Source organism: Coturnix japonica, chromosome 8, assembly GCF_054131305.1.
Source record: "Coturnix japonica strain WE chromosome 8, WE-NBRP24, whole genome shotgun sequence".
In the NCBI taxonomy this organism is placed as follows: Eukaryota; Metazoa; Chordata; class Aves; order Galliformes; family Phasianidae; genus Coturnix; species Coturnix japonica.
This window is the reverse complement of record NC_140670.1, coordinates 25,000,047-25,144,225: the sequence shown is the minus strand read 5'-3', so window position 1 is coordinate 25,144,225 and position 144,179 is coordinate 25,000,047. Positions and strand designations below refer to the sequence as shown.

General features: G+C 40.1%; 3 long non-coding RNA genes across 3 annotated transcripts; 2 read left to right on the top strand and 1 right to left on the bottom strand.

Annotated features, from left to right (window-relative positions):
• Positions 1-32,495: 32,495 nt before the first annotated feature.
• LOC116653634 (uncharacterized) lies at positions 32,496-45,124 on the top strand. Its single transcript, XR_004307835.2, has 3 exons — positions 32,496-32,621; positions 43,927-43,977; positions 45,011-45,124. It is a non-coding gene; the product is annotated as an uncharacterized LOC116653634 (long non-coding RNA).
• Positions 45,125-51,251: 6,127 nt separating this feature from the next.
• LOC107316155 (uncharacterized) lies at positions 51,252-143,881 on the bottom strand. Its single transcript, XR_014948750.1, has 21 exons — positions 143,749-143,881; positions 142,641-142,740; positions 140,977-141,207; positions 139,204-139,339; positions 134,010-134,134; positions 118,967-129,242; positions 118,193-118,234; positions 117,780-117,840; positions 114,479-116,781; positions 113,055-113,967; positions 111,683-111,776; positions 105,751-105,810; positions 104,093-104,329; positions 102,902-103,115; positions 100,278-102,665; positions 99,699-99,861; positions 95,442-95,581; positions 94,979-95,020; positions 72,308-72,408; positions 69,616-69,778; positions 51,252-62,768 (listed from the first exon to the last, which is right to left on the bottom strand). It is a non-coding gene; the product is annotated as an uncharacterized LOC107316155 (long non-coding RNA).
• On the top strand, positions 55,071-104,634 carry LOC107316156 (uncharacterized). Its single transcript, XR_014948751.1, has 8 exons — positions 55,071-55,126; positions 57,409-57,489; positions 59,259-59,466; positions 62,652-63,712; positions 64,827-68,342; positions 74,772-75,635; positions 103,234-103,368; positions 104,402-104,634. It is a non-coding gene; the product is annotated as an uncharacterized LOC107316156 (long non-coding RNA).
• Positions 143,882-144,179: the final 298 nt, after the last annotated feature.

Genomic DNA, 144,179 nt, shown 5'->3' with positions numbered 1-144,179 from the left:
CCTGGAGTCACTGAGGGGTGGTATGAGGTGGAAATAGTGAAACATTCTGGGAAGGAGTAGAGCAAACTCTCTGAAATTATAGTATTAAACTGATTTAATAATTGGGTAAGGCTGAATTTTAAAATATTTTTTTATAAGTCAACCACCAGTTCAGGAGGAAATTTATATGTACTCATAAGGCAGCATGAAGTTGGGAATATCAAACAAATAATGAAATTTAGGAAATACAGGAGTAAATCATGCATAAGGGAGTATGGGAAAAATAAGAATTGGACACCAGTAATTTAAATCATATCTTACATATGTTTCTGAATTAGACCATTCTTTCAAAGCAATTCATTCAGCGTGGATGAAGTAGTTATTGCAAGACTTGTTTTTCTTGTTCTTTTCAGTGCTAGCCTTCATCCCTCAAGGTCTACCTGTGTTCTTTCTCTTCATATGTAAGAAGTATTAGAATTCTTATAAGGATATTCAGGGATGATTTAAGAAGTTAGGATATTTATGTTATATACTGACTTCTGTCTTTGTTCAGTTAGACAGGCCTCCTCAAGGACAAGAAATACCTTGGTTTGCTCTTTCTATGTGTTAGTTACAATGTTCCTATCAGAAAGCTTCTTATGTCACTGAAGATGTAGACACTGAGATTATCCTGATCTTATGGTTGAAGAGATGAAAGAGATGAGACCTTCAGTGAAGATCAATACAGCCAGGGGAGCTTCATAATTCAAGGCTTTCTCTCTCTTTGATTCCAACTCAGTTTTTGTTATTTTAGGAACAATGGGATGAAAGTCTTATTTCTCTGATATTTACATATAACTCCATGGTCCTTCTGAACAACAATGCTGCATGCATCCGCTGCATGGTTTTGATCCACTTAACTTTCTGTAATTTACATAATCTTCTTCTTGTTTGAAAGGTATGTGATATAGAGTTGTACTCACTATAAAGTTTATAGTACTAAAAAGCTTGTTTTGAATGTGCTAGGCATTGCTGTGTGTTGGGGTTTTTTTTCAATAGGCCAGTGTATGTGGTCATATCCATTAAGAAAAAGTGATTCTTTTATTCAACTCTGAATTAAAATGAAAAAATGTTTGGAGTTTCTTCAAAACAGAAGTTTCAGAACTTAAACAATTCAGTAACAGTTCAGAATTTTCATTTGATATTCATCTAAATAAATTTTAAACAATTTTAATTAGCTTGGATTCAAGTTTACTCCTAAAACAAGAAATTTTTTGTCTTTCTGACAGAACTACCCATCAGTCCTGTGCTATTTTTTGTGGTGTTGGTTGTTATTTGTTTTGCAAATATAATCTCCCTTTTTATGCTTATACCACATTTAATGTAACAAGACTCTGAGGATGAGGACAGAATTGTAACCTACCATGTACTATGCGACTATGGTCCTTTCACCTACTTTGTGACTTGCAGCGTGAGTTTCATCTAGACCTATCTGTAGCTGCCTTGGGTAGATTTGGTTTTGTTGGTTGATAGCAACTACTGATAATGCCTTCAGCTGGCTGTGTTGATGCATGGTCACTGCTGGAATTGCCTACTCATAAATTAGTGCTTTTCCCTTGTAAAGAACTTAACTTACTTGCTGTTTTTTGTTGTTGTTGTTGCTTTTTTATTATTATTATTATTTTTTTTTATGTCATGTCACACGTCATTATTTAAGTCCATATATGAAAGCTGAAAATTGACAGAAATTTTCAGAAAGTTGTTTCAAAGCTAGTATGTGAAATGTTCAGAAACAATCCAGTGTCTTTAGGCTACCTGATTATCTCTAGGACAGTACACTTGCATAATAAAAACAAGATCTTAGGCATACTGTGGTCTCTTATGTGCTCTCTGTCTGCCTGAGGCTTTGGTCTCCTTACCAACGAACTTTACTTTCTGTTCATGTCTCACTCTCCAGCAGCCAGGGGTGTTTTGTGGGCTGTTACTATAAGAAGAAGCCTAATTTTCCAACAACATGTTGGCGTGTGAATATGAAACAGACAACCGCTCCCTGCTTTCCTAAGTCATGTTTTGTTTCTATAAAATGAAATCTACCAATTTGGAACTTCTCTTTAGATTAAGAAGCTGACAAATATTTTAACCTTATTGAAGAGTAGAAAAGACCTGGCTTATTAAATAATTGCAAGTACTCCCACTCTTTTTAATGATCTTCGAATCAAGCAACAATTTTGGTTGAGATGAAAAGCCTGATGATATATAACTGGGAGCAGATTAAATTCCTTGTACTACAAAATGAAGATTCTTGAGATGTTTTTAAGTGTAACAGGTTAGGAAACACAAAAAAGGGCTGTAATTAGGGCTGTTCTGTGGGGGAAAAAAAAGGCCTTGTCACGCAAAATCTAATTTGTTCTTTGACAAGGTCGCAAGATTGGATGATGATGGTATCTCTGAAACTGTAACATTCTTCAAATGAGATATTCATACAACCAGCCCTGCCTTGGGTTATGGGACAGAACTGACCATGCTTTGTGTTTCCCCAAGCTATACTTTCTCTTAATCTACTATGTTGCAGTTCTTTGAGGTGTTTCAATTGAAATTGCCTCAAAGATCCAAAACAATCATAAATACAATATATGGATCAAGAATTGACTATCGAATCCTAAATGATATCTAGAAAACCATTAGTAAAGGTGTAACTCTAAGTAGGTATTCTGGAAGTGATTCTACTTTGAGGCTACGCTGTCATACATGTTTCATCAAGGGGTAGCAGGGAAATATGAAGTTATTTCTGATTGTGGATGAATCATTTGGTTATTTGGCCTATACAAATGGCTTCAAGGCTTCCAACAGCAAAATGATATGTTGTATCATGGAAAACAAGGATTCTGAAAAAGGGTTTGGAAATCAGAAAACAAATTAGTATAACTGTTCAATAGAATGATCTGATTATGGGAAGTTTCTTTAAGCATGAGTTTTACAAATGCCTTTGGAATTACACAGGTGACATCTGAAAGTGATGCGAAAAGAACTACTTGAAACCCACTTATCATTTTCTGTGATTCTTGTCTTCTACAAACAGAATAGAGAGATCAGAAAGCAGGAAATGATTTTACAGTTTGTAATCTCAGCATTTCTAATATGGTGAATTTAATCCTGTCTTTTGTACAGAAAATGGACTTGTTCTGTTCAACAGTGTCCTGAACTTGTCTTACCTGCAGATTCAGATCATGCAGCAAAACATTTCACAGAGTCATAACATCACTCCTAGAAACAGTAAGGAAGTGCTGTCCATAGGAGACAGTCTCAGAGAAGTATTTTATACAGTTAAAGTACAGAAGCAAGTGTACACTGAGAAAGTCCTTAATCTGGAAAAGTATGTCAAGCCAGACATAGTCAAGTGAGAATAAAGGGCAATATTTGCTTAAGCTTTGAAGTTAATTAATCACATAATGAACTGCTTAGAGACATGGTGACCTCCTTACATGCTGAGTTCTCCAAATCAAATTATGAGGGTGATACTGACTTATTGAGCAATGCTAAGACCTCTGGCATACCTCTGTTTGGGAAGATTTGGCTAGTACACCCTTCTGGCCATAAATATGGACTGCACAGATCTCTTTTCAGTCTGAGTTCCCAGCATTGATTTGTTTGTGTTTCATAGACTTAACCCTCAGCCTCTGTGCATTCCAAAGCTCTTTGGGTCAAGGAGAGGAGGGCAGGCAGTACACCAGAGCATAATGCTTCGTGGCAAAGGCAGTGTAATGCGTAAGGTGTGTATGGCATTGATTTCTAGATGTCATCTCATGATGAAGAATTTGATCTTTAAGTTGCACAATGCACTTGAATGCTTTGAGGAAACCAGTAGAACTGGCAGAGAAATACTCTTTTTTTTTGGGGGGGGGGGGGGGGCGGGGGGGGGGTTATATCGTCAGACTTCTGAAACACCACAAATTGTTTGGATTAAAGTGAGGGAAAATTGAATATCTTTCGCTCACTCATGAAAACTCTATCTGCTCTGGATATATTTTGTGGAGAAAATAAGATTCTTCTCATGAAAATTCATTCTAAGTCCATAGTAGAAGAACTGCAGGCATAATCTTTCAGATATCCCATGAAAGTAGTGATTTATTTTAGAAATATGGAGAAATAAGACATTGCTTCCTCTCCATATGTGCATATGCACATATAAAGGAAGGACTGCATATATATTTTATATGCAAGTTATGTATTCACATCCAAAACACATGCTCTGTGAGGCTGTGTAGACTTTCTCTGGCTTCCTGTAAGGCTCCCAAGGCTTGGGGATGTGTTCAGCAGGTGCAAAAACTACTCTTAGACAGAGAAAACTCAGCGCTATCTCTGTGTGTGTGAGAGTAGCTCAGCCTTTTAGTGGCAATGCTAAATGCAGTACAGACAGCTACATTGTAATTGCTTCTGTTGAGAGAGGGGGAGCATTATTTCATCTGGAAGCTTTTGGTTTATGGCTACACTCATGCACACTAAATCATCCGCTTGCCTGGTGATGAACTACAGCAAGCAGCAGGAGCCTTCAGATAGCAGGGAGCTCAAGTAAGATTGTACTTGGCACCACCCAATGGCACACATCCTGTGGGTCTATATTCATTTCAGTTCTGAATGCCATGGCAAGATAAATTCAGCTTTGTTTGTTCCTGTGATGGGAATGGTACTTCACCATGGTTTTACCTACTCTCGTGGAGCCACCACGTGTGCTCAGAAAGGCAATAGATACTACAGCAGTTTCAAGATGCGCCTTCTGAAAACATCCTGTGTTCAAAATGAAAAGCACCACAGCAAATGTGTAAAGAACTGGAAACTAAAATTCCTTTTTTCATGGCACTACCCCTTGCATCTCTACGTTTCAGCTGACAAATGACTGGTTAATTTGGATAAAAGCCAAGGATCAGAACTTAATAAATGTATTGGCAAGAACATCCATGGAAACTAGTTTATTTAAGGCAGTATTGAAAAACATTTGCCAAGTGGGAATTTTAAATATATTGTCCTCAAATGCATGCACTGGGAAATCTGGATGTCATTCAACCACATAATGAGCAGATACATATTGTATCATTTAAGTGAACAGTCACAGCAATGAAATTTTGATTGCATGGTATTCTCAAAGTGGTTATAAAGTGATCTGCTAAGCAGAAGAGATTCACAAGAACAAATCTAAGAAAACAGAACACTGATCCTAGGGATGACAAGGAGAAAAAAGAAAATAGGGGGAAAAAATAAGGGGGAAAAAAAAAAAGAAAGAAAGAAAGAAAGAAAGAAAGAAAGAAAGAAAGAAAGAAAGAAAGAAAGAAAGAAAGAAAGAAAGAAAGAAAGAAAGAAAGAAAGAAAGAAAGAAAGAAAGAAAGAAAGAAAGAAAGAAAGAAAGAAAGAAAGAAAGAAAGAAAGAAAGAAAGAAAGAAAGAAAGAAAGAAAGAAAGAAAGAAAGAAAGAAAGAAAGAAAGAAAGAAAGAAAGAAAGAAAGAAAGAAAGAAAGAAAGAAAGAAAGAAAGAAAGAAAGAAAGAAAGAAAGAAAGAAAGAAAGAAAGAAAGAAAGAAAGAAAGAAAGAAAGAAAGAAAGAAAGAAAGAAAGAAAGAAAGAAAGAAAGAAAGAAAGAAAGAAAAAGAAATTGCTGTGAGATATGCAGATGAATGTTGCTTAAGAGACAACATTGAATGCAGCAAAGTCAGAGCAAGCTACCAGGCTGTGCCTGACTCTCAATACCTCACAGCCTCAAAGTGGGCCTGGGTCTGCTCTTGAGGATTCAGGGCAAACCTGAAGATGACCATCTCTGGTGGCTGCTTCCTCAGCTGAGAGCAGCTCCTCACCCTCAGAAATGGCTGTAGCACCAAGCACCATCCAGAGGAAAGATGGGCAAGGAGTGAACTTAGGCTGGAAAGTGTAGAAAGTGTAAAAATATTTCCTGGTGTCTCAGAGACTTCTTGTTCTTTTATTTTTATCTTTGTTCCTGCTTGCTCTGACCCTGATGCGCCTTCTTGTCTGAACAGAATTAGCAGAGCTTTTTCCTCCAGCTCTTCTCTACTGCATAAAAGCAATTCTGAGCCTGATGAAAGTCATGGCTTCATTTTCTTTAATTTCTTCCCTGTCTTTTCCTGTATTATCTGTAGATGCTCATATCCAAAAGGATGTGTTCTCAGCAAGGAGTTCTATGGTATATCACCCCATTGATCCATACTTGCCAGCTCTCCTCCAGTTTTCAACTTCTCTTCCCCAGCCTTCTTAGGGAATCGAAATGGGCAAATGGCTGCTGCTCATCTTGCTGCAACCACAGTCATCATACAGACCCAGTGGGGGGATACAGAAAATCTGTTCTGATCAGCAAAGGTAAACAGGGACTCTGCCATGCTTGTACCCTACAGTGAGAAGACCAGCAAGGTCAAGTTATATCCAAGAAATCAACGAACCATTTTTTGCAGCACTGGCCAAAATCCTTATGTGACCTGACAGGAACTGGGGGACATCAAAACCTCACTGCTTTTCTCTCTGTGTGAGGGACATTGGTTCTGACCTGCCTTTTCCAATACAAACATAGTTCTTTATTCATATTATAAAAACACACAGAAAGAAGCGCTTCACTGCCCATTCGTCCCATGCTGGGAAGGAACAAATTGAACAAATAAATGGCATGTGTTAGTCACATTGCTTCATACACTGCTGGAATGTGTTCGGATACTCAGGTGCCTTCTATTAAGGTCACTATAAATTAAATATAAATGGTTTTTAAGGACTAAACTGTGACATCTGAAATGAAGCTTGAATTACATGAAGCCAGACAAATGTGATATCCATTAAAAAAAGCATTTACCAGCCTTCATGAAGTACATGTGTGTTGTGAAAACACTCATCTGGCTAAATTGAAAATGACTGAATGAGGTAATTCTGACTTTTTTGTAGTGCTATTCGTATTATTTGAGTAACCATAACTGTAGAGTGGCTTTTTTACAGATACTGTGCATCCTCCACTTGTGCAAAGGGCAGATGACAACTGAAGCTGGGCAGTCAGATGACAGCTGACAAAATTGAGTGGAAATGTCTCAGGTTGGCCAAAATCTGCAGGCGTCTTTATGAGAGAAGACAAAAAGATCACCATTTCAAAACTCTTTTCCTCTTGAAAGCTTTGTACCTGTTTCACTTTTAAGATCAATTTTCCATTGCTCCTGCTCTTAATATTTTCCCTGAATAGTTTACTCAATGGTTAAAGGACATTCTTCAAGGATATCAATAGCATCATCCATCCTTTCATTTCAAAATTCTCTGACAGGAATCACGGCACTGTGCAAATCCGTCAATCCTTTTAGGGGGATTAGGAACAGGACCAGTTTTTACAGTCGATTTCCTCTCAATTCCCGGTCGCTTAATGATTGTAATCCTTTCTCAAACCAGAAGGTGGCGAGCACTCGTAAAGTATGAGCCGCACCAAGACCAGAAGGTCTGCTTTCCGATAAATCTCTGCCACCATTGTCATCTGCTCAGCGTCCAGCCTTGGGTTTTCCAGACAGAGATCTCTGTTTAACAGCGTCCAGTAAATCACAGCAGGACAGGGCTAAAAAGGGAAACATGGAAGGGATTGAAACATTTATTCCGTTATCGTTAATAATAATAATAAATCTCTGAGATAAATGTAGAAAATAATCGTGCAGAAAATAATTGTGCAGAAAATAAAACTGACCGGAAAAAATGAAATTTCCGCTCTGGCAAAGGGAGGGCCCTGCAGGGCTGGGCTCACAGCCAGGACTGACAGAAACACGGGGAACCCGGATTGAGCCCTACAGCCACTGCCCCATGCAAATGGATGCTCAACTGCAAAACGTGGTGTGACAATTTGCATGGATTTTCCCAGAAGGTGACTAGGCACTAACCTTAGTTTTCAGCTGTGCAATTTTCACCTACCAGTCCTAGGAAATAATTTATGTGTACAAATAACAACAGTAGAAAGTCAATGTATTCTGGGTGTGTTGGCAGGAATTTACTTCCTTTCTTTTCAAGAATTTTAAATTTCAATCTGTAACTTATCCAGGGGAACAGATCCCTCAGGTCATTCTACACAGGGGAGAAGCTGAAGGGTGAATTAATACAACCTCCGGATAAATGCCTTACAAGAAAAGAACATGCCTTCCACTTTTGAAATGTTTACCTTGTTAATTAATTTTAGCACTTGGGCTAAAGACTTCATGTCAGTTGGATTCTTTCTATGACATCCTGTGTTTTACAATACAGTGTGAATCAGTTGGTGGAGAAGAAGGTTTTCATGCAAAGGGCTACATTTCTGAGCTTCTTTTCCAGGAGGCCTCAGGAGGGCAACGCAGCCTTCAGTGCCCATGAGAGCTGACAAGTGCTGATGACTTGAAGGCTGTGACAACGCAGTCCTGTCTGTCATTAATCTGAGGCTGGGAGTGAGAGCTGTTCCTGCCTCCTCATGTCCTCCATTATTCACTGGGTGAATGACTGCAGTGATAATCCATGCTCATCCACACCAGCCCACGCCAGGCAGTCAGCAGGAAGGTGAGCTCAGCCCCTTATACTTCTGCATGCAAATATGGGAGAGATAGGATGCAAGGGCATGCCGGGGGATGGGGAGAGCAATGCCTTTGTCCCTACTGTAGGGCATGGTTTCAGCTTTTAGGCCTTGATTCTGCCATGTTCTGGGGAAGGCAGTTGTTGGGAGTTTTCTGCTGTGCAGAGACATAGCAGTAAAGGTGCAGACTGAATCTCAGGTGGCTCTGAGGAAAGACAGTGATCTTGCATGCATTCAGTTTATACTGAGAACCCACATAAAACTGATATATCGTGGAAACATAGACTAGTTTGTGTTGGAAGGGACCTTTAAGATCTCCTAGTTCCAACTCCGCTGCTGCAGTCAGGAACACCTCCCTCTAGACCAGGTTGCTCAAACCCCCATCCAGCCCATGGAGGGGGCATTCACAACCTCACTGGGTAACCTGTTCCAGGGTCTCACCACCACCACATCTAAGTTGTTCCAATGTGCCCATCCTGTACCTCTAATAACCAAACCTGCATCTAGGATCATAACCTGTGCCATCTTGCAGGCACACATAGAAGCGTAGAATCATGAATGTTCAAGAAGACTACTAAGATCACCTAGTCTAACTGCCAACCTACCACCACCATGCCCACTAACCATGTCCCTCAGTACTTCACTGGAAGCACCCCAGCGCAGGTGGCTTCATAGTCCTTCAGCTCACAGCTTTACCATGGGATTGGCTTTGCTCTGGAACAGAATAATTACAGCATATTTCACCTCTTGTCCTCTGGTTACCTCTCCCCAGGCTGCCAGCCCGGTGCTGTTTGCACTTGTGACTCTGAGCTCAGTAGTGAAAAGGCCGATGTTTACTGAGCCTGTGGGCTAAGGGAGCTCAGAGTGCAAAATTCTGCTGCTCTCTGCAAACTTCACACCAGCCTACTGAGCTGTAACCAATCCACCCACAGCAGGAGGAACAGAGTAGGGTAACAGCTGAGATAATGCCAAGAGATACACTGCGGTCACAAAGGAAAGCTGCAATGAGTACAGAGGAAGTTTGAAGCAAATGGATTTTAATTAGAGTATCATTCAGTCTTTTGGATATTTCCTGGGTGCAAAGCCAGATTTAACACGGCATTTCCTTGCCAATCATCATGTACATTAAAGATGGGACAGAATGAAGAATGAAAATCCTAAGGGAATCCTAAACAGAGAGACATGAATAGAAGTTTAAAGGGTGAACTGTGTCATTTGCCCTGCTTACAGGTATCTACTGAGGTGGCAAAGTGTTATTGCCTTCTCAGCCCATCTTCTGCTTAATTCTGCCAACTGGCAAAATGCTTATTATCCCACTTTTAATAGGTGTCACTGCAGACCCGGACTGCTAAATGGGTGCCTTTTTCTGGATTGGACTCAAAGTAAGCGCAGGCTAAAGTACAGAAAGAATCAAGACAAATTGCTATTGAATAGGATCTGCAAGTGAGGATTCTTGCAAGCAGACGGCTGAGGCTGAAAAGTGAAGGCTGCAAATGTTTTCTGACTTTTTAAGAGAGAAAAACTGCCTCATCTTTTCTCCTGATGCACACTTGTATCCTCTCTGCTTCTCCACACCTGCAGAAATGGATGGATGCTCCAAGTCCGCTCCTTTTCTGTTGGAAGAACTGTGGTAGACAGCTCAGCAGTCTGCAGGTGCCAGCCAGAGCATATCTTGCCAAGCAAGGGAGACTACTTTGTGCCTCTGAAGGAAGACTTGGTGGCAGGTTTTGCACTGGAGAACTTATCTAAGCAAAGAGATCTTCGTATGTAAGACAGACAAATCAGAAGCCATGCATCAAATACTGGTTCAGGGGAGCTCAACGAAGTTCATCTAAAAATGGATTTCCAGAAGAACATGGTGTGTAACATTGATTTTTTGCAGGTGGGTAAGGGGTGAGAAGAGACAACCAGAAGGGACACAGTCAATTCTTATGGCATTGTTCTCAAACTGCAACCTTTCTGCCTTTCTGTTTTGTTTCTTTGCCTTCTAAATGGCATTTTTACCTTATTAAAATTAAAGTAGATTTTAATATTATGACAGCTGTTAAATAATGTGAAAACAGAATAAGCTCACCCAGATTAAAAATGTATATATGTATCCTTTTTTTTCTTTGCTCCATTTCTCCAGATTCTTCCAGGTCAACTGAAACAAAATCTTTCCCCTACCTCTTGTCTGTCCATTACCAGACCATGATTTATTTAGCTCTAATCCTATGCTTAAAGGTGCATCTGAAGCTTTTTCCAACTCCTGATATCACAGTGCTGACACTATGCTGAGACTCTCCTCTGTGACCCTCTTGCTTTCAAATGTCCTCTGCCTCAGACTTCCAAAGAATAAAGAAATAGCTGTGGTTAGTTTGCTTGGTCAAAAAGCAGCCCAGCTGAAACACTCTTGCGTTCCCCCTAGCTATGCCTGCAACTGAAAAAAGGGGATTTTCTTTTCAAGTTTCATCAGCTTTCCAACTCTTTCAAGACAGAGACTGAAGGGGGAAAGAAAGGAAAGAGGAATGTAAACCTTAATGTGCATACAGCATTAGCAGGAAGCAAACACAGGAAAAATTCGCACTGGAGTTGGTGTGTCCTACTGCAGCCCAGGCTGAAGCAGCCCCTGTGGCTGCTGGGCTGTTGGCAGGTGTTCACTGGATAGCAGCTGAAGATGCTTATGCGAACCCATGGGAATCTGATCTGCCAAGTTCCTTGTAGCTCTGCTCGGTTCGGTCTCATTTTTATTTAATGCTCTTCTCGCCCCTACTGCGGTTTGGTGCAGCTCCTCTCTGCAGTTTCCATGAAGATGCAGGGGTGAGAAGCATTGCAGAGTTAAGAGAAGAGAAAGTCTCTCCATCTCTCTGTCATCCTGCTCAGACACAAGATTCAGACAAGGAAGAAGGTAAGATTCACTCGAAGGCAGCCTGGGAGTCTGCTGAGAAAGGATGTGCCACAGCAGAAGAGGTGATCGTCACTCAATCCTTACTCTTACCCCCAGAGAAAGCACAGTTTGAGAACTATCAAATTTCCTAAGTCCAGTGAAACCCTGAAGTACAAGGCAGCAGTGTGTCTTTCAGGGGATTTTTCAGAACAAAGAGGCCACAAGAAATGGTTTACCCAGACTCTAAGATGCTCCAGAGTCTGCATTTTCACCTTACTTGTCTGTCACTGTTTGGAAACATCTGCAGTCCTTTATTGCAATACTCATTCACCATCCATACAGCTGCTGAGGCTGAATCAATGCTGCACCGAGTTCTCATTAACTTCTGGGTGAGATGTGCGTGCTCCTGGCTCTGCTCTGAAAATGGCTGTGATTGCCCCCCTTCCACAGATGTCCCTATTTGTCACTGCATTTGCAAACATGACCCTGGAAGTCAGACTCCATTACAGCAACAATCACCAGTCCAGAGGGTAATTAACCAAATAGTTGTGTTGTTGTTTTTTTCCTTCAGCATCAAACAAGCAAACAGCAACAAAATGCATCTTGGCAAGGTAATTGAAAGAAACGCATCACTTTTAATGAAAGTTGGAGTGATTGTATTCTAAGCAAGTTAATTATATCACTGTATTATTGCTGCCTGACAGATGAATTTAATTTACAGTCAGTGGGGCGGTAACCCAAACTAGAAGCTGATTGCAAAGATTTCATTGATTTTTAATGGGCTTAGGGTTGGATCTTTGAGCAGGTTTGCCTTCATGATTCAATAATGCTGATTCATGTAAAAATGGGGAATCTAATTCTACAGTTAGTGCAATTCTTTCAGGCAGCACTTCTTAATGATTAGCAGCAATCACATTAATAATGTAAAGTGAACTATATTCCCTTCTGACAAAATATTCCAAGTAAAAAAAACCAAAACTATGGCAGAGTATTCTAAATATCCAACATATCCTTACTAGTGTTATGTCTGCCCAAGGTATAGTAATCACTTGTTGAAATGGGTACACCTATAAAAAGGATGTTTTCTCACTCCAAACTTTACTGTTACAATATTCTCATTTTCAGAACATCATTTTTTTCATTATATTTCCACATTAAAGTCTTTATAAAACCCGTATCATGCAATAACTGAGAGTAGCATCCTCACTTTTAAGTGCTACTTTTTACATTTGAAGCACTACTTTCTCCTTCAGTGTTACAAATGAAGATACTACCTCAAAAAGAAAGTAAATTGTCATTCATTTTCTGAGTATTTGTTAGCTTTATTAAGGAATTGTTCTACAATTAAAGAAAGTAGGAAAAGTTTCAATTTACCCTTTATTTTCCTAAAAAAATACAACCTTTACATGCAGTAATCAATTTGGGAAAGTGTTCCTTTTCTGCAGGATGTTTTCTTCTGCAGCTTTTTTCTTCTCCATAAGACACTGAACCCAAACTCTTCCCAACTGAACGATGGATGCAGTGCGTTTGCTGTCTTCACTTCATGATCTACATGATGGCTGCAATCTAGGTGCTGTTTTAAGACAATTAGATCCATCTGTGTTCTTCTGGACAGATTTTCAGTTCTGCAGCTGCTCAGTATGGCTTAAACTGCTTTCCAATTAAATCAGTGCTGTTTAATCTACAAGGTTATACAATACTTCCTTTGAGTCAAAGATGAAGTTTGTACATCTAGAGACCATCTCTTATAAAAATATGTAAAGTAAGAATGAACACCAGAGATAGAATTATCCATATACAGAGATGGGATTTACAGAAGATATATTCCTTGTGATGCTCAAACCAGCAAAAATGCATTTGAAGGTTGACTGTGGCTTTCTGTAATAACCAGACAGGAGCCCATCCTGCTCTGCTCCTGCTTTTTCATGGCAAGTGTAAAAAGCAGAAAGTTTCTTGCTGTTGTTCATGTACTTGCTGGGAGAGTAAAAAAAGTGAACTTCTGCAGCCTCTGCACTAACTGACAATAGCTAGAAGGGATAGATGCCTGGCCTAAACTCCCTGGAATTTTAAGTTCCAGCCTCAAAAACATCTGACTGATCCTTCACATGTTTACAGAAAGCAATGTCAAATATCACACAGATTAAATGTTCGCTCCCTGAGATGTGCACAGGTTCAGCAAGATTTAAAGTTCTTCTTTCTGCTGCTATAAAAAGCACTGCAGCACCTCACCATTCCCAGTGATGAGGGTTAGTCTCGTTGTTTCTAAATTGCCTTTTCATCCCACCTGCTCTTGTGCAGAGGGGCACTGAGCAGGACTCTCTCTTTGCCCCAGAAGGGGCTGCATTGCAGTTGCTGGCATTGAAGTGTTGAGCACACAGCTGCAAGGCATAGCCTCTCACTAGAATTTCCAGTCCTTTTACACTTCAATTTCAGGTTTTTGTTTTATACTGAAGAGATTCACAGTTGAATCCTCATATCAGCCTAAGGCTTTGGCTCAGAGACTGAGGAGTGTCTGCTCCCTGATGTTAGATCTGCTGTAAGGGAGGACTCAAGAGAATAAACATTTCAGGAAGGTGAGAAACTCAAAGGCAAACTTGTGTATAAAGTGGCAGCCAGCAAAAGGTGAAGTGTTAGCAGGCAAGAGTAGCTCCAGCTCAGGGAATGAAAAACTCTGTTGTGACCAGGAAGGCTAATCTGGGTTCTGAGACAGGAGGAGCTGGTAAGCTCTCGTCATTCCTTAGCCTATGGACTCTGGAGTACTGGGCAAGTCACTGGTGTCTTAGTTAGCATTGAATTCACCCTGACTTGGGTAATTTCATGGGATTACAACATTTTTATAGAGGTGCAGAATAGCATACATGTAAAGCAAATGGATGTAGGTTTGATGACTGGTCTGGAAAAGAGATGAATGAGGGAAGGGAGGTGTTGCATGATAGAGGACACTACTAAGTCTTGTGTGGTGCAAGAATGTCTTGCTTCTGGCAAAAATTAGTTTCTTAACAGAGGCAGGTTTAAAACAAAGAAAAGTATATACTTCACACAGTGACGAGTTCTGGATCTCAGTGCTGCGGGATATGTGTTTAGTGGGCAGTAGAATCATATGGCTTCAAAAAGGAACTGGACAAATGCATCATAGAAACATCCCTTGGGAGCTATGGCGATCACTAACTCCACAAAGAAGCAAACTCAAAGCAACTGATGGTTGAGAAAGCAGCATTTACCAGACTGGGAAAATATTATGTTGCATTTTCTTTATTTTAGTCTTCCATAGAAACAACATCCTGTGTAGGGGGAATGTTAGCCTGTTATATTGCAAGTTTATCCCACATTGCAAGTCTGAAATTCAAAGATGAATTTACTTCTGTATAACAAGTCATAAAACTAGGTCCTCAGAAAATGTGGCTTTAATTGATAGTCATAAGATTAGTTTGCCCAAATCTAATAGATCTGTTTTCAATGACGGTCATTATTTTCGGATAATAAATGTTGTATCAGCAACTTTGATAGCCTTGTAGTGCCTTCTCTTTTAGTACAATGCTACATGGAGAATTGCTTAATGTACCAAATTGCAACAAATTTAAGCTACCAAAGAAATGAATTTATAAGGCTGCTTAATGTATTCAGTGCATTGTCATTTGCCAGGGAAATAGCACACTGTAAGCAAAGAAAACAAGACAGCATATTTTCTTTATAGTGGAAATGCACTTTATCAGGAATAATGAAAAGATATGAGAAGTTGTCCCAGCTCAGGAGAACACAGTCATAGATCCAGATTCACTGGGAGTCAGGGACATGTTGCCAAATTACAGTACCTAAAAGAACTTTAATGTAATGCTTAGAAATCAACTATACTATTAAGAGGTTGTACAGCATACCTGCAGAGATAATAAGCACAATGTCTTACACAGAAATTAATTATGAAGTCAACTCCCTAACTATTTTCATGCAAATTAAAAACTGCTTGTTTAGATCACAGGAAATTCTTCAGATAAAAATGTTCTACAATATCTGTGGCTCAGCAGATTTCCAGCTTGGATGCACATTGTTGTTCAGCCACAATGACTGGGTTTTTTTTCCATTTTTCCTGAGAATGAATGTTGAACTCTAATAAATATTTTGGGTATAGAGGTCTTTGAAAGCTGTAAAACATCTCATAACTGAGATCCAGTACATCCCAAGAGTGAAGGACTGTATCATTAAATAGCCTTACAGATGTTGCTTCTGCATTTGCAGATTTAGGTAAAGCGAGACATTCTCTTTTTTCCTTTTGTGGCCATTGCACATCAGTGACTTCTCTGGGACTGTTCCCTGCCTGAAAGCTGTCCTGCCTCAAAAGGTCTTTGTCCCTCCCTGTGCCATGTGCCAGTCACAGTTCCATAGGCTGTATGTATGGGAAATTGGTAATCACAGCCTGAACCTCTGATTAATCAGCTGAGGTGAGTGAGTGTCGGGTCAGCTGTGGGAGCACAGGTGAGAGTAATTTAGCTGTGCTCCTGGAAGGGGTGGTGCTTGACTCCACCTCCTCTAGACCTCATTTAAGGGCTGACCACCACTAAAGCAGCATCTTTTGGAGATTTCTCCTTGGTGGGGATTGTCTCAGTGTTTCCCAGCAGACTGAAGTCTTCCATACTGGTAAGTTTTTTCTGTAAATAACCTTTTGGGTATTTACTGCCATCTTTACATTATTGTCACTGTACAGCTGCACAACTATGTAATGACAGGTGTATGAAATGATCCGATTTAAGGAGCAATGACAGAGCAACTGTGACAAGGGAATTGAGGTGGGAAATCCCTAACCTGCTGCCCAAGGAGCTGTAGCACAGAACAGTGCCTGTACCAGAGACATGCTTGCCACAGTAGGGTTAGCTACAACCTGCAGTAGAATAGGTGCACAGCTTTTGGGGTAACCAACAAGAAGCAGGTGTTCAAAGGGGGATGCAGACAAACCACTCCACAAATAGGATTTTTGGTTACAGATGTGGTTTGTCTCTCAAGAAGTTCACTCTTGTCTGCCACCATTAGGTCTTCACCGCCAGTACTGCATTGTGGTGATGATGATAGCCAGTGTAGCACAGAGCTGATCAGGAAGGAAATTCTGTTCCTAGTAAATGATAGCAAAATCTCTACTAATATTAATTTCAAAGGGCTGGTGTTACACACACTTCACTCGTATTCATTCTGTTGCAAATAATTGGTACACAATATGAGCTGAGTCACTTCATGTTACATTACCTAAGGTAGCATCAGGGGTGGGAAAAGCAGCCTAACGCCACGATCTCTAAGAATACATAATCCACTTATTTACTGTGAAGGCTTAACCTCTAAGCCTCCAGCCCTTTCTTATGTTTTGAAAACTAATCATTTTTTAGATTGTTAATACTCTGCTGTAGAAGCTTGATCTGATGTCTGTTGTTCACATCTATACAGATATTTGGATGCCTGATGTCCAGCCTCATGAGACTAAGTACCTGTGTGGCCCGCTTCTAATGTAATATAGAGCTTTATATTTATTTTTAGCCCTTTTTGTGTTCTCAAAACTTTACAGGGTGGCCTTAGCCCAAGAGAAAATGAGCTGCTTGTTTTCAAAGCCCTTTTCCTTTTGCTGTGTACTCCTGGGAAATCTTCTGTCACTGAAAATTATCCACCCCTACAGACAAACTCTCTGCAGGCATTCACTCTCGCTGACCTTTCCTGGCATGTGGGAGTGATTCCAGTCGTGGTTTATGAGCAGCAGTTCTTCATCCTTGATTTGAATTGTCCAAGGGGATTTCTGCTTTTGTAACCCTCTTCCTGCTCTTTTCTTTTGGCAAGGAGGAGATTCAAGAAGGAAACAGCAACCCTAGAGCAAGGGTGTGGGGAGTCAGCCCAGCCTCTGGGAGTCATCATGCACAGAGGAGGACAAACTAACACTTCAGGTTCAGGAAAACTGATCCGCTTCTATTAGTAGTTTTGGGTCTCATTTGCATTACCATTTATTACGAGTACTCAGATATATGTTCAGCTCTAAGGACACAGGTGATTGTGGTCTGAAGGTAGCAAGATGGATTTATCTGCTTATCTGCTCTATGTTCTCAAAGGGAAACTGTCCCCACTTTTCAGAATCAAAACCTAAGAATATGTCTGGGAAAATGATCCTGGGACAAAAAAAAATATTAGACTTGCAGGACTAATTTGAGAATATATTTGTCATAAGCCAGCTAAGATGAGCCAAGATTTTAAAATCAGTCCATCCCTGCTTCCTTTGGCTGGTAGCAAGGAAAAAGAAACTTGGTGTGCAGCAGGAAGACTGATGCCGAGCTAATCGAATGTGCGTGCAGAGGGAGCAGCAGATGACGAGGACAGGATTGGCAGGATGTCGCCAGATTGTTTGATTAGCCATGGGATGGCTCAAGTGCTCCCTGTCCTACCAGGAACTTGGCACAGATGCTGACACGTGACTCAGTCTTCAAGCAGTTGTTCTCTGCAACACTGTTTGAGAAAGGGCTCTGCTTCTTCAAAAACAGGAAGGGTATTAACAAAAACAAAAACAAGGATGAGAAAGAAAGGCTATGAGACTGTGTCTATAAATGTTAGATTCTGGTTATTCTTTCTGTTAATACCATCCAAACTTCAGCTGAAATGAGATATTTGACTTAGGATAAAAATCGGATAGTCTGAAATTAAACCCAGCAAAAGTAATATGAGGGAGCATTGATGAGTGGGAATTTTCTTTCCCCTACAATTGATATCCATGTTATTGCTTTCTTTCTCTGTGTCAGTTTAGGCCAAGCTGCCACAAAAAATATATATATTTTTTTCCTAGGAGACAAATATGTTGAGAAAGGCAGTGACACTATCATCGTCTGTCCAAAGTTGCAAATATGTTCTGGTGAAGCTAAGTGAAAAATGAAGCAAACTGATTTCAGAGATGTATATGTAGGCTTATGGAGAAAGCCCCAAACATAAAAAAAAAAAACTAGCTATCAGCACAAAACACGGGTAGCAATTGCCTTTGATTACTAACAGCAGGTTTTTCAGTCTATGGACAAAACGTGTATAGATAATGAGCAATTTTCTGAGCCATCTAAATCAGCATATTCAGATAGAATTAAGTTTTGATGCCATGGCATCACAACTACAGTCCAAATTACATTGCACAGATGTACATGTAAATATCTCACTTGTACTAAAGGCTGCTCAGAAAAATCAGGGAAACTGACAACTCCCCTGAGATGTTTAAGTTAGTTCAAATGATAAAAGAAGACCCTCTGAAACAAGCTGGGGATTGGTGACAGTTTGTACATTCAGCACAACAAATAATCAGCTACTATGAATTTGGATAAGCCTGTTAAAGCCAACAAAGCAGAAACAGTTTTTGTGAAGTTGCAGCTAGTCCAGAGAATATGCTTGAGGCTTGTACATAACAATAGTGCAGATGTATGGAGAAACTAATGCAGACAGCAGCTTTATAGTGGGCTTTCATGTGCCTATATACTTCCAGTTTGTATGCGTAAATACATTTTTGTCAGTTCTTCAGCATTTTCAGATGGATGTTACTTCTCTCTAGTGTGTCAGTTTTCTGACTAACCTGTCATAACAATCTGTGACACCATTCTGTAACAGCTTACCACTGCTTTACGTGAAATGTGAGGGTTTTTCTGCAGTCACACATTGGAGTCATATTCCAAAATAAGAGTGTGGGGGAGATGCCTGTAAGTATAGATGTAAGCGTGTATGAAGGTATATGTAGATAGACACACACAGATCCAAAATATCTGCCTGTGAATCATTAGAATTACAATCACATAGAATCAAGCAGCACAAGATGGGATATTTCTCCTGAGCTACACATTGTTTCTCAGTTTGTGGAAAACTTTTATGCTGTGACCACAAATGATGCGCCATCAGTGGAGTGATACTGCGTTGCTGGGAAATGAACTGCTTATTTGAATACTTTGCGTTTGTTTTAGAAAAGGAACAACTCCAGTTTCAGGTAGATTCGTTTATTTACTTTGTGCTGTCTCCATGACTCATATTCCTTTTAATAAATCAAGCTAAAGAAAGTAACATCAAATCATAGAATCATAGAATCGTTTGAGTTAGAAGGGATGATTATAGGTCAAGCAGGTACAAGAAGGTACAGGTTCTTGATTTGAGTCTCTCTGGAACTCTTGAAAACATAAGAATTGTTCAAAATATCATCTTTCCAAATTAACATGTGTTCTTGTTCTGTATTGTGCCCACCGAAATGACATGATTCCTGGAATTTCTGGCTGATAGAATGGGAAAACTAATGGAAAAAAAGACAACTTAAAATCTAAAATACAATGTTGGAGGTTTTATCTGTGCTTCTGACAATACGCAGCTCTACTAATCTTAGCTTTCTCTAAGGGCCGGCAGGGAGCTCAACATAACTAAATCTACTACTCTCTGAGGTGAGGAACCTTCTGGAGCTCACAACAAAAGTTTTGATGCTCATGGAGATCAAAGCTACATGCTCCTGCCCACAGAAAAGACAGGCAGCATTGCCACTGCCCGGTGGCCCCAGAAATAGAAAGCCTTTGAGGGACCTAAGAGAGAGGACTACAGAGAACACACAATCTGTGTTTCCTGTAAACTTCTTCGTTTTTCCCCCTTCCTACTTTCAAATGAAAACAGTCCCTGCTGTTCTGATGTAGGGGGAAAATCTTTCTTGACACATAGCTTAACCTTAACTGCTTGAACGAGAAAGCAAACTGGTCCTGGAAAGGCTTATTTGCATCACAGAGAACACCAGTACCTCCTACTCCTCTCTTTCTGGTTGAAACTTATTTTGGAAGTTTAGGTAAAAAAAAGATGAAGAGAAACAGACAAACAGCCAAGCATCATATAAGGAGAATGTGAAACATGTTTCTGGTCTTTACTTTCATTTTATGCTACCATCTCAAAATCTTTCCCTTGTTTCTGGGCATCCTATGTGACCCTTGCAATCACAATGAATGTCTCTCAGGCAACATTAACCCCTGCCCTGATCCATCTGTATCAGTGATTGCATTAAAAACTTCACTGTGTCTGCAGCTGTTTAATCATTCATCACCTGGAAAATGGTACTGCTCTGTGGCTGTGGCCATTAGTGGTGACAAGCAAGGTCTTCCTGAAATTAAGAATATGACAGTATGAACTGGCTTATATTCGGCCTTTTACAGATACTTCTAATAATGAAAACTCCTTCACATCGGGGCTGTTCAAAGCCCATTGACGTCAGTGGAGAGACCTGATCTTAGTGGGCTTTAAATCAGACTCTATAGCTAAGGCTTCCAAAGCAGCTGGGGGGATTCAGGCACATATCTTTCATTAAAGTGAGGGTATATTAAAGCAAATGGTAGATATGTGTCTGAAATCCCCTAGACTGCTTTGAAAATCTAAAATACTGTGCAAGCTGTACAGCTTTCTCCATAAAAATAGCTGCCAAATCTAGCTTTGGTAAAGGCAATAGAAATGCATTAAAAGATCCACAGAAAGGCCTGGTCCCTCTGATCCTTTAGAAAAACAGAGAGAAGGATGGCGAGCATGCTTTATTTTCAGCTTTAAACCTTTCCACGTCAAAGACATTTGCTGGATCGATTTGTGGGAGTGGCATGCTTCATAGTAGCCAGAAGAAAAGAAATGCTACTGTTGCCTACGTAGATGTCACAGCTATATGGCTCATCAAGCTAGGATCAGGACTGCAATATCCCTCATGGACATTAAGGAATATTTGATGTGGGTTTCTCCACAAGCCTATGTGCAAGGCTGGTCTGGTTGCACATTTGTTGTTTATAAGGCTGAGCCCAGGACAGCACCACCATCTTTCCTACAGCTTCTCTCAGAAGTCTTGGTACAGACCCTTCCCCTCCTGTCCAGCATTCATGGGAACACAGCGTTGTACAGCTCAGCCCCACGTAAGAACTCCCTGTATTTTCTGAGAAAAGGTGAGACAACCCTTCTTTACTATAGCCCACAATGACAGTCTACTTATTACTCAGACACAGCCTCACCTAATTACCTTGTTATTTTGTGGCAGGCTAGAACAAGGCAGCACCATTAAGTCAAGTGTCTTCATTTTAGCCATCCACTGAAGGCAGCGGCAGAAGCGTATTCTCAGTCACACACATCCCATACAGCTCAGGTTGTCGTGCTGTTAGCTTACCTAGGTTATGTTTCTGCTTATAGACTTTTTTCTTTATTTCTTGCATTTTTGGACTACTAAGAACAGGTTAGGTTCTGCTAGAGTGACAAAGAGTAATTGCACTTTACGTGTTATTTCTTGATGGTAGAGGTACTTCATACCTCAGATTGATTCTAGATTTCAAATATCAGAAAGTTTGATGCAGTCAGCTCAGGGTTTCCAATTCTGACCTGTCTCCTGTAAGCACAATCAAAACCTTATTTTAAGACTCAGAACTCAGACAAATGATAAGCCAAGTCCAGGGATCTGCCCATAGTTCATATTTTTAGTACAGGAAGAATTGACTCAAAGGGAAAATTGATGTACAAGAAGATGTGATAAAGCTGACGTCCAGATAGCATTTGCTCTGCTGAGATATTACAACCTGAGCAAGACAATCTGTGAAAGATGTAATTGCGCATTTGAAAAGCACCTGTTAATGATGAGTAAGATAACAACCCCGATGAGCCACCTGTCAGGGCAGGTGATGAACACTCCCTCTGATCTGTGTTTTTCACTACTGTTTTCTCCAGGGAAACTGGTAGTGCACACACATCTTTTCTAGAGAAAGTTCATGATAGCAGAGGATTTAAATAAACAAAAGACTGTTTTTAATGGAAGGTGAGTTACTTGTATTTTTCTTTTCTCACAAAGCTGAAATGTTTTATCTAGCTTAGATTATGAGGAATGTAAATAAATCTGTTAAATGTTAAACTTTTTTTTCAATTTCCTTTTCTTTCTCTTTATAATAAATCTTACTTGGGATGAGACTACATTCATAAAGGCTATTCATGTAGGAGCAGAAGAGGAAACTGATACCGTAACTTTTAAATGGAAATTCTCAAAAGCAGTACAAAAGAGATACTACTGGATTCTACACAGTCACAATGGCATTCCTGTTAAACCACTGGCATCAGATGCTCTGATATGAGAACTGAGTGCTCACGTGCAGCTCTGTAAATGGACATCCAAAAGCAGAGCTGTGCATTCTGTGCCTGCAATGACATAGCAAGAAGAGCTGCACCAGATTAGATCCACCCAGAAACAGACAGGGACGCAACATGAAGCCAATGAGTCTGGAAGGAGCTGTCACCCATCAGGGCCTCAGAAACCTCATCTTCTGCAGAAGGAGACAGTAATCCCTATTCAGCAGCCACTACAGGAGCTGAGGGTGGCATGGAAGGAGAGGAATTGGCCCCAAAAGAAAGGCAACTGTGATTATAGCATAGGTTATATGATGACTGAAGATAATGACCAATATGTTGAGCATGAAGATACCTGTAATATCTGACCAGCAGCACCTGCAGTAGTATTTCAGAGGTATAGGCACTGAGGTAAATGGCTCGCATGGGCTCACATAGGACAGTTTGCAGTTTCATTTTCATAGGTTAGAGAAAATATGGAGCTAAATTTTAGCAGATGTAGGAATCATATAAGAGAAATATGCAGGAGACCAGCTTGCTCTTAGCCCAATAACATAAAGGATGTGGTACAAAATTGGAGGGAAATCAAAGAACCTATTAGAAGACTAGAAGTGAGATGAACTTTGACCCCCCCATAGTCTTCCAATCAGAAGACTAATAGATTTATTATTCAATATGTTGTTTTACCTTTTCTGAATTTATAAGCAACACTCAAGTATTAGCAGTTAAAAATAATCCCTACGTCTTTCCTTTCCCATACCAAGATCAAGCCTGGCCATTTCTCTTCCACACACAGGACTAGAAACAGAATGTTTTGAGGTTTCATATCAGTCTTTGTTTTCAAGCACGCAGCTTATTTGGCTCTGGTTGATAGTTTCAGCCAACAGTAGCAAGTTCCTATATGCCCTTCATGCTCTGAAATCTTATTTAATGCTCACAAGCAGATAATGGCATCTGTACACCCTGCTTGCACTTAAAATTATCCCACCACTATGTAATGCTGAAACGTGAAGAGAAAAAGCTGCATCTCTCCCCACCCAGCAGAGCCACAGCTGCAGACTCCTGGTGGCAGAGAGCAGTGCCAACCCACTTGCATCACCAAGCCATTATGCGTCATTATGGTGCATCAGTGAGTGGCAATGTCACCCCCACACATGAAACAATAATGGCCTAACAGATGTGAAGTCGTCACATTTTTGTCTACTGCTATTGGAAGATAAAACTAACAACACAGGAACAGATTTGTAGGGAAATTGTTCTTCAGAGAGCTCAATGCAGATCAGAAGGGATCATGTGAGGTTTTGATTTGTTTGCCATTCTTTTTATTACAATTTCTGTTTTGAGCATTCCAAGAGGCAACATCTCTGATTTGCATTCCAGCTAGAATTAATAAATATGTGCTGGGCTCGTGAGAGCTCCCAGAACACACCACAGATTTCTCCCCTTGTTATGGAGAACTAATGCATTTACCTGTGATAGCTGTGCCATAAATTTCCTTCAGCTAAAACTAAAAAAATATATAACAAAACAAAAAAATCACTTTATCGTTTGCACTCTAGGGAACTCATCCGTAATCAGTAGCAAATCCATGGATGACAGAGTACTATGGGGACACGTTGCCACTGGCACTAATAATGGGAGACATTCACCATTAGCAAGAGGCTGTGTTTTATTCAGTGTCCCTAATAAACACTTTAGTACCTCTCTGGTAAAGCCCCAGTAACTTCTAATTAGAGAAGTCAGCCTAATAAAAAAGCATTCTTCATAGCAGCCAATTCAGAGATTTTTATTTCTTTAAAATTTTGACATTATGGGATGACGTGTATTCTTATAGAAGGTACCGGTCATTTGAAGAGGACTTTTAATCATAAAATACGATGTTTTTCAGGCAACTATGTTCTCCCAGGGACTTGATGGCAGAGACAATCCATCCCAGGACCAACTCCTGAGCCATGCCTTGAACTCGCTTTATGACCCCAAGAAAATCACACTTCTGTCCCTCATTCTTCCCCTGTAGAGAAAACAATATGCAGAGAGCAATACTACTTCTAGCAATTTGCAGCCTAGCCACAAGAATCCTTGAGAATATGAGGAACATACATTTGTAAGATCTGCATGTACATGCATTTTCAATATAATGGCAGACAGAAATCAAAAACTCTGGCACTACTGCCTTCCAGACCACTGGCTGTTCTTCTGGGCTGTATTTCAGCCAGTTAAAATTAATTCTGCAGAGCACACTCAAAATTAATTACAAAACAAAGCAAAGGAGTCCAACGATACTCCCTCAGGCTGGCAGCAGACTCCCTGGGACCTCATTGTTTTTCTAGTCGTTGTTCTTATGATGACAAGGAGCAACTTCTAGCCCTCACATAAGGCATAGCAAACACTGAATCCAACAGTCTTCTGCATTAACACAGACAAATCAATACTCTCAGTGCAGCTCACAGTTCTCTGAGTGAAACCAGCAAGTGCTGGTGGTGATTCATGCACTGTTGCTGAAACATTAACTCGCCCCACACATTGTAATAGCACTCCGGTGTGTAATTATAGGCAGCCCCACACTGATGCTCTTCAGCCACTACATGCTTTGTGCTTCAGCCACTGATGCTTCTTCAACCACTACTTGCTTCATGCAATGTTCTTTCTAATGAGGTGGGATACATCAGCCTACAGTTCAAGGAGAGTCTGGCTAAAAAAGACCTAAAAACAACTTTACATGAGGGTTTACAGGCAGTAGGAGCCCACCATCCTACTGACAGTCTCATCTTTTCTGATGGGCACAAGCAAGCAAAAATGACACAAGGGATGGAACACCTACCTTCAAGGAAAAGCTGAGAGAGCTGGGGCTGTTCAGCCTGGAGAAGTGGAGGCTCCAGGGAGACCTGAGAGCAGCATTTCAGTATCTGAAGAAGGGCTGCAAGAAAGAAGGGGACAGACTTCAGCAGAATCTGCTGTGTTAGGAAAAGGGAAAATGGCTTCAAACTAAAAGAGGGGAGTTTTAGACTGGATATAAGGAAAAATGTATTTTCAGTAAGGGTAGTGAAGTACTGGCACAGGTTGCCCAGTGACATGGCAGATCACCATCTCTGAAGGCATCTAAGTTTAGGTTGGACAGGGCTCTGAGCAACCTGAATGAGCTGTAGGTGGCCCTGTTTATTGCAGGGGAGCTGGACCAAATGGCTTTTAAATGTCCTTTCAACTCAAATGAATTTATGATTCTATCTCAAACTATTTGAGAAGAGCAGGGACATTTTACTGAAACATGCTGATGGAAGAACCATCAGAAAAGAATTCCAGGGGATGCTCTAGATTATTAGCAAGCCTTTACTTTGGAGTAAAGACAAGGTAGGCCATAGTATGCCACATAAAATGGTACCTCTAATAAATCCATGGCAACTTTAATTTTGTCTCCATGTTGTGGGCTGAATACCAACATCTGTGTGCTGGAAACCACCCAGTGTGGCCACTCTGAATTTCTTGATCCCAGGAGGGAAATAACTCAGATGGGCTTTTCTGAGGTGATTTTCAGTATACATTCTGGCTTGGATCAGATCCAGCATATACAGCACTGCACCAAGGCTGAGCAGCCAGGTAATTCATCCTTTTGACAATCAAGAGAGATTCCAGCAGAGTTTGAAGGTGGAGGATGTCATTTATATTTTATCAGCAATGTATTTCTCCATCCCATTGCTCAATGATGCAGCAACAAGGAGAGTTTTTAGGCACTATGGTCTTAGCCTGATAAATCATTTTAAAGTTATAAACTACTTTTATCCCAAATAGCTGCTAAATGAAGTGCCTTGATTGCTAAAATTACTTGGTATCAAGTCTTTCTCTGGGTAAGTTCATTCATAACAGACATTCATGTTGCTATGACCAGACACTCATCAACACAGATGGTACCATAGATAGGAAAATAAATTGTCTTTTTCAAAATTCAGAGATGGTGTTGGGGACTGAAGTTGAGGAATATCTGGTGTGCCACAAACTACACTTTGGATATTGGTCAGTCTGCTTAGGCACTGCATGCCTGGTATCATTCAGATTGGGAAGAGAATGAAAAACATTTGAGAAATCCCAAATTAAGCATCTATAGCACCCTTACAAGCAACATACTTAATCCCCATACTTAATAGCAACTTCTGGAATAAAGTCTTCTCTGTTTTCTAAGATATAGTATTGTATACTTATTTCCACTTTTATAACACCAAGAATGGAACTTCCGTGGAAGGGAGGACTCATGACTTTTGAACTTCCCTCTGCACACATTAGCAGAGAGACATCCAGCTCTCATAAATGGTTCTCTGCAAGATCCCAGTTTGCTCCATTAACTCAGTAGAAGTCTATTACTGCTACTATTAAAATCTTCATTTAGGTATCTCATTTAGAAAGTGATGGTATGAATAGTTCTCCTTATCATTCTTTATCACAGCATGTGTCAATGTCTTTCTTTCAGACTGGTCAAAATACGTTCACTAGACCATTTTCACAGTACAGCACTTCTTTGCAGATGTATGTATATAAACAGTCTTCCAAAGATTCCAGTATATCAATTGGAATGGAAGAAGAAAAAAATCCAGAAGAAAATTTGATGAAAAGTGAAAGCAAATCTTTATTGAGGAAGATAAAGTTGAAATGTAAAATTCAGAAAGGGCTCAAACCACAGAACACAATCTCAGAGGGGAAGTTACATTTGATTCTACACCTCTTCAGAAAAGCCATGGACAAGAACAGATATCTTACAAGGACTGAAGGGTTTGGACTCTGTCTATCTGGACTACTGGAACAGTGATGGCAAAAAAAACAGATGTTATGAAATCCTTGGAAGAAAAAAATGAAAGAAGGTAGATTCTCCTTTCAGTACTTATTGTCTTATCCCACTGTATAGGTAAGTTGTTGAAATCCATTCTGTTTTGCACATTTTTTTGTGGAGACCATCCATCCTATAAATTATTGAGCCTATAAATTTAAACCTCACCTCCACCCTTCTTCCCCTCAGTTTCCTGTTTTCTCAGGTCTGCATTCACAAAATATTTCAAAGCATGGAACAAAAGCTTCTAAGCATCCAGACCTGTCTCTAACTTGACTGTTCTGATCCCTTTCATATACTGTAACACTGATAAGAACTTGAGTCTCCTTTGCTGGTTAATAAACCTCTCCTGCTTGCTTTGATGTTCCACAGAGTGAGACAAGCACATCACCCATGATCTCATTAGGAATATTACAGCTTCAGCAGGCCCTCAGCTGTGCACAGAGAATCTAAGCAAACAGCGATCCCCTCCTGGCATGTCTCCACGCAAGGGATTTGGGAAAACCCATCAGCATCATGCAGCATTCCCAAACCACTTCCTGAGCCTGTGCTAGTTCTTTTCAAGACATTTTATTTTCACAGGGAAGATGGCATGAGGGGAAAACACTCTCCTGATCTGATACATGCCAGAGTGTCTGGGAGAGAGCAGAAAAAAATTCTGGAGCTTTTGCTAGCAGTTACAGCATTATTGAGGTTCTTGCTGGCCAGAATGGTCTCTCCAGTGTAAGTTGACAAGACTGCAATGAAAACTGTATTCCTGTTTCTAATAAACTTGTGTTTATCCTGAAAACACAGAGGTCAGTGTTGCTACCTCACAATACTTCAGGAAAGGATGAACATGTTTTAGTCTGCTTTGTCAAGGAGTCAAAATTAAATGTTTCACTGTGCTTGCATACATCTTCTTACAGAAAGTGTTTCTGTAAATATATATATGAAGGTATACATACATTAATGTGTATGTATGGACACACGGAAAGTAAAACAGGAAAAGATACAACAGTAAAGATGCTGCTCTGTTGTCTCTTATTGTGGTTTCAATATCAGATTGGTGAGATCTAATGGACACTACTTTCTAACAGATATTTGTTTTCAATGGTAATGTAATTACTTCTCTTATTCCCCTAAGCAAATGCTTTGGGACTATTGAAAATAGAAAGATAAAACCACAAAATCAGTCTCAGCTGCCTAACCCATAATGACAGATGTATATGAATCCCTTTGAAAGAGGAGGGGGAATGAGAGCTCTATTATAAGAAGGCAGCATTTGCATGAAGGAGAGTCAGTGTCCTCTTAGTCATTTCCTGGGCGTTCCTATTCAGACTATTAACAGAAATTCTCTTTATAGATTAATGGCAAATCTCCACCTTTCAGCACCAATCAGCTATACAGTTGCCCATTCTGAATTCTGCTAGTTTCTCAGCTTGACAGCCTGAACTTTGGGTAGCATTGCTTGGCTTTTTACATGAACTTTATCAGGAGAATATAGGTTCTGGTTCTTTCTCGGTTGTCAGTTTACACTTTCTGTAGCTTACACTTACCACCATCTCACAGTGGTACCTGAGATAACCATTACAGAGCCAGAACCCACAGTCACACAAATCTTTTGGCTACTCTTTCACCAGCAGATGCTTAAAAAATAAAATAAATTAATTAAAAATAAATAAATAAAAACAGCTCCCAAACTCTTTAGAAACTCACAAATTACCTCTTTTGAGACATGCCATTTGGAAAATGTCACATTAGCAGAGAATAAAGCTCATCTCATCCCTAGTTTAGGCTTCTGTTTGTGCTTCAGAGTCAGAAGCAACATCAAACATCTACTTTCCGAAAGAGCAGTTTGTTTCCCTAAACGCAAATTTCTCTGGGCCCAGAGGATTTGTAAGCAATATTCAACAGATGATAGATCAGTTCAGTTGTTTTGTTACACAAATGTAGATTACAAGATTTTCTTTGTCAGTATTAAAATCTAATGGGGGAAAAGGAAGGCACAGTTCTTAAACTATGTAAGATTATCCATTTTTTTAGTTAAAATCAAAACCTGGTTATATACTGATCTAAGGCTCATTACCAGACACATTCTCCTAGAGAATACAATCATCTGTGGGCTGACATTCACAGCTAAACTCCAGATAGAGATTATTAGATCAGCTCTTTGAAAACCTCTGCCCTTCAGTAAGCAGTTCTGCAGGAACTTCTTTGGAAAAATTTACTCCTATCAGATTTCTTTCCTTAAAGAAAGAGAAATGTGAATTTTATCAGAAATTTCTAATAACGTTTTCTTTATCGTGGTTTGCAAATAATAATAGAAAATATACATTAAACTTAGGGCCAATGAAGATGCAGGGGGCTGACAAATGCAGGGGGAAGATAAGGGAAAAGACCTGTGAATCTTTACAGCTGAGCCTAATAACAGAACAGCTGTACTTATTTATTTATTTGTTTGTTCATTTATTCAACAAAGGATATGGGAACAGGTATATTGGAGAGGTTGCTGGGGAGTATTTTTCTTTCTTTTTTTTCCCCAGTGGTTTAGATATAGCATAAAGATGAAGTTTGAGTCAGGAGATATTTCTGAAATAATAATAATAGCTGTCTTCTAGAAAACCTGTTTCCTTCTGTGCTGAGTTTTTCCTTCAGACTAAGGAGCTTAACTGTAGGAGAGGGAAGGTGCTTTCAAAAGCAGAACTTACGCAACATCAGGGTTTGTCACTTCTATTCAAGAGCAATGGGAGTTCTGGATGTCTTATAAAGGTAATGGCTGCCAAGGCTTACTCTTGATTGTTTTATTTATTTAGTAGATAAATGAATCAAAATTCTTCCTTACATCAGAGACAGCTGATATGCTTTCATTTGATTCTTTCTTGCTAACATTATATCTCCTACGTGCCCTTAACATGTTCAAAGGAGTTGACAGTGTCTTTACAGAAGATACCCAGAAACATTGCTGGTTCCTCCAGCTGCAAATGTCGTAATTGCAACTGTATTTGAGGTGCTCAAATGGAAAGATGCCTGTGTAGATTAGGTGTGGGGGAGCAGGGCATTTTGCTTTCACATACAGACAACTTCTTGTGGGTATGGCTTGAGCCCAGCTTTGATTTAGTGCTTTCACACCCTCATAGAGAATCGCTGATTGCTGCTCAAGCACACAATGATTTGTGAAGCTTTCAGACCTTATAGCTGGTTGGAGCTGTCAGTGCACCTACTGCACATCATCTGCCACTGTAACTCCTGCAGCAGCTATCTACTTCCTGTCGTGCTATATCTGATCTCTGTGTGACTCCCATCAGGTAGCACCCAACTGCTAAAGGGCCCTTGAAGTTCATCTCCTGTTGATGCAGGAAAGGGGAAGGGCTGTTACAGTTTGTGTTGTATTGATTGTATCACAGAACTGCTCTCGTAACAGTAATGCCATGAGATCAACTTTATCCTGCCTTGCCCTGACCTTCCCTACTTCCCAGAGCCACAGGACCATAGTTATAGTAGTGCTATAGATGCCTTTATTCAACTTCCACTGCTTTCAAGGCAGGCTGTGACTGTTTCTCAAGCAAATGATTATCTCTTTATCTGATTTCATACTTCTCTGCATAGGACCTCAAGCCAAGTCACCACATGAGTCTCCATTTGATAAGGAGCTCTGTAATTTGTGAAGAAGATGATTGTTTTACTGTGAGAATTGAAAGCAATAAAGTTAGGAGGATGCTTTATTTTTCCTCCAGAGATATGTGAAACTGAAAGCACTGTGTCTCAAGGAATGAATCTATGTTAAGCATCCTTGTTTACATTTTGCATTGTCTAAGGGGAGGGGGAAGACAAAGATAACTGTAATTGCATTATAATCAGTTCTGAGCAGAGTCATGTGTTCAAATTAGTAAAGCAGCTGTGTACCGTCCAGCATGTAGCTGAGAAGTGAAATATGGAGAGCAAAAAATGCTGTTTCAGAGCTGAAGCAGATACTGGGCTCTCTGACAGCTTAAGCACTTGTGTATGTATAAATGAGTTGTCTCCAGGCTTGTGTGCAAACACAGAATATCAAGAGGGCTACAAGACACTTTATTGTAAAGATAAGGGGTGTGATTTATTTCTCATGGCTCTTGGAAGGCATAACATAAACATATCAGTAGATAAAACTAAGTGGTTGCATATGTATAATTTAACAAGGCACACTTAAGAGCAGTTTGTTCTTGGAGTTACTATTCAATCTCAGATGTTCTGAGCAACACCTAGAAGACAATGTAAGGCTACTGAAAAGTTAACTTGTAGATGCAGGCTGTTTGCAATAAGATCCTCAGTGTTGAAAAATGAGTGGAGCTTATTGTTATATTTTTCACTAACTTCTCATATGGCACAATTTATAGCACCCCAAAAATCAAAGTACATGTTATCTACATATTGCTCTTCTTCTCACATTGCAAGAGTTATGTTAACACTTTGACTGATAGGTCTAAGCAGTTTCATCTGTGTTTAAACTCCTGATGGTACCCAAAGCATTCTTTTATTTCCTCCTGACTATCTGTTCCTATGCTTATTTCTTTGGTGCCATTGGTTTATCACATCTTCTGGTCTTTTGAAAGAGATACCTAGATGCTGAGTTAAAGTTCTGGATATTTAATTATGTTTTATTCTGTCCATTTTTCTTGGAGTTTTCATGTGCTGCAGCAGATTAAACTAATGTTGCTGATGAGGTAACCTTTCTCCTCCCTGAGGGTAGCAACCAGGTCATTCAGGAAGTCCTGAAACTTCTGCCATAATAAAGTGAATGTTTCCCTTCCATTCTTCTTTAATATCTGTTTCCTTTCTACCTCTTGCTACAAAACTTTCAGACATTTCTTTGTCTTTTCTGCTTGGCATGGATAATGTGTTGTCAGATTCCCAGCGTTCAGAGATTTTAGCTAATAGTTTTCAAGGTTGAATGCCTAAGGCCTAGTACCTGAATTCAATAGAGACAAGTAAATAATTAAGTTGCTAGAGGTCTTCTTGCTGTTTGTTGCTGTCCTCCTAGTGGAGGTGAGAAAGTGAAACCCATTGGAGTATATCAGACCTGCTAGAACCCTTGACCTCTTCAGCTTCATTTTAGATCCTAGGGATATTTGATGGATGCAAACATACATGTTGTAGGTTCTGGCATATTCTATCCAGCCTTTCAATCATTACATATAGATTTTTTTTTTTTTAAATTTATTTTTTTTAAAGCACATCTTAACAACCATGTTTTTTTCTACAGTACGAGAGCACCTTCAGAATTGACTACAGTGGATGGAAGTTGCTGCTTATGTGGTGAATGTGAAGAACTGGCTGCTCAAATACATCAGAGAAGTGTGGACCCCACAAAATACTGCTTATGGACATGGTGAGCTGCTTATGTGAATGGCTTTGTTCTCAAGCTCATGGGAACCTTGTCCCTTTGATTTTGTGTGACTGAGAGGCAGGCACAATGTATTCCTGTGAAAGAGGCAATTTGCTTGTATCTAGTCAGAATATTTGTCATCAAGTCTAAAGATATATTCCTGTGAATGAGAGTATTGCATTTGTTCTGGTTACTAGAAACTGAAGCACGAAACAGAATAGAATATTAAGCTGCTGTTCATGGGGATAAAACAGCAGATACAGAATTGAGCGTAGTTGTGGATCATGAAGGAAATGCAAATGAGACATTACGGATGAAAGCAGTTTGAGCTGACGCAACAGATGAACATAAAAGACTCTACAAGGCAAGGGACCTCTTTCCAGGCTAGTGAGGCAATATGCATGCTAATAAAATAGGACTGTGAGAGTATGAACATGCTACTGAAAGCTGTTGGTTATGACTAAGAAGGAGGAACTGGACTGGTTTTACATTCAGTGAGCAACACCTCAGCTCTCACTGTTTGACAAGGGCAATGCAAATTAAATTTCAAGACACTAAAAGCTCTTCAAAATAGATAAAATTCATCAAATGCATCTCTAAAGCCAGTTATGAAGAGAATTTTATGTGAAGCCACTTTATTTGGCAATAATCCAAATGTAAGTGATTTTTGTAGTCTCTTTGCTGTTCTTCAGGGGCTCATTTTTCCTGTTTCAAAGGAAAGCATAGTTTTGTTTTTTTTATTTATTGTTTCAACAAAGATATTAAGAGTCTAGCTATGTAAATAAAGTAATCCCTTATGAGAATGCTGACAAGATGTAGTCCCAGAGATAGCACCCAGAGTTGATTTCTTGTGGCCCAAGTAACTTCTCCAGCAATTCCACAATTTCCATGACAATGAAATATACTGTGTGAAGGACTGTGATGTTATTGCAGGGCTCATAAAAATATTCTATAGCATCTTACTTTGACTTCCCTCTGGAGCTACATGGTCGTGGAAAACTTCTGTCAAAATGCATCTCAAATTATACTTGCTTCTTAGAGGTGTACTTTGTATTTTCTTCCATCACTGTGCACATGAAGCAAAGGGCTCTTCTTCCTAATTCAGACTATCATCCCATATTTGATTTGCATGTTTGATTTGCACAACTTTTTTTTTTTTTTTATCTGAGCAGCTAGTTGTTCACTCATTATGCTGCTAATGAGTTTCATAGTCAAACCACTTGTTTTCTTTTTCTATGTTTGCTAGAAAAAGTCTGAAAGTTTAATCCTGATGACTATCAGTTTTAACTAATGTGCTTATTAGCAAATATTGAATATAATGTGTCCTGCTGCATGGTAGTTCTGTCCAGGAAGATTTTTGTGATACAGAGATAAAATAGGAGAACTTTAAATAGGATTATTCTCCCTATTGATGTTGGTATCATTGCTGTGGGATTACAAGAAAGGTTGTGAAGAGCGATGAAAGTAAACAAAGGGAACCAATACTGTCTTGGCTCATAGAAAGCTAGTCTTTAAAGATGACAGGAAATAAGAAGGTGGCTTTGACTGTTATGAGCTGTGCCAATAAAAGATCTGTTACTCCAAAAGGGAAAAATGTGTGCACATCCAATAAATGGAAGCTGAAACTGGACAATTCCAAATGATAATTGAGGTATTTTTGTTGTTTAGACAGTTGTTTGAATTTATTTATTTATTTTAAGATGATCTTCAAGCTAGAATACATTAGGGAAGTTCAGTGTCCTGTTTTCTTCAGCAGATTAGAATATTATGATTATAGCTCCTATTGGCATTTAAATTGTAATCATAAGTTGCATGCCTATTAATACCATGGAAGTAATCTTAGAATAATATTCTGATGTTCTTTCCTTTCACGGGGGCAATCATTTGTAGGCTTTGCATTCAAGTTCTGGATGAGTAATGACCTTTTTTCATAGTTACATGTTTATGGAGAGCACACTGAAGTTTCCTGTGTTCAGAGATCCCTTGTCTATTATTCCTCATAGCAAAAAGGTTAATCATTACTTTTGCATAGAAAAAAAGTTGGAGACAAAAATAGTTCCTATGGAATTACTGGTATTGAATCCCTTTCACAACATGGCCTTTCTTGGAAGCTTTACATACATGAACCAACTTAGTCTGTCCTTGCTCTGTCTGAGTACTCTAATGAGATCACAGCTGGAGGTGATATAGTTATGAACATTTGGTTATGGGAAAGTCTGTGGAACTATTTTTAACAGACAAAAGTGGTAAGTTTGCAAAAGCATGATGTGAACACTGTATTTTCAGTACTTCATGTTCCCTTCTCATAAACATGTGGAAATTTTAGGCATATAGTATCAAGATCTTCATTCGTTTCTTTTCCCAGAATGTGCGCTGTGAAGATTTTTTTCTATACAAAAAGCTAATGCAGCACTCCAAGGTCATGGAAAGCAAGGAGGAAAGTATTTGGCTGGATACGCTTTAGCGTCTCATGTTTTAGATTTAGTTTACTTTTGTAGCAAATTTCTATTATCAAAGAAGGGAAGCTGATACAGTGATTGTATTGGGAAACAAGCTTTCTGTCCTCTGCACATGTTTCCAAAATAATCATAAGCATGGATGAATACATTGTAATCTGTAAAGAAGGAAAAGAAAAACATTTAGCAAAGGATGAAAAACAAAACTAAAGGAGAACCTATGGGTTTTGGCAGACTGAAAATACCAACTTAGGATTTCCAGTAGAGAAGGAAATCGATTTGCAATTCATAAACCTGGTCAGATTTAGGTGTTAATGGGAAAATTAGAGTGTAATCATGCAAAGATAACCAATGGACTTTATGCTACCGGCTATGCCAAACAGACAAAAGAAAGCTGACTGTAGGTGTCTCTCTGATACAGGGAGCTCAAAGTCAGTCTCCTGAGAAAGGACCTCTAAAAAATATATAGATATATAGATCTGGGACTTTCCACAGTGATGTAAAAAGGTCGCTTTTTTTTAATCAGGGCAAAGCACTCCTTGCCCAGGGGAAAAAAAAAAAAAAAAGAAAGAAAGAAAAAATAAAAAAAAACACTCGGAGAAACCATTTTCTATTTTGAATGATAAGTTTACTGTTTATGAATTGCCTGTAAACTGAGTGATATTGAGAGGTGGTGGATTCATCTTCTCTCAAGACTTTGGCAAAGATTCCATGTACCTGGAGCTAAGAGCAGAATTAGAACACTGTACATGCCCATTTCATTCTCAGAAAAAGATAACAAGTTTTAGACAAAACATTTGCTGAGGTTCCTAGACCAAAATCTCAGTCTGAGAACCTCAAGAAGGTTATCAAGGGCATTAGACCAGATGACCAGGACATTGTCTTCACACACAATGCTTCTCCCCTTGCTATCATTTTATGAGGGAGATCTCAGTTAAGGTGATGTTTTGAGTCAAAGTTTTATTTAAAGAGAGCACAGTGATGAAGAAAAGTCTCATGAAAAACAATTGCATTTATTGTATCTCTGAAAGCAAAAATCCGGAAACACGGAATAATTATTCCACTGGCAGTGAGTGAAGTTCTGTATCTCTGTACACGCTCAAAGTATCAGACTCCATATTTTGCATGAAAACATGGAGAATAATAGCCATTTATGGACTGGGCCTCCTTATGCAATTTACTTTTGTACCTACTGTATATTAATATTTTGTGTTATTTACTTAAAAGGAACAATTATTTGTAATAGAAACCCTACACTTACCCTTTAGCTAAGCCACACCTGCAGACCCACAAGGCTCTGCACTTGTTTTACATTACTCCTGTGAGGGGAAACAAACTCAATATTACAAGGAGTTACTGAGTGTACTGATAAATTTAGTCAAAACACATTAGACCAGCCATAGACACAGCAGCATACAGTAAGACTTTGAATTTGCATAAAATATTGGTTTGTATGCTGCTCCTGGATGAATTTTAAAGACACCACAAATATCCCTTGTTTAGGGTTAGTGCTTTGTCTCTGTTCTTCAATAAAGTAATGAAACCATATGGCAGCTTTTGTCTGTGTAATATGAGCAGTGCGAGTAAGGCTGTAGTCAGTATGCAATGTATATATGTTAACAGGTAGGATATTTAAATGTCTGCTAGGCTAAAACACTGTATTTGAAGGATCTATGAAAGGTCAAAATTCACACTGGAATTATGGAGTTAACTAAGTAACTACTTGCTGCAAAACCTTCTGTCTCTCAGGTTCTTACTGCAAGCATATCATCTTGTTCCAGGTCAGAGATACCTTATTCCCAGCCTGTAGCAAGAAGGAGAACTGCTTTTTCCCATTTCAGGTTAGAACATGCCTGCAACTTCATCATCCTGAGGCTGGACTGGGAGCAGGTCATCAGTGGTGTGTGGGACTAAGAGCTTCTCTAAGGTGCATTGTAATTAACCATAGGGGAAAAGCACTGGAGAACAAGGGTTTGAACCAGCAGGAATATTTCAGTTTTATGGTGCATTGCAGTCTATGTTAAAGTGTCTTTCCTCATAAACAACAAAAATAAGGTAAAACTCGCTGTCGTAGTTTTAGGGACAGTTTTATTGTTTGGGCAATAAACAAATGCTGATCTTTCTAGTGACACTGGAATTTAATGTTATATGTGGAATGGGCTGCATACTATGAAAATGACTCTGGATATTCCCACATGGCAGTATGCTCATTCTCCTAGTTCCTCCCCTTGGGTAACATGGAGGCACTGTGTGAGAATGGGAACAGTTGAATGCTTCTGGTAACGTCTCTTTAGCAAATCATTTTGTCAGGTTATTCTTCTCTTTGGAATATCAAATCACATTATCAAGAAACTGGATATTCCCTGAGGCTGCACAAGATTCATAGCACCTGGATATTGCAGAAATATATAATGCAATTTTTATTTTTCCCACTGTCAGATGTATTTCAGACTTTTACATACAGGACTTGAGGCACTGGTTCTCACTGAGAGAATCAGAGAATCGTTTGAGTAGGAAGAGATTCTTAAATGTCAACTGGTTTAACTCCCCTGCAATGGTCAGGGACACCTACAGCTCAGTGGGTGCTCACAGCCTGATCCAGCCTGACCTTGGATGTCTCCAGAGATGGGGCTTCCACCATCTATGTGTTTAACCCAGATGAAAAAGCCTGTCAGCAGTGTTCTGTTGTCTTACAGAGCTGAGCGCCTCCAGGAAACACAAAAAGAGGAAAGCTTGGGTGTTTTGTCAGTTGATCCCGTATGAATCTGTGTTTGCCATTACATTTTGCTACCCCAAATAATCTTGGAAAGTGGTATGATAAAAGAGCTTTAATGCCACAAAGCTGTGTTACAGGGCTGTGATGTGTTTCCTGCCAGCAGATCCCTGGGGAATTCTTTGGCTGCTTTCCCAATTTGGCTGCTAAGTAGCTGACTCATTTAAAGGGACAAGAATGCCGTGAGACATTCTTTGGAAGACATGTCTAAAGACCTCCCTCATTTCTCCTGTGGGTGTATTGGATTAATTACAGAGAATGAAAAAGTATGCCAATACTGGTATTATGCCGTGGAAATGCTGAGTGCATCAGAGCTGCAGGAGCAGAGAGATGGCAAATGTGAGGGGTGCTCAAAGGGATGGTACATGTGCTCATGGCTGAATTATCATCCCAGAAAAAGACTGGGGTAGTTCAGATTTAATCATACAGGCAATTCTGTGAATAAGCAGAACTTCTAACCCTTGATTCCTCTTGAGGCTTTTTCTGTGGTCTTTGTTTTCTGTGCGGTTTTGCTGGTGGGCTATGATAGAAGTTTCTTTATGGTTGTGGCATTTATAGTCAATCCCTCTGTTTGACCACTGATAACAAATGCTATTGATCTGCAGTCTTGTTGTGTGGGAGAGCTTGGGTTAGGGTTAAGGTTAGGAGAGCTTGTGGGAGAGCTTGATTGTTTGGATTTTTTAATTTTTTTTTTTTTCCCTATATCTAGGCAATTGTTCTCAAAAAAAATAAGTAGAATCTTCAAAACCCCTGCCAGTCTGCCACATTTGCTTTATCAACTAATGAGGGAACTGGCAGCAAATCACCTCAGTTCTGTGTTTAGGTTGAACCCCAAAGAAGTAACATCTGTGATTTATTATTTGGATTATGGTTAATCTGAACTGAGGTTATAAACATTTTTGTTTTGCAGACTACAGGCAAAAGTCCAGGTAGTGACAGCATTGTCCTCAGGTTACACCAATAAATGCTGCACACTCACTTCGGAACGGAAAAAGATTCCTGTTTATGAACAAATTGTTACATGCTTCACATGCACAGAGAGATGATTACACCACCATTGCCATTTGCAATCAGAAGAGAACAGTCTCCAAAATTGGTTTGATCATTTTGTGCCCTATCAAAGAGTTTGCAAAGCCATTTTGTTCAATTCTACTCTCAGTGTCCAGCCAGGGGTAAGACCTGGGCTCTCCTCTGACCAAGCAGTGAACGCTTAGCAAGATCATTCTAATGAGCAATTGCATGAATAGCCTGTCCGCTCAGTGAGGTTTTTATCTTGTACTCTGCAGTCTATCTGGTCTCAGAGGCAATCCTAGCACAAGAAATGTGTTTGGTGTTGTTGTTCAAGCAATACAGCTATATGAAGCTTGCTACTGTACTCCTTAGTGGTGTGTTTGCCATCTTACTGCTGTGCCAGACGCCTGTGGGTATGGTATGGGATCTGATCTGTTGAGCAGTGGAACTTTGTAAATATTATGCTTATTGTTGTGACAGCACCAAGAGAATGTAGCAGGAGTCAGAGACCCAATATCCTGAGTGCAGAGTAGCCTCTCAGTTTTACAGTGAGAAACTTCCTCAGCAGAAATCTCCTTGTTCATCAGCACCCATAAGCAAAGGATCCACAGGCTAAGGAGAAAGAAGTAAAAAGCATCACTCCTTCTCCAGTGAGAAAAAAAAATTAGATTTTACCAGGTTGCAAAACTGAGTTTGGGTTGGGACAGACAATTTTCTAAAGTGCCAGGGGAAAATACTTCTGTGGAGGGACATAACTGAGATAAGAGCCCAGTAACTGAATGAGGATGAAAAAAAAAACTATTCTTGTGCCATATTTGTTTTTTCTTAGGCTACGTAACTTTTTGCAATCTACTGACTCTTAACAGATATTTGTATTTGATACTAGATATAAGTATAAAAGTGAAATATCTTTGTTATGGATGTACTCTCCTTTGCAAGGAGGTCTTTTGGGATGGTGTTTATTATGAAGCTAGGAAAGCCTTAAGGGTTTTTCTTTTTGTTTTGGTGATTCCATTCTTTATGTAAAGTGGTTGCAGGGGAGAGAATATTAGAAATTAATTGAAGCAAATGTAGGACTCAGAAACATAGTTTATGCTTCTGAAAAGGAAATTAACTGTGAAAAGTGCATCATTAATATCAAATCCTTTTAATGACTATTAATGAAAATGGGTGTCTTCAATGCTACACACAGAGGAAAGCCCTTCAGGCTCTGTCTTAATGGCTTTCATAGTCTACATGGGTTTTAAACTTTGTTTCAAATATCACAATGCAAAGAAAAAGATATGCTCTGGTTTTGAAAGCAGCCCAGATGTTCCTGAAGTTAAGGCAAGATCTAAAAACATTTCATGCTTAAATAGGGCATCATCAAATGTCAACTGTTTCATGTTATACCACATTTCTTTCCTGTGTTGCACCACAGATTTCACTTAGCTTTACGTTGTGATTTTCTTGTCAAGCCTGAAAAGCAATCCTGACAATGCCAGAGCTGAAGGTTTTTTCTGTAGCTCATTGGGTTTGTACAAGGAGTTCTTCTTTACCTAATCTGTATTGGGTATGAGCTGGCCTGAGTTAGGGTAAAATATTTAAATAGAGGGAAATTTTCCTTTAATCCTTCTATGACCCAGCTTGTCTACTTAAATGTCTTCTTCAGTTCTACTGCACAATTCTTTATTCTGTCTTGGAGAATTCCATATTCTTTTATCAAAAAACAAATAAACAAAAACCTTTAAACCTAATAAGGATCCCGAAGGCATCCGTAGAAGGTTCCATAGAGCTGCTGTATTAGAAATTCTTAATAATAAATTATAATTCATATTTTTCTTCCCAGTTACACAGACATTTCATAAGCTTCATAGTAGCAATATACATATAGAAATACTTCTATCCCGTTGCAGCCTTAACAGTAGTCAAATTTGGGTCAGTAAAATAAACTAGTCTTGAACCAAATATCACTGCAGTCATTTGTCTTATCAAACATAGCATGACTTCCTGCTTTTATGAGCATAGAAGAAAAGTCAAGCAAGAGCGTGACTCCTTCCTCTAAACCAAACTCATTACTCCAAACTTTATAAATATTTTTAAATATTTTTACAGAATAAAATCCCAATGTTTCTTCTCACTACTCTCTGTCAATATTTTCCAGTTCTGTGCTGTTTCAGCTGCTCCTTATGCTCAGCTTTAAGCAGAGCCACCCTTTAACACTAGCAGAAAAAAACTCTGACTTGCAACCCATGCATGGGGGAAGGCTTTTTGCTTTGTGTTTGCTGGAGAGACAGTTTCATAGGCAGTCACTGATTTGTTCCTCTATCACACCTCACCCCTGGCTGCTATAACCTCAGTTTCTAAGAGCTCAGTCCACTGCTGCCAAGGGTCCCCAGAGTTTTTGATTGGAGCTGCCAACCTGTTTCATCTTTTATATTCTTATCTAGTAGTCCACTGCAAAGGTTCTCAGTTTCTTCTGTTTCATACAGGTTTTCTGTTAAGAAAAAGTTCTTCAGATGCACACACATTTGCACATCATTTTTCATATTCAGTGCAGCAAGCTCTTCATGTAACAGATGATAGGTTGATAATAAACTCTGAGTTAAGACCTATATGTATTATTTTTCAACTGTGAAAACATCTGTTGTTCATGCTTTACTATTACACATGATCTTTCAGTTTTAGACCTAGTCTTTCAGTCCATCTGACACTAATTACAAAGGACTGTCTTCTTCATTGTGGCAAACAGCATCTTTGATTCATTCCTATGAATGATAAGTCCCATCATCCATTCAAAGGATAAAAATGTCATCTTCTGTGTTACTGTGTAAAAACCATAGGGAAATGCCAACATCTATCAAATGCAATCTATGACATATTCTCTTCAGATTAATAAATTGCTCCGTGGCTTTTCAGCAATGCCAGCTAAGAAAATAATGTATCTAATATGCATTTTCAGGAAAAAGAAAAATATTCACAACATCAGAAGCATTGCTTTCTACTTTTGTGCATCTTAACATGCAAGCTCTCATGCTGGTTCCTGTATCAAGAAATCTCTGGGTTCTCTGAGGCAACCTCATGCAGTGCATCAGGATTAAATTGCAAATTGCCAAGTCTTCCCACTACAAGGAGCCTTGCATCTATTGAAGCGTTTCTTTTTCTTTTCCTTTTATATATATATTTTTTCTTTTCTGTTTAATAGTCAATACTTTATCTCACTGTTTAAAATATTTTTAATCAGAATATTTTTCTACAGCGCTATGTATAATAATCTACTCAAACAACAGCAATACTTATGAAGCTGCATTAGGGAAGGATCAGGGTAGTTACTGAGAAAAGGCCCTGCATCAAAAGATGGTGGGTATGGAATAGGTTCCATGATGGTCATGGCAGTGGTTATAGCATCGAGCTGCTAGAGTTCAAGAAATGCCTGGACAATGTTCTCAGAAGTATATTTTGATATTCAGTACTGAGCCAGGATTAGCTGATTTTTTGTGGTTCCATCCATAAGGAGATTCTCTACAACACTGACTTCACTGGTACTTGATAAATAAATCTTTCATATTAAGCCGGTAATATTTGTTCTGAATTTCTAATGGGAAAGTTTATTCAGAATGAGACATTTCCTCATAAGATCTGACCAAAAAAATATCAAAGACCTTTCAAGTTGTAAACAGATCTAACCTCGTGTGTCTTTATCAGTCTTTACAAAACAACATACACAACTCCAGCGGAGTATCTTAAGAAAGGTGGTGAAATCTCCATCTTTAGAAAGTTTCAGAATTCAATCAAATACAGCCTCAAACACCTGATCTGACTTTGAAGACAGCTCTGCTTTGAGCAGGAGATAGGACTAGCAACCTCCAGAGGTCCCTTCCAACCTACACATTTCTGTGATGCTATGATGGTTCCTACTCTTCAGTCTCTCATATCACACTCCCTGTTTATTTCTGCTCGCTTTGAACAATGTATGTCCTTTAGTTACTCCATGCAAGACACAACTGCTTGTCCATACTTGTTCTGTTTACCATATAACTCCTTTAATTTTTTACATTAACCAGTTTAGTTCCTTCTGCTTTTCTGTGTGGTTCCTTTTCAGAGCAATATAACAATCTATCATTTGCATAACTTCTCTTAATCATTCAGTTTTCCAATTGGATTCTTTCATTTAAAACTACCGTCCAAATAAATGCTCCTTCCATGTTAGCATTTCATTTCTGTAGGCTATACTTTCTTCTGTTCTATTTCTTCAATATGTCCTTTCTATCAACTTGTTGTTTCTGCTCAATTAGTTCATCTCTCTTATGCTCCACTTTATTGCCCTGGTCTCACTCTTTCTGGATACCAATAATCTGCCCCTCATTATGTATCAAAACTCAGGGTTGTCACCATACCCATCCTTATTCTTCATGCCTTGTATTCCATTACTCTGCTGCTATTTCCTCTCAAAAATCATTTGAGTTATAATCACTCTGTAGTTTTGCATCCACATCACCTTTCTGCCTTCTTCACCTTGGCATTCAGATCTGGTACTCAATATACCCTCTTCTGAAAATGACGTAAGGTACCATGTGCACAGAATTCAGGGCTTTGTGTAATGCATAAACAGACAAAATAGTAAGTTATCCTAATAATAACATCGGGCTTACTAAGAGTCAGAGGTCTGCATCTACAGCAGATATGCTATAAATGGAAAGAACTTTGGCAAACCAATAAATGTTATCAATAAGGAAGGAATAAAGTCATGATTGTTCACCAGCTTTTTATAAAAAAGTCATAAGTCATGTTGAATTTCTGTAGCTATTTTTTTCTGAGAAGCTAGTGTTGCTCATTTTTGTTGTTATCTTTCCAAAAAATCGAAAATTTTAAGCAAACTGTCTTTTCAGGTGATAAAGAGGGAAAAAATAGAATTGAAGTTATACTATCAAATATATTTACTATGTTTACAACTAAATGCCTTGAAATACTTTTAATTGTCATTAGACTTTTCTTTATTGAGGCAATTGATATTCCAGAGCTGTAGTTCAGTGATTATTTTGTGTTTGTAATAAAATGGAAGATAATGGTATATTTTTTTTTCCAATAGACAGAGATGGAATGAGAAGAAATTATCCCCTGATGTGCTTGAGAGAAGGAAGTGAGTAGGAAGTTTTTTGAATGTACACATTCCCCCACCAGCAATCCGAGTAATCCCACCAGGATATTAAGAGAGTTTCAATTCCTGCACAGTAATATATGCACTCTGATTCACAGGGTATTAAGAGCAAGCATGCAATAGATCCTCTGCCTGGCAGCTGCTTTCTTGTGTCTAATATCTCACATTTTCAATGCAAATTGTACAAGCAATGATTTAGCATATCACATTACTCACTGGTTCTGTTTTGACTTTTTACTGCTGGGACCTTGTCCTGTTTCCTCTCAAATCGGTGCTTGAAATTCTTTTCTTTTACCACCCTCAACATTGAGAGACTGTATTCCAGAAACCTGATGCTGGAGCCATGACCAAGAGCATAGTTGAAAGGAAATCACTATTACGGTATTTTCAGAGCAAAAGAAAACATTCACCAGATAAGCTCAGTGTCAATGTTCATAGCTTAGGAGGATACAGACTATGGATTCAGTGTTCTTAGACTGGAGGCTACCTAAACAAGGGCCATCACCAAGCCTGAACTGTTAGGGCAAAACTAAATGCAAGTGCTTGGGGTATTTTCTGAAACAACTTTGCTGCCTGAACCTTGAAACTTCTATTTTACTTCTAATTGGAGTTCTTACTGAGGAACTTAATGAATTAAATGCAATGATAACTAAATGCAATCTGTAGTCCAGATGTTAGTTATTTCATTACTAAAATCCTACTTAGAGAGGCAGTTTGGGATTTGTCAGATAAGGGAATCTGGATCCACATTCATCTTCATTCACAAGGTAACAGGTTCTCAGAACCAGTGACACAACAGGTTGCTACTTTGCAAACCCATGTGGATCACTTTCAATCACTTTGTTGTAATCAATATGTTCGAAAGTAGTTCTCTGATCCTTTTCTTCTGTCAGAGATAACAGTGGGGTTTACCAGACTGTAGTTCTTTGCATCCTGCTCTTTCTCTGCTTGGTAAGACTGATAATTGCTGTTTTGGAGTCCTCACAAACTTTGCCTGATTAACATGACCTTTCAGGGATAATGAAGATTGGCCTCTCAGTGGCTTCAGCCAACTCCTTTAGCACTCATGGTTGCACCCGTGTCATCATGTTGGAGTAAACCAGGAGCAGCTCTGCTGAAACTTGTGAGGTAAGTGACATTAAACATAGTGTGAGTGGAAGAGAAATCCAGCTGAAAAGCTGAAAAACTGAGCTGAAAACAATGGAAGAAGGAAGAGTTGATTATTCTTCATTTTTATAGACTGTTATCTTTCCCTCTGCTATGCACAGGGCTTGTGAATGTGGGTGCCTGGTGCTCTTAATATGACTCAGAAATGTCAGCCTGAATGAATAGTGAATTAGGAATGTTTTTCCTTATTTTTATTCCAAGAACTGAAATCATTTCTAAGTTTCCAATGTGAACTGTCTAGGAGACAATTATATTTCATTACCTAAAAGCTACCCATGGCAGTAAATTTTGTTTAAATGTGGAAATGCTGCTACCACAATAATCATTTTATTTAACCAAAGAATGCATGATAGTATAGTTCAATGAGTACAAGAAAGAACTTTGACAAATGTGAAGACATTGATTTGTATTCCTGTCACAACTGGAGTAGGATCTCCTAAGGGAAGGAAATTTCATGACCATTCTGAATGCTTTGTATTGATTTTCTTCCAATCTTTGTCCCACTAGTTGCCACTATGTTCCCCAGATCATTCTGTTAGCAATTAAATGAAACTTCTCTTATGTACAGACAAAGTTATGCTGCAAGAGGTGGATGTAAACCGTAAAACTTAGTCCCAGCTGCTGGAATAGTTACAGCTTAGTATTAGATTTTATATTACACACTGAGCTCTACTTCTAGGAGTTTTACTTTTGCCTAAACAGAGACAGGAGATATCCTTTGCAGTGAAGTCAGAACTACCTTTGCCAAGGATCTGAACCATTTGTAAACAGTTGTTTTGCGCTGGAAGGCTCACCCGAGCTAGAGTGTCCACTTGAGGTTGTCTGGTATGCTTGTCTTGAGAAGCTGTGGTGCCACTGTATCAATTTTGTCTTCCTTGGCAAATGCTACTGGGTGTTGGATGTCACCATCATTCAACCCCTTAAAAGAGCAAAAAGATTGTACTCTTCTTCCTTCTTAGTGCTGCTCTTGTAATATGTCTGTGGGCTGTTGAGTAGTCCACCTCCTGTACTAGAGAGATAACTGTACTTTGATTGTCAATGAAGTAACTCCAGAATAAAGATCACAGTCTCTTTAAATACTTGGGTTTAACATAATGTGATAGTGCATAGAATACACACCTTACAGATGGAATATTTTGTGTTTATAGGTGTCTCTCAGGGCAACTACAACAGATGTCTCTGATGACATGCAGCTCGTTGACTAGTTGTATTCCATAACAAAGCAGTTATTAAAATATTAACACTTTGGACATGTCTTCAAACCTATTTTGCTATATAAGGTGGACATTTAAAAGGGTATGGCTGATTGATGAGATACTGGAATGCACGAGAAATAAGTGAGTTGTGTTTTGGTTATACTGAATTTCCCTCAGGAAATAAAACAAAAAATTCCCTGGCTGCAGTTTAGGGGAACTAGGAAAAATATGAGACAGATGTGGCCAAACTCTGGCTATCAAGCCAAGTGCAAAAGCCAAATACTTGAATTGTGTGAGTCTCAAACTGGCAACAGGACTGTACTGGCATGGGAAACATCGGTTAATTGAAATCCCTGTCAACAGGATGAAATAAAACAGCAAGTACTGCTGAAAGTGACATTGCTCCCTGGGACCAATCCTCACATCCAGCCTCTGCAGCCTCTTATCCAAAGAGGCAGCAGTAGAACCCATACTCCAAGGCTCTCCAGTTCTAGGCTCTTTAAGTCTTTGGCTCTTGGCAATACAAAAAATTTGTTGCAGAGCTCAAAACTGCAGAACTTTGGGCCATCTGTTCTTGGCCTGTGCATGCTATAAAGTGGGAGACTATTTGCTTTTACCTCTACCATACAGTCAAATGATGGCATCATGTAGCACATATACTCCACTGTAACTTGTACTGTGACTTCTCTGAGGCATCATTCCCTTTTCTGGTGATGAGCTATGACCCTTGAGTGAATGGCACATGTTTAGTGCTGGCAGTACAAACTGAATTGCATCCATAGACAATCCATCCTCATTTACAGGTTGAATTTTCTCATTTAATAGCCTGCTCAAATGAGCTGCATAAGGTTGTGTGTGAGAAAGTCTAGAAGTTGATGTGTGTCTGCCAACCAACTTCCAGCTGGCAAGAGACCTGAGTAATTACATAAACTACATGAGATGAGCTTAGAATACATTTCCTGCTGCTGTGCCTCTGAAAGGGGAAATAGCTGTTTCATTATTCAGGAGTGCTGCATGCCATTCAAGGGCTATAGAGTGGCATGTATATTTGGTTAGAATCACATGGGGCAATGAAAAGGTTTTTATGCACATGGGTATAAAAGCCACATACACTCCTACAGGCAATCTAGTTGCAGCAAATTAAAACCAAATAAGCAAGCTGTTTCCTAACAGCAACTTACTGTCCTGGCTGATGTCTCAGGCTTTTTACCAACATATGCTGTCAATTTCTGAAGTTCCAAAAGCCAAAGATCTATGAGATCTGGGCTAATAGCTCATTCACATTACTTTCCTTGTCTAATGTTGGTGCTGCTCAAAAGCAATGCCAAATACTGGCAAGCCAGGAGCTGAATTTAAAGTGGAGCTCAGAAACTTGGTGTAAATGTCTCTATCAGCATTTAAAATCTCTTCAGGCTCCTCAGTTATCCATTATATCTCCAAAGCCATTTAACTGAATGCCGAATCTTTTCTTCCTGCTGCTGAGGTGCTCTGTATTTGAACTGTCAAAGAACTATGATACTGTCACACCTAAAACCTTCAATGAGAAGCAAGAACTAGAACACTGTCAAATTAATGGATTTCCTGGAGCAAAATCAAGGTCAGTTTGTTGCCCCCTGGGGTTTTATTGTCTCTTTTGCCTCAGGAGAACAGCACTGTAGCAAACAGCAGTTTTGCTTCCTTCATTACAGAACTGTCTTTTTTCCACACTTCAGAGATATTCACAATCAGTAATGAAAAGAAAGAAATGCTTAGTTCTCAGCACCACAAAGTTCCTTTCATTTCTTGCCATTTTTCTGTAAAGATCTTAACACTCAGAATAAAAGAGTGTCTGTCATAACTATCATAAGAATCATCATTCCGTATAGGGTCAACTTTGTGGGCACTTGAAGACATCTAAAATACAGTTTCATTGGCATAAAAGAGAATGGTCAGAAAGTACTTACATTTAGAGTAGCAGGTTGGAAATTTTTCCACTTAAGTATGAGTTGCTGGCAACTCTATCAGATTCCAACAGAAAAACAAACAACGCAGTAATGAAAATCTCATTCTGGCCTCTAAAATTTGTATACAAGCAAACAACATTAATCACCATAACATATCTTAGTCTCCCACCTATGGGAGACTCTGTGGCTTTGTGAAGTCCCTACATCCCACTGTCTCTATGATACAGAATTACTAAATGAGCTGTTTGGATAAGCCAATACTCTGGTATCTCTAACTAGCTCCTGCAGCAAGTAAGTGATTTTCTGAACGCTCTTTATGTTCCTTTATCCCAGCTGAATAAAGCAGTCTGTATAAAACATTTTTTCTGAAACACTATTGCGTTACAGATCACTAAAAATACACTATATCATTGCAATAGTGTTCATACAATAATATAAGGAAGGAGAATACGGATTGTCTCTGTTTTGAATTGCATGAAATCACTTGGCATCTAAACTGCTTGGTTTTGAACTATGAGGAAATGTAATTTGACTTTGTTTTTTAAACAAAGAACGCTGAATATCAGAGCCATTTCTGTCACAAATTAAGGAAAAAATGTATTTGCATTTCAATAAAGACCACAAAGTTCCCAGTACAGAAGATTTCTCCTCAGAGTTACCTTGTAACGCTAGGTCATCCATCCTACCATGAAGTTCAGAATTCATCCTTATAATAGTGTGAATAGATTCTCACTTATGAAAACTGCTGCTGCAGAAAGCTCTGAAACACTCAAAAATTCACATGCTGAACTGAAACCACAGAACTGGGTTTCCTCTGTTTTGTGGAAAGCTGTGCCATGCAATGGCTTTTCATATTGCCATAGAGGCAGAACCTGCTCCAGCACAACCAGATGACAATGCTGTTGGAGCTTTTCTACTTTTCCTGAGTGAAACACTGAATATTTAAGAAAATATCAGTGACAGCCACAGCTTGCAGAGAGGAATAACAAAGATGTGCTCATTCTTTGAGATGATCCTTGAGGGACCTGAAGGGTCCCAGGCTGCAGGAGGGCTCTTCCCTGGCAGCACTGCTTTGTAGCCACGTGCTCAGTCCAGGCAGACTGAAGTTCTACAGGGTCAGTAGGGAACAAGAAACTTAAAATCTTTGGAAGTTAGCTGACCCGGATGTTTTGAACTCATCTTCAAAGAAAAAACAATATATATCTGATTAAAAATCTCGATTTAAAAAGATGTTTAATTATGCTTATTTAAAAGAATAATCTTTCATTGTTGTTTATGAGAATTCAGATTTTTCTTTTGCTATCTAATATTATTTTTCCCTTCAAAATAATGGGTTTTCTAGCTATATGGGAGTTACAATTAACCAGGCACTGGAACAAGCTTCTCAGGATAGTGGTGATGGCCCCAGCCTGCTGGAGTTTAATATGTATCTACATAACAGTCCCAGATATAGCAGTTGGATTTGGGGTGGTTCTCTGTGGAGAAAGGAAATTTGGGTCACTGATCCTGGATGGTTCCATCCACCTTGGGGTATTCTATGATTCTTTGGGTTCTTTCAGAGAAGTAAAAGCCATTATGGTTTGACTGGTGCAGGGAGAAGACTGAAAGTGCACTCAGTCCATGCTCTATTTACATAAAAGCACTCAATTCTGTTCATGGTGTTTTGCAAACAGGAAGTATGGGATCTGTTTGTAATTTTGCAGTGTTTTGATTTCAGAAACTATGGAAGAAGTCAAAGACCTGATAAAGACCCCTTTTTGCTACCATATTTGGCCAAATGATGGTTGCATGTGTACTATGTGTGAATATTAGAAATTTATTTTTAGATGACAAGGGAGACTTAGGTAATTTAAAAATAGCCAGGGATAAGGACCATGCTGTCTTTTTTGGAAGACAAACTACAGCTGTTCCATGAGCAAACAAAAACAAGTCTCTCCCTCAGAAAAACTGAATTCCAGAAGAATGTCAACATGGTCATAAAAATGGACTGGATAAGAAAAATTATTCTGATTTAAGTACATGTGCCACCAAACTCGCTGACTATTCTTACTCAGCTTGGTACCAATGAGAAAAGAAAGGCATCTGGCAGCACTGTTAGCTTGTTGTAGTTCTGCGAATTTTGTTTAAGAATTTCTCCTCTGCTTGGCAGAAATAAGGTGGGAAAGTAGGAGTACAGAGAGGCACTGTAGCAAGGGCAGGTCCAGAAACTAGTAAGCCACTGTTGGGAGAACTGATTTGCACAGAAACATCTAGTGAAGAATGGGTGATGTTCTGGGGAATGAACAGCTGATGACATGAAGCATGTGTTGCTTTCTATAGAAAGGTTTTAATTTTAGCAATTGTACTTGCATTAGTCAAATAATCTATGTTTACAAAAGCAGTAGCCCAGAAAACAGAATCCGCTAGCATCCAGGGTAGCAGGTTATCTGAATGATCTAACTTTCATATAAAAATACGTGATTTTTTATAATCAGATTGTAAGTGCCTTCCAACCAGCCAGTCACTGCTGCAATACATTTAGACTAACCAGAGGGAAAGTCACTTTGATGAGAAAAAGTGGTGTTTCAAGAGACAAACTGTTTGACTTCTAAATTATTTGCAATTACAATTTTATGCTATTGTGATGTAAATGCATGGGAGGTCAAGTTGACTAATGGGAGATGGCACCTGAGTCATGGAGTCATGAACTAACGAGCAAGTAATTACATGAGATGTAATTAGCTCTTTTGGGGATATGAAAAAGGCTAGAAAATAAAGAGGGTTGGGAAGGGGCAGGGAGACTTTTTAGAGCTATTTAGCAAGAGGTTGTCTTGATCCTTGTAATTTCTGAGATCCCAGGGTTCTGAGTAAGAATCAACTTGTTTCTTGTTGGAAATGACTTTTTATTTTAGCGCTAAGGTTAATCAACTTTCTTGAAGAGGGAGAATTTCTAGGGAAACACAGTTCAGCAGTAATTTCATGTGGGTTTTTTTGGAGCAGCACAAGGCACCTTATTGAAACTAACACATTCATTAGAAACTTAGCTAAGCTATTATAAAGAATGATGATAATGCTATCAGAAAAGCAGTGCAAGAAGGAACTCAAGCCTATTGGGTTTTCATATAAATCCAAAGGACCAGGATTACTTTTTTTCACATAAAGTTAGTGCCATCAAAGCTAATTGCCTTGATACACCTCTGCACAACCAAAATAAATTCATCTCCAGTCAAACTATAAGCCTCACAGCTAGTAGAACTCTGATGTCCAAAGGAAAGATTTCTGAAGCACCAGCTGCTGCAGCATTGATGCGAAGCTTAAAGTCCATTGATGACAGAGCACACATTGCTAGCCAAACTTTTCCTTGTCTCAAACCCACAAATACTGCTTTTTAGATTGTAGAAAGCAAGTGATGATCCTTCAAAGATACAAGTAAACCACTTTGACTTCCAGACTGCAGATTCTCAAGTAGCCAGTGAAGTTGTCAGTGAATAAAACAGGTACTAATGATAAATGACCATTCTCAACCAAGTTTATTGTACTTCTTGGCTATAAAAAAGTTATTTATGCTGCTCTTAGGAAGCTTTAAGAGAGACTGTAGGTCCAGCTCAGCTGGGTAAAGAAAGCTATAGACATGAGTTCTTTGTCTCAGACAAAAGAGAAAAGCTATTTGCATTTGCCTGCATGAGAGGGAATTGATCTTCAGGTCTAACCGGTTTGTATTTTTCACAAACTATTTAATTCAGTGTGGGCATGAAATAATTTTTAATACTAAGTGATTATTTTGGTGCTAACAGCATGTCTCAGTGTCTTTTCTCTTGGGAATACTACATTTTTAATAGGTAGTCTTTTCTAGAAGCAAAATGAGTAGTAACATTTGTAGTTCCAAACAAATATGAATTTTAATTAAGAGCACAATCCCCCCATGCCTTTCTCTGACAGTCCACAAAGCTGGTTTCACTTGAAGTTGTCACGTTAATTATAAATCTGCAAAATGAACACTCACATGACAAACGAGAGGAAAATACTCATAGGGTATACGTAATTAGCACACAACTTATTATGAATTGTGATGATCTCCTTTAATTAATCAGCCTTACAGACGATGTCTGGAGATGGTCCAGCCAGGAGATATTTCAACAAATAAGAGCAAATTCCTGTGGGAACAGAGGAAGATGTGCTAAGAAAACTGAAGGCCTAGAAGAAACATTTCTTAGGCTCTAGCCTCATCTGATCAAAGCTGGAATCTTAGGGTTTTGCAGAGAGGAAAGCCATGTGCATCTTCATGGTTATGGAGAACGTGCAGTGGAGCAGCTCTCCCGGTGTACTGATTTACCTTCAGAAGAAAATGGTTGCAATACATTAGCTGTACAGCAACAGGGTGCACTTTCTTGTGAAGGAATGAAAATGAGATGCTGTAGTAAGGACTTGGGTCTTTCCTCCATAGTCCAGAGTGGGAGAAGGACCCAGAGCATGCATGTAAGGAGAGTCATGCTGCAGAAAGGGGTCTCAGGCAAAGAAGATGCTGAGGGCAAAGCTCAGCATTCACATGCCTCTGTTCACCTGAGTCTAAGTTGCTGTGATAGCCCTGAATTTTTTCCCAGTAATTGTTTACCCTTCTTGGTTTCTGCACTCTCCTTTAAAATGCAGCTGAAGTAGTGCTTCAGTGCAGGAGAAAGGGGCTGAGACAGTTGTACCCCACCACCAGAGTGCTCCCAGTGAGGCACGTATCTCCGGTAGCTCAGCTGCCACAAGGATAGACCTCCAGTCACCTTGTTGCCTCCAGCCACATCCAACCTCTTGCAACATTTGGTCTGGGCAACAGAACAACACAAGACTGACCTGAAAGATATTTCAGCTCATAATTAATTTTCTGGTATTCAGTGCACATTGCGCCTTTCCATTGGCATCCACTGTGGAGGAAATGTGGCCATACATGGTTTTAAGTTGATGTGTTCCTTTCTTTGGTTTCTGCATGCTATCAGTTAACACCGCAAGCGTCGTCAGCACTGATGGTAATATGAGATCCAGGTCATTTAGGAACAGATAAGTGATCTCAGTCTCTGCCTGTGCTTGAGAGTGCCTGTGATTAAGAGAACTGGAACTAACTTTAATTTATTAGTTTTCTCTCTCCTCCTACCACTCTCTTAAGCACCTGCCTCATAAAATTGCTTCTAGATTGATTAAACACACACAGGCCCCTCAAGCTGTAAGAATGCTACAAGATGACAAAGTAGAGTGTGGCAGTAACAGTTTATGTGTTGTCAAATAATCTTCCATCCGGGGGGCACATATACAGATGAAAGGGCTGACCATCTGTCACTAGCAAATACCCAAACATTATCCAGTGGTGCAGTAAAGCTCTCTCTGTCTCTAGTCTGCGACATTCATCAGTTATTCTCATTCCATTTATTCTGTACAATACATTTTGCATGTGTATGTTGCACTGCGATGCTGAGCCCACAGAAACCAGCCAACTTTTGCTACATCTCTCACAAAACAGATCAACATTTCTCTGTATTATGGCTTATTTACCACCACTGCTTTTTACTTGCGTGACCAACAGTGCAGTGTTTTTCCCAAGCTTTCCTGTAGAAAAGTAGACTTCTGATGACTTGTTTCTTTCACTTTGCAAAGCCATTATGACAAAATGTCCTCTTCTTTAGTGTTTTGCAAGTAAATTTGCAATCCATTACTTCATCAGTGCAGCTAAAGATACACTACAATTTGTATTCAACCTGTGTGACAAAAAAAAAAAAAAAAAAAAGAGGAATGTGAGATGTTACAGGTTGTTGCATTCATCCTTACACCTGGAGAGACAACAATGCTGAAATGTGATTACAATTGTATTTCCTGCCATTGTCACATCAAACTGGTAAGAACTTCAAACATGTCCAGAGGACATCAGTCTGCTAAAGCTTGGCACAGCTACACCTAGCTGCTCCCACTGAAATGATGCAACTGTTTAGTCTGCATGGCACTGATGTTTAGTCTGCACAGCACTGATGTTTAGTCTGTCACAGTCACGCACCCTGCTTGCTGGAGATTTTCCTGTTACCTCCATAGTAAAGAAGTGGGGAGGACCTTATGAATCACTCCAGACTTGAGGTCATGCCTCTGTGTCTAGCTGCTGCAAAAGCACCTGATGGAGCTGTTGGACAACCAGTAAATGAATTCAATAAAGCATAAGTCAGCTTACAAAAAAATAAAAAAAATAAAAAAAAAATTATTGCTCTGCTTCTTGTCAGAGCTTTTCATGTGCTTAATGTACTTGTAGTGGAGTGATTTCTCTTTGGTGCTGCTGGGGACAAACAGCCTCTCAGGGCAGCAGAGGCTTGGCAGCAAGCACAGGCTATGAATTATGATGCTCCAGCCCTGACAGAAGGACAGCAGTCCACACAGAGCAATCAGGGACAGGCAGAAGGAGGGAGCCCTGAGGTCTTCTAGAAATACAGGTCGAGCTCCCTGTCCTTCCACTCAATGCCTTTTGCTCCTTGCTTGGGAAAGTCATGCAGCTCTCTGCACTTCAAACCACTACATTCTTACAGAACAGCCACTGAAAGTGTACAGGACACACTGGTAATGAGGCCCAACTGCCTCCACACATGTGATACTCCTCAATAGTAAATGTTGCCTCTGCAATGGGCTCACTGAATGGTGAAGGCTGGCATGAACCTCAGGTGCATCTACTCCAGCCCCAATCAGAGCAGGGTCAGCTGCAGCAGGTAGTTCATTACACTGTCCAATCAGGCTTTGAAGAGTCCCAAAGGATACCTCACAGATGGAGATTCCAGAACAACTTAGGAACCCTGCTAGCAGTGTCTTTAGGCTGGTACCTGGGCATTTCATGTGAGTAGTATATTTTTATATGTTCTTTAAGGGTATACCCATTGTTCACCACTCCTGGGGAAAAAGAAAAATAAGAAAAGAGAGAAATGATGGATTTAGTGAAGATTATAGGAAGAGGAAAGAAAGATTTGGTGAATGGATTATTTCTAAAAAGTAAACAACTCCTTAATGTTTATTAGTAATGATCCAGTTGCAGTTGGATGCAGATATTTCACTGTCTTGACTTTTCCTTGTCATTTTTCCAACTTTTAAAAAAGTGGGAAAAAAAGCAGAATGCGTAACAGAAAGTTACTGCATAATCTTGAACTTCAAATATTTTAGCAAGCTTTGAAAAGCCAAACTTGCAATGCAATTCAGTGCTTCTAATGTTTGAAAAAGTACAAAGGCTTTGAGAAGCTATAGAGCAACACAACAAGAAAATATGCAGGGGCAGAGGAGGAGAAATAGAAAAATCATAGGAAAAGTGATTTGCTCAATTTCCTAATGATCTAAAATGATTTCCTATGTAACATTTTGAACAAGCCAAACAATCTCTTCCACTGGAGGATGAAAAATTATGTCCACAGTGCCTGCTTCCCTGCAAAACCCTTAAGACAGACCAGTGTACAAATTCTATTTTTAACATCGGCACCAGGCAATGGAGTTTTCTTTCCACATAATGATGGTAGGAAAAGGTGAGAAAAGTCATCTTAGTTTCTGGGACAATGGAGGCAAATAAGGTCTTCAAGTCCCATGCAATATTTATTGACCATATCCAAGAGATAATTATGCAGTGAGCATGGTGGGTAGTGTCATCTGAACCACAGCCAAAGTGATGACAAAATAAATAAAGGTGAAAGGTTACAAAGACAGAACAAGACTTACCGTCTCATTCCCTCCTTGAATGAGGTATTTTTGAGGGAGCAGGCAGTAAAGTTAATTAACTGCACTTGAGATAGATGGGCTTTGTGGTGCAGTTTTCCAGTTGTCAGGAGAAGTCACCCTGCTCTGCGTATTTTTTTCAACTAATTGCAATTAGGAAGCAAGTGATCCTTCTCATCAATTGATTAGGCTTCTTTAATGTCAAGGGTATGAAGGCTACCTGACTTTTCTTGTTTATTCCCCTGTGCTTTGCTCATAGTTATCCACCATCTACCAGTTATTTGTGGCCACTGAGTTATGCTCCCATCCTTCCAGTCAGCAACAAAATCTCCTTAGGCTTTGCCACGTGCCAGGAAACAATTAGCAAGTTGTTGTCCAGTACTAGTAAAGTACTAGCAAAGCTGGAAGCAGTGGTTAGTGAGATTATCCTGTCTTGTGGGCTGTGTAGGGCTGTCTGAATTGCTTACATCCATGTCCCCAGTCACAAGAGGCCAAAGCAAAGCTGAGTAGTTCAGAAGAGTGCACTGAACTTAATATTTTAAATGTATTTAGGCTTTGGGAAATGCAAAATTTAGTCTCCTCAAGAGTATAGAAGTAGGCACGTTCCCGTACAACAAATGACTTGTGTGGACTCAAAGCAAAGAAGAGGCAACCTGAGCAGTGTTGTGAACCCCTGTACTGACCAAAGAGGTTTTTGAGTAGCCACTGGAAGCAATAGTGAAGAGGATTCACAGTGAGGGAGCTGACACCATAACAGCATGTGTTCTCTGTTCCGCTGGGTGCATTTTTGTCCGTTAAAGATGAAAACAGTTTATAGATTGAGCTGAAAATTCCTTTGCAACATTAATAACTCAATTACAAGCTGATAATCTAAAAGCATATCCCACTGCTAGCATCAAGTATTGTACTGAACAAGCTGTCCTTTTGTGTCTTCTGGGGAAAACTGAGGGGGATGTTTCCACATATTGCTCTTTATGACTATAAGTAGACACATAAAGCCAGCTTTGATAAAAAGCTTTATTGTATGCCCTAAAACAGATTGTCACCACAACTGTAAATACCAGAACGTGGTATAAATCATTTTATTGTACCAGAAGCACTGTACTTAAAAGAGTAAGAGGTGCTTATCTCCAGATGCTCTAAAACATTCTGTGAAACCTTATCTCTGGAACTTATTATTTTAGACAGGTTTCATCTTCACTGAAGTGGCCACTTGCTAATGATCTTCCAAAAAATTTAAATTCTTAGTTAGGAATTAAATGAGGAAAAGATATTTTTCTCATTTGTTACACGCAGTCATTGTGTTCCCCCACTTCATATTATTCACACACGCAAAGTCATCACGTCTGGTCTGTCTATATATACTTACGATCTTAAGTATATAGTAAATGAGTAAGGTATTTTTTAATCCTTTCTTTCAGGAGTCTACGCCTTCTGACACAAATTCTTCAAATTCTCATGATTCCCAGCTCACGTCTGGAGATCTCAATACAAAGCAGCAGGTAACTGTAAAACCAAGCACTGTCATACCCAATACAAGTATCTATGTAATCTGTTGCACGCTTCACACTTCAGTTCTTAGCACAGAAATTAGATGATCCCTTTCCATTCAGATAGTCCACAAGCTCTACAGCGTGTTCCACAGATTGTCAAATCCGTGTCATTTCAACACTTCCCATTTAAGGAGAAAATGCCTTTGCTCATTTTGAGACTTAAAGCAGAGTATTTTCAAGGGATATAGAAAGCATTAATGATGAACTAGGTGAGGCATGAGAACTGGGTTCTGTCTTTCAGAACAAATGTTCTGTCTTTATTCCTGTTCTGTTCCTCAGCCAGTCTATTCACCACTCTGCTATTGAATGTCTCAGCCCAGAAACTCTCATCTACTGTAGCAAATGAGCCAATAAATCTAATATGTCATAATCTTAAAGCCAAGCAAAAAAACATGGGGCTGAATCTTCCACCAGAGTAAATCTGCACAGCAAGAGAATATGCTCTGCACAGTTTTGATTAATATTAGGTAAGGATATGACCAAACTAGCGCAGATCTTACCACTAAAGCTTTATTGTGCAATTCATATAGGTTTATTTGTGCGTGCTGACAGCTTGGGAGCTCTGATCATAATGCATATAAAAACTGAGACCTCTTCAAAATGATGCTTTCTTTTCTCTGTGAAAGTCATATTGCTGTTTGTGTGCCTCTTCAGCTGTCATGTTTACTTCCTTTGGAGACACATTTAAGAACAAACTTCAGGGATTTTCCATGGCTGCAAGAACCTACTGCGTCAGCCTGGACCATAATTCAGTTAACTGCCAAGAGGAAGTTGTATATGAATGAATATATGTTTTGGGAAGTAATTTTCTTGCCTTGAGTAAAGGGGGAAATAAAATATTCTTGATACAGGTAGATCTACCCACCATATCCCTCCCGAATGTCTTTGTCCTAGTCATATGGGACGAGTGTCCCAAGTCATCAGTTTAATAGAATGATAGAATCATTTGAGTTGCAAGGTCATCTAGTCTAGCTCCCCTGCAGTGAGCAGCTAGATTCTGCTTTTCCACCTGAGGGTGGGAGAAACACAACACAAGCTATCACAGCAAGACAGATGACTTCACAGACTCTTTATCTCTACCTATGATCAAACTCTGATTGGAATAGACAAGAGAATGTTAAAAATATTGTCATAAATTCTTGGGGAAGGGAGGAATTGATTTCTTCAGATTTCCATCTCTGAGTGAAGTCTATACCACGATCCTGTCTTTCACCCTGTGATTTGCCTTCTAGAATTTCTTTACATCCTGGAGATGCATTGTCAGCACATCCAAAAATGCTACCGTTTTCTCTACGAGTCTTTGCTGTAGTTGCTTCTTGCCTTTGTGCCAGCTACCGTATGCAATCAGGCTGCATTGAGGATGAAAGGTATTTTTAAAAAGGGAGAACCTAAAACTCTATTGAAACTCTGTACTAATCTCCACAGTTGCGTTACAGCTGTGCAATAATTTCTTAGACTCATTATAACTGAAGCATTTGATGACCATATTATGCAGTCCAGCAGTTGCCAATGTTGAGTCTTCATTCACTTGTAAATGATACATCATCTTCATTTCCACATGCATAAGAAAATGATTCTATTAATATGATTACACTTCTGATGTTTCCTAACCAAGGCAGCTTGTCACAGCATCTGCAAACCCCAGAGAAAAAAAACAAACCCAATTTTCCCTTCATTGTCACCCATTTTAATTCCATTGTTTGTGTTCTAACTTTTAGGGAGGAGAGCTGTGTGGAGGAGGAGATGAGAAGATGACTGTGGTAGCACCTGTATCCCATCAGATCAAGAGCAAATGTGGTTGACAGCAGAAACCTAATGAGGGAACAGAGAGGAAAAGCTCAAGGACATCTTTCCTCTGGTATTTTGCGTCAGTTTCCAGTAGAAACACAGATTTTCTGTGTTAGAAAAAGCATATGTTCAGTAGAGGTAAGCAACTGTATTTAAAACTTTGTTCCACTGAATGTCCCATTTATTTAGAGCCCAGGCCTTTTGGTTTTGTTTTCTTGGGAAAAAAAAAAAAAACACAACATAGCATTTTTCACCAGTCAAAGAGAGTAATACCTTTGATATTGATAGTATATCTGTGAATGTCCTTTTGTTTTTGTTTGTTAGCGCTATTGCTTCCTCTTTGAGATAAAGGGACATAATGAAGGTTCTCCAGAATCTTTCTTTCATCAGTTTTTGTTTTCTTTTTTATCCTAATACTTCATACTACTTCTTTTGTCAACAATCAGGCTGACCATCTGTAATTTGTTCTCTTTACCATTTCTGTGAATGATCTGGATGCAGGACTTGAAGTCATACCAAGTCTGCAGGTATTAAATTAGGAGGAGCTGCCTACTCCCTGAAGGGTGGTGAGGTCTTGAAGAGAGATCTTGACTGACTAGAGCAATTAGCAGTCAAATGATGTGTAACAAGAGCAAGTGCTGGATTCTGCGCTTGGGACAGGGCAACCTTGGCTGTGTGTACTGACTGGGGTACGAGAGTCTGGAGAGCAGCCCCAGAGAAAGGGATTTAGGGGTTCTGGTTGATGGTAAATTGAACATCAGTAAGCAGTGTGCCAAAAGGGCTTTTGTGAAGGTTCTGAAGGATAAGACGTGACGAGTAGCTGAGACTACTTGGTTTGTTCAGCCTAAAGAAGAGGAGACTGGGAGGACGTTTCAGTGCTTGAGTGAATAGGGATGGCTGTTAGAACTGGGAATATGTAAAAAGTTTCTTGGAAAAGGACATGTTTCCAACATCCCTTCTGCCTTTGAAACTGCATGGTATATTTTGAGCAGCATGTTGAGATGTCCTTGAAATGTCAAACCTACCAGAAACTGGAAACTGTTTAGAAATCATCCTTAATAGCAAATAACTAAACAGAAACTTGATTCCTCTTATTCAGCTCTATGCAATGAGGAAGTGGGCAAGCAAATAATAGCATTTCATAGGACTAGAGCAGAAGTCCCAAGGACCACAAACACTACTACAGTGTTGCGTGTTGCTGTGTAAGGTCCTTTTACACTGCAGCCTCTGTTATCCTGTACCTTGGGAGGCTTCAGGCACTGAGGGTGTATAGTGTTACTCTGCTTTAGTCATAGTTTTGCTCTGAGGCAATCATTTTATTTTCCTGATTTGTCTGCAAAGAAGAGAAGGGCAAAAATGTCAATACTACTTTGTTTCAGAACTGCTCTCTTGCCTGTCCTTTACACTCCCTGCTCTCTGTTGATATTTTTCCCTCAACATCTCATTTGACTGCTTATTCCCTGAAGCTAAAATGCAAACCAGGCTCTTGTTCACCTCTCAACCTTCTTGGTATTTCTCTCTTTTTGTACAAATCTGTATCAACATTAAATGTTCTATCTTCATATTCCTTTGTGACTACCTCAGTGCCTCTCAACCTCTCTACTGTTGAATTCCACAAATGGCTGCTCTACCTTCACCTTTATTCTTCTATTTCTCTCTCTCAAAAACTCACTGTTCTCTTTTCCTTTCCTACTCACTATTGTAATTGTTCTGTTTTTTTTTTCCATTTGGTCATTTGTGCCAGTATCAACAAATCTGCCAAGAAGCAACACCTGCTTTCTTCCCTGTGCCCTTTATAAAACCTATACAAACCACAGAGAACTGAGTCAGAAATACCTGAAAACCTCACAAACCACTAAGTAGGAAGATTTAAACAGGCAGTAATAGCTGGAGTTTTAAAATATTCATTGACTTGTTCATTATGAGGATGGAGTCATGAGGGCTCTAAGTGGCAAAAGCCAAACAGTAGATGGTAAAGTTGGAGAATGATTTATCAGGCTGTAAGTGATATCTGACTTTCTTTCTCTACCAGGAATCAGATACCAGCTCTATATTAGCTATCTAACACTGATCTGCACCATGTTTATTCCTGCCTCCATGTTCTGCCCCTGAGCCACATGCACAGAATCACAGCTGAAACTATCTGAGAAACACTTTTTGCAGCTGAAAGCTGCATTTGAAACTTCCTTATGCAAAAACATGTTGCTTAGGATGGACCAAGACAGCCGAAATCCTACTATAGTTCGTAAGCTTAAGTCTTGAAGGAGGCACTGCTGAGAAGAAAGAAACTCGAACAATTGCACAATATTTTCATGTGGAATTGTAATCCAAAAAAAGTTTGGATGAACACTGGTCAAAAGTTTGTTGTATCTAACAGGTAATTGCTGAAGCCACTGAATGGGTGTTGTGGTTACATTGACTTCATTCTTACAGTTTAATTTTTTTTATTATATGCTCAGAGTTTCAATCTGAGTCTGTCTTCCATAAAGTCTCGAGGGACTTGGACCTCTAGAGACCTTAAATACAGGCAGCATAACTCCCCAAAGATTTCCACACACACAAAAGAACATTGTCTTAAATCAGCAAGGACTTTTTCCCTTAGAGAAGGCAGCAGTGGTAAAATCAATGTTAATCCTGCTTTGCTCCACTCCATTCTCAGGAGAGAAGTCCCACTGAGTTATAGTATGAAGACAGTCTTCATACTATAGACAATAGTATATCTATAGACAATAGATATTAAGACAAGACTATCTTATCTTAATGTCTGCCAGGAAACTGTGAAAACAAAACTACCTTTCTTTTCTAGCTAGGAAAAAATGAGTTAATAATTGCCAGAAACTTAATGGAGGCTATTCCACTTGGCATATTAAATAAGAGGCATCCTAACCATCTAACCATCTTAGAGTTCCTTGCTTTACTACTCTGTCAGAGGGTCTGCTGGTCCCTGGCCAAATGCTGCTCAGCACTGCCCTGTAGGTAGCAGGTCTGTATTGGTGGAAGATGTACCTATGTAACAAGGTCACTTTCAATATACACAGAGCTCCAATACTACAAATATTTTTTCACTGGGCAAAAGCTGAGATTGACTCAGCTGGAAGTTTTATTGTTGGGATCATTATGGTTGCACATTACCAAGCCAGGTAAATCCCTGGTAAAATTAACACAGAAGAGAGAGATGTTTCCTGCTGTGCCATGTTTTCTGTATATTTGGTGTCAAATGGAAATGAGTTGTCTTGCTCTTCTCTTAATTGAATGCCAGCATTCCACAACAGATGCTGCAAACCTGTGTATTGACTATTTTCTCCTCCATAAACTGGCAATAGAGCTCCGAGGGATGCTGGACAGCCCCAGGAGTTAAATGGGCCTTCTGAGGTGATTTTTCAGAGACTATCTTCTCCATTTCACTGCAGCCAAACAGTGAAGTTGCTCCAAGACACTACCTGGTAAGAAAGAGACATTGTTTTATTAGAAGCAAAAAAAAAAATATAGCTCTCCTCCTGCAATGTTCTCTCCAGTCTCTTGCCCAGCTGCTAGTAATAAGCTCTGCAAAGCAAGTACTGGGGCTTGAAGGGGAAATGACAAGAAGGGGAAAGAAAGGAATGGAGCCTTTAAGGGTTACTTGCCCCCAGAGTGATTTGTATTTGTTTTCTGTGCTGGGAACAAGTAAATTTAGCAAATACATTGTAACCCCAGTGTCAATTTTCTGTAGAGATTAAAGCCAGTTTTGTTTTTTTCAACTTCATAGTGATAGAAAGATGCATTCACTACTCTCTTCTCTTCGTGAGAGTGGATTTTTAGGTGTTGTTTATTTGTTTGGTTTTGGTGGTGTTTTTTTTGTTTCTCTTGTTTGTTTGGATGATCTGTAATTTCTAACAATTCCCTGAATAACTCATAATTATTGTAGAATCCCAGTTTCCCATTTCACGAGTGGTATACAACACAGCTGGACACATGAGGATCAGCACGTTGACCAGCACACTGATACTGCTATTGAGACTTCAGTCTCAGCAGCTCTCGGTAGCCTTAGTTAATATACAACACCATGCGGTCCTGCAGCTCTCAGTCTCTGTAGCAAACAGAGGTGCCTCAGCCCTGGGCTCCATCACAGCATTCAGGTGGGGTTCACAGCCCTGTGTCACCTCTCCTTGTAGCTAACCACCTTCTGCCTTGAGTCTGTAGCATGCCAGCCCTCTGAGCAAACTCGGAGCCATCAGCACCAGAACACCTCATCCTGGAGGGTCTCCAGCTCTATGCAGCCTGCAGCTCCCACCCCAGCAGAGCCAAGGTCCTCAGTGCCAGTGCCAAGGACACAGCAGCACAACAGCACCTTGGAGGTGGTTCATCCAAGCAGGCAAAGCACACTGAGCACAGGGGAAACCAGAAGGTAAATGCTCTAATTCTGTCCCCTCTTCCCCTTCATAGCCTGCTTGTCTTTCAGGATGTTGCATTATAAAAGCAAATTCCTGGAAGTCAGCATGAAATACATCACCTTTATGGTGTACGTGATCACTAGCACAAGCCCAGCGCTGGCTGTTGTAACAGAAATTTTCTCAGACAGAGCTCCTGGTCTGTTTTTTGCTCTACTTTTCTTCCAAGGTACAACAGCCTCGTGTATTAGGTTATAATTGTCCCCCACAAGAACACCACTGCTTCCTGCTCCAGATCTGTTCTTTCTGAGCTCATTTTTTTCCTCCCTTAAGTTGCAAATGATGACCACTGAGCTCTGAGAAGATAAACGTAATGGACTGCTGTTAGGCTTCATTCTAGAGATAAACAAAACGTGGAGAATTTGCCAAAAGCAACAACCTTGAATTGGCTGAATTGGCCACACTACCTAAGAGTCATTTTCAGGAAAGTCTGTCCTTCAGGGCCTGGCTGAGTTCACATGCTGCAATTCATAGAACTGGTGTCATTAAGGGAAAGCATTCCTGCTCTGCCTGCACTCAGGAGTGAGCAGCAGATTGCTGTCCTCACAAGGCTCCCAGGGGGATAGGCTTCAAGCCACTACTTCAGGTCATTTATCAGACTTCTGCTCTGAGATAAGATGACAGAGTGATAAGGATCATGCTGTTATTTCTTGCTCCTCCTGGATCACTGGAATCATTTCTCTCCTGTACCTACATTTCCTGTACCTATTTCCAAAATCTGTTGTAGTTGCTATAGGACACTAACAATAACACGAACTTAATTTGTTTAAAGAAAAAATAAATTCCAGTAATACTCCAGAAATACTGTATAAAGATTTCTCTCGTAGCTTTTATAGCTTCTATTTAACTCTAGGTTTCAGAGTGTTCATTTATAATTCACAAATGTCTCTTATCTGATTAATTTAGCTCCACCAAGCAAAACTGCAATTTCAGAGGACACAAACAAAAGTACAGAGATGGAATTTTTAAAGCTCCTTTCCTCTCTCTTTATCAGAATTCATACTTTTAAAATGATGTAAGGAGTTGGTTTTCAGGGTTTTTTTTTTCTTTTTCTTTTTTTGTTTGTTGTAGGACTTAGTCGTGATTTTGTAAAACTCCAAATTCAGGAAAGAATTCAGGTTAGATCTTTGACGACGTATGGCATGATAGAAAACAAGCACTCACTGAAGCTCAGTCTTCTGCCAAAATGCTGCCGCATGACAAATGCACCATCTTCCAAACATCATTAATCTCGCTTATATAAAAATATTCTATAACACTTCTTTACAGGCTCAGACACTCACTTCAGTGTTATTTTGTGGGAGAACATTTAGAAACTGCAAGGAAGCCATAAAAGAATGCAACCAGGAGCCAGCTTCTGAAAGCCAGAAAAATTACTAGATTGTTTTCAAGACTAGAAAGCTTCTAAAGTGATGGAGAAAAAGTGGCCAAGAGAAAAGTGCTCCTGGGGCAAAAAGGAAAAGGATGAGAAAATAGGGGCCCCTTTGCCTATCATCTGCTCAGTCTTCTTGGTCTCCTGGAGAGCTGTCACTTGAATGAGGCCGATGGAGAGACTGGCATCCGTTGCCGTTGCAGAGCTCGGGTAAGGATGGCCATCCAGTAAGCCCAGCTGCTGTTCTCCTGCTGCTGAGGTTGGTGGGATCACACCCCATAGCTGAAAGATGTATAAACCAATATATTTTACCTCCTATTTGCTGTGGAAATTTGCCTGCCACAAGTTTGCTGAAGGCAGTAACTCACTGAGCCACAGACTCAGTCACGCGTTTAATTCTGAAGAGTGGTGGGATTTGATCTCAGTCCATATGAAGACATTAAACAACACCCACTGGCAAACCCATCATCTGCAACCTGGAACAGGTCCTGCACAGCAGCTTCCTCCTCATGCGTGGAAGTGATTCCTCCCATCCAGCACATGCTTGGAGGCACATCTGAAGTATGACGTACGGTTTCCATGATAACAGCCCTGTCTCTGAAAGAAAGCTACTTTGGAACAGGTGTCTCTGAGATAATTGTGCAGAGATGGTGACCCTAAGCTGTGCCTCAGCAAAATACAAATGATGGAGCACAGTCCTGATCAGACCTCATCTTGCAAACATATGACTTTGAGCAGCTTTGCAAATGATTTGGCTATCCTGAGCCAAATCTTTTAATGTCATGAGGAGATCAGCCACACACTCACTCACGCTACACCTCCAGGTACATGACTTCAAGAACTTCATCTTCCAGATTAAAAAAAAAGGGGGGTCTGCTCTGAATCAGACACTCTTCTCTACATCACTGCTAATAGTGGATTGCTCATTTCATCTACCTCTGATTTCCCCACTACTGATAGCAATAGATCCCAGAAAATTAGGTGTGATTTAGGCAGTCAACCAGCTCTAGAAATTGCAGGTCTTCAACTGCTTCAGCTGCCGAGCCTTTTGGAACAGCTCAAGCTGTAAATAAGTGCTCAATGTTTTTGCATTTTTTATGATATGCTGATGCAGTTTTTCTGTGCCCTCGCTAATTTGCCAATAAAACATGGCACACAGAATTCATGTGTTGTGCTGGGGACAAACTGTTTAGAAGACAGTATCAGAAAACTACAGATTAAAATGTTTCCAGGTGGAAAAAGCATAAGAATTGGAAGCAAGATGACTTTATAATCTGTTGTCCTGAGCGGCTCTTCTGATAAAAAAAAATAAGGTTTGCTTTTATCGGTGCCAAAGCCATTTAAAGGAAAACTGTTCATTACTTCATAATCTCATGTTTAAGGGAAATTTGCATATTTCAGGAGGAAACTTGACTCTCCATAAATTCAGATTGTTAGATTGGGGCTTCAACAACAGAACAGCAAATTGGTCATTGCTTTTGGTACAACACCATCTGTTAGTATGGATTCTTTTTAAAAACAGCTTGCCCTGTATTTCACCCTGCATCTCTTCTTCTTTAGAGCTGCTCACCTTCAGTCCAAAGATTTCATAGCACTGAATGCACACTACTCAAGCTTCCCCATTAGCAACCATTAGCAATTCTCAAGAAAGAATGCAGCAGGCATATGAGGAGCAGTTAACCCACCCAAGTCTGCCCTGCCTGACCTTTAGAGCTCCTCCCAGTTGTTCATCTCATCCCAAGCTTCATCTTTTCTTCTTTGTCCCAGTACTAAATGCCATTCTTGCTTGGCAATGGAAGTGCATGGCCAATACTTCTCTTACCCCATTCCAGTGAACAAATTTTGCTTGCAGATATAACTAATGAAAAACTTTTAATGTTTATATTTTTTTTCTTTTCCCAAACACGATATAATGTAACTGCATTTAGACAGCTGCTGTTTGTTCTGGTTGGATATTTCCCAGCAACCCCATGTTGGATCCCTAAGTGCCTCAGAGCAGGCATTAATACTCTCCCACTTCTTCGACAAACAGCAGTCACAAGTCATTGAACAAATCTTCCTGGACAGTTGACCAAACTGAGGGAACAGAAAACAACTCATTCCTCATCCACAGAGTCAAGAACTTTTCCCGAAAGGGTTTTGATTTTGGCTTTTAAAATGTAACAAGAGATCTTTGTTTTTACTTTTTCGAGGACAAGGATATTCACTCTAACAAAAATAGAGAGGAAAGTAGAACACGAAGGACACAGCTGATGTCCTTAAGAAGTCAAAAGTCATATCAAAATGTATGGCTATCTTTGTTCTTGATTAATGCCGCATGAAACGTGGCTCCATAGCTATGAGCTCTGGGCAAAAGCTGAAAACTTTCTCGAGGTGTTGCCAGCTGTTTTGTTAAAGCCAGAAAGAGTGTTTTTCACAGAGGAGGCTGCAGTATGTTTGCTAGTCACACGAGTGCTTACAATTCAGCAGCATCTATTTATGCTGCCTTGTGACTAACTGTGTGCCATGTACCTTGCAGGGACCAGGCAGCAGCTTTATGCCATCATCTCTCTGGTAAATCACAATGATCAGAACTGAAAAGACCTTTTCCTACTGTTTCTTTCTTTAAATGTTGTGTTGGTTTTTTTTAAGCAAGACCGAAATACAAAGTGAGAGAGAGCTGAAGTAAAGATGTAAAGGTCTGGAGACACAGGCTCAGCCAACTTACAGAAAAACCGAGCTGCCGAATCTGGGGGAAAAAATGCCAGTTTGCTTAAGCTAAAGAGTCTGTTTCACTGAGGCCACCCAAGCCAGGTGATGATCCGGTACCATCGAAGAGTGTCCTCATGCTAACAGCAATGAAAGCCCTCACTCAAAGTCAAAGTTTAGAACACCCATTCTGGGACTCTCTCCCCTTGTTCTGCATTGCCTGCAGCTGCTGGAGGCTCGAGCCACCACACTTTTACAAAATACTGCCATTTTGGAAAAAGACCAGAAAGACAATGAAGAAAACTGCAGAAGAGGGGGGAAAAAAAGAAGAAAAAGAAAAGTAGAATTTCCTTTTCTTTTTTCCTCAGGCTACCCATTTGCAGAACTATGTCAGGGCATACACAGGGCTCTGTGTGTGAGTGCCTTCTGTGGGTTCTCCCCTAGAAGCCTCTTCTTTCCTGAAAATGGGCCTCTTTCTGCTTTGCACTGCATGGGGAGGATTGTGACCAGGCCACACCAGCCCCCAGGTAAGTCCATGAGCATTTCCTTCAAGGAGAACTGGCATGGTTCAGCTGCAGCAGCGTGCTCTATGAGCACATTTCCACCAGCAGCAGTCCCTAAATATTTCAGTTGATTCACAACCTGACACCTCTGACCCCAGCTTGCAGGCATGGTGAGTGCTTCAGATAACACATGAAAAAGTACCAGAGTACAGGGAGAGATCACTGCATTATTTCTTATACTGCAAGCCCGTAGCTAGTCTGGCATAAAGAAAAAGTGGCTGCTTCCTCCCAGATGTCCTACTCCATTTTTCTGTGTTTGTGGTCTTTCATTTTTTCCCCCTATGGGTAAAAAGGACCTTATTTCTTCACACTGAACATTAATGATTCATGTCTCCAAGGGCTGAACTGGAAAATTTCCTAGATTATACACCTGCCTGTTCTAGAAGTACTAAATGTACAAGCAGTGGGTGGACTTACTCAGGCTCCTATTAAGCAACATCTGTGGGTGGATTTTTAGTCCAGCTGTTAACACGTGATTTATTTTGCAGTCAGATCAACCATGCCAATGGAAAGAGTAGGCTTCAAGCTTGCTACAGAAGGGACTGATTATAGTAATTACTGTCACCATGAAACATCTTGTAAATGTTGGCAGATAGGTTCGCAGCCCCACATGCCAGCTGAATAAATGAGATCTTGCTACTTGCAGGCTATCAGGTCAAATGATGCAAAGCAGTTTAGGGCAGGCATTCACAGCCTGGAGATACTACCAAGGTATTGGCCACAGTCACAGTGACCACATCCTGCTACTTCTGTTGAGTGTCACCACTCTACAGGACCAGAATCATAGAATCACAGAATGATTAAGGTTCAAAAAGATCTCTAAGATGATCTAGTCCAACCACTCACCTACCATCAATATCACCCACTAAACCATGTCCCTAAATAGCACTTCTCCATGTTTCTTGAACACCTCCAGGGACGGCAGCCCATTCCAGTGCCTGACTACTCTTTTTGAGTTTTAACATCCAACCAGGAGTCCATGTTACCTGTCCATGTTACAGAAGGAACAAGCAAAGTCATGTTCTATGTCTGGATATTGGTCTCTACCACAGGGCAAAAAACCTTTCCATTTTATGATGAGATCATGGAATATCCCAAGTTGGAAGGGTCTCATAAGGAACTTCAAGTCCACCTCCTGGCTCCACACAGGATATGAAATTGGAATGCAAAAATTAAAGAGTCCAGGGCTAATTTGTCACTGACAAAACCGGTTGGAGGGATGTAGGGCAGTACTGACCTCCCTAGTAAGAGGTAGCTCACTGTGCTTCTGATTTCATCCTGACCCCAGCACCCCATGGGCCAGGGGGAGGCAGATGGCTGTGGTCACCTCTGCACTTGGAGGTCACACAGCACAGCTGGCAGAACCGTCAAACTGAGTCAGGCTGAGCACATGCTCCTCTCTAGATGGGAACAAGAACAAACCAGATAAATGCGGCCATGCATCCAAAATTTTAGGAAAGTTTGCAGTTATCAAGCAAGAAAGAGGAAACAGGAAAATACATAAATCAGTGAGAGTGAACTTGCCAACCAGTCCTAAATGTTTGATACATTTTAATAGATGTTACTTCTAATTAATCAATTAATGTAATTATAGTGATTACATTTTATGTAACCAATTATTAATCAATTAATCTTTAATTAACTCATTTTTAAGTACTGCCATTTAATTAATTGATCTGTACTTTGTTTGTGTATCTTAGCACCATACTCCATGACCCAGGAGACCTGTTCATATCGCTCTCCTCCAATCTCATTTTTCCTGCCCTGCTTGCCATTAATTTCCCATGAATATTATCTTATTTCCCACCACTCCTCAGCTCTTCCACATAGCTCATGCTTCCCTCGAGACGAGGATATGATGGACTGAGGTGATGGGCCCAGGTGATAGGCCAGATACTGCCTACTAATCATAGATGCCTCAAAAGGGTCACATCGTTCTAGCAACCTTAAGTATTTTCTGAACTATACAAATTCTATTCTATCTGGATGTTACTTTAGCAATCAATACTCCTGTATTTTATTTGCAGACACTGACAGACAGTCAGAAGCACCAATCTGAATAAATATTATAAGTTACGTTGTTAAAATGTAGTACAGTGCCAAGTGGATACTGCTTCCAAGAAACAGAGTCATTGAATTTCATTTTAGCCTACTTTACATAAAAAGTATTTTGTTTGGAGGAGCTGTTCCACTGCACATACTACTAAAAAGAGCCATAGTCCTAATACTTGGATTTGTTCACTATCTGAGTATCAGTTTACCTGTAAGTAGAAATTAATTGGAGCCTAATCTGGGAAAAGGAGAGGTGATAGTCTGTTCCTATGGCCAGGACAATAGATGGGGGCTCACACTTGTCCTACCAGGCAAACTTACAGGCACTTCTTGTCTTCAGTGACAAGTTTTCTCCTCAAATCTCACTAGGATAGATCAATTTCACCTCCTTGCTACTGAGTGGCAAGAAAGAAACAGTTCATTGCTGCATGGCCCAGAGGGTGACAGTGCTATAGCCAGAGACACACAAAGATTTCAATGGATGCAGTTTTCTCTGAACAGAGGAAATCAATTCCACACCTTTTCCTCATCCACGCTTCCATGTAAGATGCCATTTTGCCAGACTGCCCCTCTGCTGCTGTTTGTCACACAGCAACAACGTGTAATGGAATATTGGTGGGAAGGTTCAACCTCTACTGCCATTGCATCAACATCAGCCTCTGTTGTTGTCAAAATAGGAGGAATTACTTTTGGAGCACCTCTAGTTTCATTTGGATTTAGAAATTGCTGACAGAAACTGAACATGTAATAACAGTCTTGTTATAGTCATTTTTGATCTCATAACAATCACTCCTTCCAGAAGCACTAAAGAAAATTAAGTACTGCAGCAAATGAACCATGCAAAATTATTTTACTACCACCAGTAATGACAGAAAGCATTTATAACAGTTTTAAACTGTTTATTGCATGGGTGTAATTGCACATGGGGCAGTAGTTCCAGACTGAGTACACATCGTGGCACTATTATTTATTATTATTTAAAGATTTGGGGAGTATCACTTGCTGCAGCAGTTAGTTGCTTATTTACTCATTAAAGTTGGTAAATTACATGCACACAGAAATACCTACCCACAATGATTGCAATTATGAACACTGTAATTTCATCAAATTGGATAGAAAAGCGCAGAAAGGCAATAATCAGAGAAAGCCTAAACCTCAGCATCTTATCCACAGCTTAAAACCCTGATGGCCTCAGACACAGGCAGAGAACTTCAGTGACCTCAGTTCACTGGAAGCTGTACTCAGCAACCAGACTTGGAGCTGAACAGGCAGAAATTTGGATGTCTTAAATAACAAAAAGAGGTCCAGTCACAGAGGCATTTTCTTACACTACAACTTCTTAGTGATTGCAAGGAACTTCACTGGGTCTAGCATAGTTATGGGCAGAAAACCAGCTGTCCTCCCACCTCCCAGTGAAGCTCAGAGTTGGATATGGGTTCATAAACCCATAGGACACCCATAACTTCTGCTATCTCCAGCCCTAAAGGCCTTGGTGAGGATGCTGGGATCCTTCTGAGAACACTTTGAGCCATTCTATCCACTCACCAGAAATGCAGAGAGGAGGAAGACTGGGTCAAGTATAGAGTTGCTGGGTCACTTCCATGAGACAGATAAAGTCTCCTTTGAGAATATCATAAAGAATAAAATATATTCGAAGTGTTTCTCTGGAGAAAGCCAATTGAGCACCTTCAGAACCATGAAGAAGACAAGTAGTGAATTTGGCCTCAAGCCACACAACCACCCTTGCATGACAGGCTGTACAGAAATGTTATCTCCTCCTTTCCTTCTAAACTGGATCCACTCAGAAGAAAATCTCTTAAAGATTCATTAAGCTGCAAAGTACACAGAAGAGACAGCCTAATGATCAGGAAGCTCACCTGGGACTGAAAAATCCTTGGTAGCTCACCATTCTTCAAGGTCTTTGGAAAGCAATGTGTCCTTAAGCAACTCAGTCTGAGGCTATCCAGGGTCTTTGGGTCTACAAAAGATTTATTAATGCTAAAGCTGTCAAAACATGATGATGGAAATGAACACTAAGTAAATAATTCAACGCATACATTTTATGGCTAATTAAAGATTATAATCAAAAGTGGTAATGATTTTTGCAATCATGAGTTAAGTGTGTGGAAGGGAAAAGAAGCCGCAAAGGGATTTTTTTAGAATCAGTTCTGGGTTGTTGAAACAAGCCTGAAAGAACCAGCATATAAACAAGTGCTAATTAATCAGGCATGCTGATAGCTCAGCATCTGCATTTTCATAAACTTCCAGACAACTCTGTCATTCCCTGTATAAGACCTCCCTCACACACTTTGCCCCCCACCAGTAAACACTGTCTCATTTGATGAAAATTTCCTAAGCTGGGTAAGGATCTGTTCATAAATAAGATGTTCAAAGCTGGTTGTTTTTTTCCACAGCAACGCAGTTTAACATCAAGATAAATAAAAGATTTCTTCAATTGCCCAGATTGGTTCTCAAGCTATAAAAGCAAAGCACTTCTCTTCTGTTTTAGTTAGACATACTACCACCCTTCAAATGGCTTTGTAAAGGAGGGATAGGTTTGGAGGAAGCCTGAAAAGATGTCAAATGGATCCTTGTGCACTTTACAGGTTATGATCCTTAGTACTTTTTTGTTTCAAAAAATGAGTGAAAAGTATTTTATCTACCCATAATTCAAGGCTCCATCCAACACAAAGAGGTCCCCATGCAGAAGAGAAAATCAACACATATGTACCCAGGGATATCAGTTCTCCCAAGGGTTGCAAACTCCTCTCAAGCTTTGTGGTTCCTTAATCTACCCACGTACCAAAAGGTCTTGGAGTGCTGCACATTCAACACTGCACAGAACTGCTTACACATATAGATACCAACCAGTGAAAGGCAGCTGCATTCTGCAAATGACAGCTCTCCAAAACACTTTTAACTACAGGTGAGAGAAAATTATACATATCCAGGGTGTTACCCAATTGATCTTTGGAGTGCAATCCCAAACAGCAGTTTCAGCTACCTGTACTTGCACCTTCACACTTCAGATAATAAATCCACGTCTCCATACAGCTGCATGAGTCTCCGGTCTAAACAACAGAATTTAATATACACAAAGACCCACATCTCAATTAATCCATTCTTGGAAAACCCTTTCCTGCTTTCTAATTCCTCTCTGAAAATCTAGCAGCTTGTCTTCAGGTCACTGATCCCATTTACAGAAACACCTTCTAACAAATCTGAAGAACACTTCTAATTCCATGTTGAGTGTTATGAGCAGTTCTAGGGTTATGCTACTTATTCTATCTTGGCTGTATTATGAATCTTTGTAGTCAAGGCTCATGATGGAAAAGCCAAGAGCCTGCAAACAAAGAAGAAAAATGCCACATAAAGAAAAACAAGAACTTGATAGTTTGCTTGTTCTGAGTCATGACTACTGTTTGATATCATTCTGTAAACTAATTTTCTCTACTTTTCACAAGTGGAAAGGATTTAAAGAATTTTTAAGGTCAGCTTGTAAACGATTAACAGTTTATGAAGAATTTGTATACAATTTGATTTTTTTCTTCTGTTTATTTAAAAGGTTAATTAAAGTTAATCCTAAAATATCATTTGGTCAGACAGAATATTGGAAAAAATATTACAGATCTTCAGTGGATTTTGCTGGGCTTGCGTTTAAGAGAAAAATCACTTTACACAAAGGAACTGATGATTTACTCTTCTGCAGAAGTATTTCTTCTTAGTCATTCAAGATTAACTTTAATTGAAATGCTATGAAAAAATAGAGGAAGAAAGAATTTAAATGGGAAGAATAAAAATAACATTGAGCTATATGAGGAATATTTTAGTGAATGTTTTCAGCTTACTCATCAACTAGTTTCTAGATCCCGAATACATTAAATATGAGGTTTTCTCATTAAAAATCTGCAAGGCAGCATGCATAACATCAAAGTCAGATGATTTCAGGTGTTTGAATATCGAGTCCTAGAAGCTAAAAACGAGCTTGATCTGAATGCAACACTGACTGACCTCTATTGCAAGAAGATGGTGCATTAATGTCCACCCATGCAAATGGAATGGAAATTACTGCCGATCCAAGAGAACAGCTTTTAAGAGTGTTTTAGGAGAAAAGCTATTTTGGATGGGATCTTGAGACAGCACCTGGTCTTTCTTTCTACCCTAAGACAAGATCAACTCTACCGGTATTGCTTCTTGCTGGCATTTGTCCTATTTAGAATAGATTCTTAATAACATTACATTGAGAGAGTCAGTTATAATGGCAAAAGAATACAGAAAGGTTAACAATGATAACTTGTTTTGAAATGTTAAGAATTGTGTCTTTTCCTCCTTTTTTTGCAGTATAGCACTTTGTCAACAAGTTAACAACCTATAATTGTGAAGAAAAAGATGCACCTAGAGAATTTCTAGAGGACATTAACTGTGTTTTCATTGCACTGTTGCACTGGCCTACAGTCCCACAGCTACAACACTGAAATCTCAATCTATTTCCTCATTATTCATTATCCTCCTGGTGATATTAAAGCCACAGCATGGTGGTTGACCAAAGAACAGTCACTCTTGCAATCAGTCTCAATTCAAAGTAGAGACAGAGGAACCGCAATCACCCACAAAAGCTTGAGACATAAGAACCTGTAACCATGACAGCTGCATCCTACAAATGCTACAGAAGACAATAACACCAGTTCCTCCTGACAAAGCCTGTGTTGACTCAGTTTCCTTTGTATGCATTGGCAGTCTCATAAAGTGCAGTATCAATACCACCATAAACCAGTTTTTAAGGTATCCTGTCTTTAAAGGAACAGTGTTGAACCTTCCCTCTTTCCATAGGGTAATACAGCAAGTATTTTCCTTGATGTGCATCCCTGAGGCACTGAATGTGTGAACTTTCCATGACCAGGTTTTTTTATCTCAACCAAGGGTCAGTATTTCCAGGTAAAAATGGTATGATTTAGCATCAACTAGTAAGAATGGAAGATTGAAAAAGATTGGCATGGAAGATTGTTGTCCTGGTTTAGTTGACAGTTACACAGACCTGCTGTAGAGGAAATGTCACGGCCTGAAACTGTGATTGAGCACCTGGTGGGAAGGCAGGGCCAATAAAAGCTCAGGTGCAAGCAATGCACATAAATGACCAGAAGGGTTGGCAGTGGAAGCAAGAGCATGTTTTGTTGGAGGTCCCTGCTTACTGGAGGTCTTCTACAGGTAAGTAGTTTTTCTTTTCTTTGTTACTGCATATGTTGCTGTTGCTTTTGAGCTTGTTCTCATTTATTGCAGTCTATGATTGTGCCACCCTGTTATTCCTGCTGTACTTTCCATCATATCATAACATTAGGCTTGCTTACAAATATCTACTGCAATGTTTGCTTCTTCTGAGATGCTGTGAGTTCCTTATGCTTCATATGCTGCTAACAAAGCCTACAGTAAGGGCAGGAATAATTACTGGTGGTAGAGTGAAACAGTGCATTTCAAAGTCACTGTTCTAGTTAAGGTGTGCTATGGTATGGTAAAGCAGTCTGTGGTGTAAAATTAACTGCAAGGGTCAAAGTTGAATGCTGTAAACAAAGTTAGTACTGGTACTACTTACTTCAACTGATAATAGAACCCCATTATTTATGGACATATGTTGGGTCAGTGAAGACATACTCAGAATTACTGTAGACAGTTTAGTTAGATGCTTTCTATTTGCTATAATAATACTGTGGTAGTGGTTGGGTTGTTGTTCTGATGTGTGCACAGATACAGTTATACGGCTATTTATCTTCACCTTGGTAAATACATAAAGTGGTTTGAGGTGTTTTAAATTGTTTTTTGGTGTGGGTTTTTTTGTTTGTTTGTTTTCCTGAGAAACTGCTTTTAGGATCTTATAAAAGGCACAGTTCCTTGACTGAATAGTAAATATTGTTCCACTTTAATTCGGAGAAGGAATTTACTACCCTCTCTGTTGCTAGCACAGAAGTGCTGTCCATTAAATTGTTAGGACATATTCTTTGAGGCTGGTAATATTTTTGCTTTCTCAAAAGCAAGGAGTTAATCAAATTCTCTTGTCAAAGGCACTCCTGGGTGACTCTTTTTCACTCTCTCTGTGTCAGACCTTTTAGCTGGGGTGATCCACTTTAAGACACAACTCAATATCTGCGAAACATAGTTTCACCTTCCCCCTCCCATTCTGCTAGAAGTTCAGGGCTGGTGTTTCAAGACGGGACAGAAGGACTGGGTGAGGTAAAACTGCAGCTTGCATTCAAGAGTAATGTTGATTGAGAGGACAGTGCAGGAAAATCTTACCACTTACCTTTCCACAGCATGCGTGTGGAAATGTTGTGGTGGGACCTACAGAAAGACACTGTGTTTCCCTACTCAGGAAATGGGCAGCTACAGATGCATGGACAGACATGGAGTTGGCTTTCACAGCCTCAAAACAGTTTTTCTGAAGTGCTTTTGCTCTAATGAATAACATTTTACTTAAGGTAGTTGTCCAGTCTTTCATTACCTCTTTCATTACTTCCAAGGGAACTAACTACAAGCCAAATCACATTCATTGCATTTAAATTGCTTGGATCTGAGAGGCTTTTTCTCTGGGCTGTTTTGAGGTCTGGTGCTTGCAGTGGAAGGGATCCTGTAAGAACAGACTGGGCTTGCTTCCCAGACAGCATGTCTTCTATTAGTGCAGCACTTCTACACTTGATCCTTCTGTGAAGAAAACAGAATTGAATGTAGAATTCTGCTTGACTCTTTATGAGTGTAAACAAGGTCTACTTCACTGAGTACAATTTACAGCTTGTAACTAGATGTTCCTTTCTGCTTCTATGAAATCATTTAAATCTTCACACTCTCCTCAACTACAGTTTCTACTTAAATTGCTGTTGACTTAAAATGACACCAGTGTGAGCATTCCTTCCCTTCCAAATGGCAAGTGCTTGATCAGTGCTTGGATCTTGGCTTTGGATTCAGTGACTCCTGAAAGTAGAGAGAGCAGAGTTCAAACCCATGCACAGAAACTTGGAGAAGCAGATCAGTTTCAAGGCACTGAAATGCTGTGACCAAGAATACAGAAATGCATCAGCATTTCAGCCCCTCCAGCATCTTGTTTAATGCAGACTATGAGCTCTCTCTGCACCAAGGGCTTTTTTTCTTTTTTTTTTTTTAAATTATCCATTTATAAATCAACTAGCATGATGGACCCCTGATGTGACACCATGACAGTGAGTTGGGCTCTTCACTAAGAAAGCTCTGTGTAGTATTGCTGAACCCACTATAGTTGTAGGTACTGAGCATGGCTCACAGAGGAGGCACAGCTTCATTCCCTTTATTTTGCTCCAATTTTCTTATATGTGAGTCAAGTATGACCAACTTTTCTTGCTTGGCTGAGTAGAACAGTTCAGTCTGACCCTAGTGTTGAAGCCAATTAGGCAGCAAACTCTGCAAACACAATATTACCTACAGAAATGCATGTTTTCTCAGAGGGCAGCTATTGCCATGCACTGCCAGAGGCAGCACTTAGGCATTCAAAACCTCTAGAGTGGAGTAGAATGAAAGATCCAATTCCTTTGTGCAAATTTAACTCTCCTGGACACATTTACATAGGTAATAGGCACAAACATATGCAGACAAATGTTTTTCAGGGTTACCTTCACTTAGCAAGATGAAGAGATGTTTGTAATAGATCTACCTTCTCAATTCTAAATATAAGATATATTCTCAAATATTTTTATACTTCTGCTTTGGAGACTAGGTTTAGGGCTAACTCTGCCTTTATGGAATGAGTAGCATGCTGGGTTCCCACTGCTTCAGTTACAGGTTTCCCTTCTCTGAATTGGGAGAAATGGTGTCTCAGCTCATTGGAAGCTCAGTTCTGCCAGGGGCAGGGAGAAGTACACACCAAAGCTGTGTCCCTTCTCTCTTTACTGCACAGGTAGTGAAAAAAGGTGCCCAAATGTGATGACTTGGCCTTCCATTATATGACTACAATATGGGATGGAGGATTCAGTGGGAGGTTCTGACTTTTCTTTCAATGATTAAAATGAAGTTATGGCTCTTGAGACCTGTGAAAACATCCTTGGTGATCTTATAACAAAAGCACGTGAAAAATAAATAAGTAAAAGGGTTACTGCCTGAGAACCTTTCAGACACCTGCCCCAGCTGCATAGCCTGCAGAGTACCCTGTGGCACTCCACTAACAGAAGGCAGCCTCTTAGCAGTGGAACTTAAGCAGCCATAGCCAGCTCTGTGGTTTTTGGTGAGCAAGCAAACATCACCAATGTAGCAGGAGTCCTTTCTGAAGGAAAGGAGAACAGCAGGAACTCCAAGCTGCAGCAAGGCTAGCATCATATAGCACACTTCATCAGTGGAAGGCATGTGATCTGTCTGTTGGTGGGCTGAAATGCCAGCCATTTAGTTTTCCCTATGTCATGGTCAGTGAAACTGCAATGGATTCTGGAGCAGAGCTGATCCTCCTTTCATGAGGCAGTCAGGTCACCTTTGGTTTGATTTAATTTTTGGAGGTACTTTTCTCACTAGGAAAACTTGGGTGTTAATTCCAGTTTTTGCTGATTTCAGGACTGTGTTTCTGAGTGCAGACAAGGAATAAAAAGTTTGGCGCGTTAACACTGCCACTGATCAGTGGTAAATCATTATAAGAAGCTGACATGACCCTTGTTCGCTGGATCAGGAACAGTGCATTAAACACTTCAGTATTCTGCTCCCTTGCTTTAACAACTGCAGAGGAGAATGGGGAGGCTGGATATTAACAACAGCTGAAATTTTTATTAAGTGATAAAGTGTATAGACCTAGACCTGCAATGTTTTAGTCACTTAACATCACTTAGAATTCTGGGATAAAAGCACTGATCTGCAGAGTCATGTTAGCATGTCTGACACAGATTCTCACCTATTTCCATGTGTAAACTGAATACCATGCTAGGGAATAAGTGGTGATATCACGGGGTAAAATGGTAATAAAGATCAGTCCCAAGGCAACCCACATCCAAATGATTGCTCACTGAAAACGTGACCTTTTGTAGAAGCCGCAGGTCAGAACTTATGTTGAAAGGACTTCAGACTGAATTGGGGCTCATTTTAAAAGTTAAGCTGTGAATTATATTTATTTCCTGTAACCTAAGACTACAGAGATTGCAAACACTGTCACACACTTTCTTAAGCGAAGATAGCTCTCAAAATCTTCAGGTCTGGTTCCCAAAAGCATGATGTGGTTAGTTTCCCTGAACATAAGCCAAGACAGAAATCTGAGCCACCACTGAGAGAAGAAATTGCTTCAGAGGATTTGGAAGTGTTAGGAGATCTTTTTCTGGCCTTCAAGAATTGTGATGGGGTAGCAAAGACAGGAGAGAACAGAGAGCGTGATGTTCCTATGTGCACACTGCCACCGAAGGGAAGGTGCCTGACTTCTGGGTGATATGCTATCATTGACCCCTTAATAATTTAAAGGCAAAAGGTGCTACCTACCTGCAGATGGTAACAGAGGCAGGTAGTGCTGTGAATATACATGCCCCAAGATCTCACAATCTGATCACACCATCAAGAACCAACTCTGGAGGACATATCCCAAACCAGTGCAGCTATGAATACTTATCTGTAGAGGACACCTACTGCTTTAACACCGCACTACTGGAGATAGCAGAGTTTTGGTATTTTTTTCCCATTAAAATTTGTTTTGGAGGAAGATCACCAACCCTTCTGGGCTGTTTTCTGACAAACTGAAGTTGTCATTTCTTTTTTCTTGGCCTTTGAAATGTCAGGGAGAGAGTTTAGGGGAAGGCTGGTTTGTTTACAGACACTTCTAACACAATTCTGGAGAGCAGCCTATGTAAGAAAAATTCATCTTTCCCACCTACTGTTGTGTGTTGACTCCATGATCGCAACTGGAGTCAACTAGATTCACCTTCAGGTGGATGTGCAAAGTTTTGTAAAATAAGAACAGTGTTATTGCTCTTGACAGCAAAGATCATAAAGATCAACAGAGAGATGCTGCTTTCTATCTTCATGTCACCTGCATGCTGGACCCATCTTAGGTAAAGTAACTGAATAAATATCACATCACCCATCTTGCACTCAGGAGGGATGGCCTGTCCCAGCTCCTAGGGAAAATAATGAAATAGGATGCTAACCCAAGCTATGTTGTTCTTGAGAAGCTGAAGTGGGAGAGGAGACTGGCAGACAGATTGAAGAAGGAGCTAATGAGATGCTCAGATATGCACTCCATCTGAACCACTTGCAGGGATAAAAACACCCTCAGAAGTTGCTTTTTAAGTCACTTAAAGGAAGAAGCTGCAAGGGAAAACCAAGAATGAAAGTGTTATGTTATTCTGAAGGAATTCTGGTTGGTTTTGATGAAAGCACTTGCTTCATTAGTTACTTTTATTTTGAAGGACTACTAATCTCTTTAAAAGTTTAACTATCGTCTGTGAGCAAGGATCCTTTCACCTGCCAACCAAACACAGAAGTTTAATTGCATTCTTCTACTGCAAATAAGGCTTCAGGACTGAAAGCAAGAAAAATTATTAGGCATGATGAAAACTTGAGGAAAAAAAAAAAAGAGGTTACACTGTCACATGAGATTTCAGACTTAGGAACTGAACTGATCCATCAGAGAGAATTTACTAATTAGCAAGTGTTTTGACCATTAATTGACATTAGCCACTCAAACACTTATGTTCCGGGGAAGAGGGAGAGTGCAGATATGTCTTCTGCTCTCTGCTGACATCTCCAGAACCTAGACTCCTATTTATCTAACAAATACCAGAAAAGAATGTTGAAAAACATGACAGAACAGAAAGACTCCCTCCTAATTCAAGGGTTGTTGCTTAATTTCTCACTTTACAAGACCCCAGAGAGGCACCATCAGTTTTCTTCTTGGTCTTGCCTTTTGCGGGCAGCAAAAACTCAGAACAAAAGAAGGGGAACAAAACTAAGAAGATAATATAATTCAATGACAATCGTGGCCTGTATATTTTCTAGTAGCAGCAAGACATGTATCTATTTCAGCTCTCTTCTATGTGGATGTGGAGTTTCCAAGCTGGTGCCCATGGACTTAACCCCAACCCCATGTTGATACTACAGCAAACCAGGGGCACCTAGCTGTGAGTTATTACTGTTCTATGTTCCAAAATTATTAAGAAATTGCTACTAGACAAAAGAGATGTTGTTTGCTGAACCGTAACAGCTCAGGCTGTTTAACTTCCATTCTGAACTCCTCCTGGAGGTCTGCCAGTAGATCTTTATATCACCATTGTTCAAAACATTTGCACAGAGTAAGAGATACTGGAGCCTGATACAGAAAGTCTTGCTTACAATACAAAATACCATTCTTGCTTACAAAACATACGATTCTTCATAATGTTTAAACAATGAAATGCTGCAAATACAAACATTAGATACTTTACAGACTTAGACATTCTGAATTCACTCTGTCATGCACTTGTTTCTGTGACAAGGGTGTTTTTTTGTTGTTTTTTTTTTCCAATGCTCTAATGAAGACTTTTTTTTGCTGTAGGTTGAAGTAGCAGTTACCACAGTTCAGGGATAGCAGACCAGTAGTTGCAGATTGCTGCATCATTTCAAACAAAGAGAATCAAAAGACAGACTTTCACATGGTCCCTTCTCTCTCTATCTGCATTGACCTTGTTAGACTGGACCAATAGCTACTGAAATAGCTATATTTAGGGAATTTGGAGTAATTCCTCTCAAAATAAGGCTGATAGTCCTTGTTCTACCTTCCAGCAACACCACTAGGTGCTATGGTAACTCAGTTGTCCTGATACTTACAGTCAGCTTTTTGTGCAACACGCTTTTCATTTTTGTAGATAAGGACTTTCACAGGTCTGAAAGAAGTCAGGCATTCAGAATCCTCATCAGGCATATTTGCTCACATCAACCACATCTTGGGTACTTTGCTATAGATCTCAAATATTTACATTGGAATCTTTGCAGTCTCAGTCCAGTTAGGTTATTCCCTAGTTCTGCTGGATAAGCCTGTTGTGGAAAACAATGCATAGTGTGGCAGAAGCAGCTTTCTGTTCTGCAGGGAATGCTTAACAGATTTTATAATAATAGAGAAGAATACATCTGCATTACTGAGAGTGTGTTCTTAAATTTGCAGTCTTTCAGCTTTTGATGCTGGTACAGTACCAACCCCTGACATATCTTGCACAAACCTTAAAGCTAGCTCTGCAACAGACTCATCACAACACAGATATAGGCAGAAGGAAGCTTATTTCCTTGATAATTAGTAGTCTGCTTCCAGCACCAAGACAAAGAGTGCTGATCTCTGCACAAGTAACACAGGATTTTGCGGTATTATTGCTTGTTGGCTTTTTCTTTTTTAAGTGAAAGTGTAATCAGAAAAGAGCGAAGGTTGGGACAACCACAAAATAAGGGATTGGTGGGTGTTCAGCTTTCTCTCACTTGTTTACCATGCAAGTTTTTTTGATGAGTGCTTTGCTGAGAACCAACTAAGGAACCTAAACAAGTGGGTCCTCTTGTTAGTATGTGGTTCACACAGATCACAGAGGCCTGTTGTCTTGATGAGTTTGGAATCTGGCCTTGGTAAATCTACCAAAATTCATTGGCAACTCAGTTTATTGAAGGAATGCAGATCAGCATCCTCTGTCCCTGGTTCTAGATCCTCTGGGAGGACTTTGGAAACAACGCTATTGACGTGAATGGGATCATGTCTTCTGACCTTACCAAGTTTCCTTCTCATTCTCTCAGCTCACTTAAAAGCTGCTTATGAGAGTTTATTCAAACTTTCCAAATAATCTTACTTTTGAATGTAACCAGTCCTGGGAGATTTTCTTTATAATGCAAAGTTTGGGAAAGTTGAATATGCGTGAAAGAAAAATATGAGAGGGCATAATGTAATGTCTTATAAACCCACACTGCAGTGGTTTCCATTGGCAACTGTTGTAAAGACAAAACCAAGGAGTTACTTGGAGGTTGAAAAGTGGGACATAACAAGGATGTCATTCACATGGCTTTTTTGTGAGTTTGTGACTTGCATAGCATATAGTGTAGACTTGTTAGACTATGGGGAAACATTGGCTGCAAGGAAAATACATCTGTACAGAGAATGGCCAGCTGGTAAGAGGTGGAACTGAAGTCAGTGGCAAGAGATGTATCTTGCATGAATAGGTAGTGCTAGAGCACTGGCTAACTCAAAATGTCATTGGTTAGACATGAGTCAAAACTAAGGCCTCGCTCTGATCTCCAAGTGCAAAGATGTTCAGGTTCTTTTTGTCAACTCTTTTGGATCAACACTTTGACTATTACAAATAGTCTTGGTGAGAAGAGTCAGTGTTTCATCTCTACATGGGGAAGTTCAGTGCTTACTGGAAAACCCCATTTTATTTTGATTTTCTTTAGGGAGAAGGACTTAATCCTGCTGCAGGATTTGTTTAATATAACTCAAAGTGGCTTCTTGCAGTTCTGGGGTTTGTTTGAGATTTTAAAATGTTAAAGAAAAGCGTTGAGCTCTTTATTCTCTTTGTTAGCACAAGAAAAAAAATAATTGATTTTAGAATTCTAAATGAGAAAATATACCAAGTTGAAAAAAGGTCCTAAGTATAAGGAAAAGGAACGCTTGCACTCTTGGAAGGACTGGAAAATAGCTCAAATTATTCCTCATATGCAAATGTTTAGGACATTAGGAACTGATCTTCAGAAGTTCATCTGAGTTGAATCCTGGCTCTCAGATTCTGAACCAGAGTCACTTGAATTTCTTAGTTCACTTAGTAAGTAAACAAAACTGTTTGTTTAAAAACAAACAAACAAAGAAAAAAAAAAACCAAAAAACTTTTTTTATATACTCTTAAACTAATGAGAACTGGGGGGAAAAAAGATATGAGGTGTGCAATTACAAATTCTTTAGACTCTGAAGGTCTTCAACTCTGCTTTTACATATAATCTAGATAATCCTTTTTCCCTCAATGAGGTACAATGTATGAAGAGAATGACAGGATCTCCAGCAACAATAGTTTTGAATAAATAGCAAGATAAAACTCACTTTCTTTCTCCACCAAGGCCAAATAGAATGAAACAAACTGGAGTTATTATTCTGACCTTGCAAGCCCACTTTCTCTATGGTGCTCGGAGGGAAACTTGCACACTGACTGCAGGGCACAGCAAGGCCAAATGGAAGAGAACTCAGGAGACCCTTCTTGGACTCTTATGCTCCCCCACTGCAGCTGCAGTGAAGCTGAGGTGTGGGGCAGCAAGTACTAACCCCTGTTTTCACTCAGCCAGTGTAGGCAGTGCTACCCAATTCACAAACAATCAAAGTGGTCTCCTTCGTCCATGCCCTCAAAGCTTCTCATCTTCACATCTCAAAATAACTAACATACATTGATGTATTGGAGCACTGTGTCAAACATCTAGAGGCCAGAAAGGGCCTGTTCATCATCTCACTGTGATTAGTTCAGTCTAACATCAGCCTGAACAATGCTGTGCAGGAGGAAAGGTTTAGGATGGGGTTTCCTGTCCAGAGATGCTATGCTGACTGAATATTGATTACCAGCATCTTTACTGCTTCAATCCTGTAGTTCTTCATAATGCCACTGCTAAAATCAAGTTCTTACAAGTCAAGTACCAGGAATGAAGACACTGTGCTTGAAGGAGGTATTCTTAAGCAATGCAGAGTTTCATCTGCTGGTGAAAAGCAGAAAGCATACAAGCAAAATGATGTTTTGCTGCTACTTTCCTGTACCATTCAGAGCAGTTACGTGAATAGACAACTTTTCCCATGGAAGATGCCAACTAAAGCAAGGAATTGGGAGTCTGTATTGAGAACACTTCCAGAGGGAATTCCAAATCAGCAGCAGCTGGTTTGGACTCAGAAGGAATGGTGATTTTGATGGGTTATAGCTGGATTCAATTAAAATGTTTTCTTTGTTATATATATCTGATATTTTCCTAAATACCAAGAGGTCCACTGACTCCCACTAGTCTTAGACCTTTTCAAAATGCTTTTGCTCAGATGTAGGAAGTGTCAGGATGTAGAAATGCAAGGGAGTTTTTTCAGTACTTTTGCTGGTATATTGCAACACACAAGTCCAGCTGACAAACAAACATAAGTTTTATATAAATGCATAACCTGATATATTTCTTTTTGTTTCAATGGATGGTGTCAATTTTGAATCATTATAAGGTTTATGGATAATTGCTGACAGGCACTGACTTCAAATCCAACAATATGGTTGCTTAGAGGTTTCTTTGCAGTCCTTTTGTACTGCTTCTTCTTAAGAGCTTTCAAAGTACATTTCAAAGGAATGCCCTGAAACAAACTTCACTTTCTCCTTCAAAACATATGAAAAAAGTTTGTTTTGTTGATTAACAATTAAAACGAAGTTTTTAAAAACAGATATTAATAGTCATATAGGTGTACTTTAGTTCCATGGAGGTAGAACACTAAAAGCTAACTTCAGCAAACTTGAACTTATTTTAGCTGCTGTTCTACATGTGAATAGAAAACCTCCCCAGTGAATAGGTGTAAGAAAGTAGATGTACCTACTGTGATTCTGTAGCTGGCTTTTTATCTCCAGAGTTTGAGTTGCAGCTCCCTATGGGAATATATATTAGAGAGATGCATGAATTGCCACTTAGACCTGTTGTCATCCACTGGGAAAGCTTTTCTTTAATTTATATTCTTTAAAGGGTTCAGAGAACTGAAAGGACGGCAACATCCTTGGAGGGAATTTCTCAAAGGCAAGGCATAGTTACTTGATCACATCAGGATCTGCATGCTGACTTATGTTTGAATTGGTATCGCTAGGTATCTCTTAGATACCAAATGTAAGACATACGTGTTTAGAAACAACGTCTATAATACGAGTCACTCACCTCTCATCTTGTGTGGTTTGTGCAGTCCCTGCTTTCCCCCTTCTTGAGATGTCACCTTATGAAACATCCAGAAATGAATTTTTAGGAGGTGGCAACAGTTGTATATACATAATGTGTTAGCCATACATGCGTATGACTAACCTGACTAATGGCCGTACTTTGTGATACCAGCAGCTTGCAGGTTTCATTACACTGGCGAATCGGAGGTATTTTGCTGTTTGGTTTTGGGGTTTTTGTTTGTTTCTGCAACTTCATCAACCTTCTGTCAAGTAGAGAGTTTTTGCCCCAGTCTCATAAAGACTTATTTACACAAGGCATTTTAAAAAGAAAATGTAGATGTGCTTACTTTACAGAAAAACTGATTTTCTTCTAAGCAGAAAGTGCAAATTTAGATGCAAGTGTTTCAAAACTTAAGAATTCCAAAAATACTACTGAGGAAATAAGAGCAAAAAGTAGGAGGAAGCCATTCTTTAAAAACATGTTATACATGAAAGATTGAAGCAAAACATTAGTCAAAAAAAACTAATTCAAAATAGCAAAGCAGCTGCTCCTTAGGTAAAAGCTAATATAGTAAGGATTACTGTGATATTTGTTCAGTATAAAGTGGCATAGTTTGAGCCAATCTGTATTTATGGATGGACTAATTAAAGGCACTGAAATAAAACGTCTGATATTTAAATAGAAAATAAGAAAGTAAAGCAAGAAAAGTGCCTAAGCAGGAGATGCTGAATAATTACGTGTCCTGAGATTAACCCAAAATCCTTCCTATTTTGTCAGCTTTATTGTTATTTTTAGCACTTACCATTCAAATTTTCCTAAACCTATGCACAAAATATTATGATGGGAAGTCCACTTTAGGATGGAATGAACAAATCCACAGGGTTGTCACTGTTGAGAGCACAGATGACTAGCTAGAGCCTTCGATACATCAGTTCTCTATGTCTCCGTTGATTTTAATGGGACTCCAGGTCTTTGCTACTTTGTCAGCTACATCTGAAAAAGCCCAATAATAGCATATACAAATTCTGCACATACAGGAAATAGGCACAGCAACTGCAAGCAAAGTTGACATCTGGGCAACTCTTGCTACGCAAGCTTGAGGATGTTACTCATTTGGTTAAGTGTGATGAGAAAGTGCAGGTGCACTTTATGTGCATGATGCAGATACTTGCAGCACCAGGGACATTATCTCGTTACACTGATGATGTTACTGCATTTGAGAACAGCTGTTGAATGAAGTGCATGATGTCAGGCTAGACATACAGAGAGATGTAAGCACTCAGTACTCTCAAGACATCTCTGACATGCTGTCCAACCTAAGTGTCTTTTTTTTTCCCTATGTGTTCAAAGGGGTCTCTACCTACACATCTTTCACTGATTTCACCCTTGCAATCTTTTAGAAGTACCAGAAATGATCTGTGTTGAATGGCTTAGGGACAAGAGCTCTGGATTTCATCCAAACCCTGCCTCTAATCACAGCACTTGCCTGTACTGATTCTGAGCTCATCTCTGGAGCCAAGAATCTGTGCTTGTCAAGATCCCCAGGCTGTTCTATTAAGCCAAGATCCTTGCAAGACCTTCACAGAGAGAGTTCAAGCAGTGGCCTCAGAAAGAATCACATTTTGAGAGCTTTAATTTCTCCTCTATAAAACAGCAGTACTCAATAGCACTTAATGTCCAAGGAAGTTCTCCATGTTGACTCACACTTTGAAAATCAAGTGTCCTTCAGTGGAATTATATTTGAAAATGAAGCACAGCAAGACCATTTTCCTTAGGAACTAATTTCTCATGTCCATAACTTAGAAGCACCAATACTTCAGTAGTCACTGGGTCAAGTAATTGGAAATAAGGATGATTCTTTCACAGAAAACCAATAAAGAGGTTGATTCAGCCTGGATTTCTCTTCATTAGGTTTGTTTTCAAACTGAAAAAGAGACTTGAAGTATTTTCAACTCATTAACCAGAGGAAGTAACTCACTGCTGTGTCCATCCTAAGAAAAAAAGAAATCTACTCCAAGAGTACAAAGAGGTAGAGGACTGCATTTAGTTTGAGGAATAGTTGCTTAAATTTTGCATTTATTTCTTTATTAATCTGGTTTACGCTCCAGACTTCCTACTTAGGAGTAGGATTCAGTGATCCTTATGAGTCATTTCTAACTTGGGATATTCTGTGATGCTATGATTTTCAACAACTGAAGTTTCTTAGTGTTGCCAAAGTAGCCTGAACTCTTAACAAAATTAGGGTACTGGACACCCTTACGTCAACACACTTCTGGCAAGTTATGTTATCTCTTAGTGTCTTGCACCATTATCATTTAGTATGTTGAAGTTCAGGACCCTGTGCTTCCACAGGACTTTCACAGAGGGAAGCTGAGAGTGTGCAACCACAGAAGACTATTTGCATTTCTCTTCCTTTCTTGAAACATAGGGAATTCTCTAATAGAATGAGCCATTAATATTAAAATTGAGGTATTGTGCTCCAGACCCCACACCAGTTTTGTTGCCCTTCTCTAGACATGTTCCAGGGCCTCGATGTCTTTCTTGTAGTGAGGGGCTCAAAAGTGAACACAGGACTTGAGGTGCATCCTCACGAGTGCTGAGTACTGGAGGATGATTACTTCTCTGCTCCTGCTGTCAGACTGACTGCTGAGCTGCTCTCTGCCATCTGTCAGGGCTCCTATTGGAGAGGTTCTAGAGGACTGGAGGCTTGCTGATGTGACTCCTGTCTACAAGAAGGGCCATAAGGAGGATCCAGGGGAACTACAGGCTTGTCAGACTGACCTGGAATGAGGAGATAGGCTGAGGCCAGCACTTTCCACATTAGCCCTCCTTGAGTAGCAGAAGGGGCTGTGCTAAAGAGTAGTGTCTGCATCAATAATGAAGTGGTTCCCCCACACCAGAATGCTATTCTCAGGCATATCAGGTGCTACAGCAAAATACACCATTCTAACAGTGCTGTCTCACTACAGGATCAGAGCCTTTTCTTTTTGCCCTGCTTTCATTGTACAGTCATTTTACAGAAGACACCAAAGTTTGCATTTCAAATGGAAAAGCAATGGTTTTGCAAAATATTCAGAACAAATCACCTTTGAAATACAAGTGATGTAATATTTAATAAGTCACGGCTGTAATGAGCAGGATGCACTAAAAGTATTTCCTGTTTATTCATTCTTTTTGCCATGAGCATTATCTATCTGCATGAAATTCTATAGATATACATTTAAAGTAAATATTTAACCATTTCTTACTTATATATGTCACACTATCATCTTTTATATTTTCAAGAAGATACAATGTGTTTTTCCTTTAGTAAGGTCATGCTCAAGATAGATCCAAGAGCATGTAAGAGAACATATTTATCTACTACTCGCAGGTTTGGCTGCAGCAATTTTTCATTGTCTGTCTCCATCAGAGTACTTACTTACTTACAACACATTATTCATAATAAGCTGCAGATTCAGTCCACGCATTTTTGTATCCAGAGGTTTTCTAAATTTAATATCACCTCAAATTCAAGAACAAAGGAAGCAGAAGTCCTCTTTGTTTATCATTTTCTTGCTACTGTAATCTGTGTGATTTCACTAGATGCCACTTAAGCTAAATCTGATGAAGCTGAGGTAGGAGAAACAGCCCAAAATGCTCAATCAGGCTGACTGCACAAAGAGGGAATGTCACTGTCAACAGGCAGAGCAGATTTTCTTTGCAGAGAAATGTAGCATCGCAGATAGATAGTGGCTGCGCTCTGATTTGGTGGGGTGAGAACAGACCCACCTGCAGTGAATGCTGCTAAAGTGAGCTGAGATCACTAGAATCACTGGGTGATCTCAAGAACAACAGCACACAGCTGTGAAGCTCACTGAAAAAGATTCCTTTGAAATAGTACCTATTGCATGCATTAATCTAAGGCCTGGTCATTCTCAGGGTTATTGTGGGGAAAACTCAGTGCAGCCCACCTGTCAGCTCATGCAACCACATACAGGTGATTTCTGCTTGTCCTTCCTGCTTTTGCCAACCCATCCACTGGGAAAAGTTAGGTATCTGTAACTGGCAATTGGCACGGTCTTCCTGAAATCCAGCTGCCTCTGTCCATTTTGGAAGTGGATTAAATTGTAGCTCCCTAGGAGATATTTGTTTTCTAATCCTCCAGGCATTCCAGCCCCAGGACCTCATATTTCCTAATTCTTCCCTATAAACCTTAGACAGATATTCACCTTTTGGTATCTCAAAGGTTTTTTATTCTGTTCTAAGCAAGATTCAGTCCATGTGCTGTGAAGCACTACATAAACTGAAAGGAAGGGTCACAGAATGGACTGGATTCCATACAGAATTATGGAATTAAATGGTTAAAATGATCCTGAAGGGCAAATGGCATTATATAGATTCAAACCAAACTAATGTATTCAGTGTCATTTGATCCTTGAAAAAAAGCAACATTCAGCCTTTTATTTTGCAAGGAAGTAAGTAAGTGCTTTAAAAAAAAAAAAAAAATCGCACTTATAACCAAAATTTTATACTGGATGCATCATTGTTGCATCTCAATAGAAAAGCTCTCATTAAGCATGAAGGGCCAGATACCCTAATAATAGCTTGTTTTGAAGAGCGAAATGAGTTGAAGTACTCAGCATGCCATCTTCTAATCAGGAATGAAGGTTTTAATGCAAGGCTTCCTGACAATCTCAATTTTGTAGTGCTTATATAAATGAATCTGTAGATATGTGTATGTTTTTTTAATTGGGTGAAGGAATGCATTTTCTACTGTTACAAAATAAGATCTGGCTACAGATGAAACCAGGGCTATCTTCTCAGGTAAAAAACATTAGGTGATCACATTAGAAAGCTCCCCATTTAGAGAAATATTCTGGGAATGATTTGTCCCACCAAAGATGGATGAGAATCTTTTGCCTTGAATAGTGCATACAATTATCTGTGGGTACACCAAGTCAGCACCCAATAAAATAGCCTAGATTCAGTTTGAGCTCTTAGAGAGCGCTCATATAAATAGGCCTCGAGTTGAAGTTCTCATTGAGCTTGTCCCCTCTCAGCAGACAGAAAAACAAGCAGGACTCTGAGGCACAGAAGATGGTCTCAGTTTCTCTCACCTTTAAACTTGCCCACACCACTCTACAACTGACCCCACAATTCTGTCACTTTTGCTTTTTCACTACAATCTTTGTAACTGCCACCCTTTTTATTCACTCATGCAGCTAAATCCTTATCTAGCTTCACCTTATCTTTGTATCTTTTCGTACTTTTTTTTTTCAGTACTTTGGCCTGAAAAACTACACAGTCTCTTTCTTTCCCTATCTATATTGAAAGCCATCCAAAAACCTGTTGCAAAGACAACAGCTGAAACAAAATCTGATTTGTAGTTCTTTCCTCTTACACAGCTGCAATGTCAAGTCAATAAAACTTTCAGTGAAGTAGATATGGAAAAAAGTGTTTATTGCTATGTTTGGGCTAATGGAAAAAAACAGTAAGAATGAGGAACATATGGCAGATATTGCAGCACTCAATTGTATTTCCAACCTTAGTTGCTACTAGGCTGAGCCAAGTCCTTTCCAGCTTTCCAGAAGTCCTATCAGGTTTAGCTGACTAATCTTCTGGAACTCTTCTAAGGACGAAGGAACATGCAGTGTGGTCAGTCTGTTAAAGTAACTCAGGAAAAATCAGCAGCAGCTCCACAATGTTCCTCCTGGTTAATGATTGGTCAGGACCTGACGGCTGACTGCAGGGTCTTTGATCCATGAACATATCTGTAGTAACTAGGGTCACGGTACTTCCTGTAGAGCATTTTGAAAGTCCAAAGTCAGTAACCCCTGAGTAATTGGGACTGTTACTGAGCAAATGACATGCTTTAAAGCAATAACATTATGTTAATTACCTGGGGGAAAATCTAGGGGTGAAAGTTTGTAACAACAAAACAGCGCTAGAAATTCAACTTGGGACAATCCATCATAAATTCAGTCCAAAATCCTATGTTTGGTCAGTTTATGGTCCATTGCTAATTTGAGCTCTGGAATGGGTCCCAGGAGAAATCTCTTCTGATGTTTCCCAGCCCTGGAGTTGTGGAGTGAAGCCAGGTGGCAGCAATGGCACCACTTCTGCCAAGAGGAGAGGGGGAAGAGAGGGCTGCCAACCTAAACCCCGGTCTTATGGGGCACATGGATATTTGCAATGACATGGTAGTAGTGCTACAGGCTGCTCAGAGCAGTGGTGGAGTCACCAGTCCTGAAGGTTTCCCCCCCCAAAAAAAAGGTAGATGTAGCACTGAGGGATGTGGTTTACTGGGGATGGTGGGGATGGGTTGACGGCTGGACTTGGTGTTCTTAATGGCCTTTCTGAACCTTAATGATTCTATGATTGTATGATTCAGAAGGAGCGGGGGACAAAGGGACAGCTTTGGGTCAGTGCTGCACCAAGCTAATCCATTCTGCTAGATCATGATCTCCACCCTGAGCCCCGGCTGCTCCAAAAGAGCAGATGCTGGAGCAACCAGAACAAGGCATGCAGCACTAGTGGTTTACCTTCAGTTTGCTGCTGGAGGATATGATGCATGACAGGGATGGGAAATAATTCAGACTTTAATTCTCTAAAAGAACTATTTAGGTGTCTAAGAACAAAACTGCAGTATTATTAAAAAAAATAACAAATTAAAAGACAAAGGTAAAAATCCATGCATTCCCATTAAGAAATGTAGTCAAACCTGCCAAATCAACCTAATATCAATATGAAATAGCACATGCTCTCATCCCCAGATCTCATTTTCTTAAATTTTTATAGAGTGAGAGAGATTAAATGGTACCAGAGCTACTTTGACAGACCATAAAAAAAATAAAAATATCAGGAGTCACCTTTTTTCAAGGATTAATTATTCACTACAGTGAGGAGAAACAACAGCAGCCAAAGATTCTCTCAAGTCCTATTCACAGTGAAGATGATACTGCATGGAAATTTAACTTGTATATTAATAAACATATGCTGTCTCAAAGGGTTCCAGTGTCCTTAGGATACAGGACAACATTGGCTCAGATATGGGCACTGCCATTCCTCTTTCACATCTGCACAAGTCAGTGCTTTTACAGTGCTACACAGATACACCACCATCTGAAAACTCTTTGGAGTGCTGGTAAATGTATGGGGCAGTACTTTCTACTCTCAGTTCACTGGAAACCATTTGTTAGATGAAAGAGGATCACTGTTTCCCCACATTTCCTAGTCTGAAGGTAGTAAAAAAGAATGTCTGATACTTCAGAAGAGGCTTCGTCCTCTTTCAACCTTGAATAAATGATAGAGAACAAGATATCACCTTAGTGGCAGCTTATTCTAATGATCAAAGTAGTCCATCATTGGGGAATAGATGTTCCACCTAAAAAATACTGTAAATCCCTAAAGAAATGCGTTACCTAGAAGAAAAATCTACTTCAAATTGTCCTACTATCTTTGTTAAAAATAAAGAAGGCAGTTGATATTGTTATCACAGACTTTCTTACTCTTGTGGTATACAGCTGAAACAGCTTAAGTGAAAACTGGGAATCAACACTGGTTTCTGAAGTTTGAATATCTCTGAGGCTTTTCCCCCCACTCCACAGTACAGTGGTGAATAAACTGAGAATTCCGTATTGCAAGCGTTTTCCCTCTGAAATTACACATAAGAAAGGAACTGACCTTGTTTTGATTTACATAAAGATTAATCCATCTTCTCCACCTCATATCCTTTGTATCTTGATCTTCTAACTCAAATAGGTCATTTTTATATTAATCAATCCTTCTAAATCTCCTCTAGCTCTCCAGTGAGGTCACTTCTCACCTTTCTGAGAAGTGAACCACATTAATGAGCTCACCCTTTCGTGGCCACATCTGTCTATTTAGGAGCAGCATCTGGAAATGCCCCATTCCTCTATTTATGGTTATGACTGCAGCATTTAGCATCAGAGCCATTTCTCCTTCTATCTCACTGTTTGCTTTAGTGAGGCAGTGCACCTTTTTTCTCTCCTCATCACCCTGATTTTGTGAAGGAGAAGGTTCTGCTACAGAAAAGAGCATCAGGAAAATATTATATATTTATTTTATATATATTTAATATATATTTTATGTATGTACAATAAATAATATATCTCTATATAAATAAAATATCTGAGATGCCTAGCACAGATTCCTAATCACTTGCAAAATCAAAGAAAAGTATAAAGGACATTCCTGGATTCTAAGCCTTATTTACTGAGACTGAATTAGACCCAATTAAGTTTATACAAACTTACGGAATGATGTGCAGATGAGAAATACTTAAAGCTCTGACTTAAGGATGGCTGTAGCCAGAATTTCTTTTATTTAGCAAGTGGATGGATAGATGGTTGGTTGATCAATATCATGCAAATGCTATGAGTTTCTGAAACTGTCTAAAAAAGAAAAAAGGCAGACTTCTCTCTTACTATCATAGCCTTCTACTCCATATTTAACTCAGCAGAAGTACAAAGGAAAATCCATGCAGCCAGAACTTGTTCTTTTGTTCTTAGTCTGCAGGGAACTACCCACAGCAATACACTATAGGACTGAGTTATCGAGTGAATTAAGGACAAAGTGAAATGATCAGTAGTGTAGATGTACAGAATTTCTGCTGTATAGAAGATACAACGCATAGTTCTTCACTACCCATTTTCTAGTCTAACCAAGAAGATGCCATAATATTAATTTGAAATCACCTGATTTATGTGTATTGTTCCTGATGCTGATACACTGCATTTCTGTAGGAAGAAAAGATAGAAAGAGATGAGCTGATACCCGTGAGAACAAAGATAAAGATAAATTACTGAGAATAAATTATCCAGTTTAATGTATCAAAGTCTATTGGAAGTAATAGAAAGAACATTTATCAGAAGGTTGGGAGAGCACATGATCCTTGATTGTTAGCCTCTATTCATTTAAAGAAGATGCATCATTCTCTGAAGGATGCATGCATTTTATGGGGACTTGAACAGATAGTCATTAGTCATCATGTATATCTTTGATCCTAAATAAACCATAAATTTAAGAATAAACTATTAAATTATACATGTATGGGTTTTGATTCATAGGGCACTTGGGGACATGCCATAGTTTGTTGATTTAGTGGGATTGCTTATCTACCTGATTAGACATAATCATCTTCATAAAAGTCAGCTATACCTTTCAATTTTATTACATAAAGCAAGGTGGATCCAAAGACTCAATGAAGTTACTCAGTTTCACTGAGCTTAATGTCCATGTCTGGTGCCTTCAGTACAGGAAGTGGTGATGCCAACCATCTCATGGACTGCACTGTAGCCCTAGTAAAAGAGCAGAAAAAGCTGAGAAGGATGGATGATTACTGTACATGGAGAGGACAAATGACACAGGGACTGTCCAGCCTGGAAAATAATTAGATCTGCCATTGTTAAAGATCCTTCCCATATCAGACAAGATATGGAGCTAGATAGACCCACTGACCCTGGTGTATACATTATCTGTAGACAGCCTTCCTGAAGAAATCCACACATCTATCTCCTTCTACGCTGACCCAGCAGTTACCCATTAAACTCTCTTCTTTTGAGCAGGCTTCTCTACTGGTTTGCAATAAATTTTTAAGAGCAATGGGAAAAAGATGTTGCACTCTTTATTTATGCATTTTTAATATTATTTCTCTGTTTTTACATATTTTCAGAATGCAAGATGTATTTTCTATGATTGTCTGTCATCACACTGTCATTTTCTTCCCTGATGCTCACCCTTAGCAAACAGAAAATAAATTAAACTTGTTATAAACATGATATAATCACTGCTGAAGGTAAATGAGGAAATTGTTCACTGCTACATGCGAATAAAAGGTCCCTACTCTAATTAGTTAGCAGTGCATAAAAGAAGAAAAAAATAGCAGAACTACAGCAGAGGGGATCAGAAATGAACAAGAGCATGTAATGATGTTTAGATGCCAAAGTCTTTGCATAAGGGATTTTTCTGGGCAGAGAGAAGAGAATTGGTGCACTCCTGCATCTTGTCTGGGGATGCCTGTGAAAAGTCAATCCATCTGTTCGTTTTCCACTCTTACTGATTTATGAGCAGAAAAATACAGGCTTCATTAGTGTGCATCTCTGTTGGAAGATGCAGGTAGGAAGCCATGCACCCAACAATATTAAACCTGCGACAAGCTTCAAGTTTTCTACAAGCAGTGTTTTCATGTCAAAGCTAATTCTGGGTCAAGCAGCTTGTAGTTCTCTAAGGTTCATCTGAGATTCTGGATTTGGCATACCTGTGCTTGCCAGGACAGTGCAACTTAGAAGCACTTCTAGGAAAACTTCTGATTGCCTGTTTTCCAAACAACACCTGGCAGAGCTGTATTCCTGAGCTATAAAGCAACATAGGGATCAGATTTGTTCTCCTTTAGAATATTTTCCAAGAATTTAATACACATGAACTGAATTCTCTGAACCCACTGTGCTCTGGATCCTGCCTGATGAAACTTGGAAAACACACGGATTTCACTTTTGTACAAGTAACTGTCCTTATTATTTTAAGTGTTACTTAGAGCCATAGATTTATTGTTATTGTTCTGCTTGATTGTAACTGCAGCAGACATGCCATTTAGTAGCCTTACTGGCATTACAAAGTGCCATCCTTTGGATTGCTTTTTTGACTAATTACATTTATGCTGAAATCTAAAGCTTGTTAAAGATCTTCTAAGGAAATGCATCCTTCTGTCAGAAAACGTGCCAAATTACATTTCTTTCATGGGAACACATTGTTTTCAGCAAAAATGGGTATCAGAAATGGAAGTGGAGCATAGGAAATTTTCCATAGTAATAAACCAAATGATGCAAAAATGTACATTTAGAGATAATATTGGAAAAGCTGAGATCTAACATAATAGATTTTCAAAAACGCAGTTCTTGGTGAAATCTTAACATCTGAAAGTCTGCTGCAATTCAAGAATAACAAGATGCCAATATTTCAGAACTACTCATGAAGTAGAAATTGATTCTAGTTTTGTAGCTCTCTTATCTGTAGAGTTTATCAAGTTTATCAATGCCAGCAGAGTCCTGCATTTAGTTCCACCTTCACATCACTTGGGGCTGTAGGATAAGAACTACTGCAGAAAAAACACTGATACCCTGGAGTGAGCCACATACATGCACTGGACTCACAGAAATCATTTAGCATCAAGTCAGACGTATGGGAAATAGACTAAATTATGTAAAATATCTCTGCAGTATCTCTCCAGTTAGACCTCCTTTGGTCCATTTTGAGATTTAGATCCATGTTTAATAAATATTTAAGCATCTACTTCACTTAAGCACAAGTAATGGTGCAAACATCTATTCATGGGCTCAAAACGATGCATACATTTACCTAATTAACACAGAAAGTCTTGACAAAGTGGTTGTTTTACAGAGTATTTATAGAGTTCCCAGAATATCCAAGTTCCTATCTGAGTGGGAGGGAAAAAAAGAACTACAGGTGATACAGTATGATTTGCTTACACAGTCTCTGCACTGGGATTTTTTTTTAACCCTGTTACACTCCTTCGTGTAGACAAAAATGCAGATACAGTTTTCTGTGTTCTTGTGGAATTGTGCTGTTATTTTAGTGTCTGTATTTTCCACTAACCTTGGATTAAACAGGAATCATTTCTCCCTATCCGGAGTCTTCCCTGTGACAGCTTTACTGCCTAAGTTTTGTTCCTGTAGTCACTCCCTGCGCTAAGCTGCTGACAGCTACAGGGAAAGAAAAGGCTCAGATCTGCAAGACAGCTATTTGAAATTCTTAACATTCTCTTTCTCATAACCCTATTACACTGCTGTCAATTTTTAGCCAGCCTTTACTATGGTTTATTTCCAAGCAAATGCTATTTTCAAGAAACATACCCAACTGGCAAATATGGAAAATGAAACACTCTGTTCAAAGGACAAGGTCAGTGGTGTTACAAGATTTAGACATTCGCATCAGCTAGCAGTGTCTGCTAGCCATGGTGTCCTCACCAGCCCAGGACAGGGTGAACCTTTGGAGATTTTCCATTCCTGACTGCCCTGAAAGGAGTGACCAACGATACATTTTCTGCTTGTGTCTGGTCCTTCTGTCACCTGGTCAGATTTCTGTTCATAAGTAACCAGAACATTGCTAACCTATTTCCAAAAGCACTCAGCAAACAGACAGTGCTGTTTAATGATCTAGTCCTGGTCAATGAGCTCAAAGGATTTCTGCTGTTAAAGGCAGTATATTAAGAGAGCATTCAGCATCTTCCATGACCCAGCCATACTGCTGCACAGGAACTGAATTCACATGAGACGGCATGGGGAACATTCGTCACATCTACTCCCTTGAGCAAGCCAAGTCCTATATCTTTGATCGCTCAAAATATTTGGCAGTTCTTCCCCATAGTTTGCTCAACAAAAAGGCCACAATAGCACAAGTCCTAACCATGACTCCAGTCTGGTCAGATAGCAGTTCTGCTTCCAATTCGAGATGAAGGAAATTGTAAAAGTTACGAAAACAAGTACTTGTGCTTAATAAGAAACAAAAACATAAGCTGCACTTTTCCAACTCATAAGAAAGTTGTTATTTACTGGAATCATATCTTTTTTTCTTTGAATCTGCAGATTTTAGGATTCTGGGATTTTTTTTCTCTGATCAATTTCTATAGTTACTGCATCTTTAACTTCAATTATAACACCTCTGCAGTATTTTCTAGTATACTCTATTCAACTAGAGTATCTATTCAACTATTCAACAAGATAGCATCTTCCCACAGAATCAGTTAGACCCTCATATACTTAGAAGTAGGAGCTTTCATGGTGTGTAGTAGTCTGCACGACAACCATATTTCCATTTAAGTTGTTTCTTCCACTTAAAGTTAAGTACAAGTGGAAAGATCTACCTGCAATTGATGGGCTGCTGTTGTATTTTTGCACTGCTAAAACTATTTAGTAGATACTGATCCAAGTGCAGTAAAATATTGCGACACCTGAACTTTGAGCACAGACACATACAGAATGTAAATGGGCAGAGTTAGAAGAGGGCAGGTAGCAGCTCTGATCTGTCCCCTAGGCACTGGGGATTTTCCTAGAAGCAACATCTTTTCACTGCCAGCTAACCTAAGGGCACAGGAGCCTGTTACAGATAAGCCAACCTTATGGCTTTTGTGCCAGCCAGAAGCTATGCTCTTTATCCCTCCTCCATACAAAGCAGCTCTAGCTCTGGTGCCCATTTGGCCTTATTGACCTTGGCCTACAACTACTGAGATGAGGGAACCCAGAGTTTAAGCAATATGCAATCTGCTCTCATAGCTACAGCTGACATGCTAAGGACCAAGGTAATTTCCAACAGAATTTGATTACTGAATATTAGTGCACAAACTTCTTTTGAGATGGATGACCGTTGTTAAAAGCAATGTAAAACACACTTGTTACATACCTCCTCCATACAGAGCAGCTGCTCTAATTCCTGTTTGGTTCTTTATCAGAGGTGTGGAGTTCAGAGAGGGAAATGTGAGAACTCATTGTTCTCACTCAAGTGTCAAAGGTTTTTCTGCAAACATATTCTTCCCCATAACAATGACTTGAAAACAGTCAAACACCTTGAGGAAATATAGAACCATCAGCTGTCACAGTACATAGTAGACATTACCTTACAAATACTGCTATTTGCTAAAAGTCAACCCCCAGATGGATCTGAGTTTCCCCATTTTGAATGAGGAAAGCCAGCTGGTAGATACTGAAACAGCCTTGACCCTTTCCTGTTTCATCGTAGAAATAAGTTTTCATCCACCTAGGATCCAACTGTCTGCCCAACCAGACAGAGGGACGTACAGCTCAGCTATTTTCAGTTTCCTACTCTGGATTTGTTGGTTAGAGTGGCAAAGTCCTTCATCATACAGCCTCTGTGGGCCATAAAGGGTTAAGGGACAGATTATGAGTAGCAGAAAGGGACTTTCAAATGCTCGTTTTGAGTTTACTGTAGATAAAAATACAGTAGGTTCCTGAACTGTCATACCTCAATATGCAATATGGTCTGTCAGAGAGATGAACAGCAGCTTTTGTCTCTGGTCTTCAAGGTGTTATCTCCAGTGTCTCTTGGCATCTCCATACAGTCATCCCCAAGCTGCTGGGATGTAGCTCCAACTCCAGTCCATCTCGCTTAAGAGGAGATGGCCTCCAGCAGCCGCTTATGCATGCCCCTACAGCCATCTGTTGGGAAGGTCTGGGTACAACTAACCCTGCTCTGTAAGAAAGACTGTACTCAGGGACCTCTCAGTATTCCTTTAACAGTCCAACCCTGGCTGATCTTTTATACTTGAGGGCAATGCTGCCTAAATCTGATAAAGTTGCCCCTGGAAACCTTTTTACCAACATAACAGACAGACAGTTCAGCAGCAGACAGGAAAAGCCGAAGGCTGCAGTGGTGGTATTGCTGCTGGGGATGTGCTTGTGGAGCTGCAAAAAGCAGAATATTCTTTTCTGTTGTCAGGTAAGGATATACAAGGGAAAAAAACAAATCAGAACTCATGGGTTGAAACAAAAACCACGTACAAAGAAAAGACAAAGGAAAAAAAAGACAATAATAATAATAATATAATATATAAAATACATATACAAAACTAGTGATACACAAGGAACTGCTTACCACCCAGCAATCGATGCCCAGCCAGTCCCCAAGCAGCAGCTGCCATCTGGCAACTCCCAACTGTTTTTTGATCTTTCTTTTAGTATCTTCATCCCTCTTTCTTCCAGAAATGCTGCTTAAGTATTGATTTGCATGTGACAGCATGTGCTGCTGTTTTTCCTCATGCAAGTCTGGGAGTTTGGCCTTGAGAAATACAAACCATAAGGGTAACACTGGCTGCATATAACCCTTGGTAGATCTTACAGTCAAAACTCAAAGATCTTCAAAGCAGAATTTTCTTCATGCTTTATTAATTTCTATATCTTAAAATGTGCCTGATTGTGATGCCTTTGAGGTTTACTTCACCTGTCCTACAAGAAGTTAAGAGATCAACAGTGAATGAGCCTGCTAAGAAGAGGGAAGAATCAAGGCTTTTCTGTGCAAGTAGAGCCTAGTCCCTAGGACATGACTTGAGATCCATTTTAAGTTCTTTGGCCTTGTGTAAGACCCTTTCTTACCAGTATCTTTGCAGATCAACCTATTCTGCATAGCAAATTTTGAACCTTTCATCAAATACCCCCGTGGAAAAAATGTCCCGTGCTCTCTCTAACAAACCTGTTCAATGAATTACAGAGAACAGCCCTGGTTTCTAAACAGGATCTCACGTGCTGCTCAGCCATCAGAGACAGGTTCTATATTTTGAGTCTATTTTGGCTACAGTTATTGTGTGCTTTTGCATATTCAAGGGTATAATCCTTGGCCAAATCATTTCATCAAATATCTTCAGGATCTAATCCCTCCCTCGCTGAATGGTGGCAGAACTCCCACTGACACCATGAAAACAGGATCAAGCTCTTAATCTTTTAAGCAAAGCATAAATGTATTTTTTCAACTCTTGAACCTCAAACACCACCCATATCAGTGCACTTTTCTGTTGTATATGGTTTCGTATTTGCCCAATGTTGAGTTTGCTACAGCTTACGTTTAACTCCCTAAGAAAGAAAGAGAAAAACGAGAGGGAGAGAATCTGTAGAATGCAGATTAAAAACAACAATCTGCCAAATTTGGAGGCCAGCATGAGAAGTTTCATGGAAAAGAAAGCAGGACAACACTGTGTTAAAGGAAAAGAATGAGTAAATTGACCCACGTTCAGCTGGCTTCAGTGAAATTATGAGAGTTTTAGCCCATTGAGTGTTCAACATACAAATAGCAATGACATTCTAACATACTATATTTCACCGGTGTTGTTTACACCAATATTGTCTGGATTTTGAAATCCAATGACAATGTAATTCACACCTACCCTATCCAAACCAACAACAATTCAGCATAAATACTAAACTCACTCTGAAGTTGCAAATAATTTGCATATTGTAAAAAGTCTCCTGGGATGGCACATAGCAAATATACCTTAAAAGAAAACAGAAATTTAGGTTGAATAGTGTATTCCATTATAAATCTTGAGTAATAACAATTAAACTTACAGTCTTTTCCTGGACTTCCCAAAGTATTAAAAGCAAGGCTGCTTTGGTTTGGATTGTATTTCTATGACCTTTTTTGGTTTTTTTTGTTGTTTTTTTTTTTTTTGCTCTATATCTATGAAAACTCAGGAAATAAAGACTGATAGCAAATAGACACATTGAGATTATTTTTCTTTATAAAAGTAGTATATCTCATAATAGCTGATGCTCCAATTACTCACCAAATAGTATTTTATTTTCTTTGCCGAATTTTGTTCTGAATTTTCAGTTTAACACATCAAGCACCAACTGACATTTCCTGGCAAAGGATAGAAACCATCACAGCATATAAGAAACCCATCCCAGCTGCCTTGCAGTGATATCTGCTGGGTAGCATATGGATCCATCCTATGGCACTTACAGTCTTCTCACATTTATGGCAACAGAGACAGTCAGAAATACCCAAGGGAACAGAATTTGCCAGATTAGTAACTTTAAAAAGTTGTATGAGGACATTTGGAAGAGCAGCCAAATGAAAGACAGGAAAATACCCACCAGATGGCTGTGGCCAACAGCGCATCGGGAGTGTCCAGATGTCATGTACCACACCTCCACATCACGTCGTGCTGGGGCTCAGCTCTCCCTGACAGATGACTTATGAGGTTTCATCCCTGCCCTCTCTGAAATGGGCTTTCCTGTCTCCATTCCACAGCTTGGCTCTGATTTTCAGCTGGTATAACTGCCCATGCTGGCAATGCTGGACAGAGAGCTATATAAAATAAAAATTATGTCTTGTTATCACTCAGGAAGTACTCCATAAAGTCTCAGCACTATGAGCATTGATAACAATTTACCTAGGAAACTAAATCTGTGCAATCCCTCTCCAGCTGCCACAGGTTTATTTCATCCACCATAGAGAAAAGTGACCCCAGGTATACCAGGCACATCTGTGAGAACTCCCATCAACTGCACTGACTGCAACTGGTCCTGCATCCTGTCAAGTCCCAGGAGTGAGACACAAGGTCAGTATCTCCTCCTGCTGTACCAGCTGCCAACTTATCTCTTCAGAGGACCTGTACCCACAGCACTGTGGAAGCCATCACATCTGCCTATTTTCTCAGCATAAACAAAGCCCTTGTCTGGGAACTGCTCTTTCTTCTCTCTTTCACTGTATTTTGTGGATAGGTCATGTCCATGCTGTGGCATTTGAAATGCCAAATGCTGAGACTTCAATCAAGCACCTGGCTCTGTTCAAACTAAAAAAATCATTAAAAGAGTACTTAGGTAACATTTCCAACACTTAAAAAATGATTCTTTAAGTCCCTGAGTACTCTTTTGGGGCTTTTTGCATCCATCCAGATGGGAGATCTGCTGAGGAGGCCATGGATGCAGAATGAAATTTGGGGCATGTTTGTCTGATGTCTTATCACCAAAGTCAACTCTCTTTTGAAAAGAAAGTGAAAGAACACAGCTGAAACCATTCTGTATGTGACACCATGGTCCCTTTTATGTGTAAAATGGCAGTGTTACTGTCTGGCTTTATGATGATCACAGGGATTTCCCTAAAGTTACCAGTATTGCCTTGGAATAAAATTGTCAGGGAGAGCAAACAAAGCCTGCAGTGTGCTTTGAAAAGGGAAAACACAGCTTTGTTTTTATTTTAGCTGCTACAATTATTCACCCATAGCTCAGTAAATACTCCCCACCCTCGTTTATAGAAGAGCACAGAAGATCCATGATTTGTACCTGTTCAGCTGTAAAGACATCAGGGTTGGGTCTGAAGAGGCCTCATTGCTCTCTTCCTTGCATGGATCCTCCCGGTGACAACAGCATTCCCTCTGAGAATGAAGACACTGGAAGCACGTGGCTGCCCTTGGCAGGACAGCAGAGTTCATTTCTTTCCTTGTTTGTCTTATGGAGGCGGTTTCCAAATGCTTGGATTTAATGCTGAGATCCAATGTCCTTGGGGTATTTTCTTACTTACTGGAAAGGGAAGTTTATGCGTATTTTGGGAAAATGTGTTTTGATTTAGTTTGCTTGTTGTTTCTCTTTTAGGGTCTATTTTTATTTATTTTTTTTCCAAGCAGCAGAAAACTAAAATTATGGGCTTCAAAGGGTCCTGCAACTGTACCAAACACGATCCAGATGCAAGAGTGAAGAAAATATTTACAATATGATCCAGCTATGGGTTCAACCAGCCACAACCACCCCATCAGCCTTCTCAATGTCTCCCTTTGTCCTCTATCACAGATGAATAAAGCGCCTGTGGGAAATGATTTGCTGATAAAGTAATAGTAATTCTTCTTTCCAAAATATGTTTGGCAACACAGAAAGCTATTCTGATCACTGTACTCGGGCTGCTCCCAGCATTAAAAAAAAATAGCTAGAAGCAGAAGCCTTTAAGCAGGAGCTGGCACAGTGCTCACTACAAGCAGAAAGCAGCAACAAAGGTGAAGGGAACTCTGTGGGGCATTACCCTGAGAGCTGCAAGGCACACTGCTGAAGGTCCTACCCCAGTGTCTCTGCATAGCAATTAAAGAGAGGTCATAAATTCCACCACCCTTAAGCAGAAGCACAAGAACATTTGACAAGCAGAGAGCTTGGGAAAGATGCCAAGCAATGTTCCTGTGGCAGGTTGTTGTGCACCCTTCATCTAGAAATGTCCTGGGGTTGTTTTGCATCACCCCATGCTTCCAAAAAGCTGAGGTCTTGACAGCATCCACTTGGTTTATTTACTGACTGGAAGGGATGAAAAGCAGAGTGCATTGCATACAGCTTTCCCTGCCCAACTCCACAGCTCCCTGCCTCCAGCTGCAAGCTCAGCAACACCAAGTCTTCAAGCTCAACAGAGTGCTGTGCTGCAGCTGTGCCCTGCTCTGTAGAAAAGCACTTCCACTAACTTTTCCTGTCAGCCTCAGCACTTAATACTGCTGCTGTTCCCCTCCCCAGGAGAACAGAGCTTCCACTTAACTCACTGAAGCCACCTGCTCTCCCCTCAGCAAGCTGCCTATCTTCTGTAATGCATCTCCCTTACCAAAGGACGTTTGGTCCCCTAGCCCTTGCTCACCCAAGTCAGTTTGCATTGACAGGACGATGAGCTACATCTCATGAGGGTCTTCCCTCCAGATAGATCCAAAGCACTTTGTAAGCAATTAGCACTGTATGGCAAATTCCATTTGGATGTTGACAAGCAGGTATTTTACCACCAGCCCAGCACAAGAAATGAGAACTCTTGGTAAGGAAACTCAGAGTGTGCATGACCCACAGGTACCAATCAGATGATTTACAGTTCCATCTAAACAAGCACCTTACAAGGCATGCCAATTCTCTCCCTCCACTGCTCCCAGGGAGGGGTTGCTCCAGAGTCTCACTGAGCTCCTGGAGATGGATGACCAGTTTCTTACCTCTGTTTGCCATCACATGAGATCGATCTCACACCACAGTGGCACATCTCTTGTGAACTGCTGCTGAGACAGAAAGGCCAACAGGGGATAAATTAAAAAAAAAAAAAGTTACTAAAATGGCTTTCCTGTTTTCTAGTTTTTAATGTTCCTTGTATTCTGCCCTTTCCCCACAGGTTAAAAATTACTTCTTCAGGGTTCCCACCTCTAGATTTTCAGTCATTGATGGGAGCCAAAACCTCTATATCCCACACAAGATTTTGAGACTGAAAAACGAAAATAACAGGAGAGGAAAAAAATATTTGCAAATAAAAAGCATTATTGCTCTATTGGCTTTTCTCATGGAATGGGAGTCATAGAGCAGCCTGTTTTCTTAGACCTTCTGAATAATTCTTTGACTCTACTGATAGTGAATTAAGACCCATGCTTATCAAACACTTCTGTTACCCAATGTAATCACATGGACAAAGCCTGCCTGGATGCACATTCTCATTCAGACAAATCCAGGAACCCAGTACATGAAAAAACTGAAGTGCAGCAAGAATACTGGAAGACAGAGTACAGAGGTCAGCTTCCCTTATAACACCAAGGATGCCCTCATCTAAAATCCAAACTGCCCCTGACCCAAAAATGGACAGTGTGGAGGTAGATCAGGATGGACTTAGAAGGATTCAGTTTGTTTCATACCCTGGCCAACAAAGGTCAGCTAGAGAGATAACCAAAGATGTTTTACCTGTGCCATGAGGTGAAGGACAAAGGGAAGTTGCTGCAATTTCTCTGTCTAGGAGTAGTTATAACACAGACAGTGCCAAAATGAAACAAGGATCCTTTCAAGCCAGGATAGTGTTTAACTTATCATGCTTGTATTTTTAGTGTGCCCGGAAAAATGACCAAATAGGTAACTTCAATGTGGAAATTTCCACTTTAAACTAGTATTCTTCCAAAAAAAAGGAAAAAAAAACAAAAAAAAAACACATGGAAAACCATCTGCCCAAAGGCTATCTTATTTGCATAACAAGTGCTCCCCATCAAAAAGAAAAATTAAAGCCCTTTTAGTTCAAATTTAACATTAGCAACATTCTTGAAAACTGCCCCAGGGGGCAGAAATATGCATAAGTGTTTCTACTCTGGTGCCCGATGTGATTGTACCTTCAGGAAATGCTTTTTAAACCAGTTTCGCACTTTCACTCAAACTATTTAAATACCTGCTTGCAGCTCCCATGCTGGTTTTTGTTACAGACCCCATCATAAATGCTGAATCCCAAGCACCTCTCAAGCTACATCCTTGGGAAAGCATAGGAAGTCATGCAGGGACAGGGGATGCTCATTTCCAAAAAGATCTATCGCAAATCATAGACCTCCTACTCACACCATCTGATGGCTTTCTGAAGTCCCCTCTCACATAATAGTGGCATTGTAAATCAGATGCCTGGGATGCTTGAAGAATGGTTTGAAGCTTTCTTGTCTTCTTAAGTCCCGTATTTTTCCACTGAAAAGCTTTGTATAAATATAAGGTAAGAAAGCTGTTCTTCGTGTTTCATTGTTTCCCCACTGAGAAGCCACAATAAGTTCTCTCTCTCTTCAAGTAACAGCCTACGACACAAATCTAAGTCTGTTATTTCTACATAGTTCCTATTCTTATGGAACATTTTCAAATGGCCGCATAAGGACCAAATTTTAGAATAAGGCATTACGACATACAATAAAAAAGTGCCTCTCCTATTTCCCTGCAGTATCATATTTTTTCAAGAAAAAAAAATACACAGGCACAAAAAAAATGACATAGCTCCAGTTCCTACAAGGATTAAAATCAAAACCAAAAACTAGTGATAAGAATAATGAGCAAAGCAACGGGTGGGCTGTCTGTTAGTGTTTTCTGGCAAGGGCAGGAGTTGGTATTGAAGCTCTGTTTCAACAAAGACATGAGCTGCTGGATTCCAAACAGAACTATCAGAAGAAATTCTGTGGTTAACGCTGTAAAGATCTTAAAGGTCCATTTTGAACAGAAAATCTGCACTTGATGCCTACACTGCTGTGTTAGCTCAGGACTTGTGCTCAAACTCGAGCTCTGTGGTTCACATGATGACTCCAGTCTGAAATACACCATGCATCTCACCCTGATGGTCACACACCTGCATGAAAGGGACTGGACTGAACTGAATTTGCCCTTAGCTGGGATGCACGTACAGTACAGAGAATTCAGACATTATGGTGAAGATCACAGTTTAAGAAAAGGAAGACAGAAAAAAAGGCTGTATTACTAATTGATATTCCTTATCCTTCACAGTTAACATTTCAGTCACTTGACAGGAGCACATTTACTGTCCCGTGGACTAGGCAGCCTGACACACACCAAGAATAACAGCTGAGAAATGGGAGCAGTTAAAAGATTAGCAACTATTCCACCTTTATTTCTAGGATACGATTATATAATCATGTGCACTGAACAGACATGGAAACAACAGCCGGAGCACAGAGAATTTGCAGACAGAAAAATAAAGACTGTATTTACAAGGCATGTTGTTAGCAATACCTAATTTAATCTGTCAGAGTGGCACTATGAGGGACTAATTAAAGCAAAACCAAAACAATAACTTGTGCTCAGGAAAAAACATTGGGGAAAGCATGGACAAACTTCAGCAATCTGCAAAGAGCTCATGTCTGCCAGCATGAAGAGTTCTGCGGTAGTACATTTTACCTTCTTTAAAGCAAAGTCTTTTCCATCAGAATAGTTTCCAGTTTTTAACTCTGTAGATGAAGGATTTCAAAAAAGATTCAAGAAGTATAAATGTATGTGTTGTTTTTTTTTAATGTAGTGCCCCAAATTTCATTTTTATCACATGTATTTACATGCTCTGGTAGCAAAGACACGGGGGTGTTGACCAGATCAGGCAGGCCACATCAATGGGCCCATAAGGGAGAAGGAAGGCAAATCAAGCAGGGAGAGCTCTGCATTGCTGAGGCTGTCATGTGTCAAGCTCTGGGAATTTCAGTAAATTAGATGCATTCTCACCAGAGGCTGTTATTTTGAAGATGCCCTAAAAAGGCCTGATTTAAAATTCACATAGTTACACTATTTCAATACTGATTGTTACAGTAGGAGTTTATCTAGTTACCAGGCTTCTGTCCTCAAATTCATTTCTGACCACTGTCATGCTTGTCCTCATTGTTTCTGGTTGGAACCAGGTACTCTGGAACAACTGTTTAGTGCTCAGAGTAGTCTGCAGAGAACATGAATTTGCAATTGCACATTTTCATCGGCTCAAATTACTTCACTTTTGCTATCGCCAGTTGGCATGCAGAACATACAACGCCAGGCAGCAAACCCAGGATGCAGGACACAATTCTGCAGCCCAACACCTACCACTTTGTCCCATCGATCAACTATTGATTGCTCCCAGCATGGAGTTTGGCCGTGGAGCTCTGCAGCAGTAGCTATAGCTCCAGCTGGAAAAAGCTAGGCCATGGCAGGATGGCTCTATCCTTTCCTGTGGGCAGACCACCTGAATGGCAGAAAACAGGCCTGATGTGCTGGTTCACATTGGGCTCTTTTCAGATCTGTCCTGTTTTTATGCGTCTTGAGCTGGCTTCCACAGGGGCAGGAATAGTCAGAGACTGCTGATAATATCACCCTCAATCAGATAAATCACTTTTGAGGGAAGAATTTCATAACAATCCCAGACATGCCTAATGGTTTCTCTGCAAGTCTCTAGACAAAGCCTGAGACTAAATAAAATGAAATCATTACACAAAATTATTTGTACTGATGTGGTGCTTGAGATCCCCAGCTGAAATGACAACTTGCTTTCATAGAATGGCTCAGGCTAGAGGGGGCCTTGAAGATCACTGAGTTCCAACCCTGTGCCATGGGCAAAGTTGCCAACCACCAGATCAGGCTGCCCAGTGCCCCATCCAAGCTGGTCTCGAATGCCTCCAGATATGGAGCATCCACAGCCTTTTTGGGCAGTCTGTTCCAGTGCCTTACCACCATACAAGTAAGAAAAGGTCTTCCTAACACCAAATCTAAGTCTCGCCTTTTTTAGTTTAAAGCCATTCCCTCTTTTGCTGTGCAAAGCCCTGCCTGAATTATTTGTCATTCCAGCAGAAAGGACCCTGGGGCTAGGAGAGGTTTTGGGCCAGCTGAGAGAAGAGGTTTTGCAGTACCACATGAAGCAGGTAATTTGCTAAGCCTTATTTTTATCATTGTCATTATTAAATACATTACCAGAGCCCTCTCCAGCACTGTAAAGCATGATAATCTCCTAGAGCTATGCTTCAAGAGGCATATTATACCCCCCACCAAACTTATTGATTTAAGTAAAGTATGCGTGCTATATTTATTTACGGTTTTCAAGGCTCATGAATGCTATTGTAATTGTTTTCATAACATAGATCAATAAGTACCGTCAGAACAGGCCCTGTCTGCCTCAGGGGACAGCCATTAAGAATGACTGGGTAACAGCTATTTCAGGAGATCTTTCTGCCCAGCAAACAGAAGAAACTTGCTTTAAGCTCTTCTTGGGAAAAAGCCTCAATTTGCAACTCAGCCCTTGAACTGTTTTCTAAGCCGAAGACAGCAAGAGCTTTCACTCAGAATTAAGGAATTGAGTTTACCTGGCAGTATTTTCTTTCTTAATGCTCTAAATCTTAAAGCATTTGAGAATTATCCATATTTAAAAACACCCTGCTCCACCGTTCATGGTGAGGTTCATGTATTGCTGGGATGCAGAGATCTGCCACATAACCCCAGAAGTTTTTCATGCAGGAAAAGCTTGAGAACCATTTGAAGTAAATAAGATACCAAATGCTAATAGAATAAAGGAAAAAATCCTCCTCTCTTGCTATATTGAGGAATTCTTTGAGTGTGTTTGTGGCTTGCTCCAAGATTAAATATGCCTTCCTACTTATGCAGCAAACTAGCATATTTCCAAAGACATAAATAAAAATAACAAGGTAAAATACCGCGTTTATCAGCATAGTTATTAAGATCTCTTTCCACTTAGCAACCTAAAGCATACACAGAGTAATTTGTAATCAGCACTTTTCACATTCTGAATAATCCATTCCTTCAGCAACTTCTGCTTCCTTGAAAACATCTTTCATGGCTTCAAACCTTCAACAAGGGAAGCCAAATTCAATAAAAGAACTTCTCAGCTGTGCTTTTTTTCTCTCTCCCTCATTCCTTCACGCTTTCTGCTCTTCCCCGAGTTAATTATTCTGAAAGACCATCAGAGCTACAGAACGCCATGGGAGGACCAGACACAGCGCTGGGAGAACAACTCGCACAGATGGGATCCAGCTGGAATAAGGGGCCAGCATGGCACAGGGATGTGACCACTGGCACAGCAGCAGAGCTGCCATCACTTGTTCCCTCTTTCTGGTTACACCTGTTCCTCCGGCCAGGGATCTCCTCCCTCTCCAGGCATCTCCTCTCTCACTGAGGCTACACTTCCCATTTCTGACACTGAATCTGTCACCTCCTCTCATCTCCTTCTGCTCTGCTGATCATTGCAGTACTTGTGAACCTTCTCCTGCATCACTAGTCAGTTCTTTCTTATATTTCTGCTGCTAACTAGCACTTATGAGATATGCTGTGCTCACTCAAGCCTTGCACATGCATCAGCTAGTTTAAGTTAATATATTCTCTTAACCACATTGCTGACAGGCTGCAATACATCATTTGAAATCAAACTAGCAACATACAGTGCACCTAAGGATATCTCACAGCAAACAAATGGCCCTATGATTTTTTGCGATGACCACGCAAGTGAGACACCTTCTGGCAAGGGTACCATGGAACAGAGAGAGGCTCACAAATAACAGGGTTCTTTTAGGTAATCCATGCAAACACACTTGAAAGATGAGTGCCGTCAGAGAAGCAAAATAAGTGTTCAGACAGAAATACTGAAAATCTGTGCGATTTCTACAGACCTACCTTTCCTCTGAAAATCCCCAGGTGGGCAGTTCAGATTCTTTCCCATCCATTGGAATGATGCTTCTCTCTTCTTCTGCACCCTCCTTAAATTCACCTCAAATTCAAAAGGTAAAGAATATGTAAGGGTCTGAAACACCCACGGGAGAGCTTCCACGATGACTACAACACCATATGCCACAACAAGACGTTCTGTGACCTCTTCTGTTAGATTCTTGTTTGCTCTTTCTTGGTGTTGTTTCCACTAATCTTGAATAAATAATATTAGACTGAGAGCATATGGTGAATCTAAGAACCTAATACAGACAGCCAATTCAATTACAGTCAGTAGAACAGGTGGCTTTACAAGACAGAGGGGTAATCAGTAAACAATGAGACATTAACTGTAGCTACTGTGGGCCAGACCAAGGACGGGTCTCTCACCAGAAGGTGTAACTAGATCTATACCAGAGGCTGCTCTGGGCTGCACCTTGTTTGCTTTGGCTCAACAATGCAACACCAAAAAGGTCACGCTGCAACACATCACTATTGAACTGACTGCTTTTCAAACCTGTAAGCTTTCCAGCTTTTATGAGCACACATTCTGAGAACAAGGAAGACAAAAATGCAAGAGTTTTGTTTTGAAATCGGAACAATTTTCTTAGCCTTATTTCCCAAACTTGCAACGAATAAAAATACTTGCATGAATTAAGATTGATTCTGAAGGGAAGATCTTGAAAAATGACAATAATTTTGATCCAAATATTTTTCTAGGGTGCTAATGAAGAAGCTTAGATTAAAAGTGTAATCAATGTAAACTAAAGAGGCTACTAAAACAGGTCCTCATTCTAGCATTTATATTACCAGTACAGATCAAATAAGAACATGCTGACTGCAATATGGGGGGGAGGGTTAAGGAGGGAGGAGAGGTAAGGGGGAAGGCAAGGGATCATATCATAAAAATCCAATCCTGAACAGCCAAAATGCAGAATGCATTGAAACTGACACATACACAGCATCATCATGGGAAACATTTTACTTTGTTTGACAGCATCTTGAATTATCAGAACAGGCCATTTTGTTGGATAGGAAGTTCCAAAACACACGTCTTCCTCCTAACCTCCTCCTAGCCTTGTGAACACATCACATAAATGGAATCTTCCTGTATGTCAGGATATAAATAGGAAAAGAAGAGATTCTGACATACAGCTGACACTTGTGGATATGACTGAAAACAAGGGCTCCCTTGCACTGTAGTTAGATGATTGAGTCATATTACCTGTTTGGATTCTCAGGGTCTTGGAGACCACAGGATGTGAATGAAGGAAAGAATTTTAGTCTTGTTAAGACAGACTAATTACAATTTAATGTAGACAAAGGGAAGGACAACACTTACCTTTTTTATCAGTAGGGGACATCATTTCAGAAGTATTTTCTACCCATGTTTCCTCCATTGTAGTTCTAAAGCATTCTTAGCTTTCATGACATCTTTTTACCTTGTGGGTGGTATCTGCTGGAGATCAGTGCCTACATAATAGAAGACATTACACATCAGAGAGCAAATCATGATGATTTAATAGTCCATTCTGGCTTCACATTTTCTGAGACCATTAAAAAGAGGAAGAAGTATACCTATGACATCATAAATAAAGTCCTATAATCTTTTACAATGACCAGGATTCCCAGACGCTTTTATACAATGGTTGATGCATGCCAGAAGAAAACAGTACTCTGTGTCTGGGGACTGCACTGGAGCAGGAGTCCTGGTCCTTCAAACGTCCTCCTGTCTGAGGTGGCTTTCCTTAAGGAGATATTGCAGTGAAGGGGGTTATTTGCAGCCTTAAAGAGATTTAGGTGTTTCGCAGGTGAAGGAGAAAAGCTTAAAGTACTACAGAAGGGAATAAATATAACCCCTACCTTATGAAAGAAATAGGTGGTTGGTAAAACCTTTTCTACTCACCACTTTTTCTTTTGTAACAAAGATTGCAAAGGTCGGTACACAAAGCATTGGGTGGAACAGCCCATTGTGGCTCTAATATTGCCCAAAGAAAAGCTGCCTGAACTTTTAGACTGCAGAAATCTGACAGTTCAGCCAATGGGTGTTTTTTTCCTTTAAAAATAAAATAATGTCAACAGGATTTCTACAAGTAAACTGACTCTTCATAGACCTCTATTGGCTGAAGCAATAAGTTACTGAGGTTCGGTTCTCTAATGGCAAGAAGGCAAAACATGTTCATGGAAATCACCAAATTAATAACAGGTAACACCAAGGGCAGAGCTCCAGTGCAAATCTCCCAGCGTACAGCTCTCTGGAGAAAAAGCAAAACAAGGGGAACTCAGATCATTCCATTACTCCCATTCTTGCCTTCTAGGAACACACACAGGAAAAGAAAGAAATGCATTTTAAACAAAAACAAACAAACAAACAAACAAACAAAAAACACCTAAGTAATGTTTTACTGTCCTTGTTCTCATAAAGGGCAGCTCTTGTAGCTGGTCTGCCATCCCACACACAACACCAGAGGGCTCTGTGGCTGCACTCAGTCAGCCCCGCCACATGGCACTGCACTCAGCAATGGATTGATCCTGACCTGCTTCCTCTGAACCCACTTGCTTGAGGCACTCCTTCTCCCTGAGCCCAGACTGGCAATGAGATCTCCCTTATCCTGCTGCCACTGGCTGCTCTGTTTCTCCATGCAGCTTGCTTGGGGGACTGGATTGCCCCTCTACCGCAGTTGTGGGGCAAATGAGCTAGTGTGGAACAGCAGACCTGCCCAGGGGGTTGACATGCCTCACAGACACCACGTTTGAACTGCTTACCTTGTCTTCTGAGTCCTGCTTACTTCTTTCTAATGAACTTCAGAGCAGGCAAAGCTCTCAGTTTCACATTATTTTCTATTCTGAATTCACTGATGCTTCAGCTGCAGGCAGAGCCTGCTATGTATGGAGTCTGCAGAGCATGACTAGGAATTGTTCCCACCTGGGTCTGATCCTTGTCCCCAGTTGCCAATGCTGTTCCCATCCATCACAATCCCAGGTGCTGTAATCACCACTACTGCTGCAGGAACTGCAGCCTGAGCAGGGATGGGGTGTTCTCAGTCTTTGCCTTTCAGCCATCCAGGCTTAGCTGATTTTTCTCATGTCTTTGTAGAGCTTGGTTCCCAGGGAGCTTTGTTGAAAAGTAGTTTATAGTAGGATCATTCACACCACAACCTGGTCAAGGAGAGGTGCTCTGTCTGGGATCCGAGCACTTCCATGAAGGGGGCTGGGCACACGACTTGCCCTATCTGCCACGTGGAACTGGACATCAGCCAGTGCTTTGTTTCACTGTTTCTGTTTCTTAGCTAGTCCATTCTATTCCTTTTAACTGGTTTTGTGGTTCCAGGAATATGCAAAGAGAGAAAACAGCACACTGCGTTCATCTACCCCATCCCTCTCATTCAGTCTCCAGGAAAGCTAGCCATGTCTTGAGGTTTGAATTGATTTTTGATTGTCTGGAACGTCAGACAGCAGCAGGTAGGCCCCAGGGTACATCCTCATGGGTAAAGAAAAAAGAGTTTGTCCTCTCCTGGGACAGCACAGGGGTAAGTTAGCTCATATTCACATAGACTCTTATTATATTGTGCTTGTGGTGATTTTATTTCTAGAAAAAAAGAGTAGTCCAGGATAAATCTCCTCTGCCCATCTCAGTGGGATTTGTTCCAGTGAGAACAGTCTTCCCTCCTCATTGAAGAGCTCTGACATTCATCAAGGGACATACACAGCCATGTATGTCAGGCACCTACTGGCAAACCCTGCCTGCCTTCCAATCTATCCCACCAAAGCATGAGCCATTTTCCTGGTCTTTCTCCATAAATTCACTTACATCTCTGCACCATCAGTCTTGGAAGAGGATCGCTGAAGTCTGCTGCACTGCTTGGACAAGTGGATCCTTCTTGTGGTCCACAGCACCAGCTGCAGGTGGTCCAGCAGGTTCCTGAGGGATGGGTCAGGGGTACTTTTGCCCATGGCCAATACAGAGATAGACACAGCCAGAGGAAGCAGAGGCCTGGCCCCTTTGCAAGCACACATTCCTGGTTGGCTGAGTCTCCAGGTGGCAGATCAGAGGAGCCAGCTGCACTGATGTAAATTAGACCTGTTTTCTGCCTCTCACACACAAATACAAGCCACAGAGAAAAGAAGACATGCTGGGAGCTGCTATTTATGAGGAACAGTTTAACACAAGTGACTTATAAACCAAGGTTAGGCTGAGATTCCAGATAAGAGAGGCATGGGGCAGTTGTTGATTTCTAGACATACATCTCAGTGCATGCTGATGAGAAAAATGCTGAGGTCAGCTCAGATCTACAAGGAGCAGAGGCAGTATTGAAGTGTCTCCTTCTGTGTCTGGAAATAGCCTGCTGTGGGACAACAAGGAGAGAGGAGAGAGCAGTGAGGGACTGGGGAATCTCCTGTGGTGAACCTGTTACCAGAAAGCCAAACATTTTGCCTTAGCTCCAGCTCAGCCAAAATACTTGCAAGTGCCTGGAATGGGAAGGAGGTTTGTACAAAGCCAGAGGGGCAAAACTAAGGGAGACTGTCCTCATGAACATAGTTGAGTGCAGGTCCCTGCCACCCCTTGGCCCCCTCAAGCATGGAGGTGGTCAGCCAGAAAAAGCTGACAAGAAGCAGCTGGTCCTTGTACATACGTGGAGAACAGCAATGGAGTTCCCTTTCCAGAGCAACAGCAGATGGGAAATCCATGTTCCAAGGAGCTCAGAGGCCCCCCTGGCTGCCCTCCCCACAGGCACAGCCTCCAAAGCTCCCGACGTCGCATCCGTGACCGAGCTCTGGCTGCAAGAGACAATTCCATTTCAGTGCAACAGATTCAAACTCTAATTGAGTTTTGTCATTTAAATCAGGGCAGGAGCAGCTCTGCCAGCCTGCAGCCAGGAGGGCTATTTTTGAAGAGAATTGTCATATGGGCAAGGAAGTCAAATATGACAGTTTTAAACCATTCTTAAGCGTATGGCTGCACGTGTGTGTGCATTTCCCTCTGCAAGCAAGAAACAATCACTCCCTGTACACAGAAGGAGCCCAGGTTGCTTAACTGTATGGATGCTGAGATGGCTTCTTTGTGGCAGCTGAAAAAGAAAGGAAAAAATACTCAGCTTCTTAGTGCTTTCTTGCTTTACATGACTCACCACAATGGAAAAAACCCACTTGCTTCTTCTTTTCACCCCATCTCATCCCAGACACCATCTATCTTCATGGCAGTCCACTGCTGCTTGCACAGTGCAGTCCACTCCTTTATGTTCCTTAATTCAACTGCAAGGTGTGGAGGTAATTTGGAATATAGCTTTTCCCCTTCCCTTTATAAAACAAGGAAAGACTGTTCTAGTATGAGGACATCAGATTAGGACTCAGATCCAGCTTTCACATTCTGTACTGATTCAGATTTCTGGTGTGACTCAGTTATTCATCTTCTCTTTAGGCAAAAGTGCAATAAAACTCTGTCTTTCATCCTGTTCTCTCTCCAGGCAGAGTCAAAGGCTTTTTCTTCTCAACAGGATTTAGTACAATGAGCCCCCAGTTAAACTTCTATTACAAATTACATTGTAAATCTCTATTTACTATCATTTTCTTATGTCTTCTAAGTACCACATGCTTTTATAGAGCTAAGCGAGCAGCTTGGTAGATGCTTTGATCTCTATTTTACCTGGCCTTTGCAATTAAATCAGTGTTAGGAATAAAACTCAATACACACATACTTATATAGTTACAATTTCATCCATTTTTTTAGGGAAATATAGTCATGAGGGTATTTTGCTGTTTTTTTACTGTCCTATAGATAGAACAACTGGTATGTTTTGAAGGTCCAAATACTTTAATGAAGTATTTCCTCCAAAAATATTGCTTGTATAAGTTTGAATTTTAGTGGAGAAAAATTAATACACACCTATCATAATCTTGTGTTACTAAAAATGTTCTTGGTTACCATAAAGTCTTGCTCTGAATTTCTTTCAAAGCAGTACTGAGGATTTATCAGTTCCTAGTGGCCTCTATAGAATACCCAATATCACATAATGTACTTCCAGACCTTCTGTTTAGCCAGTTTCTCCCCATCTCACTTTCCACTTACCTGCCTCATCCTTTGTCAGTTTGCCTATGTGGAAGTAACAGTGGACAGTGTTGAAAATCACCTGTGAAAGTCACAATGAACAAATTCACAGCTCTCCCCTCATGCACCAAAACAGCCTCTTGTTGCAGAAACTATCACCCCTCTGTACAGTGAGGAGCAGTGAGGTCACAAGTTTAAGATTATGGCACCAAAAGGCCAGTTTCATTTTCTCAGTGCTTGAAATTGTTATTCCTGGGATGAGTCAGTTCTGGCAGTAGGAAGGTAGATGTGATCCCTTCATTTCTATTTCATATTAGTAAATCTTCTTTACCCTATATTTCAGACATTTAAATGCATTGCAATATTCTGAGTTTAAAATTGTACTGCGACCTTTAAAAGAGAAAAGGATTCTAAGGCTAAAACACGAGTTGTACCTTTTCGAAGGCAGCTCATTTCCCCATGCGGAGCTCTTGGTGCTGTTAACAAGAAACATGGTTTTTATGCTGTGCTTCATGAAAACAGGAGTACAGCTGTGCAGTCCTCTCTCCTTGAGGTAGACGAAATGTGAAATTGGCCCATGTTTTACACCAAATGCAATTGATAGTTTAGTTGAAAATTGGATTGTCTTTAGAACAGAAAGCAGAGTGTGCAAAAGTCAATGGAAATATATTTTTTGACATCCCTGGCCTTGGAGTAGCTCTTTGAAGATGGATTCTTCATGAGGAGAGCTGTAATGGTGAACTAGGCCCTGAAATTACTTCCTTAGTCTAAACTCTTAAATATTTCACAGTCACATTAAAGAGGAAGACTCTGTTTGCCTTTTCTCTGCAGAGATATGAATCACAGAATCATAGAATCACCAAGGTTGGAAAAGACCTAAAAGATCATCCAGTCCAACCATTCACCTATTACTAATAGCTCTCACTAAACCATGTCCCTCAACACAACATCAAGTCTTTCCTTGAACACCCCCAGGGTTGTTGACTCCACCACCACCCTGGGCAGTCCATTCCAGTGCCTGACCTCCCTTTCTGAGAAGTAATGCCTCCTGATGTCCAGCCTGAATCTCAGTCTGATTTGGAGATCTGGAAGAAAACTATACATGTTTCTGGATCTGGCTAGCATTGCTTAGCTATACCACAGGTTATCACAGATTACCAGACTGGTGTGTGTGCCACCTGAGTCACAGCAACTGTGCACACTCATACCTGATGGGACCATCATGGTTTGCTGACATCCTGGGGGAGAGCCCAGCCAAAGTCCATCGGCATGGACTGGAGCACATTCTGAATGCAGAGAGGCTGAAAGTACTGGGGAAGTTCAGACTGGAGCTGAAGAAGCTGGTGAGGAATTGGGTTATTCTCTTCTGCTACCTGAAAGGAGATTACAGAAAAGGCAGCCATGCTCCTCCTTTAGAAGCACAATCAAAGGACGAGGAACAAGAATCACAAGGACTTAAGAAAAAAAGCTCTTCACTAGGATTAAGCACTGAAAAAGGGAACCAGAAAGTCTGTGGACTCTGCATACTCAGCCCAAAGCCCTGAGCAACCTGACCTGCATTTGGCATTGATCCTACCTCAGGAAGGAGGTTGGAATGAATAACTCCAGAGGTGCCTCCCAGCCTTGGGTCAGTAGCTCAAGAGGGAGTCAGCATAACTTACAATACTTCAGACTAACACTGTGTACCCAAAAACTTACTGAGGCTTAGAAATGCACAGAAAATCACCAAGCTGAGAAAAGAGCCTGAAAACATTCTTTTAGCTGGAACTGAAGTTTCAACAACATTTTTGAACTAATTACGTAACTAATTAATTGCAGTATTCTTACTAATGATATATGAACATTCAGGCAATTTTAAACGAGCAGAATATTTCAGAATTATGCATCTGCAGTTAACTTGACAGTTTCTCTGATAGCAAAGCTATGCTTCCTAAATATGCAGGGTTTTCTTCACTGAAGTGAAGTATAGATATACTGATGTATTTTTCTCTTGGGAGATATTATTAACAGACATGTATATTGGTTAAGGAAATACTTGGAGATGAAATGCTAATTTTCTCTCAGTAGTTTGTAGTATCACAGGAAGCAACAAACGCCAGGCGAGCAGCGGATTTATTTCTGAAAAGAGAATATAAAAAGTATATAGATCAGTGCTATTGCAAAGATAACTGTCTGAAAAGCTTCTGAGATACAGAGCACTCATCCTTTGCATCTGCTGCTGCTTTGTCAATAATTTATCTGTAATTAATTATTGAGATACTATTTTAAAAAAATATAAGTAAAATCCTGACAGCACAAAACGCAGTATCGTGAATTCAGTGTGGAACTGCTCAAGCACAGACTGAGTAGTATGGAAGATGAATTCTTATTAGCATACAAATGGATCAAATAATGTAAAAGGGAATATGCTGCTCAGGAAACATTTACAAATGTTATTTTTCAAGTGTTCTGCAGGATGGAAGTCCCCATTTAATAATGACATTTTAAAATTGTCATTAAGGCCTTAATCCTTTAATGTGCCCTCTATGGGTGACTGCTGTCCAGATGCTGACTGAGGTCAGAGAGGAGGTGGGCTTTGGTGAGGAATGGCAATGCTTCTGTTGAGCATCACATTGGTTTACAGTCTTACAAATCCTTCCTGTCCCAAACCCACGGAGATTTTCAACCAAATGCAATGGGAGGAATTCAGAAAAATGAATGGGGGAAAAAAATTCTCAATGGCATTTCTTTCAGCAACAACTCAGATTTCTAAGGATTTTGTAGCACTAGTTAGCAAAGACAGGGTCACAGGTACCAAGTAACCAGAAAGCATTTTTTACATCAATATTTATTGAATTTATACTAATACATATTTAAAGAACTTACCTACCCTTAGCTGAACTGCAGAAATTGAAAGCTGCCGTGCTTCCAGCATCTTGTAATGCAAAATAAAAAGGGATATCTTAAACAACATTTTCTGGAAATGATCTGCACAAATGTATGCAGGAAATTGACTCCTCTCACCTGGGAGATGATAGTTGCAAGCAATGAAATTATCTGACCATAACTTTAAGGAAATCCTAGTGGACTTCAAAAGAAAGCTTGCACTGCACTTTTATGTCAGTGCAGGTGATAGAACTTGAACATGGAAAATCCTCATTAAAATATTCATTAAAAGGAAAGTGCTGCAAATTCCACCTGATATCCCATATCCTTGGCCCAGTCTAATAAGCATGGCCAGTATCTTAATCCCAGGAAATATGTCTGTGGATGAATGTCACATTGGCAATAACACAAGAGTTAATCACTTTGCAGGATATTAGGTATTTTTGTTTCTCTACATACAAATGAAGTGCTTGAAGTGAAGCACTGAAATTTGTTATAATGGAGTTCAGCAAGGTTTATTTCAAGCACAGAAATGTAATATTATAGCTACTGTGCTCAGCATTAGGAAAAAAAGTATACCTCAAGGACCTAAGCTCTGCATAGCCTTTGGAGCAGTAAATTTTTGACAATATTTCATGAGTGATGGAAGACCAACAATTGCACTGGTACAAGTCATTAACAGTTAAATTATCAGATTCCAGCTGACACAAAAGTCAAGTAAAGCAAGTAAGCTTCCAAGAGGAGCCATATGCATATGATGCTCATCCTGCAAGTAACTGAGGTGGATCACTCACAAATATCCCAATGTCTGATAATTACCTCTTTCTCTAAAGAGATTATATTAGCAACTAGGACACTCCAGTTCTCACCTCTGTGTTGAAAGATTTCTTGAGCTCAACTACCTCTTGAAATACAGGGAAAAAAATCCTGAAAAGCCAATATTGAAGCTAGTCATCTGTGTTTGCTTTGTTGTCAATGGAAAGGCATCCTTAGTATGTTTCTCCATGGCAATCTGGAGACAAACTGGCAACATGATGCTGAAACACTCAGTTTTTCACACCTTCACCCTCATCAGTGGTGACAGGAGCTGTGCAGTGGACAGTGTCAACGTCTGTAACAAAGGAAGCCACCAGGTACACAGCCCCAGTGCCCCAAAAAGCAACAATGCAAGAAGGCATCCACCAAAACAGCCCGATACCAGTGCTCGATTACAGGAGCAAGTAACAAGGGAAATTAAAAACAAAAAAATAAAAAGGAAGGAGATGGGGAAAGAGAAAAGGAGCTCAGCAGAACTTCTGAGCCTGAGTTATTCTTTTAATAAAACTTTCTGTAGAGTCCAAAAACTCAACTACATTTTTATCTCTGAGCCTGAAAAGATGAAAGCAGCAAGAAGCAGAAGGTTGTAACTTTCATGTTTATACACAAATACTCTGAAAGAACCTGCCTCTGCCAAACACCTTCATTCAGTACTTAGAAGTACAAACACAAATTAAGCAGAGGCTTTGAAGTCCTCAGCTATGCAGAAGCCTCAACAGAACAAAGAATTCTGAACTGAGGCAGACGAAGAAAGGTGTATATGATGTTGGAGAAGGATTATGAGAAGCAAGGAGACACAGACAGATGCGTATTTTGGCCCTCTGAATTTCCATTCTTTGAGGAGCTGCATCTAATGTATTGAGGAATTTGGCATGGAAGGCCAGAAAAGTCCCTATCCTGACGTGGCAGTGCGTCACAAATCTCTCTGACAGCCTCTGCTTACCTCATGCTGAGATCAAGCCCACCTGTTGAGGACCAGGGATGAAAGGCTGTGAGGGTAGATGTGGCAAGAAGAGACTCTGCTCATCATTATTAATGCTGCCACTCACAGAAAGAAATGTGGCTGCAATTTAAGAGATGGTGGCAACAGTTGCTCAGCTGAAGGTTGCAGACACTCTCCGCAGAAGCTCTTGCTGGGCAAGGTTCACAGGCCTAGCAATCGTCCCATAAACCCACATCTTCAGCAGCTAGACCCCACAATGCCCCCAATGGACCTCCAAAAAACAAAGCTCAAAATACATGGGATTCAGTGCGGTCTGTCAAGTCCTCAACTGTCTCTGTGGGCCACTGCACATCCTATCCTTACATCAGCCCTTCTGGCCATGATGCTCTGTCTTTCTCAATTAGAATGTTTGACTTATCAGCGGTACTACACCCCAGCTCCAGTCCTGTGTTGTCTAGACAGACATCACTGACAGCTGTACCAATCTTTCAGTGAGTATAAACACAAGAGAACCAGAGGACAAGAGGTTAACCTCTGATCAGTGGAGAAATGCTACAAATATCCAAGTAGGTAGAAAATGTTGAAGAGAAAGTCAAATTCCAGTAGTGCTGCTATTTGTGCAAAAATCAGATTATATCCCAGATGGAAAGCTAAACCAAAAATTGGAGAAAGGGAGTTTTTGTACTTGTTTTTAGAGCCTGAGGGCTCCTTGTTTTGTGTACAGAAAGGCAATATTGACTTTGGCAATACAGAGTACACCCTGCAGGGCTCTGAGCTTGTTCCTGCTGCCCCTAGTTTGCTTCTTCCATAAATTCCTCTAAGCAAATATGGACCTTTATTAAATAAAGAAGGAAAAAAAAAATCTACGTAATGAGTTTTCTTACATGTGACCAAGAGCAAAAAGCAAATGCTTAACCTCTGACATCAAGGCTGAATTACCACATGGTAAATAATGAGGAGCAATTGCTTACTGTTTGCTTTCAGAAAAGTAACCAAGTCAACATTTCAGAGAACAATTAGTGCTCCAGCTGGTTTCAGCACTGAGGTATTTTCTCTTGGAGGAATCAAATAGTTAAGGTTCTTTTATTTTTCCCCTCAGGTTTACAGAAAAATTCTGCAAATGTAAGTCCACAAATTCTCGCTGAGAACATCTGCAGATGTTGCTGTTAAAATATATGGTCATATATATATTTATGTATATATATATATACACATATGTCATATACATATGTTTGTATATGCATGTGTATGTATAATATATGCATACATATATAAAGAATAAAAGTATAACTCAGTCTAAGTGTATATGAAAGAATACATGGATTGTGTTTTTCTACCCCAAAACAATTATTTGTGTTTAAGTTGGCAGCCTTCTAGTGGTACCCATCTCTGGAGTATATGAACAGTTTAACACTATGTTTGTCAAGTTTCTCAGCTCCTAGAAGGAGACATGTTTTGTATTTTCCATTTTTTCTTCAGGAAGCCTGCCATGAAAAGCTCGTTGCCTTGCTTCTAGTAGGTTAATAAACTTCAGAGAGGAATACTGGGTGCAGTGACAAGAGTTAAATACCCCTACAGTCTTCTGTGGAAGACTTTAATCTCTGAAGTGAAATTCCTCTAAAATGTTGCACACAATGACAGATTAAATTTTACAAAAAGTTTTTCCTCCTCTCCATGGTGAGCTTTTGGTCCTTATAACTGTCTCTAAGTCAAAATTAGATGAAGAGAAAACTTTCCTAAGCTTGGCATGAGAAATGTTGTGTCCCAAGTTACAGAGAAATATTAATGAATCTACTAATGGATAGAATAAGGAGCTTTAATGACTTACATCCAGCTGGCTGGAGCTGTACAATCTATGAAGGACTGAAGGAAGGCTCCCAGAGGGTCTTGTGATGTGCTGATTCTCAGATAAATCCTTGGATGTGCTTCCTGGGAGTGCTATCAAACTTAGTAGATTCAGGCACCAATTCAAGAAAACTGTGTTATTCACTATTTGCCATTGCCAGATATTCAGAAGTTTTCACACCCAGCAGCCAGAAAATCAGAACTTTCAATTTCTAACAGTTTTACAAGGTGCTTGATTTTAAACAGAGGTTTGAAATCCTTGGAACAGGCTATTTTTTAAGAGCTTTCCAGGGTTACACAGTTGCAATCTAGTATATTACACCAGCTTATCAAGTGAAAACCAGATTCTTGCTATTCTAAGCAGGAAAAAACACCAGGTCCATGTGGGATCTACAAAGAGCTTTGTCACACAAACTGCATTTTATGTCTCTGTAAAGTCCATTTCAGTTTCAGATGCTTTGTAGATGCCAAATAAGGTTAATGGTTGCCTTTCTTTGCTATTGACTTCTTTAATTTTATTGCCCTCTGGCAGTTAATGCATCTGCTTAACCACAACAGAAAAGAAAGTTGCCAGAAGTTTTTCAGAGACCTAAATACATAAACAACCCTAAAAGAGATCAAGTTCACTAGACAAAGGAAGGCCCTGAGGAAACAGTCGTGTTACCTCTGCAAGACGGTTCCAGCCACTGCTGGTTTTACCCTGAATTAGTCATCATATGGCTATAGATCTGTCACTGCATTTTATATTGGTTTGCCACAAAATACACTCTAATTATTTTACTCATATTATATTCTGCCATAATATGTGAGATGACATCATTAAATGAAGTCTCACGGGTTTTTAATATTGGATAATATTACCGTGGGGAAGTATCACCTTCTGATGCTCTGAGGCAGTTTGGATAGTAGAGTAGGAGCAAACAGCAGAAAGCCTAGTTCTGTCTCCATCACCTTCTCCAAGCAGATGTCTCCAGGTGAAGGTGAGGGAATGCCCTCAGCACTGTTGCAGCCACCTCTGCTGCTGGACCAGTGATCATGCATCACTGGAAGCCTGCAGACGTTCAGAGTCATGAGGCATGCCTCATTGCACAGCCAGATGTAACAACTAGAACATGACACCAGATCCGGACTATGTCATGATGATGTGAGAATACCTCCTGAGAAACATCTGTAATTTTCCTGTGTGATAAATGTGAAAACATACCAAGTATTAGGAGTTCTCAAAGCCTTAGGGTGTACATTAGCTCATTTTTCTTCTCTGTTATGCTGCTTGCCTGCAGCCCATTCATGCCACAATGATTTCCCCTTGCTGGTTGGTTGCCTAGTGCAGGCCACTGCAAGATCTAGATGGATCAGCATAGTGGCAAATATTTAAATGCCCCACTGCACGCTAGGTCCATATTTCAACACACACAGAAAAGCTACACAAAGTTTTCAACCTGTTCCTACTGCCATATTGGACAGATATGGTCCACCTACACACCTAGAGGCACGGTTTCATCTTCCTTAGATCTAGAGCAATGTCCATTACAGTAGAGGAGGAAGTTTTACATTATGCTTTTTGAGATTGTTATGCTTCACCTTGGGATATAAACAGATTTGAATCCTGTCATTGACCTTCACAAAAAATAAAATCAAAAAACAAAACAAAACAAAACAAAAAAAACCAAAGCCCTAAAATCACTTGAGTTCCTACAAGATAGCAAGCCTAATGTGGTACTCGAAGATAGAAAGCCAGGTAGTCCCAAATGTGTTCTTGCAGTGAGTGGGAAGAAACAAATTATGCAGCTGAAAAGAAACCAAGATAATCTTCCTGTGGCTTAAAGAATCATAAGTCTGGCGCCAACTGTAAGAGATCAGTGCAATCAATGGCACTATTGGCTTATCCAAATGGAGAGGAGATTTTTCATAATGCTGCATAATGATAAAAGACTGGTTGATAGCTGGATTTGTTATCACTTGTGGTTTCATACAATGAAGAACATAAGAAATACCTCAACATTTTCAGCAGCAGCATTCCAGGTCCTAGAAGGCACCAACTGAGCTAATTATGTGAAAGGTCCAAATGACTGAATTAGTCTCCTCCAAAGCTTTTCTCAGTTAGGAATGCTTCTATCATGAAGTAGGACAAACAAGCAGATTTTGCTACCTCAAGGCTTTCTGCTGACTAGTACCCTTGTGTCCCTTGAATAGTCTGAGTCTGCAGATCTGTTAGAGGGCCAACTTCCACAGCCTTCCTAAAGCACTTTCTGTAGCACAATAAAGGCATCACTCACTATGAGAAAACTTCAGCTTGCAGCCATTATTGCAGTTTTGCTGCTATTCCAGAATCTGGTTGGTTTGTCCATTTCCAGAGATCACATTTTCACAGGTTCTGTTAGAGTCAGTGGAAGGCTTAGCCCCAGGGCTCCCCTTATTCCATCTCTCTACCCGCATGGAGATTGGATGAGCTCCCCAAGCTTCACTCTGGTTTCATTAACCCTTTGGATCCTCTGAAATCAATCCATGCCAGAGAAGGGCTCTCAGCTCGATTTTCGATCTACAGTTGAAATTTCCCCATGCCCTGAGGGATCTGATACTATTTACCATGAAAGAACAAACCCTGGTGTCTTGTACTGAGGTGAAAATATCTCTGCATTATTCTCTCTATCCTATGATGAGATATTTAATATTTTCCTTTTCTCCCTGGAGGCAGCAGACTAAAAGATGAGGAAACAGTGACAGATGCAATTAAAAAAAAAAAAAAAAGAAAAACTAAAAAACAACTAAATGAACAGCAAAATGTGCTTACCTCCACAAGGTGGAATCTGGTTTTTCTCAGGTTTGTACAGTGCAGACAGCAGTGATCTTCAGCTATGACTGAGCTCCTACACGCACAGACTATACAAATAATAATGAGCGCAGAAAGACCGTAGCTGCTCACTGACCAACCCATCTCCCTGGCTGCAGTGTAGGGACTGAGGATATGACTCACTCTGTTAAGGCTATGCTCCATTTAATTTTAATGCTGCTCAGTGGGGTTTGTTCTACCTGTGCTTGGTCTCTGATGTTACACACATATCTCCAGTGGAGGCTGTTCTCTTGCTTTATTCTGTGTTTCTGATATTTTATCAGGCAGAATGTAGGCAAAGCAGAAAAGTTTGGATTAAGTCATCTCAGAAGTAGCACTTCTACACAATCAAAGCACTCTAAAATGACTTTAGTCCATATCAGAAAACTATCGTGGCTCTAAGCCTCCAGCATATCAGCTTAAAAGCATTTCCTGTGGTCTCCTCATTTCTTTTGAGAATATCCTATAAGTGATGTACAACCAGGGAACAAATACAATTTCTCAGAGTGCTTAGTTTTCACTTTGGCACAATCTGTAGTGGTTATGTTCCAAAATCCTCATGGGAATTGAATTATCCCAAGTCTTACTGTCCTGGACCCCTTCATCTGATTTAGCTACAGGCTAATACACTCAGAAGTACAAGATGTGCACACAGAGAGAATGTGACTGTACAAACTCTGCTGAACAAAGCAGCTGTAAGTTTTCAAATTCAAGCATGCAAACTGATATTTATATTAGCATGAATTCCCAGTACTAGCTGTGGTAGTTTACTGCAGGTTTCCTGCACAGATTGTCTCAGTGCCATAACTCTTTTTCATTTTTCTTTCTTTTTCCCTTTCACTTTTTCTTATCTTTTCCCTAGAATGCCCTACATCTTCCTGGAATTCCTTTTTGTGGCTAAGATCTAAGACTAGGAAAGTTTGTTATAGAAGCACAGTCTCTCCCTCTGTGCTTCCTGAATGGTTGTCACTGGCATGAGGGGTGAGCAAGCCCATCCTTGGGATCAAGGTGCAGTACAGACTGAATGTGTTTATTCCACCTTTTAATGCTGTTGATTATTAGAGATTGTTAGTGTAAACCATCTTCATCCCTGTCAACCCTTGCTAATGTGTCACTTCTCATTGGAAGGTCCCTGTATTATTCCTATAGAAACAACCAGCACACAATACAATACTCACACAAAATGGAACAACCTTCTGAATGCTTCTCATGAAGCTGGGAAATGCTTGGGATTGTTAGAAAAATCTCTACCTAAAATGAAGTACCACCTTTCTCAAACAATCTTTTCCCTTACTTCTCCCAGCTCTGGTAATCGCCAGGACATCTCACAATATGTCTGAAACAGCCTGGGTTCATCTGCAGGCATCTCACTCTGTGCTTTTTTTAAGAAATGGCCAATCTCCGTTTGCTTAGTACTCATTCATTCATCTGAATTCCATCATGAAACTAGAATACAAATTGAGTCTCATGCTTAATACCTGAGAAATTCTAAGAAAGAGGGCGAGACAGAGACAGCTCAATTTCATAAGGCAAAATTTCACGGCTTCCTTGTCCACTAAGTTTATTTTCCTCAAAGCTAATAGGAAAAAACAAAACAAAAAAAAAAAAACCAAACAAACTTTGATCTCCCCTCATTGTACAGAATCGATCTGGATTACCATAAAGCCTGGACAGTACAGCAAATTGGATTGATGAGAGAGCAGTTCAGATTTTAACCCCAATAACACATACCTGGTGGCACTTGTGGACTCCACATAAACACTACTGTCAGTCTTTGTGAATTGATGGTAGAATAAAGGCCTTAAATTTACTTTTAACAGTTCTGAAGGCTCAGGGGAGGTGTGGGAGTTTAAAAGATAGATGCTTTTTTGTAAGAAGTACATCATCATCATTCATTTCACCAGCCTCGGGAAAAAGGTAAACTTCATAGAAACACAACAAAGATGATAGTTTAATGGGCTGGTAGGATGTGTACTACAAGAAACCAAAAACATAAGGAATATTTAAAAATAGAATGATGAATATGACCTTTTCTTACCTGGGAAGAGTCAGTACAGCTGCATCCAGATGCCAAATGTAAATTACAGCAAGGCGAGGTGTGCAGTGAATGGTTTGTTTTGGATTCTCTGGATCCAGATTTGGAAAGTAAAGCAGCACATGGACTTCAGATGGTGAGAAGGTATTTCTTAATTAAAAAAAAAAAAAAAAAAAAAAAAGAAAACCAAAGACAGTAATACATGTTTCCCAAAATCTTTTTCTTCAGGATATCTTTGGATGCACAGAGATTAATAGCTGTGTTTTCGTTGCTCTCTTCCTACCACTTAATTTCAGTAGTATCTTTATAGCATTTGTAATAAGTCTGGCTATTCCAAAACAACCTGCAGATGTTTATCGGAGGAAATTCGTATGCATTTACTTGTTTGACAACTGTAGAGAGGTTTTTCTTGCTCTTATTCCTTATATCAATCTAATCCACAGGATTTGGCTTGCTGGTTTAAAAGCTGTGGGAAATGTTGTACAGGTGATCTGAGCCATTCAAATGAGCATTTTGCATCTTTAATATCTAGTGGACAAGTAGAAGCCATCTGATAAAATGCCGCATCAAAGAAAAATATTCAAAGATCAGCTCAGTTTCCCTCCACTGCTAATAACTGCAGTGTACTATATTGAGGCCAAACTCAGTAGAGAACAATCAGATACACTTTCCTAAATAAAGAAACAAAAAATAAAAGTGAATTTGAAGGAAGTTGTCGCAGGGAAAGAGGAGCTAATGTTCATTTCTGCCAAAGTCCAAAAAATGCTCCAAAAAATCTTCCATCAGCAGGAGTGTGTGTTGGAGAGGTAGGTCACAAAAGCACTATGATTGTCAAGTTTAATCTCTCCACAGTTCCATCCATATAGCATTTTCCTCAGCATATCCAATAGACTGACCGAATAATTTCTTTTTTTTTTTTTCCTTTTTTTTCTTTTTCTTTTTTTTAAATTTTTAAGTAAAGTCATAAATCCTGGAAGATTCAAAGTGACATTTGTATGTCCAGTGTTGTGGTGAGAGCTATAACCAGACAAAATATGTGCTGACTCTAGAGATGGAGAAGAATAAGATGTGAATGAAAAGCTGCTTAAGACTCATTTGTGATTTATGTATGGACAGAAGTACACAAACTGCTTACATTCTGTCCATCACTTCCCTGATGTCTTTCATGGTGTTCTTCAGCACAGAACAAGCATAAGGCTTAGGTTAGAGTTCCTATCCTGGATGCATTTTTTCTAGAAAACAAAGCTCACATTCATATCTGTCTGAAACTATCCCAGAGATTTCATAGATACAGAATGCAACAGGTGAATTGGACATATGTAAAAACTTCCTTACAAACCTATACAGGGTGATCAGTGACATCCACAATGCTCTACATGCACATGCATGTGGTCTGCTCAGGTTTTCTTCCGTGGCAGGAAGAAAAGTAAAATTAAGACATTAATGAAAGAATATTCTCAGGCATCAGAAAACAAGCAGTTTCTTAGGATCTAATGTCAGATCAGGGTTTTGAGAGATCTCCGAATCAGACAAGGCATAGTAATTGCCATTTGAAAGACAAGTGCCCTAAAGAGTGCTGAACAGAGGAGGTTTAGATACTATCAGGAGACACACACAAAAATCCTGCCACCAGAAACAGCTCCAAGTCAGGGAAATTTCCTAATCAAAATGTTCAGAATGATACCATAAGCTAAGACATATGAGGGAACAGAACGATAGGCAGCACAGAGCCAAAGATAAGTGATGAGCCTCTAACCACCTAGCTGCAGCTGAATAGCTGAGTACAGAAAATCACACCAAATACAGTGAAAATAATGCTTCCTGATGTGCAGGAAAAATCTCTCTCTAGTGCTCCTCTGCATGTCCTGATCCCAGATGAATGCAAGTCAAATGCCCATTTCACACCACAGTCACTCCAGATCCATCCAAAGATGCTGCCCGTGTGAGGATAATTATTCACAGAAAAGCAAAGTATGCTCCCCTAAAATGTTCCATTACTGAGGGCTACTTGTGTTCTCTGCCTGATTCCTGGCAGAGGTCTATGGCCTCAGTGTTTGGTAGAATGGGAAGCTGCAGTGATGGCATTCTTACAAAAGTACTTTCTGCTCAGCCACTGCAGGAAGGAATGGTAACACGGACATTTCTCTGGGGAGGGAGCAAATCTCACACATCCTTACTGCTAAGCCATACATGCTGTAGCAAAATGAACTTGATCTGGGCACCTATAAATTCAACCTGAAGTTCTTATCTCAGCACATCCAGCTAGGCAATAGAATAGCTAAATGCAGAGCTGATCTTTAGCTTCCTAGGGACATGGTAGCTCAGCTGGAGAAGTAAAAGGGCAGAGCACGTGCTGTACAAAGCACACACACAATCTCCATGGCCTTTGGTCAGTACAAAAGTTATCAGCACATTCTCTTTGTTCAGCAGAAGGTTCGTGACTATGTGGGTTCAAATTCTTCAGTTTAAAGAAAGCTGCATCAGTACTTGGTCTCTGAAAATAATGTAATCTCAACAGTTTTTTGTTTAAAAGGAAAAAATAAAAGAGGATGAAATAGGGATGGGACGGAGATGGGGAGGGATGGGATGGGATGGGATGGGATGGGATGGGATGGGATGGGATGGGATGGGATGGGATGGGATGGGATGGGATGGGATGGGATGGGATGGGATGGGATGGGATGGGATGGGAGGACTGCTGCCCTTCTCTCTGTTGTAAAATTCCTTCTGGCTCTTGGCTTTAGGAACAAAACTGCCTAGAAACCACATTCTTGTTGCCACAGTTTGCAGCACAGTGGTAAACGTAAATGATGAGCTCTCGAGGGCTCTCAGGTGCTGAGAGACAGCTTATCTCGCTATCCTTAACTAGTGACCTAAAAAGGTAGTAAGAAAAATAGATGTACTGGTGGCTGTTTTGTTCAGTGCAAATATTCTTGCTTGCATTTCCCTCATCTTTAAAGCATTTTTTAGGCATACAAAAATCAGAAGCATTATGTCTGGATTGCTTAGGTGCTTCAACACCATTTATATTGGACTCAGATCTTCAGCTAAGGCTCCTCATATCCTGGATGATCCAGAGAATATTATATTCCAGTTCACACTGCACAGCTGAGGAGATTGGCAACAATAATCTTTGCTCTGACCCGTACACGGCAACCCTGATTTTTGAAGTCTCGGATTATTATAGCTCCTCTCTTATGAAAAACAATTTGCCCTTGGAAGTATTTCAGACCACCCTCAAGTAAGTTTCTGCAAGACTAATATATACAGATACAAGGATTTTATTTGCTGCTGCACAATTTTATGAGTGTGTACCGCAGAGTCTAACTTCGTGGCAAGAAGATTTATGGTGTAATTACCTTAGTATATTATTGTACAATTTGCAACTAATGGAAAATAAATTTATTGGCTACACTTCAACTGTCAGAAAGTCTGTCTGCAGAATATTATGAGAGTAGAAGGAATAAATGCTTCTCTTCGGGAGTGGGAAGGCTAGATGACAGGCATCACTTAACATGATCAAAGCTTGATCAGTTACCCATATCCTAATAAGCAAAGTTAGATGCAAAGAAAATTAATTATGGCTCATAAAAGAATCTGAAGGATTTGATCTTAAGAAGCAAATAAAAAGCTGCCCAGTACATCCACACCCGGGAGAGTTAAGTAGGGTCAATCACCTTTCAAGCCAAGTGTAAGAATTAAGAGTTCCACATCCTCTTTTAATTGCTTTAATTGACAGTGTTTCCCAGTGGACCGATGTTTCACTTGGTCTTTTCTTTTTCCAAGTTGAAAAAAATGCACCTGATAAATAATCACGTCATTAGATTTCCAGTTCAGTGGCTGATGTCTAACATCCAGTCCTTAAATAGAGCAAAAGCAGAAACTTCTCTTCACTTTTGACATAAGACCTTTTGATGGAGAAAACTTCATTCCTATCAAAAGTTTTGCAACTACGTTTCTCAGTAACTTGCCAGATCAGTTTAACTTAGATGTCTGGTGGTAAGCATCACTTTCATTAGAAGCAGAGAACTTAGAAGCATGAAGCTGAATGGAGAAGAATGGAAGAGTTCAGTAATTGTTTTCAGAACTACTAACACTCTAGCACGAACCCAAACTTACGTTCCTTGGAAACCTAATGAAAGTTTCCTGTTACAGTGGAGATGCATAAGCTGCTACAATCTGCTGGGCACCTAAGTGAATTTAATCTGTTAAAAATCAGAATTAATGTGATTTTGTTGTTGTTGTTATTTTTTTAAAGGATGTTGGGGACTGAAACAGAGTGGACAAACCAGACCATGCCAGTTCCTTCCCACAGTTTCTACCCATAATTCACTGTGTTTGGTCAATCCTAGTTAATAGCTCTGGAATCCTACCATGTTAGTGCTAAATAATTGGTAATATAATACATCCACACTATAAAAACTTCCTCTCACCTAATAAAATTGTATCTTTAAAATACAACAAAACATCACAGAACCACCTATGGTCCATATTGAAAGCTCAATGAAATGAAGGTAGACTTGGGACAGTGCTAAGTCAGACTCATTCAGGATCATGCACAGTATCACCATCCTCTACTTTATAGTACATAATAGAGTATTAGACTAACAATAGTATGATTCTGTATCCCATAGCAGTAAGACCAGTGGCAAAGTTTTTCCACCCTAAATATCTAAAAAAACTTATTCAAATAACTTTAAATAATTGGCAATCATCTCATCCCATGTTCAGCAAATAGAAGCTAAACACTCCATGTACTAATATATTTTGAATTCAAGTGTAGTGGTGACTATCTGTCCTTTGAGAAAGTCATCACTGTATATAACAGGAAGATTTGCATTGCCTTCAGTAAGTTTTCAATAAAGACCCTTCTAAAGGCAGTAAAGCATTTACCTCGGTTTCTCATTACTTGCTTACCTTTCTCCAGGCTTCTGAATTCTTCACACACGTGGATTATTAAGCAGCAATCATAGATTGGAAGAGAACTCTACTATAGGCTCCAATCCCCCAGTCCTTCACCCTTAGCCTGATATGAAGGGTCCCTGCATGGGAACAGAGACAATCCTAAATACTCGTTGAAGAATTCAGATATGAAATTCCCAAGCAAAACAAACTGTTATTAGATGATTATAGTAACAATAATCATAATAATAGTTGCAGCAGCATGACTTCTATTTGTGTCCAGGTACAAGTTTGTGTATTCCTCTATTATACCTTATAGGTATATTTAGTGGGATATACATAGGTGACAACACTTCTACAACTTCTTGTCTCCTCCCACTGTAAGTTCATTCAATTTCATGGTGTTTTTCAGGAGAGGAATCATAACTCATACAGAAAAAAGCACAGCACTAAGTTCCATTACCCTGCAATGTGAGACATGCTGGATACTGAAGCATATTTTAGCATGCACGGTATGTTACAGGGGTGTGGGAGCCTGTGACCCAAGACATTTCAAAGCTGTGTAAAACAGCCTGTTCTCTCATGCTTGGTCCTACTCCTCTGCAGCCAGGGAACTCCAGGGTGCCCAGAACATCAGCATCCAAGGTCACATCTGCCAGCATACGCATCTCTCTCATTACTACCCTACCAGAAACAAAAATAAATCATTTAACCTCTTCCTTTCTGTTTAAAAAGCAATGGCTTCTCGCTGTCTCTTCTAAAATAAGTCTTCCATTCAAATGTGTATGCACAAAAAAAGGCCTTTTGTGGCAAAAATGGAAAATATTTTAGAGGGAAGGATCTTCTCTTCTGTAAGCTTATCAGCAGTGATTACATTGAACACATTTTATCTATCAAGGCAACCAAAAATTACATGAGTCTAGTGCTGAGGCCTGAAACAGCAAGCCAACCATTTCCTAACTGATTAAAGTTTTAACAGTTTTAGCAACAGCTACTTAAGAATGATATTTAAGGATCTGTTATAAGTCCCCATGGTTCTATAAACTTAGCTATGACGAGCATGTACAAATACATGAAATTCTTGGAAGAGACTGGATTGTTAATGTGGGCACAGAGATAAAAAACACACATTCAAGTTGTGAGACTTTTATGTGCTGCTTTTCTCTGTGTTAGTTTTCACAGAGTACTTGAGTTGAGTTTCAGAGAGAGAGCGGGTCTCTTTCGTGCTCCACTGAGCTGGAGGCAAAGAAACTGAAAACAAGTGATACCTCCCAAAGGGTTAATTTCTTTTAAACTGCAGGTTGCTGTGAGGCAGACTTTCATAAAGCAGTCTTCTCTGCTTCCCACGAATTTAAATATGGCTCTTAAAAATAATGTGAGTTTGGGGGTGAATAGATCTAAATAATTTTGCCCTGCTGAAATTATTCACACAACATTAGTCCATTCCTGAGCATGATACTAACAAGCATCACGCTCAGATAGGGAATATCTATGTATGCAATATTGACTTGAATGCCAAATATCTGAGCCTCCTGCTTTAACAAGCTGTACCCTAAATGAGTGCTATTATAATAATTATGTCAAATAAACCAAAGCTGACTTTGAAGATCTGATTACAAAATGAGAGCACAGAACGTAATAATTGATGAATTCTGCCACTGCGTAGAAGCTTATTCTGTGTTAAACCCTTGTAACCATTTTCTTTCTGTATTGTTTATGGGATATAGCAAATGCCAAAAAATTCTGTGCTTCATCCACAATGCAGAGCAATCCTGGTTAGGAAGGAGTCAGCTCAGGCTGTAGAAATGGGGAGGCGGGTATGACGGAATCTCTGCACGCTGATGTGGCTTCTGACTCATATTTCAAGGGGACACCAAAGTCTCCCCCTTTGCCCAAACTTATCTTAATGTACCATCTGTAGTTTTTCACATCTATGCAGTGAAGAGCTCCAAAGAGCATTGCTGTATTTGCTGCCTCTTGGGCTAACCTGAGCTATAAGACTCAGCAGAGGGAATTGTCATCCTCAGGAGAGGAAATAAGTTCCCTTTCTCCTTGAGATACTTTGTGAGCAAGCGTGTAGCTCACATACATGCTCCATGAGATGAAGCCTGGAAAGATGGAGTGTTAATAATCCCTTAACAAAAATAGCTCTTTTGTCCAGCTGTAACACAGCAGACAATGCTGTGGTCTGTGGGGATTTTATTCTGCCCCATCCCTGACCAAGACTGACTTGCTAGCAAAGGAATAAATCAGATTCACACTCAGAAAATGTTGCCTGTTTGAAGATCCCACTCTGTTCTCATTGTATCCAAAAGAAAGACAGCCCAACATCCACTAATCCGCATTGACTAATTTTGGCAAGAGCTCTTCCACATGCAGTGGACCACTAGAAGATCCTTCTGATTACACTTATATATACCAAGTCATGATCCAGATTTATTGTTGCTGTGAACAACAGTGACGGTGCCCAATAAAGATGCTAGCACTCACTCCTGCTTATGTCCTTGAAGGTGTATAATGCAGTAAAGATTCCTATCTGCAGCCTTTTCCTATCCACTTCTCTCTTCTTGAAGTTGCTTGCTTTGCTTGCTTTTATGGCTCACATCTTTCACTACAGAAGAGTGACCATCAGTTTCCAGTCCTGTAAATCAGTGACCATCAGGCTTTCCTAGAACCTATAACTCAAGCTGAGGAAACACCTCCATGAGAGCTGTCCTTGCCACCCCATAGCTGTAAAGCAGCATTATGTACCAGCCAGGTCTCCCAGAGAAGTGAGGAGTGAAGACAAAGCACCCCTCAGAATTGTGTTGGGGGGACTGAAGTAATTCACACACCAAAAATGGGGGGAGCCAGAGAAAGACCGTGCGCTTTCTTGTCTGAGGTGCAGCTGTATTTTCATTTGCCATCCATTATTTAATCAAGTGACTCCAGGGCAGTACATATATGCTATCCAGGAAATTCAGTTTCCCCATTAGGTGGCTGTAGCTTTACAAACAAAGGCTGTCAACTAAAAATTATCACTTTAATCCCTTTTTTATTATCATTATTTTGTTTTCCAGATTGCAATACTAAATTCCCCGCTGTTGCCTTTCTATTTTATCGGCCCAGAGTGAGTCTGGTTTACTGCAGACAGCTTTTCTCCTTCATCTCATTCACGTTAGGCAGACGCCAATAAGAAGCAAAGGAAATTCTCGCTTTGGACAAATGCAAACCAGATCTGACTGGCTGTCTTCCATAAGGTTCCCCCATGCAGATTTCTTCTCCATTACCAGCATGATAATAGGGGTTGACCTACCTCTCGTGCACTGGAAGTTTGCTAATAGCTGCAGAGACAGCACCTCGGTAGTCTGAAATAAACATTAAACCTGTCCAAGTCTTTTGTCTGGTGTAGAAATCTGGCCTCACAGATCTAATCAAATTATGCCTGTTATATTTCAGTGGACTTTTTTGTTTTTTCATCAGTATTCTCTCTTTGGTCTTCCACTCCTCCCTTACTGAGCATTCCCCATGTTGTCAGGGCCCTATCTGGCAGTGATCCATCAATACCAACTCTCTGTTTAAGTCAATACACCCAAGCCATACTAAACCAACAAGTTTATATTACTTGAAATGAAATCCCAAAGCCATCCCCTCCTACTTCCTTGGGGTTCCTGTAAATACCCAAAAACAATAAATAGGCTTTTTTTATTCTTTTTTTTTTTTTTTTAATGGATTACTAAAGCCATACTAACAACTTGTATGAACATTTCTGTTCAAAATCAACATACTTTTCAGGCACTTAACTTAAAATATTTTTTTGGGAATGTTAGAAATGAAACCACATTCAGATCTGCATAGCTCTAAATTACTCAGGATTTGCATTTGCAGTCCTTTGTTTCTGCTGTAGATCAGACTCTTAATTCCCTTTCAGTTATTTTGCTGCTATCCAAAAGAAATAGGAGCTACATTATTTTGTGAATTACCTATACTCAGGAGAATATGATGCACTGAAATGCGAGTTAAAGCAGAAGGAATGTCTGACTGATACATCGTCCTTTCTCTTTTATATATATATTGCTTCAATTGCAAGTCTGGATACTGCCCACTGGACTGTTACCAGGACTCTTCCAGATTTTGCACTCTTATTTGACAGAGATTCCAACAGAAGAAGAAAATATGGAGCAATATGCCATTTTTCCACAGACCCCATACTCAAGAAGTTATATGCCAGAGCCCAAACTGAAAATGAAGTCCTCCAAATTCCATGGTCACTGGGTGTCTGACAGCCCTTTTGCAGAAGATTACTAAGCCCTGGGGATTGGCTGTACTCTCATTACATGCTCTCTGCTAACATCTCCCCCCTACCCCCCTGCCAGCATCCAACAGATGCTACACTCCTCTAGTTCCAAAGAGTTGCTTCATTTGCTGTGCTCCATTAAACAGGTGCAGTCTTCCACTTCAGAACCTGTTGTATTCAGTGAATAAAGTGATCTCTGTTGATAAGCTGCGGTTTTGAAGTCCTTTGAGAAAGTGAGATACTACAGAGATATGACTACGTCCCTCAATAATACAGCAGGACTTAATGATCTCCAACTTTTTTTCTTGTTTCTGAGTCACTCCTATCCTAAATTTTTTAACACCCATGAAGACCTTCTTTTTCTATAGAAAAGCCACTATCAGCCACTATTATATCTTTCCAAAAACATCCCAAAAACTCTCATCTCCCTCAAAATCCAAGGGCAAATGCCGTCTCTTAATGAAGTGAATCCTATGATTTGTTCTTGACAAGGTAAGAAGGTCCATGACTCATCTGTTGCACGTCACCTCTTCCCACATCCTACCAAACCATTCCTTCAAGTTATTCAAAAAGCCTGTCCCAGGAAAAGGATCACAGAGCTGCCAGAGAGGCATGAAATTGGTTTTCCAATTAAAGCGATGGCTCCATGACAACTTAGCTGAAGGTCTGCTCTGGTATGTTTGCACAGCACTCTGCACAGCAGAACCATGACACATTTTAACACTAGATACTAATGGGATCAAAAGGATAAGCAGTAAGAGTCAAAATGTTTACTGGCGGTGGTCCATACAGTTTTCAGCCTGGAAATATAATCGTTATCACAAGAAATCCTTTTCCTTTCTACTGGTTCCAAACTTATATGTTAAAAGAATCAGCAATATTGATTATAGCATTGCTATGAAGCACTGAGCAGGTCTTTAGCTTGACACTCACCAGAAAATAGGAAAGATCTTTTTTGCAGTTCCTCCTTCCTCCAGCGTAGGTCAGTTTGCATTGCTCTCTCTGATTTATTCATCATTTATTCATTGCCTTCCCATGAAACATCCCAAATGAAATTGAACTGCAGCTTCTGTAAGAAGGAAAAGAAGAAAAAACAGGAAAGAAAAGAAAAAAAAGAAAAGAAAGATAAACCTCTGGCTTTGTTCCTGCACTCACTCTTCCTAATATTACTACAGCTCCAAGATTCTTCTTCTCATTGCCATGCCAAGAGTTGCACTCAGCCAAAGTCCTGTCCGCACTGAAAGTCTCAGAAAAGGTTACAAAATTGCCGTAATTGAGTAATAATTCCCCTTAAGGGAAGTCTGTTCCTAGTTACAGGATGTTAGTAGTCAGCTTAATCATTCATGTACAGGGCTAATGGAAATAAGGACAAGAACACCCATCCGCAGTGTTTAGGTGAAGGAATCAAAGAGATGCTTAAAAAGCATCTTGCATCCCAGACACATTTTCTTGTTTTTAAGCATTCGTTCTGTTCCTCTCAATAATTCATGCCAAGGTGATCAGGGTCTTCAGAATTTGCACAGCCAGAAGGCAGAAAAGCTGTGGTATGTACAATCTGCAAGTTCATGTATTTTGGACACTTATGTCCCCATAAGAGACCATGCTTTTCACTTCCTGAATGCATAGCTTTCTTCCAAAGAGTGATTTTCACACTGCCAGCAAAGGCTTACTCCTTCACTTGGGAAAGCATTCAGACAGAGTAGGACCAAATGCCCAGGGCTTGAGACAGTGCCATTGCAATCCTACTGAAGAAGATACCAGTAGGCTGGTGGATCCTTCTGAAATGGCAATGTCTGATGAGGTGGAATCATGCTTATATTATTTTATCATGGGGTGCAGGTTTGTCAGCAAGCCCTCAAAGTAAGCCCTCAGTGAAACTCCTCGTTAGCCTGGAGTTCTTTCCAACTACATCACAGAAACTGTGAACCAAAGCTGCCATATCCTGTCCCCTGGGCTGTCATATAGCATAGAAAATGAGCACAGCTGAACTGGGCTGGACAAGCAGCCCATCAACCACACTGCCTGTCACCAACAACTGCACACATACACAGCCTCCAGCTGTTTGTGTCCTGCATGCACATTGACTTCAACCAACAGCACCTTGCAGCAGGGAGTCTGACAGCAAACATGCCCTGAACTTCATGACCTTTGCTTAAGGTGATGGTAAGTAACTAAGATTTCCAAGGGAAATCTGAAAGGCTCGGATTACACACAAACTATAAAATGAGTAATATGCACTTACACATCTTAATGGGACTGCCAGTGGCCAATTTGGTGCACTTTAGACCCCTATTAATAGCCGGACTCCACAGGCAGATGAATAAAACACACTTCTCTGGAGTAATAAAACAGCAAGAGAAGACTGACCAGGGATGGATTCTGTTCCTCTGTGTTGCTCAGTAACGTGTAACTACTCCATAAACATTGTTGATGTTTTATCAGCTCCTTCTGGTGTTATCTGTGGCACAGAATGTTAAACATATTGACCAGGTGGTGCCTTTTGTGATACGTCTGTTAGTACATGTCCTTGAACTAACACCACGTTTTGCAGGTACCTGCCAGGTAAGTGACTGAAGTAACGCTGCATCAGGGAACAGGGTGGCAGGAGAGCAAGGGAGGGAGGATAGAAGGGAGGAAGGCTGAGTTTCAGTGCAGATAAGGAGCTGCAGCTCTCATACCCAAACAGCAGGAACAGAAGTGGCTCACCTTGAAGCAAATATGGTTGAACAGCTTTCACTCTTTGAAACTGAGCTGGAGTTGGGTCCCATTTCAAAATCTGCCTTTTCTTCCCAGGTGGGTCCAGCCCCACTCTGAGTCCTGCGAAGCTCCCTCTGAGCCAACACTTTCTTCACCCTCTTTGCTCTCTTGGTCCTGACTTCTTCAGCAACCCCATATGGTGCTGGTGACTGCAGCTCCCTTGGTTCTCTTTTCTCTGTGCTGCAAATGTAAGAGTAGCAAGGGAAACCTCACGCAGTCCCCAGGGTTGTTTTTAAATTTATGTTGCTGCTTTGTTGCATAATTAGAAAATGCGTTCCATTAAAAAAAAAATAAAACATTCTCATCAGATACATATTTTAGAGGTCACTGCAATGCATTTGTAAACGGTAAATGGTGCTCTCTGCATGCATGGAGAGAGCTAGCAGCCAAAGTGATTCTCCCCATCTATTTTCTTACCCCTTTTCCCCTTCCCAATTGCCCTGAGCCAGCTGCCTCACCCACCTCCACTCCCCATGTCTCATCAGTGTGAGGGCTCGGCCTCACAGTTCTCCAGCAGAAATTAAAACTGAGCTTACACAGAGCTGTTCAGCTGGGAAACACTGTACTTCTGGTTTTGTGGCAGCTGGTGCTGTTAGAAAACAGACACGGTGACCACCAGCTCATTTCCCATCGATCACTAAGCACCTCGGTAGGAAAACAGCCTTCCCCAACAAGTGCTCTGGAACGTGCTCTCAGCCCCTGAATGCAATCAGGGCTGAAGTTTCATGCTTATTATAAACCTAGTGCAATTAGCACACAGCAGTCATATCTGTGATCCTGCGGCATCAATATCTCCCCAGCTTTCCTTCGGTTTCTTTTCTCTCTCTTCCTCCCCCTCAACACTGTTTTCCTTTCATTGCCTCTAGCCTTAGGAGAGACCCTGTTTTGTTTTCCTTTCTAGTTTGTTATTCTTTACAAGGATTTGCCCTCCTCCTATCAATTCATTTCCCTGTCTTCAACATGCTAGCCAAGAGATTCCTGACAGCTGCTCTTCCCATCTTGTGTTTTGCTGTCATTGTCATTTTGTTTGTGTGCACGCGAGTGTGAGAGAGAAATCCAGCAACACATCTTGAATCTGACACTAACTGGAGGCAGAATGAAACACTCCATCTCCTCTTGCAGCAGTTGCTTCCCTGAGAGCCAGTGGCAGAGAGTGGGTTCACAGTGCTGGGAGCACCTGGGAGCAGCTGTGCTGTGACACAGAACTCACCCCTGGATTTAGTGCTGTCATACAGCTGTGCTTCTACCTGCATGGCTCTGCTGTTGATCTGTGCTCATTTTTCAACTTTATAATGGATTTAATGTAGAAATGTTGAATTTTTCCACTTTTGCCCTTATTCCCTGTCCAGATGCACAGCACATCTCTCCCCACCACATGTACTGGTATGTGTTGCAGTCTATCTCCCTCTTGCCCTAAGATGTACATCAGCAGCTGCACAGCTGGTACAGTGCCAGGGCCAGAAGCTCTCCCACATTGACCAGAAATTTCAGCTGACAGCAATCTTATGCAAATAAAAGCGGTAGTTGACATAAATCACCCATTTTTTAATAAAAATAACTACTGAATCTTACCAACTTTATCCATAATCCATTACCTCTGAAACATCCCTCACCTTCTTTATGACTCAGCATCTGGTAGACAGCTGAATCCAAGCTCCTACAGTACCACATTAAACTCTTCTCCAGAATGATTTCTTCATGCATTTCCTAAAGCTGAACAAAACCACAAAGAGTAGTTGAGTAAAAAAGGCCATAATTCACAGTATCATAGCAACGATGGTAAAATATGTGCTTCCTGCTTGTTCATTTTGATTAAGAAAATTATTCAGAAGGCATCAGATGTTTGGAAAGAAATCCATCTTGTGGTTTGTTAATCGGAAGAACAATACACTCCAGACTATTGAGAGAAGTAGCTTTCAAAGCTGAAAGGCACTGCCAATTGCTTGCCATAGGAAGCTGATAAGACTTACGAGCACTTGTCAGCCTGACATTTCACGCTGCCTATCAGTTAGTACTGGCATCCAGAATGGTCTTTAAGTATATACTTAATTTTAAGCATGTGAGCATTAAATTCAAGATGAGTACATCTGGCCTTCAAGTTGAGTGCGTTTGTAATATTTTTAATTGCTTTGTGGAAACCCAGCTTAGATAAGTAACAATGTATTTACAGGCTTAGCAGACAAAGGAGGCTCAGTGCTTCCCCTCTCACCACCACCACCTCCTTGCTTTGCACCCCACACAGCACACCCAGAGACCACCATCGTCCCTTCCCTCCTTGGGCTCCTGTGCTGTTCCCACCAACTTCACAGTACTTTTTGAGATCTTACCTTCCCCCTAGTGCCACATCCTTGGGCTCATCCCCATATTTGAGCACCTTGAAATGCCTCAGGAACTGTGCTGAGAAGTTTTGTATTGACTCTATTTTTCCCTAACCTCAAATGCTGATATTTTATCTCTATTGTAAACACATGCACATGATGTCCCCAAGCACTCTGATGTCTCAGCTGAGGAAAGGCTGCATTTCAGCTGTCTTTGCATAGCTTATCAATCTGATGTTACTCTGGGATTTCTGGTAAAGCTGTCCAATCGATTTTAATTGTTAATCATCTAGTATAAATTATTCTTTGTTTGCACAAAGGTATCACACACGGCAGATGTTGCAAGCTGTGCTACCTGTCCATTTTAGCAGAACAATCAGCTCAAAGTATTAAAGGCAAGTACATTTCTTGTCCTACTGCTTGGCTTGATCAGCATGAGGCAGAACGCAGTCATAGAGGGATGGTGAGCAGATCAGCTCAGTCTTGTTCATCACTCAGGAGAGCGAATAACTTCAGTTCTTCCAGCTTCTGGGAGATCCACTGGAACACAGTATCGTTAGAAGGACACATGTTTTATAAATCAGCAATGGCAGATAGAAAGCAATTGAATTAGATCCCCAAAGCTTTACTAAGATAGATGATCCCTGAAAGTACAGCTAGGATATTAAACGTAGCGAGAGTGTAATTCTTAATTTCTAGGCATCTATGAGAATCGTTACCAGCCTTTGGGGAGTGTTGTAGTGACTGTAGCTGGTAGATCTCTAAATGAGGCAATATTTCCTTTTGATATTGCATCATTAAGATAACTGATTCCTATACCCAGCCAAGTGTTTC